Genomic DNA, 144,179 nt, shown 5'->3' on the forward strand with positions numbered 1-144,179 from the left:
CATTCAAAAATCTCTAAAACATTATGCTGCATGAAGCCAGAAACAAAAGAGAACACGATATATGATCCATTCATATGAAATGAGAGAAACATAAATCTGACCGAGAGTGATAAAATTAGATCAGGGTTTGTTTGCCTGCTGCTGGGCGGGTGGGAGTGGGGACTGCAATGAGAAACAGGGAAATATTGGGAGATACAGAAACTTTCTGTCACTTTATTCTGTGCTGCTTACATAAAAGTGTATTTGTGTCAGATTTTTACTTAACCTAATATTAAGAATTAAGACGAGGCAGTCAAAATGCATTTATAATCTATTAAATATTTCAAATGCTGTGAACTTAGATACCAAATGTGGGGCTATGGCCAGAGTTCAATTAGATAATATTTCATATTTTCCAAATTAATTTAAAGGTAACTTTTCAGTGAGGATGATTAATTTTATACATTTTCTGACCTAGTTCTTGTCTTTCCTCCAAATTCAGTATAATGACTTGAAGTGTAAAATGTATAAAACTAAGTATATTGGCAAGAAATTCTGTTTATGGTGATAGGAAAATGGCTTGCATTGGACTCATCATTCTGCCAATAACAATTAATCAAAGTTTTAAAAAAATACATATTTCTGAAGGTGGGGAACCAAACAGAAGAATGTGAGGTGTCAACATCCCTATGTAAAGAGAGGGAAAAGTGGATGAGATGGGCATATATACATCTGACCGTCACCTGAAGGCACTTCCTGTGTGACCGTACAAGTAACCTGGAGAAAGATCAGCCGTTTTCCAGGTTTGGGAAATCAGATGCTGACCTGCAACAGAGTTGTGACCCTGTAAATCAAGGGTGCCCATCTGCAATGAAGGAGGCCACAGAAGGCTGAGCTCAAAAGTCAGGAAAAATTCCCTTAAAATCCTGGCCTGACTGCTAATTGCATCAATTCAGTGTGAGACTCAAAGGATCCTAACAGAACAATCCCAGGAAAGCTAAAATTGCTGAGCAGAGATTTCATGAGTTTCCCTGGGCTGAAGAAACAGACTGGAGATCTGATCAGCTGACTGATATAAAATATCATTCAAAATAGTATTGAAAGACAAATTACTTCAGGATGAGGGTGACAAAGATGTGATACCTGTACCTTAAAAATACAAATATATTTTTTTCTTCTCTTTTGTCTATTCCAGGCATTATATTCCAGAAATTATATAGTTTATATATATCATACATAATTAATCATGTTGATACCAATTATAAATATTAAATTAGTATTAATTATATCACGAATACATATTATCTATTACTATTAGTTATGTATATTATATATAATGATATAACTTCTGTATTATAATGCCTGTAATAAAAGAAGAAAAAGTGAAGGATTTGCACTATACCAAGATTTTTCCTGTATCTACTGATATCAAAGTGTGATTCCACCATATGAGGTATGTAAAGTGTCAAGTAAAGTAAAGTAAAATGTTGGTTGTCAGGGATTGGAGGAAGAGGAGATGGGCAGTTTTACAGCAGGAAAAGCGTTCAGGAGATGGATGCTTGGTGATGGTTGTACAACATTATGAATATATGGTACCTTCTATGTTATACGTATTTTACCACAATAAAAAAAATTGGGGGAAAAAAGGAAAATAAGGGAAAATGTGATAGTAGCCAAAGAAGAGAGACAGATTAAAGGGAGAAAACAGTCTAGAAATTGACTTGCATATATGTAGACTTTTTGTAAACAAAAGTGATGAAGAAATTCAGTGGGAAAGGAAAATATTTTCCATGAGTGTTGGTGAAATACTTCGATTCCCGTATGGATAAAAATGAACTTCAACCCCCCACCTCCAATGATGCACACAAATCAATTCAAAATGATTTAAAATGTAAGCACTAACCATAAAATGAAAATGATTAAATTACGCTGCTGCGAAATTAAATATTCTTCTCAGAAAGAGCTAAACGAGTGAATGATAAGCACATTAAAATGCCCTCAGCATCATTAGGATTAGGGAAATACAATATAAAACCAAAATTAGACGTCATTAGTGCACCGTAAAATAGCTAAAATTTGAAGGAAATTGCCACACCAAATGTTGGTGAAGATGTGTTTAAAATGGTACAAACACTTTGGAAAACTGTCAGCCTGTGTCTTAAAAGTTAAATATATACAACTTCAATAAACCAGCAATTCCCCTGGATATGTATGTAACCCGGAAAGAGAAAAATGCATGTCTTCAAGAAGCGTTACACAAGAATATTGATAGCAGATTTATTCATAATAGCTGCAAACTAGAAATATGCCTGGTAACTATGTACAGGTGAGTAAACAACAACAACAACAAAAACCACACAGTGAGACTCAATAATAAAAAGGAAAAGAACTACTGATAAACAGCAATATAAAAAATTCTAAAATTATGAAGAATGTGACCAAGGAGTAGATACTGTGCATTCCAGTTTTATGAAGATGTACAGAAGGCAAAACTATAGGAATCTGATCGATGATTTCTTCTCAGGAGGGGAATGAGGGAACTTTCTGGGTGATGGTGTATTATATACCTGAAGGGCTGTGTGCTACATTGTACACACATGGTAATACTGATTGACTTTTACAGTGAAAATCTGCGTTCTATGACATGTAATTTATTTCTCAATAAAGCTTCCTGATATAAAAGAGACATAGTCAGGTGATTACTACACCAAAGAAGAACCTGAATGTAACATATCAGAAGGAGAAAAAAATGAACTTGGGGGAAAAACTGACAACTGAGAGATTTACAGTAGTTGTTTTCATGAATCCATTCAAGTTTGAAAAAAGAAGGCCAGTAAGATCTCTAGGATATAATCAAGCCTTATTAAAGGAGTCTCAAGGTAACACGGTTATTCTAGATGAGGGTGCCTGTAAGGCATGGTACCAGGAAGAAACCTGCTCAACAGGACCCAAAAAGAGAACGGGAGATGGAGGCTGTATTTGGGAACAATGAGAGTGTATCTCCACATCGGTTTTGCATAAATGATGGAGGTGAGGGGGATGGGATGCTCTGGACTTTATGTTTTATTTCATGTATTTAACAACACAAGATCACAGGGGTAAAATATAGCACAGTACATGAAACTCATCTAAACTAGAAAGCAAAGAGAAATAGATAAAAAGAAGGCAATCAGATTAAATAATCATTGTTGGTTTTTTATGGAGTAAAAGTGAGACTCCAGTTATAGAGTGAAAATAAGGCTAAACCTATTCAGCTAAAACTTTCAGAAAGGTCAGAATTCAAGCCAAGACATGGAAGCCACCTAAACGTTCACTGACATCTGAATGGACAAAGAAGATGTGGTGTGTGTGTGTGTGTGTGTGTGTGTGTGTGTGTGTGTGTGAGTGGGTGTGTGTAATGGAATACTACTCAGCCATGAAAAAGAATGAAATAATGCCATTTGCAGCAACATGGATGGACCTAGACATTATCATACTAAGTGAAGTAAGTCAGACAAAAACATATATGATATTACTTACATGTGAAATCTAAAAAACAATACAAATGAATTTATTTTTAAAACAGAGAGAGGCTCACAGACATAAAAAACAAAATTACAGTTACCAGAGGGAAAAGGGGTGGGAGAGGGATAAATTAGGAGTTTGGGATTAACAGATACACACTACTACATACAAAATAGACATACAACAAGGTCCTACTGTATAGCACAGGAAACTATACTCAGTATCTTGTAATAACCTATAAGGGAAAATAATCTGAAAAAGAATACGTATATAGAGATATATAACTGAATCACTTTGCTGTACACCAGAAACAACATTCTAAGTCAACTATATCTCAATATAAAATTAATTAATTAAATTACTCCCCCTTCAAAAAAAGATTCCAAACTATGATGCATCATCAAAGCAGAGGCCATTGTGTGGGTACTTTGGGGAATTATATTCATCTGACTGGGAAATTTTTCATCAAACAACCATCGCTGTCTCTTCCTGAGGGTGAATTTTCTTTAGGCTCAATTCTTGGCCAAGGGTAAATAAAATGATTTCCTGGAGGTAAATTACTGGGCAAGAAACTATTTAATAAACACAAAGGTATACAAATATGCCAGGAAAAGATATTATCTGGCTTTTGGAACTATCCTCTGTAAAACTGGACCTGTAGACAGAGTAGAGGAAACTTTTCTTTGAACTCCCAAGGTATTGGTGAGTTTCTCTGCTCTTTCCACATTCTTTTTGTGCAAGAATTGATTCAATGCACAGCTCCCTCATGAGTCTTAATGTCATTCACTAGGAGATCCTGTATGGCCTGAGGTTTTTTAGTGTCCAAATTGCCAGAATTACTTTTCAGATTTGTTCTGATGATGGGGATGTGTGCTTTCTTCTACACGTCTACAACCTCTGACTTCAAGACCTTTGAGAACGTCTCTGGTCTGCATTGCTCCCATAGACTTCAGCATTGTTAGAGCTCATCTGTTCATGCTGTCCCCTTGTGTAAAACCAGTTTTCTCTGAACTGTACAAATAATAAAAGGCTTCACTCTTTGCCACTCTCTTTAAAACTCTACAAGTGGGAATTTTCAACTTTCCAGAAATACCATTAAATGATTTAAATTTCCTACTCTAGCAATTTGTGGAAGTTAAAGCAGCTGACTTAGCACACGTGTGTACCCCACTGGCTAGCAATCTTGCACTTAGAACGTCGGCCTGTAACACTGTTTTGTTTTGAACATCTTTTCCTTGTCTCTCAAGACCATCTTCATCATCTCTACATCTATAAATGGCACTACGTACTGTCAAATAGTTCAACACATTGTTTATGTCATTGATTAAGGAGTACCTGCCTCATACTATTATAACACTTGCCAAATGTACTGTCTTTTCTCCTCAGACATTTGTTCCTACATTTCACCTCAAGTAGCCCCATCTATTTTAACTATTAATTTGGACCACCTTTAAACTCATGTGTAAATTCTAGAGCAAACTGGCTACATTATGTACAGAACTCCCTCCCATGTACTATGTAATCTGAGAAAGTTACTGAAAGGATAGTTCAAGAGAATGATTTGAAAGAACAGTCAATTTTTGAGGGCAGAAAAATCAGGAATATCATATGAGTATGGTGTTAGGTGGTGCCATTCAATAAATGCTACTGCTATAGTGAATATCAAAATAGGTCCTTGTTGTTAAAATTTTATTAAATTTAAATCTAGATCTTCTGGATGGATACCATGATAAATACACACTCTTTTAGAGGTGTAATTCCTAAGTATGTTAGAGGGAAACTATATTTTAACATTGTTAAATATGAGGGAAATACATTTATTTTGGAAGACATATCAAACAAACTTCTAGGACTTTTCATATCAGCTACACATGTAAAGTTTATAAGTCATCACTCAGGTCCCTAGAAGAAAATGAACAAAATGGAAAAGATCAGCTTTTCTTAGATGCATTAGAGAAGTGAGGTCTAAGGGCAAACAGATTCATCAAATTCTGGAGGGACAGATGTGTACAGAGTCACAGATGAGACTTGCCAAGCTGAAGCACAAGCTTCTGGAGCCATCACAGGGTAGCTCAGATTAAGTAGTAATTCTGTCAAATTCTTGGAGGTGGAGTGTGGACTTTGAGAAGGAAAACATCCTGGTAACTCAAGTCAGGTGTCCACACATCTTCATAGGCTGTGACTCCAGGAACCCCACCAGGTTTTCACAGTGAAAACCAAGAAACTTCCCACTGTGGCTGCATCAAGAGTGAGGAAGAGAAACTATCATGAAATATGGCCACTGCATTTTCCACGATAAAAGCTTACACTCTAGGAAAAAAGTATTTTGCCACAGTCTTAACCCAGCTGAAGGAAGGCCACCTTCATATTCCACACTTCATATTTGACTGGAGAAACACTTGTGAAAGTCTCAGTCCAAAGACACAAAGCCACATGACTACTGATTTGGTCATAATATTATAAAATGCATTCCCTCTCCCATACCTCAGCATCACACCAATAGAGTGGGATATAAAAACAGTGGATCCCACAGAAAGAATTTCAAGATGCAGTTTCTCTTTGAGGAGGAGTAATTAAGGAAGCTCAAAGTCAAAGAGACCTGAGTGGAATTTGAAACCCACAAATATTAATTATAGCACAACTACCAGCAGATTGTCATAAACCCTCACACAAAAGTCTTGTTGATTTTACTTCCTATTACCTGATACAAAATATGGGGCTTTCAACAACAACAAGAAAATCACAAAGCATGCTGGAAGGCAAAACCAAGAGTAATGATAAGAACAATATTAATACAATCTGTGTTAAGAAATACTACAAACACTTCTATGCTCACAGATTTGGTAACTTAGATGAACTGGACCAATTTCATGAAAGACACAAACTACCAAAACTTTTACAAGATGAAATATAAAATCTGAATGGGCCTATCATTATTAAAGAAATCAAATTAATAATTAATAAATTTTCAGAATAAAAGCAAGCAGCGTGCCTCAATAGGTTCACTGGCAAATTCTACTAAACATTTAATGAATAAAAATGCCAAAGATCTGTAAGCTTTTCCATAAACGAGAAGCAGAGGAATCACTTCCTAACTCATTCTATACGTCTGGGTTTACTCTAATACAAAAATTAGATAAAGAAATTATAAGAAAAAACCCTAAAGATCAATATTTCTTATAACTGTATATGCAAATACCCTCAGCAGGATACTTACAAAAATTATATATGTGTGTATGTATACATCTGTATAGATAGACAAATTTATACATCATGACCAAAGGGGATGTATTACAGGTATGTAAGAGTGGTAAACATCCAAAATTCAATCAAAGTAACCCATCACATCAGCAGGCTGCAGAAGAAAATTATATAATCCTATCACAGATGCAGAAAACAGCACCCGGAAAAAAGTAAAAATTCATGAAAAATATCACAGTAAACTATTAATAGAGGGAGAAATTTTCAGCTTGATAGTAAATATCTATAAAAGACTAAATATAACATCATTTTTAATACTGAGAAAGTGCATGATTTTAGCCTAAGATCAGGAAGATAATGACGTCCTATTCAACAACATGCTAGAAACCTACCTAGAACAATAAAATAAAGGAGATGAAATGTTTAGAATTTGAAAAGAAAAATAAAACTGTCTTTGGGCTTCTCTGGTGGCGCAGTGGTTGAGAGTCTGCCTGCTGATGCAAGGGACACGGGTTCGTGCCCCGGTCCGGGAAGATCCCACATGCCACGGAGCGGCTAGGCCCGTGAGCCATGGCCGCTGAGCCTGCGCATCTGGAGCCTGTGCTCCGCAACGGGAGAGGCCACAACAGTGAGAGGCCCGCGTACCGCAAAAAAAAAAAAAGAAAAAAAAACACAACTGTCTTTATGTGCAGGTGACATAATTGTTTATGTAGAAAATCCCAAAAAGTTGATAAAATATTTCTATAATAAATGACAATAGCCAGGTTGCGGGATGTAAAATCAATATGCCAAAAATAAATAGCTTACCTAGATGCTAGCAATGAACAATTTGAAATAGAAAAAAATAACATTATCACCAACTCAATTTAAATATTTAGGCATAAATCTAATAAAATATTTATAAGATCTACATCTGGAAAACTAGAAATCTCTGATTTAAGAAGTTATACATAGGGCTTCCCTGGTGGCGCAGTGGTTGGGAGTCCGCCTGCCGATGCAGGGGACACGGGTTCGTGCCCCGGTCCGGGAAGATCCCACATGCCACGGAGCGGCGGGGCCCGTGAGCCATGGCCGCTGAGCCTGCGCGTCCGGAGCCTGTGCTCCGCAACGGGAGAGGCCACAGCAGTGAGAGGCCCGCGTACTGCAAACAAAAAAAAAAGAAGTTATATATAAATGCAGAGTAGTCTGTGTTCATGGACCTGCAGACATTATCTGAATCATTATTAGTTGAGATGATAAATTTACTGTAGATGGAGATGCCTTGGAGCAAACTCCACTTGTGTAGAGTTAGGATCGTAAGACAAGATCTCTGGAAAATGCACTAAGCGGGACAGATTGAGTGCCTGGGTGAGGATGATGAAAAGTATCTCCTGGTGATTATCAGTCAGCTCAGGACAGTGAGAGTGAGCAAGGAATGCTGGATCATCATCTGACAGACATTCACCTCCTCTTTCTTACAGTGGGCAACTGCACAGATAAAAAGGTAAAAGGGTATGTTGAAGAAAACAGTCTAAGATTCCACACCCCGCCACCCCGCCAAAGCAAAGGAAAAGAAAACTAGAAGGAAGCAAGCGGAATGAACATCTTGAAGTTTGGGGTAGTAAAAAGGCAAGGGATGGGTTTCACAAGCAGGTGAAAACGCAGTTGTGATGTTCTATTCTTTATCTGTGTCCTCCGAAAAGGTCAGAGAGGAGAGCAAGAGAATGACACAAAGACTACCATGACTCTCAAGAGCAGGATCTGTCAATATTGTGGAATCTTATGTACACTAAGTGTATTGTCTGGATTGTGATGAGAACAAAATGCAATATTTTCTAATAAAGTATAATGGAAAAGAATATATATGTGTAACTGAAGCACTTTGCTGTACAGCAGAAATTAACACAACACTGTAAATCAACTACAATTAAAAAATAAATTTTAAAAAATGTGATTTCTTGAGATGGAATCCAGTCCTGTTGAAGATGCTGTGAAGGCTATTGAAATTACAGCAAAGGATTTAGAGTACTGCATATATTATACTTCAAAAAAAATAAAATAAAAAATTTAAAAAAGAACAAAAAGCAATGATAACCTACACTGTCCAGAAGAATGCTTTGTGAAGAGCTGCACACCGTGTACTCACATTTACTTAAGCAGTATCCTAAGTGGTCCCTAAGTTGTTTGCAATTCTGTTACAATTTTTTTTAATGCAGAAAATACCGAAAATACCATCATATACTATAATGGAAACATATAAACATAAGGCTCTTGATGCTTAAAGAAGCGCCTGAACAGAAACCGTCCCTACTGTGTAGCTTTCATAACTGATTCTAAGACTTTTGGGAGTGAGATGAGGAGGGAGGAAAAAGGGGGAGAGAGAGATGAGACTGAAATGCACAGATGCTGAGAACATGTTAAACAGGGGAAAGCCAAAGTGGAATAAACCCACTCAAGTGATACATGTTCCATCTTTTCACTCTCACAGAGGCAGGCACACTTGACCTCATCATTATTCACTCAACACATGATTTCCTGGTAAAATACACAGTCAGCCGGAATGCTAAAAGCAAGACCACCCACGTGCTGGATGCCTTTGGTACATTTACCAGGCCAACCCCTGGAGAGTAAAGGTTTGTGTTGTCAGGGACACCAAGACAAAACGAATGTGCATGTTCATGGTTTATGGTGAAGGGAACACACAGGGGGACCCAGCCTCTCTGCATTCTGGGTCAGGACCCTAGAAGGGCATCTATAGGGGAAGGCAGCCATGGTCGAAGAGAAGACTTCTTAGTAATGATATGCATTTGTTCTAAACGTGCCTATAAGAATCCAGGATGTCTCCATCTCATACTCAGATAAATTATTCTTCCATTGCATGCGTCTCTGTGACACACGTGGGTGGTGTCACCTAACTGAATTCTGGAGTGGGAAATTTGAACCCAATAGAACACGTTACCATTCATGAATGCATCTAGCTCATTCCAAAACCTGTCATTTTACAACAAGAATTAAAACAGTGTCTCCAACCTCGATTCATAACTCAAAGTACCCAATTTTGGAGAATGCAGCCTAGAGGGAATTGCACGTTGTTGAATTAACATCTCCCATTCTGAAGGGGCTCTGCTTCCAGATGGTCACAGTAAAGAAATCTAAGGGTCCTTGCTGTGGTCACCAAGAAGTTCAGTCTCCAATATCCAATCCTTAACAAGCCAATCAGATACAGAGGGTCCTGGACACGTGAGACCAGAACAAACAAGACCAAAAAGCACAGACCGGCCTCTCCTCTAGGCACGGAGGACCTCAGCAACTGAGACCTTTCCTATTGTTTCCAAAACCCCGCCAGCGGGGCCTCCAACCACGACCTGCTGAGGACTGCGGAAAAATTTAGAGCCAGGTGCGTTTCCGTAACCAGGTTACTCACCCAAAGGCGGCTTCCTACCCAAACCGCTTCTCCGCTGCAAAACCAAACCAAGCTCAGGTGGTCGGCGGCGTCTGGAGGAATCCGGGGCTGGTGCTGGAACCAAGGCACCCGACGCCTCTGGTGCTCACAAACAGGCTCTCAGTGCCCCCGGGGGCCACGACCCTCGGGCAAAGGTCCCTCTGGACTGCCTCCCGCTGGCTTCTGAATTGGTCACCAAACCAAGTTCGTTTTGCCGGACGCACAGCAAGCCCAGATGCAGACGGTGGAAGCGAGGAGAGGGTTTCTTCACGAGGCAGTCAGGCAAGGAGCCGGGAGCACAGGCCTCAAGCCCGCCTCCGAGAAAGCCCGAGCTGGAGACTGACGGATTAGGGTGAAGCTGCGGGACGGGCTGCAGCGTGGGCGGCGTGGGCAGGGCGGGCACTCGTGATTGGCAAATGAGCGGGTAGGGTCCTTCTGCGCAGGCGTTACTAGGCTCTAGGCCCGCCCACGTTCACAAGCGTCCTGCGGACATGCGCGCAGGCCCAGTGGAGGGATCTGTGGTCCTATCCAGTCTCACGCTCAGCCCCAACTAGACACAGCTGAGACTCCAAGTTCCTGGAAAGTAATTCAGGCAAACAGCTCACTGATTAGGCTCCGTTCTCATTGGAGAACATGAAGTCTTCACGACTTTGATTAGTTGAGGGCAGGTGGAATGGGTTTAACCCTCGGGTTCAGGCTTCAGTCCCCCCATCTTTGGAACATTCCTCCACCTGCAGGGAAAGGGGCGAGGTCAGCTCTGGGTACGTCCTGCCGATAAGGGGTACACACCCGACAAGGGCTTGAGGAATGAAACTGGTTAGCACCCCTTTGAGAGTATTTTCTGGTTTCTGGTTCCAAGTTCACCTTTGGATGCCAAGAAACAAATCCCACCTATGTGCCAGGTGTCAGAGCAGCCATAGGCCCAAGATTGGTAACTGAATCTATAAGATGTACCCTCAGGGGGCTCACAGAATGCCAGCCATGATGAACGGTTAGGATTTTTAGGGGCTTTATCTAGGACAGTGTCCAGCGGAGATGGTGTCTCACCTGTTTACATGTTCTAGCGCCTCCATCATTATCCTTTTGGCTGAAACACTTCAATATGAAATATGGAAGGGACACAGGCTAGGAGTAGTATGGTTCCTCCAATATCTGGACCAAGTCAAACCTTGACAGTTGTAGATGCCAGGGTTTGTTGGTTTGTTATTAAATCTGAGGATCCCATGACAGGCAGAGAGCAAAGGTTCGGTTTAGGCGAGGGTAAGACAGGGGACAGGTGGTCAGCCTAATTGATAGGTGCCGTCTGAAGTCAGCAAAGTGGGGGACGGTTGAAAATTGGACCAGCACAACCAAGAGGTCAGCATGATCTGGTCCAGAAAGAGGTTTTGGAGGACAGATCCAATGCTAGAGAGATTCCCTACTTTTGCCCAAGTAGGAGAAATCCTAGTCCCCGAGTTTTCTTTTACAGGCCAGGGAGGTTAGAAACACAGGACTGACTAAAGAACAGATACTTCTTCCATCCCAGCAAGTGAGGGAAATGGCCTTCTGAAGAGTTTGACTTGACCAAAGCCACCATTGCAGCAAACCCACTCACCTTGATTCCTTTCTCACAGCTTCTGAAAAGCAACTTAATATCCAGCAGGGTTCACCTGCCCTCTGCGAGAAGTCTGAGTCAGGGTCCGGAACCAGCCCAGGTTTGCATGATCTTGGTCAGGGTTTTTCTTCTGCAGCATGGTTTCCATTTCCAGTCACATTTCTTAGAAGGTCCTGTCCAGCAGGGTTGGAGCTGGTCTTCTGGATGTTCATCCTCCAAGATTTCAGTCTAGAGACTCACAATCTCCCCTTTAGAAGCTTCATTCAAAAGGTTTTGCTATGAGTCCAAAGTGGGGGATCCAGATGTGGCAGAACCCAGCCGGCCATTCTCAGGCACCTGGGCAGTGGTCTTGGTGGGAACCACAGCCCTGGCGAGAGCTTCCCTCCCATGAGGGAGCAGCTCTCTGTCCTTGAGTTCAAAACTCCAAAATATTTAACAGAAGGCTGAGAAATCAGCCTTTTTCCTGCAAAAGGCCCCAACCAGGGGGCATTCATATGATTAAAAGGGGGTGCACACATGATCAAGAGGGGGTACACACATGATCAGAGGGGCCTGCAAGTGATGAACGGGGGCCATGCACCTTCATGTGAGGCGTTGGAGGTGAGGCAGGGATCGGTCGAGCAGGGGATGTACAGAGAGCAAGAGAACAGCCATCTTGAGGCGCCTGACCACACACTCCACCCCCACACATACCCTGCACAACCCTTATCATCTTGGTCTGCCCCTCCTCCTTGATATCCCTGGGATCAAGTATGTAGAGGTGCCCTTCAACCAAATCCCACAAAGGCAATACAGACAGCAGCAGCTAGACTCTCAGGAGTTTAAGAGGTGGGCAGACTTTGGAGCCAGACGCTTCCTTTCATGGAAGTCCAGAGGATGACAATGACACCTCGCCGTAGACCCAGCAATCAAACTCATTTCTCAGTGAAGCCACTGTTGTCGCCTGGTCCACAAGCTGATTCCCTCTGCTCAGACTAGGGAACAAATGTAAAATGTTTAACAGGCACAGTACAGGGAAGATCATGACCACTAGGCAAAATACAAGCAGTAACAGCATTCTGAGAGAATACCACCCCTGCCTGTGGTTTTCCTCCTGGCCTGCAGTACCATCCCGCCTGTCCACCCTCAGTCCCCATAGCCGGTGCCCAGTACTGGAGAGGCGGTATAACAACAGAATACAAGGTTAATAGGATGGTGCCTTCTGCCAGTAGGGGGCCTGGATTAATTACCTTAGTGGTCTTAGGTGAGGCTGGGTAGAAGACAGGTGAAATCTGTAGGTCCCTTTCTAATCCCATCCCTCACAGGGCAGCAAACCCAAACCATTGGGGATTTCCCTGCCAGTCCCATTTTATAGGGTGTTCCCCTGGGGGTAGACCCTGTGACGAGGGGCAAAAGTGAGTTATCGTCCTGACTGGTAGTTGGTAACAATCGTTCAGTGGTCAACGGTTGAAATTGGGTTGTGTTGACTAGTTGCCTCTGGGTTGACACAGCACAGGCACTGGGAGGACTGCTCCTGGGATGTGCAGTTATAGTTTGTAGGGCTTGAGGTAGCCTCCTGGGTGGTCCACAGGTGGAGAAAGCAGGCTTCCATTTCAACTGTTGTTTAAGTCACCCACTCATCCTTTCAGTTAGCCCAGCAGCAGGAGGGTTGTGGGGCAGGAGGAAAAGCCCACGTATGTTCGTTTTGTTGGCCCATTCCTGAACTTCACGGCCGGTAAAGTGGTTTTTCTGTGTTGCTTGAGGACTCTGGTAGGGCTTTTGGAACGTCTTCCACCTGGTGTAAGGCACTGTAGATGGCACATAGCTGCTGTTCCTCCTGTTCCGTCACGCTACATCGTCGCTCTCCCCCCTTCCATAGCTGGGACCCGAAGCCCAAGGGTGCTCATCATTTTGCTGTTGCCTCAGGCCCCAACCAAACCCTTCCAGGGAACTGGCAACATCCAATTCACAAGCCTGTCCCTGAGTTAAGATCCCTAAAGCCCGCATCTGTAATTGTTGAGGCATGGTGGGTGTGGGTATGCTTTTATTTTACAGATAATCCAGGTCTTTGCGTTTTGTCCGTTTTCACCAGCCATCCTCACGCAGTCAATGAACCGGGAGCTCAGCTGTGCTACCGTCAACTGGAAAGAGACTGAGGTGTACGTGTATGTCAATACACATAGCAGCGTATGTCAATATAATGGAAAAGAAAGACAGCTCTCACGGTACTCAGCTGCCACAGGGCCTCACATGCTAGTGGACAGACAGCCCGAGGTTACCCCCTCAACTTGCAGGCCTCAGATACCAGTGGACAGCCACCCCGGGAGCACCTTCCCAACTTCCCATTCCCCGGCCTTATTTCCTGACATCCTGGTGCTCCCGGGAGTTTCCCCGGCCTCCTGTGGCTTGCCAACTGTTGGGCTGAGCCCCACAGGCCTGCAAGCCCTGTACTTACCCAGCCCGGAGACTAAAGAAAGAGCCCAGAGACAGCCACAGAGACATCCACGGGTTATTGGACAGGGGATCTTACTCGCAAAAGCAAAAGGTTCTGGAGCAACATTCCCACCCTGTGTGGCCACAGGCAGGACATAGTAGCAATCTTTGCTACTGAGGGGAAGAGGCTACCATTTATAGGGGGAATTATCATCGGATTGGCTTATCAGTTACCAGGGGAACGGGCAGCTGAGCCACATCCCTCACAGGCCCTCTGGTTAATGACCATCATGAGGGTAGATGTTTCCTTTAATAAACCATCAAGTGGAGCTGTGCTGGCCTAAGGATTAGAACAAGCACTAGCTGGGGCAGGGGAAAGGACCTTCACGTGCGTGGGATGTAGGTGAGGCAGGATGGATGGAAGAGGGGATGTACAAAGAGCAAGAAAACAGCCATCTTGACTGGCCTGACCATACAAGGGGATTGGAAGATAAACCGTCTGTTCGTGGGTAGAAATATTTGGCTGTTGAGGAAAAAAAAAAATCCAAGTATTTGGAGGTTACTGACAAATAATTATGCTCAACTCATGAGCAATTTTAATGATAAAAACAGATGGGTCTATAGTAGATATTTAAGTGGAATTATATCAATACACTCTATGCTTCATTTTCCCTGATGGCTGATACAACATTCTGCCTTAGCAAGTCACAAGATCTTAGACTTCATGAACCAGAGGATTTATGAATGTACATTGAATCTAGGAACACGGTGTAATTTCCAGGTTGTCCTCCATAAGCTCTAACTGTGACTCAGCCTGATAACACAATGGTAGCCTGGGCTTACTAGGAAAATAGGTCAATGGCTTGCCAAGAGGCAGAGGTTAATGGGGGTGGAGAGGGTGTGTATAACTACTTTTTTGTTTGCAAAGTCCATCAGTTGCATTTTCTTTTGGGTCAAATCTCAAGCATGTTTCTATTAAAAATAAAGACTCTGATCTGAGATTCTTCTCATAATAAGGTAGATTTCACAACAAAAGCAGTAGGAGAAGTAACTCGATCATCTTAAACTTCTAAATTTACAAAGTACATGAATAGAAATAATTGACAGAAATAAAATACAAAATGTAATTAGAAATATCAACAGTTCAGAAGTAGAATTTAGTTCATCCACATGACACAAAGTGATACAAAATTAATAAGGCAGATTTAACATCTGTGCAAAAAACTACGTGGAAATATAAGCAAGTTTGCTTTTTCGCCCAAGTGTATTTTAGACAAAAATTGACCATGTTTTGCCCTTCATAATAAAGTCACAACTCTACATTCCATGTATCATGAGTAAATCTTAAAATTAGACATAAAAAAATAAAATAGTCACACAGAAAATATGAAAAGGAAAACTTAAACTCCACTAAATATTTGGACCAGAGAAGAAACCCCAAAATGTAATGAAGAATATTTTTAAATACAGATAGAAATGCAATATGTCAAATTAGATGGGATACAGCCAAAACAATAAAAGTATGAACCAAGGATATCCCTAAGAATGTAAAGAGCAATCATAATAAGTGAAAGGAAAATACAACAAAGCTATATAAGGAAATGTGAAAAATAGCTGGCTCTTCAAAAATTTTAAAGTTAATCATTAACCAAAAGGATAAAAAAAAGCTTGTTTTACTTCAAAAGTAATTAATAAAAACACAGTTAACTTAAAATTTGGCCATTCAGGTTACCATCGAACATTTTTAAAGTAAATGTCAGCCATAAATCAGAATGTGAATATTTGAGAAATCTAATAGAAAAGTGATTTATGTTGTTGTTTATTTCAAGAATTTTTAGTGACTCTCGAATAGCAGCTAAGTATGTACTTTTCATCCAGCTTTGTGTTGACAGAAGATGGATATGTCAGGCTGGCATTAGTGTAGCTGCTTTGACACAAATCCTTTTCTTTTACTGTCATACGCTAATCCTTCTGTAGACTCCCGGTTTGGAAGAAGTGTGAGTAGGAACGGTCTGTAGAGTAGCACACTGGTCTTCTGTGAACAGGAAACCCTTCACTTGCATCTCATTCTTTGAACAGAAGCTTCTAAGATCTGTCATTAAGAAAATTAATCATCTGTCTTGTTCTACCTCTGTTGCTTTCAGTGACTCAAAAGCAGGACGTGGCAGGATGAGCACGGCACCTATCTGTTTTTAAATATTTATTTCAGAATGATTTCATGTTAGCAAAATAATACACGAAAAAAGTTTTAAAAAGAAAAAGGAAAAAAAAATTGTCATGTATCACAGTCAGATGAGACACCTCTCCACCTCACTCAAAACCCACCACTGTTTGTCCAAGATATTTGTGGCGCCAGGAGAACAGAGGATGAGAAGCCTCCGTGGGGCAAGGGCTTGTGATGCTCTCTGCTGGATATACGGGGGGACCCTTCCAAGACTGGGGCAAAGAACTTCTTGTTGAGTTGACTTCAGGATAATTTTGCATCTCATAATTCTAATGAAACACTATCGCTACCTTAGGTTGTTTCCTCTGCTTAATCCCCAAAGGAAATCCCTTTGCTTTTCAGAGATAAAAAGTTAGTAGAACAAAGAGAAAGTCAGGGGAAGCACAGGGGCCTTTCGCTATAGAATTTCACTGAAGCATTTCCAAGCCCTGAGGATAGAACCCAAGGGCTATACTGTTTATTCCTGCACCTGGATTGAATATCAAGGTCTGTGAGAAGATGAATCATTTAAAAACCTGATGTTCTTGTAGGGAGCTGTTGCTTTTTTAGAACTCTAATTAACAACGGTGTCAAAGGTACAAAATCACGTAAAAAGTTCAAAGTTGTTAGATCCTTTTTCTGCACTGCTCTCAAGAGAGTGATAGTCAGAATTGCTGGGTGCAAAGGCCTGCAGTGACTGGTGACGTTAATCATTCTCTGCCTGAAAAGGAGAGATTAAAGATGCAACATTCAGGGTGAGAAGAGAGCAAACTGCTTGAGGTGGCAGTTCTTAACTCAAGGGAACACCTGTCTTAAGACTTTCATCATTTCCTTTTTCATTTTGTCCTTAAACTGAATGATTGAGGCAAAAGACACAGGACTTGATTTTGAACCATAAAAATCATGATCATGAAAAACACATGTGAAAGGAGTCATCCTAGCAGGGTCCTGACTTATTTGTTTCCAATATAGCACACAAGACAGCACATCAAAGCTCAGTTCATACCCAAGGGTGTTTCAGAATCAGCAATGGGAAGTAGTTATATTATCAATGTAAAAAACTAGAGATGATAAAATCCTAATTATATTTATTCACCATTAATGTAAGCATTTGAAGTTTTAGACGGATTGTAATAATCCAGTTGCTGTGTAGCCAAAACATCTTATAAGCAGCTCTTCTTAACCCCCCTCTGTACATCTTTTTAACTAGTGTTAAACTAGTTAGTGTTAGTATCAACACTAACTAGTTAGTATCAACTGGTGTTGATCAAGTTGGCTGCTGGTTTAACCAGACTTGCCGACAGGCAATCAACAGACAGTTTTGTTTGGCCTCTAGAGTATTTTATTTTTCAAACTAGGTGCCCATGTTTAAAAAGCAAACAATTTCACATGAAAATCCAGATTTCTGGCCTCCATTGAAAAATACGAAGAACTGGTAATGTCATATAGTACATATTACGTATTATATTTTATATTATTACATATCATGCATCACTTTCACATGGTGGTAACCTCCAGCTCACTTGTCTGTTTGTCCTTGTGGTCCTGACCTGCTGTGTTGAATCAGTATCTGAACAGCATGGCTTATGTGTCTCAAAGATACAGTTCTCGGGGCTTCCCTGGCGGCGCAGTGGTTGAGGGTCTGCCTGCCGATGCAGGGTACATGGGTTCGTGCCCCGGTGCGGGAGGATCCCACATGCCGTGGAGCGGCTGGGCCCGTGAGCCATGGCCGCGGAGCCTGTGCGTCTGGAGCCTGTGCTCCGCAACGGGAGAGCCCACAGCGGTGAGAGGCCCGCGTACCGCAAAAAAAAAAATTCTTATGGGTTCAAGGATTAGACATCCATTTGATTTGTTTCAGGTAATGCAAGAATGTTTAGAAGGATATACGTGAAAATAAAGAAGGCAAGAATCTTGATGACCCTGCCAGGCAGAGGCTAGCTTATGGGAGGTTAGCTTACCACCTGGCAAGGAAATTGTAGCTTAGAATAGATGATGGAACATTCAAGACCAGCTCCAACCCTGAGACTCTATGATCCTGTGGTTACATCTGCTAAACTGGTCAATGTAGAAGTCATTCTGGGACTGGAGGAGATTCACACGTCTAAGAATGGTCTTGCGGAGTTTTGAGCCTCAAGAAATTCTTACAATAGTTAGGCTCTGAATCTTCTCTGAAGCAGATATTTGACAAGCAGTAGGCTTTAAGGGGTTATTTGTATCCGAAAGGGACCCTAAAAACATTTAAACCCAATTCATCACTAGGGTTGGTTTAAAAGAGTAGCAAGTGCTTGATGGTGAGGAGAAAGCTTAAGTTTCTCAGCTCTTGTCACTGTTTTGAATTGAGGCATTGAAGTTCTCACATTAAAAATGTGTCTGAATGGAATATTACTCAGCCATAAAAAAGAAAGAAATAATGCCATTTGCAGCAACATGGATGGACCTAGAGATTATCATACTAAGCGAAGTAAGTCAGACAGAGAAAGACAAATATCATGTCACTTATATGTGTAATCTAAAATAAGATACAAATCAACTTATTTTAAAAACAAAAACAGACTCACAGACATAGAGAACAGACTTATGGTTACCAAAGGGGAAAGCGGAGGAGAGGGATAAATTAGGAGTTTGGGATTACCAGATACAAACTACTATATATAAAGTAAACTACAGGGGAACTATATTCAATATCTTGTAATAAACCATAATGGAAAAGAATGTGAAAAGCTATATGCATATAGATGTATAACTGAATCACTTTGCTCTAAACCAGGACCTAACACAGCACTGTAAATTAACTATACTTCAATAAAAAAGTGTGTGTGGGGCTTCCGTGGTGGCACAGTGGTTGAGAGTCCCCCTGCCGATGCAGGGGACATGGGTTCGTGCCCCGGTCCGGGAAGATCCCACATGCTGCCGAGCGGCTGGGCCCGTGAGCCATGGCTGCTGAGCCTGTGCGTCCGGAGCCTGTGCTCCACAACGGGAGAGGCCACAACAGTGAGAGGCCCGCGTACCACAAAAAAAAAAAAAAAAAAAAAGTGTGTGTGTGTGATAACACACCTCATCACATAGTAATTTATCAAATGAATTAGGCAGTAATCTAAAAACAAGGGACAGATAATTTCAGGAATGGCAACTGGAGAGTAGCTGTAGGAGTAACATGTTACATTAATGTTCAGTAATTTCTTGGGTCTTTTCCTCTGGGGCAGTGTTGGGGGGAAGGAAAAGAAGCAGGGAAGGAATGGAAGGAAGGAGAGAGAACATCTAATTGGACACCTGCTCTGGGACAGGCCCGGGCAGTTTCTGAGGCTTCCTACAGTAAGCCGCTGAGGCCTAGAATCCATCTCTCATCTACCTGGGTGATGAATGAGTGATGGCCCGTCTTCAAAGCCAGCTGTAGTCCTCTGAAATCACTGTACTTGTGGCATTAACATTAACTATTTCCCAGGAAAGGAGGGAAAATCCGACCTGGGTTGATTTCTGTTCATTGTTTGCATTAGATCAAACAAAAGCTTCAACGTTAACCTAGCATGGGAGTCTCCTTGGCTGCAGCCTGGCTGACCCACGCAAAGGTACAAATATTTGAATTCACGGATGCTGTTTGGGAATTACTGCAAGTGTAATAATGACACGTTGTTCAGTTCTTAGCACTTTGTGAGGACCTGTCTCGAGATGGATTTTACTTCAAAATTATGAGGCAAAAGGTTGAGATTAAGGTTTAAAGAAAATAACCTTTGGAATTCAGCCTCCAGTGGGGGAACTAGCAAGCAAACTGTGTTCAGTATTCTTTTCAGAAGTGTCCTAAATGTAGCCAGGCTCCTAGAGACCAGGGCTTGCCAGGTGGGGCTAAAGAAAAAGAAAAATCCAATCATGGGAAAGCATGCAAATAAAAGAAGAAAAGAAAAACCTGGAAAAGGCAACTCAATTCACTGGCATGCTTATCCTTTCCTCAGTGAGCAGCCACTGGGTCAGCCTTGCCCCTGCCCTCTGCTCTCAGGGGGTCCCTTCCTCACCCCAGGACAGGCTAACCGGGTATAGAACTGCCCGAGGAGCTGGTGTTTGTCTGGGGACACTTGGGTGGGGAGAGTTTTACCTGAGCCAATTGCAAGACCCCAGTTCTCTGCTTACTTAAATTCCATATTGTGGAGGACATTCTGGTACCCCGGGCCCCAACATCCATCCCACCCCCTCACCAACGCATAGCCAGCATGTATGGATGGATGAGCCCTGGCTGGTCCATGCGAACAGGCCAATCCCATTTCCCTGGATCTGGTGATTGGTTCAAGGGTCGTCTGAGCAATACGTTCTTTGCCTGTCTGTGAAGGCAGAAGTATTAGACCCAGTTGCTGCTTACAGCATCTTGAAATCTCTTGAGGGAAGTCACTCTGCACATAAGCTGACACACACGCAAGAAGGCAGATCCGTGAGGATAACAACAAATGGCCTGAGCCAGGCCCTGAGTGAGCCGTGCCTGAGGCTGACTACCTTCACGCCTTTCCCATCAGCATCCTAAATGGTTCACACAGCCTTAGAGACTAAGCACCTGGAGAAACACAAGGGTCGCTGGCTGCTATGTGATAGGTGTTAAGTGGGGGGGAAAGTGTTCCGTGGCCAAAAACGTTGGCAAAATATTGAATTACACAAAATGCAGCCACTTGTAAGCCATTTATAAACAAATGCATTTTTATAAATGTCCAGGAAGGAACTATTATATTAAGCATATTCAACTCAGAACCAAATGGATTATTTGTTTCTGTTTTCATTTGTTTTCTGAGAACACATTAGCATTTCAGGAAACACAGTTTGGGAAGTTTTGCTGAGTCATTGTCAGGTATTTACACTCTAGGAAGTAGCAAAAGAGAGAAGACAGTAGGTACTGGACTTAGAATGTAAGAGAGAGAAGCCAGGACAAGAAGCAGAACTGCTGCTTCCTTCCCAGACCCACCCAAGAGCTCCCGGAACTGAGAGGACTTGCTTAGAGGGTGACGTGCCATGCTGGCTGTGTACCATCGTCACCTCTGGGCTTTCTAGGACCAACCCCCCACCTCCTACCCATATTCTAATTCAGCAGGCCTGCAGGGTCCCAGACAAATTATATACATGTACATATGTAAGATAGATATAAATAGATAGACAGATGTCTATCTATATCTTATTTAAGAACAGATATGGGTACAGATATTTGTTTTATGGCAATATTGAACCTTCTCACTTTAAGGGAAATGGTAAGTAAACTAATGTCTCTTGCTTTAAGATACTCTTTAATGTTTCTTTCTCTTTCTCTTTTTTTTTTTTACTTTTTATTTTGAAATAATTTTAGACACAGAAAAGTTGAAAGAATAATAAAAAGAACTGCCATATACCTTTTACCCAAAGTCCTTAATTCCTAACATTTTGATACTTTCGCTTTATTATTATCTATCTATTATCTATCTTTATCTATCTGTCTAGCTAGCTAGCTAGCTCGCTATTTTCCTGAAATAATTGAAAGTTGCAGACGTGATGCCCCAGTTTCACTGGAAGTGTCAATGTGAACTTACTAAAAGACAAGGACGTTCTCCCACATAATAACCACAATTCAGCCATCAAGGGCAGGAAGTTGACATTTATACAGTACTACCATGTAATCCATTCACACCATTCAAATTTCACTTATTATTCTAATACATACTGCATCCCACCCCCACCCCCTCCGATTCTTTTTTCTTCTATTTCTGGTTCCAGTCCAGGATAATGTGTCACCTTCACTTTGGATGTCTCTTTCATCTTCTTCAACCTGAAATAATTCTTCAATCTGTCCTTGTCTTTCATGACCTCTATTTTTTTTGAAGATTTCACACCAGTTGTTTTGTAGAATCTCCCTCAATTTGGGTTTATATTATGTTTCCTTATGATTAGTACAATTTGCATTTTGCCAGGAATATCATGGAAGTGAGGCTGTGTTTCTCTTAGTGTGTCATACCAAGGGACATATAGCGTCAATCCATCCCATTATTGGCGATGCTTATTTTGATCTCTGGTCATTTTCAGGCAGGTGTATTTAAAATAATAAACCTGAGGTCAAATGCTACCATTGCAACTATGAGTGTTGCCTTTGTTCCAGTCCTGCACAAGAAGATAAGAATACAGAACGAAAGGAAAAGCAGAAGAAAGTATATTTACTAAGGACAACCAGATTTTCTTAGTTTAATAATTTCCTTGATTACGAATGAGAAGAAAAACCTGGTTTTTCTTTTTCTCTTGTCTAACAGAAAAGGGTGTGTTATGGTTGGCACGTTCAGGAAGTATCAGGTTTGCTGTTAAACAGATTATAAAACATGTTTATGCAATAGCAAACCATGAGATTATTCTAGGTCATGTTTCTATTGCTTACTCAGTCACCTATTTGCATGAATCAGTTTTAACCTCCAAAGTTATTCAGTGTAATCCAAACATTAATAGTGCATAAGTTGCAAATAGTTCAGAGAAATGCCAGTTTGGGGCTGGAAATTCCAATTGTGGAGCAGCTGTTTCAAATGTAAGTGGCACATTGCTGAAACAAGGCAGATGGACTTCTAAAGGACATCCAGAGTCCCCTGGGGGTCGGGGCTGCACCAGAATCCCTAGATAGCAGGGGCTTGGAATAGCAATCTGGTTAAAAGAGGGATGGCTAAGGGTTGTCTTCAAGGTATAGGGAGCACACTTTTTAAAACTTAGATTACGTACAACAGATTAATGAAAGTATTCATTCTCTAAATATGCTTTTATACCCACCTCATATACTACTGAGACAATGTCCCTTATACATATCAAGTAATATGATTACTTTTATTTGTAACAAGTGGCTTAAACCAATCTGGCCAACGGATGATCATGCGGCTCTTCCTGAGAAATTTCAGCAGTTTCTTGTAACAGGCTAGTGGGCATTACTTGATCCAAACCAGTTAGTGTGTCACAATTCAAGCAAGTCTTGGGCAAAATGGCCGGACATACATACACATATTAGCTAGCAAGCAGGCAGGCGTGACTCATAGCTTTGGACACCTCCCTCTCTGTTGCTGTGGATATCAACCAGCATCTTACAGACATGGCCTGAAGGAGACTTGCTGACATACAGCAGGATTATACAGGCGACATTTGAGTTAGATCAAGCAAGAGGGTCCTGAATGATGTGGAGGGACCCAAGGCAAAGAGGCCCAGGACCTCTTGAGAGTCACCAAAAAATCGAAAGGTGCCACACGGCACAGATACATTGAGCAAGTTCTTGTGTTGTTGCTTTCTCATTACAAGTTTCTCATTCTGATTATGGAAAAATAAGAAAATATAGTTGACAAAAAGTGTCGGCAATCCATGATCCAATTTGGCATGGATTACCAATTTCACACATGTAGATACATATAGGTAGATATCTACAAATAAACATATAATTTTTACAAACATGGGAACTTTGTTTTTCTTCTAAATGTATAGTCGATAGCTTTCAATATCAATGCCTATGTTTGAAAGTCAGCACTGCTTAATAAACTGGTTAACTATAACAAATCTGCTCCTGCGAGGCTCTTAGATTGTTTCTAACTTCTTGCTCTTACAAATAATCCTGCCAGAGAACATCCTGGCAAAGTTCTTTAATTATTTCCTTAAGAAAAATTCTTGGAAGTGATGTTGCCAAGTGAAAGTTCATGCATATTTAAGTTTTCTTTCTTTGCTTATTTCCTTGTCCTTAAGTAATATGTGTTCATCTTCTTAACACTTGCTTCCTATTTCAGTGAGAAAATAGATGTCACCAGAAGATCATTTCCACTATCCCCAGCACCACTTCTACCACCTTCCAACATCTGTTGCCATGAGCTCTGCCTTCCCTCCTCTTCCCTTTGGGCACTGGATGCCAGCCCCCGTGCCTAACCATGGACACTGTTCCAGCAAGTCTCTTTTCTTTTTCCAGCACCATCAATTTTTCCTCTTTCCTGTGGATCATTCTCATCAGCATAAAACAACTCTTATTTTTCCCATCTTTAAAATAAACAGAACCCTTCTCTTGGTCCCATTTCTACTTCTAACTATAGCTCTATTTCTCTTCTCCCCTTTGCAGCAAACTCCTGAAAGAGTTGTCTTCATTCGCTGGCTCCAATTCCTCCCATTCTTTCTTTAACCCACTTCAATAGGCCTTCATGTGCACACTCCACCAAAACTATTCTTGTCAAGGTCACCCGTGACCTCCAAGTTGCTGTAGCCAATGGAGAACTTTTCGTCTCATCCTACCTAACCAATCCACAGCAGTTGACGCTGACCATGAATCTCTCTTCCTTGAAAGAGTTTTTTTTCATGAGCTTCTGGTTGTCCTTCTCCTTCACTTGATCCTTCTCAGCATCCCTTGTTGGCTCCTCCTCACCTCCATGCACTTAACTCTAGAGGGTTCCAGAGCGTGGACACTTCTTTGCTGTTTACAGGCAGTCTTTTGGTGATCTCATTCAGTCTCTGGGAGTTAACAAACTCCCAGATGTGACTCTCCAGCCTAGGCTCCTTCTCTCACCTGCACTCCACCCGCAACTCCAGATCCAATCGCTCCTTGACATCGCAAATACAATATGTCCAAGACTGAAACCCTGGCCTTCCCCCTTCCCAACTGCTCCTTCTACAGATGTCCCTATCTCAGTCAATAGCAGCTCTAACTAGGGCCATAAACCTTGGAGTCTTCCTTGATCTCTCTTGGTCCCTCACACTCTCCATCCAAACCTTCAGCAAATCCTGTTGGTCACACTTTAGGAATATATCTAGTACCACACCATTTGTCACCACCATTCTGGTCTGAACCACTGGAACATCTTGCCTGGACTGTTGAAAAAGCCTCATGACTGATCTTCTTGCTTCCACCTTGCTACCCTGGAAACTATTCTCAACACAGCCAGAGGGGTACCACTGAAGAACGTGCCAGGTCATATAACATTTCCGCTTAAAATCAGACAGTGGCTTTCCATCTCACTCAGGGTATAAGCAAAGCGCTTGTAAAGACCTTAGAGTCTCATCTAATCGGTCTCATTGCCTTTCTAAACTCAGATCCTGTTACCTTCCCTCCTCTTGCTTGCTCCGTCCTCCACTTCAGGGCCTTTGCAGATGTTGTTCTGCAGGGAAAGCTTTTCTGTGTAGACACCTGAAAGGCTTACCGCCTCACCTCCTCTCCGTTTTTGCCTAAATATCACCTTTCTCTGAGCCTTTCTTGAGGCTTATTTAAAAATCACAGTCCTCCCACCCCATTACTCCTGATATGCTTCTCCACTTTATTTTTCTCCATATCACTACATACTTTATTTATTTCCTTTGTGCCTAGATCCCCCCATTAGAATCTAAGCACCATGAGATTTGCTGTTGTATCTCCTGCACCTGGAAACCCCCCAACAAGTGACAGGTGCTCAACACATCTGTTGAGTGAATAAATCTTTCAAAAAAATTAGAAAAGTAAAAGGAGAGAGTTAGAAAAAAATCACCCATATATTGAAAAAGGAAATTTTATTCAGCCATGAGAAAGCAATCCTGCCATTTACGACAATGTGGATGATACTTGAGGACATTAATCTAAGCGAAATAAGCCAGACAAAGAACAAATACTGTATGATCTCACTTAAAAGTAGAAACTAAAAAAGATGATAGAAAAAAAGAGTAGAATGGTAGTTACCAGGGGCTGGGGGTGGTAGATATGGGGAGAGGTTGGTTAAAGTGCAAATTTCCAGTTATAAGTTCTTAGGATCTCACGTACAGCATGGTGATTATAGCTGATAACGCTGTAGTATATACTTGAAAGTTGCGAAGACAGTAGATCTTAAATGTTCTCACCCCAAAAAAGAAATGGTAATTATATAATGAGATGGAGGTGTTAGCTAACGTTATGATGGTAATCATTCTGTAATATATAATTATCAAATCAACACACTGTACACCTTAAACTTACACAATGTTATATGTCAGTCAATTATATCTTAGTAAAGCTGAAAAAAAAAATCACCCATAACCATGCTCTCCAGAGAACCATTGTCTACACGCAATTAAACTCACAGTCTTTTTCATGGATTCATATGTATTTTTGGTGGTGTCACTCTGTACATAGTTTTAAAACCTGCTTTACAATTTTTGACATGCGCATAATTTAGACTTTGAACACATACCCCTACATAGCCTTTCAGAAATACCAAGTTATACATGGCTGGGAGTTTATGATGGTCCATTTTTGCATCTTCTCCCCTGAAACTTGCTCTTATCAGATTTGTTTTGTATATAAGCCAACCAACATAATAAGTGTGCCTCTGATCTTGAAATCTTTCTTAGCCAACTTTACGTTCAGCGGCTTCCCAGATTCCTGTCACCTTCATCACTTCTCACTGTGCACACACACCTCCTTCTTCCCTAATAATTGCAGGGCTTCAAGAGAATGAAAAGTGCACACTCTCGATGGAGAAAATTTCCCGAATTTCAGAATCTAGCTTGTTAAAACTCAGAAAGCCTGATAGTTTGAATCAGGATGGCCAAACGTGGACTCGAGATATTTTGACGACTCTCATAAACTATCGCTGCCCTGTACAGCCAACCGGCTGCACTGTGTGACTCCAGTGGGTGCCATTGACACTGACTACAATGAAAAGTCACCCCCTGGGAGTTCTGCAATGTGGCAGCCCCCAAAAGGTCTGACTAGATTACACTCAGTTCAGTTTTAAGGCATCGATTCTGAGATGCTTGCTTTCTCTGGCTTTGCCCTTCCCCCTCACGATCTATTAAGCATTTGTCTAAGAAAAGCACACTTTCTATTGTGATAGTCAAAATTTTTAAATTATCCTTTTTGACCCTTTCTCTGGTGGACAAGGAAAGGGATGCAAACCATTTGGTCCAGTAAAATAACCAGACATGTCTGCCAAATGAGTTTGCTAACAGGTCTCTCCAGCGGGGAGCTTGGGAGGAAAGCAAACAGCTGAGCTTTGAAACCTGTTACATCTCTGGTGGGTCAGTCAGCCTCTGACCTCTTGGGACCCTGATGTCTTGCCTGCTTCATGTACTCACTCTGTCTCTCAACCCCTAACTCAAGCCCCACGTTGCATGTGATGGGTCTTATGTGTGTGAATCTATTCTCTTCTCATTGCTGTAGGAACTTTTCAAACACTTTTTAGACCTAAGAATCCCTTTCTACCAAAGCAGCAATCCAACAAACACTTATCCAAAATGTTAGCAAACAAAATAGATCAAGGCAGAGCTGCTCTGGCTGAAAAGGTTCTACTTCTCCCCTGATGGGGCTCTTTTGAACCTCTAGGCCTCTTGGAAGCAGAATCTGAAAACCTGGCACCTCTTGCTGGCACTCACGCACAAAGGATCCTCTTTCATCCCATCCCCATGCAGCCTCCATTAGATTCCCCTGGACATCAGCGTGAGGCCCTTGCTTAACGTGCAAAATTTTAGAGGGGAGCACCGAAAAAACTCAGTAATCAAGATAAAGAGTATTTTAATATAATATTTTAAATAATCAAAATTAATGCAAAGAATCCACAATGAACAAAATATTAACATGTTAGATAAAGTTAGATAAAGACATGATCAGCAGGCTTCCCTGGTGGCGCAGTGGTTGGGAGTCCGCCTGCCGATGCAGGGGACACGGGTTCATGCCCCAGTCCGGGAGGATCCCACATGCTGTGGAGCGGCTGGGCCCGTGAGCCATGGCCGCTGAACCTGCGCATCCGGAGCCTGTGCTCCACAACGGGAGAGGCCACAACAGTGAGAGGCCCGCATACCGAAAAAAAAAAAGGGGGGGGGCCTTTTAATAATTTAATTAAAAAAATGACTACTTTCTATTTTTGTAGGACCATTAGAACTTCTATTCCACACTTGCTCAGTGATAGTTTTTAATTATCCAATGAAATCTTAATAGAAATATTGGTGCAGAGCTTTTTGAATATAAAGTGTAAAGCATCATCACAAAGGCTAAGAATATGAAATAGCTAAATGATGGTATTAGATGGGGACTGGGGAGTTTGGTAAATGGTTTGGATGTTTCCTCTATTTAGGCAGCACATACTTGCTTTGAGTCAAAGACATGCATGTTTTCCTGGGACTCAGCTTACAGGTGAGAGCATCATGGTCTTTCCATAGCCACACAGAGTCTTGCTAGCGCTGGTGGAGAGTGCCCAGGAGGTGGCCAGGGGGTCAGCGGTGTTTCCCGGGATGGTGGAACGTACTCTTTACTATAACAGACCCAAGGGGAAACAGGCAAAATAATTGGAAAATATGGTCCCTAGAAGACTTTATAATTTAATTGTAGGAAAAGAACCTAAATTCAGAGAACTTCTCAACAGCAAATGGAAGATTACTAATATATCCAAGCATGGCATGGCACTCAAGCCCTGTCCTATCTGTTCCTGGCTCCACCAACTACCGCACATCCCATCTGTGCCTTCCCCACCTTCCTTTACCTGCTCGACTTGTACTCATCCCAGAAGATTCAACTCTGGCATCAGCTTTTCCAGGAAACCTCTGACATCCCAGAAGTGCGTGTGTGCTTCCACATGCCTATCTCAACCATCACTCTGATCACATTTTATTAGACTATTTTTCCAAGTGGACTGTGACCTCCATGAGGGCAGTGACTCGGATTCACTCATCAGTATAGCTCCAGGACCAAACCCAGTGCAAATACATACACAGCAATAGAGAGCAAATCAATCCATAAGTAACTGCTTAGGGTTTGCAATGATGAGGAAGGACGACATGCAACCAGGGAGAGCTTCTCCGAGGGGCGCTGAGTAACGTTTGAAGGAAGTGGAACTAATTGGGTGGGTAGGAAGACTGGGCATATCGTTTATGGGAAATGTCAGTAGCTGCACTGTGTGGCTCTCAGAAAACATTGCACGGGGGATTCATGAGAACGGGATTAATAAAAGAGGAAAGCGAATAGTTGGAGGACTGTGGAAAGCACTTTGTATTCTGGATTGGATGGGCAGACCATATCATTCTCTCCACTACTGTAGTCGAGAGGGTGAGCCAATGCCAGCAGTGCCCTGATCAAATGCTCACCAGAGAATCTCTCTTTGGCTTATTTAAATCCCACTGGGCTTTCAGTTTAATGTAGCACTTCCTTCATTTCCTATCTGAAAGCCTTGTGCATATTTCAGTGGTAGCTATGGATCATGTCTACATACTACTGTAAACCTATCCCCATAAATAGCCGAGCTAATTCAAGTTTTTTTTTTTTTTAAGGCTGCAAGTTCTTTATCTTCAAGCAACTTCAATCTCACATTTAACATGATTTGAGCATCATTCCTCACGTGCTTTCCATTGAATGAAAAGCCTTACTTGAGTCCTGCAATCACAGCAGCACCATCAGGAAGAGGAGATGGCAGGGCTGTTAACCAGAACATGCTGTACCTTTTTAAACATTAACCATTGTTCAGGTCTGTAGCCCTGGATGCTGAAGGCAGTGACAGGAATCTGGAATCACATGCAAACAAATCCTACCTATGGAAGACTTTAGAGCTCCCTTATCTGCCTTAATCCATAAAAGTGTTATACCATATATATATATATATATATATATACACATATATATTTATATGTTACACATTTTTTAGAGAAGTATAAGTGCAACTAAATTAACCTATCTCTTATCTGAAGATAGCTCTATCTGCTCCATGTCATGTTGAGAGAGACCAAAGTCATTCCATCTGACAGCATTTGAACTAGGATGACATCATGCCATTAGAACATCTCTATGAAAGAAGTTTCTGTTCTGTGAGGAACTTTGTTTTAGCAAATAGAAAGAACTTGATAACCTTTGCTATTTGCTGGCATAGCTTAGGTATATGTGGGTTATCATTGATTTTATGTATTTTTCTATAAATGTGAATCATGGGAAGCAGCATTTCTATCAGAGATGGTAGGGCTGCAATCATCATCATCATTGTCATTTGGTACGGAGCACTTACTAGGCCAGGGACAGTGCAAATGACTTTCATACATTAGATCTTAGAACTTGGCACTTACTTTTATTATAGTACTTCTCAAGCTGAACTAAAATACATTATATAAGCATCTGTCTCCACTAAATTCTGCTTCCACTGGAACCTCCTGAGTACAGGGACTGTACCTTACTCATTTTGGTATCCCTGCACGCTGCACAGATTGGGCGCTCAATAAGTGTCTGTTATATAAGTAGAAATAACTTGAAGTAACAAAACCATACCTTTTTGAGAATCTTAAAGAAATATTATGGCCACGCTACTTTGATACAGTATTTTTTCTAATAACAAAATCTGGAAACAAACTATAGCCCAACTGTATGGGAATAGTTAAACATAAGCAAGGCCTAGTATAACAGACACACTTGACACACTTAGCATAACAGAAACACATTAACTGTGAAACACATTAACTGTGAAAGCGCTGCTATCAGAAATATAAATGGCCTGTGTGTTGGGAAAGCTTTCCTTCTTAGTCTCCTATTAGGCTTTCAGATTGGAAACTTCTCTAGCCTTTCTAAACTTCAGATTGTCTCTGTATTAAGGGTTCTCTTCTTGTTCACCCTGCCTGGCCACTTGCCTTTTATTTTAATTAATTAATTAGTTAGATTGTTTTTACATCCTTTTCCCTACCACGCTAAGCCTTCTCAGGTGCTTTGTTATTTATTTGTTCCCACAATTCTATCAAAGATATACTGGCATCTTTCACAGCAAGGTGTCCTGTTAGCAGACGGTTCCTATCTTGCTTTAAACAATCCTTTTTAGTGGCCACTTTGCATAGCTCCTGGGTTCAATGAACCTTCATTGTCCAGCAAGAGAGCTGCTCAGATGATTTCTGGTGGGTTAAAATTAGACCTTTCCACTGAATAACAACAAAATAATAATAAATGTATGCTCTCAATTTGCTTGGTTCTGCACAAATCAGAAGAGATTAATGGCACACCTCAGGATTAATGATCAATGAATCAGCAGAATTCCTGATCCTATTAGAAATGCTAATCTCGTGAGAACAGGGAGAACCATTTGTGAAAGGGCTGAGCTGCCCAGACTGTGTCTGTCCCCAGGGTCCTGGTTCTGTGAGAAAGGAAGGAAAAGGGGAGGGGAAAGAATATTTGTTCAGTGCCTACTCTATTCCAGACTTTGGGCAAGGGGCATTCACACATCCAGTGTAGTTAATCCCCAAGCCAGTCCTTCAAAGCAGGATTACAGTCAGCCTTGTTCCTGATGGAAAACCTAAAAATCAGCGAGATTAAGTAGCTTGACCTGGACCACACAGCCGGGAAGTGGCAAACCTAGAAGTGAGGACTTGAACTCAGGGTTTTATGAGTCCAAAGTCTGCCATGTTGTCATTATAGCAGTTGCCGGGTTTGGTTAGATAGCCTGTAACAATGTTCAGGTTATTAAAGACCAAAAGGCAAGGTACAGGTCACCTCTGCAAGGCTGATTCCTCCTGCTGTCATGGCCTCCAGGACTCCCTCCCACACTGTGTCACATATACCTGAAATGAGAAGTCATGTTATTCCGCATGGACCCCGGGAAGTCAAGACCTTAGGCATCAGGATTTATGGCCACAGCCCTAATACTGACTAGTTGACCCTGTGTCATTTGAGCAGGGCCTGGCCCCATGAATAGAAAGGGCTTGAGGACCCATGGAGCCAATCTCTATCCTTAACCAGCTGTATCTTTTCATGGAAATTCCGCCATTAAAAAATCATTCCTAGGGCTTCCCTGGTGGCGCAGTGGTTGAGAGTCTGCCTGCCGATGCAGGGGACACAGGTTCGTGCCCCGGTCCGGGAAGATGCCACACGCCACGGAGCGGCTAGGCCCGTGAGCCACAGCCACTGAGCCTGCGCGTCCGGAGCCTGTGCTCCACAACGGGAGAGGCCACAGCAGTGAGAGGCCCGCGTACCGCAAAAAAAAAAAAAAAAAAAAAATCATTCCTGAGGACTTGATTTTCGTCTCCAAAATAGCCTATCGAAATATACATAGGCCCTTAAAAAGGTAACACCTAAAACTCCTTTATTACACAGCATCCTGGCAGGATATAGTTGGGCAAGGCCCATAGGTCAGGTACCTGAGTGATGAAGCAAGTAGATGAGTTCTAGAACAATTTCCCCTTTGCTACGTCATCCCTTACGTTGGGTTCACTCCTGTCTTCATGTTTCAGTTTTCCTCTTGGTAAATTACCAGTAATAATGAGACACTGGGGACAGGAATTTAAACCAACCAGAAGAGGAAACATGCGTGGACTTAAATGTTTGGTTTTGCAGAACCACAAGCCAAACTGACTTTAACATATGTTTTTAGTAAACATTTAATTTTAGAATAGTTTTAGATTTATAAAAAGGTTGTGAAGACGGTACAGAGAGCTCCCCTATATCTCACACCCAGTTTCCCCTATTGTTAACAGCTTACATCAACATGGAATATTTGTTGCAATTAAGGAACAAAAACTAATATGATATTGTTGACTAAAGATGGTACTTTATTCAGATTTCCCTAGTTTTTACCTAATGTCCTTTTCTGTTCCCATCCAGTTGTCACGTCTCCTCTGGCTCCTCTAAACTGTGACACTTTCTCAGACTTTCCTTGTTTGTGATGACCTCGACAGTTTGAGGCGTATGGATCAAGTTATGTACAGAATGTGTTTCAATCTGGCTTTATCTGATGCTTTTCTCATGGTTAGACAGGGGTGACAGGTTTTGGGGAGGACAACCTCAGTGGTAAAGTGCCCTTCTCATCACACCATATCAAGGTTCTGTTTATCAAATGTTAAATCACTGTTGATTTAACATTTATTTTTAAAGAAAATAAATCACATGGCAAGTTAGTCTGAACCAGAGCCAGACCTGTCCATTTTCTAAAAGGAGAGAACTGGCACCAAATCTGATTGTCAAAGTCTCTGGAAACAAACTAATGTTCCATTCAGTCCAAGTCCCGGGTTGTAACATTTTATGCAAGTTCCTTTTGCAGAAAACATTTGGAGTTCCTGAGGGGAAAAAAATGGCTGTCTTAAATATAGAATGTAGTTAAGATGCCATGTATGAAGAAGTTCACAGAACTGCCAGCGAGCGAGCGCTGTCATCACAGAACACCAGCTGTGGAACGCTGCCTGTTGAACCCACAGGCCCCAAGTCCCTGGAAGCCAATATTAGCAATGAACCAGATTTTCACATTTCCTGCCTCCCCTGAATTCATAACATTTCCAAACTGCCGGGCTGCTCCCAGGAGTCTGTACCATTACCTTGTAGGGAAAGTGCTGGCAGAACCACCTTTCACATGCGTTGCATAAGAACATCATCTTCATTTCAGTGATTTAACTCTGATTAAATTTAGCTGTCAGCCTTGAAAGTTCTCTGAGCAGCTTTCAGACTCAGAAAGGGAAGAGGCATGCTAGCAGGTTCTCTGCAATCCCTTCCCTCCTACCCTCCTGCAAGCTCCTTTCCAAGCAGCTGGGCAAGGCTGGGGTCATTCAGAGAGCAGTCGTTTGTCAGGCTGGGAGGTGCCTGGTTGGAACGGCTTCTCCCACTCTGCGACCTGGCCCCGCCTGGGGAAGGTGGCGGGAGCTCCCAGCACTGCCTGCCACTTTTGCATCTTTCTAGTTTCGATTGCTTCCTTCAGTGTCTTGCTTCTCAGGTCAATCAATACAGCCTGTAGCTTCTTTGAGGTTTGTTTTGTTGTTTGTTTATTTCATTAAAACAATTTTTTTATTTGAAACTTTTTTCCACATTTTTTAAAAATTGAATGAAAGATTCTTGAGATTCTAGAGTGCTTTACAATTTTCAGAGGTTTCACACACATGATTTCATATAATCCCACCATGTTTATTACTGTTATTTGTTTTGGCTCTTTCAGTTTTTCCTTTCTTGCCAGACTGTCTTGTATTTTTCCTCTTCCTGTTGGGGCCCTCCTGGCCCCAGCCCTCGTGCTTTCACTGGACACCCAAGTCTGTTTCCCCTGATGAATGTCTTTTCCTGGGCTTTCCACCGCCTTCCTGCCATGAGGGTGAGGGCAGGAGGAGGGGACAGGAATGTGGATGCCATTGCATCCAGCCCTCTTCCCGGGTGAGGGCGGAAGCAGCCCGTCCTGGAGGGGTGCGGGGCATACACAGTTCCACAGGCCTCCTCCCACACCCCTTTTAATTTGTTCTCTTAACAATCTCAAGGGTCTCATTGCTGCAAATTGCATTTTGGGGTTTTCATCTCATGCTTTCTGTGTGCTCACCATGCAGAAAACTAAGCAGAACTACAGAACAACCTAAAAATTAGTCCTAGGAATCCTGGAAGTGGGTTATGGCCATTACAGACAGCACAGCCTTTCACTTCTCAGGGTCGTAAAAGGATATATAAGAAGGAGTTTTGTAATCAAGTCCATATGCTCCAGGCTTGATTACCAGGGCAGATCTTCCATGTTACACAATCCCCAACTGCTTTGATCTTTCCTGTCCTGGTCAGTATAGCCAGCTGGATAAATAACATTAGTCCAAGCATAGCTTCCCGGACAAATGGTAAAAATTGATAATGTCCTACATTTTCTAGAGGCACAGGTGCTTCAGATCAGTGGGGCTAATCTTGTGGAAACAACTAATGCTAAGCCTTTTTATAAGACAAAAAAGCTTTTGTGTTTACAGGTTCAGATTCGGGAGGTAAAATGAATTTTCTGGGAGGGAAAAATGTTCCCTTTAGAGCTAATGGATTGTTAACATTCAGTGTGGTTTATTGAGCTCTTAAAAAGAAGAAAAGAAAAACAACCAAAACAACAAAAGTCATAAAAACATGTACCATCACCATCAGCTTATTACAATAGTTAACTTTCTGCTTATGAGTTTTTCAATAATGACTCACCTGAAAGCTTGAGATAAATATATTATTATGAAACCTTATCATTCTCCAGGTTTGCTCTTATCAGAACAGATCCAGGTGGAAGTGGAGACTCCTACTGGAATATGGCTATTTCCAAAGGTTTAGAAGTGTTTCTTATGACTGAATAGATAGTCTCATAATTGGGTTTGTGAGTATAAGTTTGTCAAGATTCCACTTTATGTGGCATAGATATTCTCAGCTCAAACTCACAAAAGATATTCCTCTGTAAATTTATAGGCAAATACCAAAAGACTCATTCTAGCTTTTCTCCAGTTGGGAGACGCATTGTAGAAGAAAGTCTCATTCTGTTGGTGTGGGACTTTAAGCAGGTCCTTCGTCGTTGGGGGCCTCTGCTGCCCCGTGCCTAGACTAAGGTCTAGCCCTAATTATCTGTGCCCCTATTTAAAACAGTGATTAGGAAAGAGGGTTCCGCAGTCAAAGAGCCGTGGTTTTAAGTGCTGGCTTCATCCCTAAGTAGTTACATATTGCTGGGCAAGACAGTTAACCTTTTGGAGCCTTAATTTCCTCATCTGTAAAATGGCTGTAGTAATAGCACCTACCTGAAAAGGTTGGGGTAAAGATTAAGTGAGATAATTACATGAAACACTTAGCATAGGGCCTGACCTATTACAGGTGTTGGAGAAATGTTAACTTTCATTCATAGAGGCCACATTATTATAATAAATGGTTTATCTGTATGTGGTTTTCATCCTTTTCACTAAATTGATCCACTTTTTTTTCTTTCTTCTTTTAAATTGAAGTATAGCTGATTTACAAATGGTACTAGTTTCAGGTATACAGTAAAGTGATTCAGATACATATATATATATATATATATATATATATATATATATATATTCTTTTTTCAGATTCTTTTCCCTTATAGGTTATTACAAAATAGTGAATATAGTTGTTATACAGTAGGTCCTTGTTGGTGGTTATCTATTTTATATGTAGTACTGTGTCTATGTTAATCCCAAACTCCTATAAATTGATCAATTTTTATGGGGATGGATCAGGTAAATAGGACATGAAAGACCAAGACTCTTACTTTATAAATTCAGAGGTGCTGTTATTAATATTACATCAGTATTCCTGCTTCTAGTGTTTTTGATGCAAAACAATAATTAGGTGTGGGGGGTCCTCTTTGGATGGTTTCCAGTGACCATGTCTACAAGGAAGGCAAATGCCCCATTGGAAATGTGGTTCTCTTCCTGAATGATTTCTGAGCCAGGAAGAATCAGGTTTAAAAATAATAATTTTTGACAAATAATAGTAGCAGATTATAGAGGTATGTACTTTCTAGGCGTGTGTGCATGTCAGGGGAATGTTCTGTGTCCTAATCAAAATATTGTGGCTAATCCCAATCAAACCCACAGCAACAGGGCACTTTGTGGTGGATGACAAAGTTATAGGTGATGAGATAGGTGGAAGGGGAGGAATGAGGACTGTGGTGCTGACCAGGAAAGGGAAGGCCTGGGTGGTCCACTTAAGCTAGCTGGTCAATGATTTCCTGTTTTGATTTTCCTTGCCTGAAGTGTTTGGTGAACTAATTGCTACTTTACGCAAACAACCATTTCTAGCTGGGAGGTGAGGATGTTCGAATCCCCTTCTCCTACTGGTTAGACCCAAGGACTACCTATGAGCCAAGCAGATCTGAAATCCTCATGTTTGCTTCTGCCTCCCTCCATTGGAATAGAAGCTCCTTGAAGGCAAACACCTTGCCTGCCCAGTTTACCAGTGCCTGGTATAGGCTATATAGAGAATATATTCCGTATATATATATGGAATAGATCCTCGACAGATGCTTGTTGAATGAAAGAATACTCAGACGTTCTTTCTCATTAGGCTGCTGGAGTGGCGTCTGCAGCAAACACAAACAAGGGGAGGAGGAGGAGGGAGGGGGAGATGGAGAAGAGAAGAAAGAGGAGAAGAAAGAGAAGAAGAAGAAGAGGAAGGAGGAGAAGAAAGAGAAGAACAAGAAGAGGAAGGAGGAGAAGAAAGGGAAGAAGAGGAAGGAGGAGAAGAGGAAGAGAAGAAGAGGAAGGAGGAGAAGAAAGAGAAGAACAAGAAGAGGAAGGAGGAGAAGAGGAAGGAGATGGAGAAGAAAGAGAAGAAGAAGAAGAGGAAGGAGGAGAAGAGGAAGGAGAAGGAGAAGAAGAAGAAGAGGAAGGAGGAGAAGAAAGAGAAGAAGAAGAAGAGGAAGGCGGAGAAGAAAGAGAAGAAGAGGAAGGAGGAGAAGAAAGAGAAGAAGAAGAGGAAGGAGGAGAAGAGGAAGGAGATGGAGAAGTAGAGGAGGAAGGAGAGGAGGGGAAGGGAGAGGAAGAGGAGGAGAGGAAGGGGAGGAGGAGAAGTTTCAGCAGGTTGAAGAGGGCTCTGGTCAAGGTTTCAGGAAACTCCTCTTCTCTGCACCCCTTTCCCTGGCTCCCTCTTGCTCCCTAAACTCCATGGGGAGAAGGCTGGTCATTGCTGATTTAGGATACTTTTCAAACCAAAGCTGAAAATAACTTCAAAAGAATGTGACATCTTAGGGATACCAAATGCTATGACCAAGAGATACTGCTTATAGGAAAGTAAAATACAGCCTGTCTCTTTTTCAGTTGCTGTCGTGCAGAAACAGTGGTTCCGGTTGACTTTAAAATTGCTGCCTAAAGAAGGAATGAGGACCTTCTGGGAAATGTAGGCTCCTAATGGAGGGTTGTGGTTTGCAAAGGTTCCCACGCAGTGATTTTTCAAGTGCCTATTGACCTCACTGAAGTGGCTGCTTTTCCATCATAATCTGTTATATACTTACTGTGCAACTTTGGTTCTGCTTCTTACAAAACTGATTGAAACTTATCCACCTAGACCAGCATCACTGACCTTTTCCTAGCATCTGTGGGGCTTCTTAGAATTGCACTGACAGAACTAGAGAATCTGGTGATTTCAACCAAATTAACTCCCGGAAAATTAGTTCAAGGGATCCTTTTCCTTCCCAGGCTTGTGAGGGATGACGTAAAGCCAATGTTCGGGATTCGAATGGCTTGAGAAAACTTGAGTTTGGTGCCTTAGTAAATGTTTGACCCCAAGCGACTCTCCCCACCTCCCAAATTTTGACCTTTTGCATTGCATATTGAAGTCTGTGGCATCTGAGAAGCTATTTTAGTCTGGACTCTGTGATGGAAACAACAGAGGCAGAGTCTGGGTATCTTACGCAAACAAACGAATTTATTGGAAGGATACAGAGGAGCTCACAGAGCAGAAGGAGAAGCTGAGAATCCACTTTATAGAATTACAAGAGAAGCTCTAGGAATTCAGGCTATAGGAATAACACAATTCCCTTTGGCCATTACTACCAGGGTAAGTGACTTAGAACCAGTCTCAGTTTTTGGGTCACTTCTCTCTGCACTGAAATTCCAGGTCAAGAGCATCTGGTAGACCTAGTTTCAGTCATGTATGTGACCTCCCTTTGGCCAGGAGAGGGGAAGGCACCATGATGGAAAACCATTTCTCCTACGGGGGAAAAGTGGTTCTCTGAAGAAAAATCAAGGATCTCTCTCCTCAGGCTATTGTGGCACGTGGCTGCCCTATGGCAGGGGAGGAATGTGCAGTTCTAAAGGGAGAGGCGTGGTGTAGGTTATACTACTTTTAACTCACCATCCTCCAGTTCTAGCTCATATCTTCTCTCTCCTCCAAACCACGTGTTAGCACACCAGCCATCCCCCCACACCAGGACAGCATATACTCCTTCCCTCAGGAACAGTCTGGGACGTGTGAGCAGCTTAGAATTTTGGAGAAGGAGAAAAATGGGTAAAAGGAATGAGACTGGAGAGAGGAGGAGTGGGTATCATGCCCTCTTTCTGAGCTGTTGATTTCAGTTCTCCTCAGGTCAACCCATTTTTTATTTAATTTGAGAGAAACTCAGCATATTTCTACGGCAGTACCATCGAATCTGCTATCTGTGATTTTTTTTTAGGTGTGAAGAGAAAACAAAGATACAAAGATACAGGTGTGAAGAGAAAACAAAGACGTTTTTAAATTCTTTTTGCTAAAACTGACCTCTCTAAAAATTTTTTATTTTGTCAATTAATTATTACATGTGTAATTAATTGAAAGTATTCTTTTATTGATGAGATAGACAATAACAAAAAATTGAGGGTGCCAAAGAAGTGGGGAAGCTATTGGGCAGATCCAGCCATCCTCACCCCTGGCCACCCCAAGGTAGCTTGCTCATTTGACTCTCCAGTCCTTGAGGTATTCTGCTCTAGGGTTTCCATGTAAGTGACCTCTTAGGTGATACAACAAAAAAACCTACAATGCACCCAGGATTTCATCCCAGTGCATCCTGCAGTGGAGCAAAACAACACACACTGGAGAAGAAATCTCTTCCAGTGTTATGCCTGTGCAGGTTTTCATTTGGGGAATATCTAATTCTGTTGTTGTTTCAGAAAATATAAGGACTTGGGTCTCTCTTAAACCTATTTGTTACATCTTTTTAAACTTTGGTATGTTTTATATAGTTCAGCAAAAAGTTAATCATTGACTTTGATTCATGTTAGAGCAAATCAGTATGTTCATTCTGCTTTTCTCTCTTTTTTCCTTTCAGTTCAAATTACCACCTCTAGCACTACAAGCTTCCCCCATGCCTCTATCGCTGCAAGTCACCAACCCAGAATGGAGCTGATGTGTACCAGACACCTGTCATGTGACAAGCATTATGACAAGCATCATTTACACTTGTAGTATCTTCAGTGAACATATGTGTAACTCAAGATCCAGAGAGGTTAAAAAAAGTATCCAGGGTCACAAAGGGTCCAGGGTCAAAAAGTATCCAGGGTCATTGGTAAGTTCATATTGGAGCCTACATCTTTCTGATTTCAAAGCACATTTCATCCACTGTGTTATGTCAAATAAGGTAGTTAGCTAACAGCTCATCAAGAACTACTACACATTCCAGGAACAAATGCATGTTATGAGTTCCTAAGACCAAAATGATGCTAGAAGAGATGGATGAATGGAAGCAGAAAGAATCTTGTATCTGATATACAGTCTCTTGGTTCTCTTTCTTTCCCTCTGGGAGCACCCGGAGGGTGAGTGAGTGGACTGAGTACTACTGAGTTCAGTGTTGAGCAGCTTAGGTCAGGGAGAAGGATCACTGAAGGCTGGAGGGCCATACAGTCATTGTGGAATCTTATAGACTAGACAAAACAATGCTTTCATTTACATGGACATTGATTCATTTTCATACAATGAATATTTATTGTATGTATCTATGAGTGTCTATGAGAGGGCAGGAATACAAAGATGAATACGACATGGCTCTTCCTTCAAGGACTTCAGTGTGTATTGAGGAAGAGAGATAAGTTAACAAGCTGTCAGAGTGGAATAATATATATTTTCAGAGTACAGGGGAATAATATATATTTTCACTGTACTTAGATGCCCCTTCTATGACCAACATATCATGGGCACAAGCTGATTTTTGACCGCTTGTTATTCACTCCAATTTGAATTTCTTTTGAAGGATTACATCTCCCCCACTGGAAAACCTGGTGAGACTATTAAATCTAGGTGCCCTCAACCCTCTACTCACCAAAAAACAGCTACCTAACCCAAGCTGGAACACTGTTTACTTAGAATCAAAGTCTTGAAACGAGGATAGAAAGAAAAAAAATCCCCAGAAATGACAGAAGATCATTCATTCTGGGACAGGGCACTGACAACAATTTTGAAGGGTTCCTAGACCTATCCCATCCACTCCCTGCCAATTTCTATCAATTTAGTCATCTTCTGGTCCCCCTAGAGAGCTGACAGAAATCTTCCCAATAAAGTCCAATTGTTAAACAACAAAAGACAAGATCCCCTTGGTGAGATATGGGTTGTCTGAGGCAAGACTGAACGCAGGGGCACCAGTGAGGAGACTATTGTAGCAAATCCAGGTGAGAGATGGCGAGAGACTGAACTCAGTGACTGGAGAGCGAAAGAAGGAAAGATGGATTCCAGAATCAAAGGAGATCGAGCTGGCTGGACTTGGTGACTACCAGATGCAGAACGCCAGGAACATGAAGAGTCAGATAAAGAGTTTTTCAGTGCCATCCCGTAGGGCAGCTCCCCTCACCTCTCTCCTGTTGGTCTGACGGTATGTTCTGACATGGCCTTGGTTCTGGCAGCATTTTCTTACTTGCGAAGGCTGCCTTCTTCCCTCCTCCACTGTCCTAGCCCTGGGATGAACACATCACTTTCTTCCCAAAAGTCATCTCCATTATTTAGGAAACTTGGCAGGGACACCAAATTCCTCCTTTCGCCTTGTCTCCTAAGCCCCCCCGGGTATGTGTATGGTAGATTCTTGGAAATAGTCCTGGACAGCATGTCATACTCCAATGACACCAAGCACACCCTGATGATGACTGGGTGTCACACGGGTATTTACTACATTTGTGATCCCATGTACATCCTCACCTACGTGATCACAGCCCATGCAGTTCACACAACCTCACCCCTCCTTCTCTGTAGGGATTCCCAAGATGTCCTGTGTTATCAGCTCTGCTGCAGAGGAAAGGTGTTCAAGCAGTTGTGGTCATGTGGAAAGAATCCAGCAGTGCTGGGTGTGCAGAGGTGGATTTGGTGGACTGTGCTCTCTCCCCTCAAAAGGAGCACATAGGGCACAAGCAAACAGCAACCTCTGTGAGTCAGAGCCTGCTCTGCCCGCCTGTCCTTTGCACGAATCTTTTGAACCAATAGATACAGGAACACCCATAACTACAACCTCTTATCTGCAGGAAAATAAGCCAGTTAGGAAAGTTGTGTAAGACACTGAACAAACATCTACAGGAACCAAGGGCTCCACTCTCCCTGGAAAGCCCTTCAACCCTGGATTTTGGGGGCTCACTTTTTTTTTTTTTTTAAACCAGAATTTTTACCACTTTTTAAAAAAAATGTATTTATTTACTTATCTATGGCTGTGTTGGGTCTTCGTTTCTGTGCGAGGGCTTTCTCTAGTTGTGGCAAGTGGGGGCCACTCTTCATCACGGTGCGCAGGCCTCTCACTGTCGCGGCCTCTGTTGTTGCGGAGCACAGGCTCCAGACGCGCAGGCTCAGTAATTGTGGCTCACGGGCCCAGCTGCTCCGCGGCATGTGGGATCTTCCCAGACCAGGGCTCGAACCCGTGTCCCCTGCATTGGCAGGCAGATTCTCAACCACTGCGTCTGCAGGGAAGGCCCGGGGGCTCACTTTTGAGATGGAAAAGATGAATTGACAAGGGCTCTAGTTGGGTCTTTCTCTAGTTTCTCTTTTTGGAAGATTGAGCATCTTGGAACGTGAGTATCTTTAAAAAAATTTTTTTAGCAAGCGTATTAGTGGCACCTGGAATATCACATCATTTACTGGGGGCTCTTCTGAAAAATAAAAGCAAGATATTGGTGTGTTCTAGTGGCTTTTGGAACCTCAGCATTTTCAAAACCATGCTATTGAATAACTCCCCTCTTTAAGGCTGTCCAAGTAAACAATGTGCTACAGACTCTCAGACTGTGAAGGAAATCTTGACGGATGATAGAAGAAAAAGAAACAAAAATATCTCACACACACACAAAAAAATCTCAGTTACAATTGATGCTCCCACGCAATTTTCGCTGGGTGATTAGATTATTATATTTGTTACAGTTTGATCACCCGTATTTCATTTCAAATAAATTTTCTTCAGTTTCTTTGCCAACAAAGCACACTTGATAGAAATGCCTCAAAATCAAATTTATACTGCTATGCATTTCAGATTTAAGGAAACAACAATTAGGATATTTTCAATGAAGAAAAGAACTCCATTAAGCTGCCACAAATGTCAAAAGTTCCTGGCTATGCTAACACTTATGTAATTGTTCTGGAAACCCCACGCACCGGAACAGACCTACAACACAAGGCATGACTCACTGAATATTTCTATGCACATACCCTCTCTAAAATGCGCTCCAGTTGTTTGTGGGTTTTCTTTCCCCCAAAGGGGGAAAAAAAGACAAAATATGGTACATCAAATCCAAAAGTTCTTTCTGTAAGTTTTTGGAAAGTACCACCTCACATGAGAGCATTAGAAGATGCTGCTGTTCTCATTAATAAAGCAGCCAGATGGGTTAGCATTAAAACAGGTTGAAACTTTGAAATCCTTCCTGAAAGAAAAAACATCACATAGAGAACGTATGGGTTCTCAAGTTTCCAAATGGTCCTTATTTCTTCTCGTGACTTTATTCCCAAGTTTTTTTTTTTAAAGTTGTTGCTGCTAGCATATGACTAGTGTCCTAATCTGAGCAATGTTAAGGAAAATGACACACGCCATCAAAGGCCAATCAGGACAGACAGGCCTGGGCCTAAAACATCAAGGCTCATATATTCTGAGAGCTTTTATTGGATACCTTCTCTAAGTCCAAACGCTTGTGGGGAATTTACGAAAGCATATTGCATAACCTGTATCCCCCAAAGCATATGTTTGGTGCTACCTTCAATATCAAGGTAGTGCATTTTTCATTAGCAATAGTCAGAATGGTGTTTAGGAATTCAATCCGTGGTGAGCCAAACCAGGTTTGTTTATGTGAGGATCCTAGGGCGGTTCTCCCAGGTGGTTGAGACAGGTTATAGACGGGAATTCCTGTTTAGGCAGTGATGGGGCAGCTCAGCCACATGGCTGTCATCAGAGATTTTCAACAAAAGGTCATCAGTCTGTGTTCTACCTGCGAGGGCAAAGAGGAGGAATCTGGCAGGCAATAGCCATCCGTGGACCAAGCAGCCACAACTGGAAATGGAGCAGGACCTCAGAACAGAAGCCCGAGCCCAGCTGATTAGATATTGATTAGGTGAGCTATTTACACTTCCTCTAAGGGCAGGCTTGGGCTCAGCCCCTGGGGTAGGGCTGAGCTGCAGGTGGGCCTCCGTGGCCTCAGCCCAGGGTTGAGCCTGAACTCAGGGAAAGACGCCAGGCAGATGGCCAAGCACCACCCACACCAAAGTCCTTGTGGCTTCCAGCCCTGTTTGTTTTTGTTTGTTTGTTGGTTTGTTTTTTCCCACAACTTGATCCCTTTTTGCAAGCTGTTTTTGTTACCTGAAACTCCCAAGCCCAAACTCCTCGGTCTGCTCATCCTTCAGGATCCAGTTCAAAAAGCATCTCCTCTGGGCTTCCCTGCTGGCGCAGTGGTTGAGAATCTGCCTGCTAATGCAGGGGACACAGGTTTGAGCCCTGGTCTGGGAGGATCCCACATGCCGTGGAGCAACTGGGCCCGTGAGCCACAACTACTGGGCCTGCGCGTCTGGAGCCTGTGCTCCGCAACAAGAGAGGCCATGATAGTGAGTGGCCCCCGCTTCCCGCAACTGGAGAAAGCCCTCGCACAGAAACGAAGACCCAACAGAGCAAAAATAAATAAATTAATTAATGAACTCCTACCCCCAACATCTTCTATTAAAAAAAAAAAAAAAAAAAAAGCATCTCCTCTGCGAAGCCCTTCCTGAGTCCTGACACTGCACCTTGTCTCGTCCTGTTTTTCTTTACACGTCTCTCTCCCTGACTAGCCTTCGAATTTCTTGCCAAATGAGCTTTGGCATCTCCTGAGCCTAGCATAGCATCAGCATAACCTAAGATCTGAATACATATTTGATGATAAATAAATGAATGAGTCACTGAACGATTCAGTTCACTCAATGGAGTGAGCAAGTGTTTATTAAATGAAAATGGATCCATCAATAAACAAGTTAATGAATAAAGTCATTGTTAACAACTCCATATATTGACAAGGGACACAAAGTGATAACAGTAGCTAACATTTACGTACTGCTGACCGTCCTGGGCTCCTGGGCTTTAGTCCATCACATAGATTATCTTATTTCATCTTCACAACAACTCAAGAGGTGGGTGCTAGTATGACACCCATTTTATGGATGAGAAAAATGGAAGCATCATGCTAGAGTCTTTACGAAGTCAGTCTGATCTGGGAACTGTTGATTTTACTCAGCAAAGGCATCACTCCCTTCTCAGGCCTTTCACTTGCCACAGGGGATGTAGTGACTGTTGGGGGTGGAAGGAGAAGATGTCATCAGGCTCTCCTTGTCTCTCTACCTCCCTCTCTCTCCCCTCCCCGTGTCTTGCGTTAACAAGAAGAGTATGTCCCATGCAATTCTATTGCTGGGTCCCTTGTGATGCCTGCCCCTCCTCTCCTGATGGGCGAGGCTGTACGGGAAGAGGCTAGATTTGGTGCCTTTGAGTTCTTGACCTCGCTATCTTCAAGGTGGAGGTGTGACAGAAGATGATGTGAAATGATAAGACATTTCTCTCATCATCTGATATCTGTGTATCTACCTTCTTCTGAGGATCCCAGGAAGTACTTTACCTATATCCTCCTCCTCAGCCCTCACTCCAACCCCTTGAGGGAGGTGTCCTTATCCCCCAACACACAGGTGAGGCACCTGAGAGTCCCAGAGGTTTAGCAACTTGCCTAATGTCCCAGAAGCTGGTGGCAGAGCCAGGATTTGAACCAAGGCCCATCTGCCTCCAAGGGGTGCAATTTAATAACTATCTACAAAGCCCCTGCTTTTGGACGTGCTCATCAATATGCTGTCACTAAAACCCTTTGGTGTCGGGGACACGGTCGTAGTCACCTTCTCTGGCGATTGGTCAGGGTCTCCTTTAACGTGTGACTGTGGTGGCAGCTTTTCAGTCTGCTTATTAGAAAAAGTCACAAAGATGCCATTCGTCGGTGTAAAGTTAGAGACAGAAGCCGTGTATGACGGTGGGTAAGATGAACAGCATCTTCGGTTGGGAAATCCAGAATCCTTCCCCTGGCTTCCGCTGTTCTCTCCTCTTCTGCTCTTTAGCTACTCACACGCTCATAGTTTACATGCAGCCATTTTTGTTGACCTGTTCATGATGGATGGTGAGAGCCTGTTATGAAACGAGGCACCAGCAGAAGACAGCCCAGAGCCCACACCCACACTGTTTGCTTTGTGAAATTCCAGACTGTTTAATCTGCTCCACCTCATCCTAAGAACTCCAGGTTCCACTTTTCTTAATGACTTTCCCCTCCTTAAATACCTACACAGTTATTTTTAAGGAAGGAAAAAAAGAATAGATGAATCATTTGCAGGAAACGGAGGGGAGAGCTGTGTGTGGTTTGGAACGGCAGATGGGCGAGCGTGTGGGCATGTAGCTGTCTCTGTGGTTCCTTCCACCACACTCTGGAAACGAGTCCTTTGGAAGTAAGTGTACATTCATTTTAGGGTAAGGGCTGTGCCCGCTTTCAGGTACTAACATGTAATTCCACATCCGCTCAGATTCCTCTGAGACATAGAAACTCCAGGGAAAGTGGGAAACTCAGGCTAGGCTAAACTCCGATTGGACTGTTTCTCCTCTCTTTGAAGTTTTGACATTAAACCTTCTAAAGATAAGGTGATAAACTCCTTTCAATTAGTGGCAACAGAATTCCTCCTGCTGTCTTCTTTCTCCTGCAGGATAGGAAGTCAGTACATGAATATTCTTTCTGTGCCACAGTGCAAGCTCCCTAACCTCATAAGGGATTGGCAAATGTCTAGAGGGAAGCTGGAGGAGAGAGACTACATTCACATAGAAATCTGCATGAAGCAGGAAAACACAAGTTGTTCTTGGTGGGGCTTTTGATGGTGGCGGACGTGGAAAGGACATAAAGACACTACGATGTTGGGGACAAGTGGGACAAGTGCCCATGTGTTGGTCCCCAAAGTGAGCTTCTTGCTGTTTGTACGGAGATGACACCAACTATGGTCTTTTCACTTGGATAACTAAAAATAAGTTTCTAGAGTCCCGAAAATCCAAGAGAACATACATTTTTGAAAAGCTGACTTTTTTTCAGAAGGCTTCATGTAGGCCCTCCTGTTACTTCTATGTAAATTTCCAAATGTTATCTGGATGGCATACTAGGATAAGTAATTGTGGCTATTTTATTTTTAGATTATGAAACTCATTCCATCAACAGACTCTCTTCCACTGATTTTTTTCCCCCACTTCCATCACCACCATCTGCCCTCTCTCCCCTAGACCCACAGCACAGGACCCTGTTGTGAGCACACGAATGAATGTGCAGAGAGGTAAAGGCTTGTGATTTTTAGTGCACTAGGAGTTTTGGTCCAATATGTGTCTAGAAGTTGACATATGTTTCTTAACACAAATACACCACTTGGAACCAAAGAATTGTGGTTAAGAGCATTTTTTGTTAATGAACACTCCCTCAGAATCCACCTTAATAATAAAAGTCATCTGATGAAGACTGAGTAAACTCAGTCCAGAAATCCATCTGAATAATCATAAAAAATCTTTCAGCCATCATAAATCTTGTTGATAATAGAACTTCCACCCTCACTATGATGCGATGACTCGTTTATCTGAAAGTCATTCATACTAACCTTCACAAAAGCACTAATTCTTGGATCCTAAAAGCTTTAAAACGATTCTTCATAATTTAGAAACATGACCATACCGGACTTATTTTTGTGCCTCTCGGGATGCCCCAGATTCACCTGACCCCCAGCCTCTGCCTCATCCTGGATGGAGAGCCTCCTGGGGGCGGGGTTCTGGTGGGACCACCTCTCACCTGCCGGAACAGGAGCCTCAGTGGTTCCTGGCCCAGGTCTGACCAAACAAGACTCATGTACCTTATGCATGGCTGCTGCACTTCCATGTCTTCCAGGCAGCTTGCTAAGATGTGGAATCTGGCTTCCCTAACGGCTCCCTGAAGTGGCTGAAAAACAACCCCGATGTTGCAGGGGACTTAAACTTTGAATCAAGGGGCTAGAGGCCAAGAAGATAAACCCTTCTTCCTTCCTCCACCCCCACCCCTACCTGATGGATTGCTTCAAGGTGACTTGCAGGATGAGCAACTGGCCCGTAATTCGTGACTTTATGGCCAGTTCCTTAACACGCCCGCCTGGGTATCTGCATTCCTTTCTCCCCTGCCTCATCTCTCTTTCTCTCTCACTTTTGCAGCCCTGGGATTGCCAAATCCAACATAGCCTTAGCAAGTAATCTTTGCTGCAGGTTTTATTGCCTAAGAAATTTGGTTAAGACAATGATAAAAAAAAATCACACATTATATCTTCAATCTGGCCTCCTGCCAACAGTCTATTTTCTTCTTAAGAAGAAGAATGAACGGAGATCTAAAGTTTGCGTTAAGGTTAACTAGTGCTGCTCCAGTGAAGTGTTTCTGGGTTGAGAATATGGTCTCTAAATCTCATCTAACTTTCCTGTAAGTGGGTTTCTTCTCACCACAGTATGATTGGATGCTACCTAGTCTTTTCTCGGATTGGTTGCTTCTGCCCAGCCTGGTTGGTGGTAGGTAAACCAGAACAACAGATAGCAGCTTCTCTTACGTACAGCCTGGTATTTACAAACCTACTTCCTGATCTCCATCGTATTACCTTTGATGCTATCCTCTGTCTTCTTTGTGTCTTTACCTTCCATTTCACTCTCAGCAAATTCCTGATATGTAGGTGTGATAAAGCCGATTCAAAGTAATACTCAAAATTCTTTTGATTCATGATATTCAGTTTAGGGTAAAATATGTATCTTTTAATCAATAGCTAGAGAATATCAGCCACCAAGAGCAATGTGATATTTGGAGATTGTAAACAAGACACTTTAAACCGTACCCAGACTGAGAAAGAGAAAAGGACTTTTTCACTTCTCTATTTAATGGACTAGATAGGACCTTCTTATTGAGAGGCGGGGGGTGAGGATAAAGGCGCTTAGATATTTGGTACTATCGAAAGGCAGAGACTGTGAATGCTGGAAGAGAAGATTAAGGTTGTTATTTTAATGAATTAAAATCCCTCAGAAGGTTTGCAAAGATAATAATGTCTGAGGCTGAGTTTAAGACACTCTTCTGGGATTAAAACGAAACAAACAAAAACCAGAGCTGTTGGACCCTGAGCAAGACTGAGGACTGGAAACAGTTTTCATTATAAGATGACATTTAGAATGAGTTGAAAAGGAAAAGTCAAGCACCAGTGAGTTATATATCAAAGTGTGCTCAGGGATTAAGTGCCTCCACATTTTTTTGTTTTCTATTTGGAACTAATGATTGAGTTATGGTATTTAAATTCAGTGGCTACCATCAACTTAATATTATGGTTGAAAAATAAGGTATACAAATAAACTAGGATTTTATTTATTTACCAATCAAAAAAAATGGGACAGAATATGAGTAGGTAGTTCATAGGAAAGGAAATTCAAACAGGCTTTAAACATATGCAAAGATGCTTGACCTGACTCTTAATAAGAGAAATGGAAGTTAAAGTCACCATGAGATATCAAGATTCATCTATCAGATTGGCAAAAGGTTTGAGAGCATAGTGTGTCAGCTAAGGTATGAAAAAAATACATGAGTGGCAGTAATGCAAACTAGTACAATCTCTGAAAGGGGCGTTTGGGTGATACGAAGCAAAATTATAAACTTGCATACTCTGACCAAGCAATTCCACATTTAAGAATTTATCCCACAAACATATACGAAGTAGATAAATGTATAAAAGCATATTCCCTGCAGTTATTGCTTGCAGTAGCAGAAAAGATTATGAAGAACCACCATGCCCATCGATAGGAAGATTGCATAAATAAACTATGCTATCTATGCTCATGTAACAGAATACTATGTAGCCATTAAAGAGAATGAAGAAGCTCTTATGTTTTCTTTCTTTTTTTTTTTAAATCGGGGTATAGTTGCTTTACAATGTTGTGTTACTTTCTGCTGTACAATGAAGTGAATCAGCTATAGGTATACGTATATCCCCTCCCTCATGGACCTCCCTCCCCTCCCCCACATCCCACCCATCTACTTCACCACAGAGCACCCAGCTGAGCTCCCTGCGCTATACTGCAGGTTCCCACTAGCTATCTGTTTTACACATGGTAGTGTATATATGTCAGTCCAATCTCCCATTCCCCCTTCTCCCCAGCTCCGGGTCCACACATCCATTCTCTACGTCTGCATCTCTATTCCTGCCCTGCAAATAGGTTCATCTGTACCATTTTTCTAGGTTCCACATATATGTGTTAATATATTTGTTTTTCTCTTTCTGACTTACTATACTCTGTATGACAGACACTAGGTCCATCCATGTTTCTGCAAAAGGACCCAATTTCGTTCCTTTTTATGGCTGAGTAATATTCCATTGTATATCTGTACCACATCTTCTTTATCCATTCCTCTTTTGGTGGACATTTAGGTTGCTTCCATGACCTGGCTATTGTAAATAGAGCTGTAATGAACATTGAGGTGCATGTGTCTTTTTGAATTATGGTTTTCTCAGGGTATATGCCCAGTAGTGGGATTGCTGGGTCATATGGTAGTTCTATTTTTAGTTTTTAAGGAACCTCCATACTGTTCTCCTTAGTAGCTGTATCAATTTACAAAGCCCATCTCCAAAATGTGCTCAGTGAAAAACCAAATTGCACTCCTGTATGTTTAGTCTGCTACAGTTGTGTAACATCAGTAATAACATCAGTAATCATAAATGTATACGTTTGTATATGCATAGACTCTCTCTTTGGGAGGATGTACCAGACCAGTTAACAATAGTTGCCTCCAGGGAAAGGAACTAGGTATCTAGGAGAGACTTACTTTTACTCTCTACCACTTCTTTCCTTTTCCATGCACAAGTATCATCTATCCAAATATAACTCAATAAGGTTTTCTTTTTTAAGAGAAGAAAAAATTGTACAATATATGTAGACATTTGAAAAGGGGCTTTCATCTAATTCATGAGAAAACTGTATTCTGTAGTTTCAAGTCAACTGGAAGCAGCATACACATTATTTTTTCATTAATTGAAAAAAAAAACTTTTTTAGAGCAATTTTCGGTTTAGGGCAAAATTGAGCAGGAAGTACAGAGATTTCCCATATACACCCTGCCCCCCCCTCCATGTACAACCTCCCCCATTACCAACATCCCCCACCAGAGTGGAACATTTGTTATAGGTGAGGAACCTATGCGGAGACATCATTATCACCCAAAGTCCACAATTTACATAAGGGCTCACTCTTGGTGTGGGACATACTATGAATTTTAACAAATATATACTGACACGTATCCACCATTATAATATTGTACAGATAGTTTCACCACCCTAAATATCCTCTGTACTCCACCAACTCATCCCTCTCTCCCTCCAACCCTCAACAGTCACTGATCTTTTTCCTGTCTCTATAGTTTTGTCTTTCCAAGAGTGCCATATAGTTGGAATCATACAGTGTGTAGCCTTTTCAGATTTGCTTCTTTCACGTAGCAATATGCTTTTCAGCTCCTTCCATGTCTTTTCATGGCTTGATAACTCATTTCTTTTTAGTGCTGAATAATACTCCACTGTCTGGATGGACCACAGTTATTTATCCCATTCACCTTTTGAAGGACATCTTGTTGCTTCCAAGTTTTGGCAGTTATGAATAAAGCTGCTATTAGCATCTGCATGCAGGTTTTTTTTGTGGACATGCTTTCAACTTCTTTGGGTAAATACCAAGGAGTATGATTGCTGGATCCTATGATAAGAGTATGTTTTGTTTTGTAAGAAGTTGTCAAATTGTCTTCCAAAGTGGCTGTACCATTTTGCATTCCCACAAGCAATGAATGAGAGATCCTGTTTCTCCACAACCTCACCAGCCTCTGGTGGTGTCAGTGTTTCAGATTTTGGCCATTCTGATAGGTGTGCAGTGGTATCTCATTATTGTTTTAATTTGCATTTCCCTGATTACTTGCCATCTGTGTATCTCTGGTGAAGTGCCCATTAAGGTCTTTGGCCCTTTTAAAAATCAGATTGTTCATTTTCTTACTGTTGAGTTTTAAGAGTTTCTTTTTCCATATGTTGGGTAACAGTCTTTATCTGATGTGTCTTTTGCAAACATTTTCTCCCAGTCTGTGTCTTGCACATTTTTTTTGAAAAGAAGTGAATAAGTCACCTTTAAAGATCTAATCAGAAATTAGAACTATCAAATGGTCACATTACTTTATTAGCAAATGGATAAATCTTTATTAATTCCCTTTGTAACGGATTCTTTGTTGTCAGCACAGCCATGTTTCTAGCTGTTTTCCTTGAGCTCTTTGAAGTAAAAGAATCTAATGTGTAATGGGCAAGTAAATGCAAATGCTGACTGGGATGTTATGATATTTAAACTGCCCTTAAAATAAGAACTAATTTGTGTAAGGATTAAAAAGGGTTATTCTTCTGTAATTTGTAATCTCCCAATTACTTTGTGATGAATTTTGCAAGTTTTCCAAGAAATGCATGTTAAGAGAGAACAAATGAATCAGAATAATTTCCTGTACCAGAGCAAATATTTCCATTTGAGAGAACTAATCACTTATTCCTTATGTAACTCCTTAGAAAGTACTGTATATTATCTTCCCCTTATGTGTTCCTGATACGTACCCTTATTATATCACTCTATAATCATTTAGTTTTCATATATAAAACAAAGAACCGTCGAGTTCCTCATTGTAAGTCTAAATCGTCCCATCCTGGGTTGGCAGGACTCCATCCGTCACCTAACACCACCATCCTTTTGGATCTTGAACTTTGATACTGTTCTACCTGCACACTGAATGCTACTTCGGCAACATTCTCTCTTAGGTCATAGTCCCACCTGTTAGCTTCTTGAGGCGAGTGTCCCCATGTGATTTATCTTTTTATTCCTCAGAAGATCTTGCCCCAGCTCAGCAGATATATTGAGCATGGATTTTTTAAAAGGTAGAAGACAGTCATTTTGACAAAATGGAAAGCATTTTCAGTCTGTACTGCATTCTGTGACAGATTCAGGTGATACCCTTCCAAAAAGAGGAGAGAAGTCTGCTATGGTTCTGGGTGGTGAAATGGCGATCTAGTTGTCAGAGAGGCCGCGGCAGCAGGTGGAAAAGGCATGGCCAGGTGTCCCTTGCTACCAGGCCAGGGTCTAGGGCCCCAAAAACAAGAACACTTGAAAGCATTATGCCCAACTCTTCACTTAAATGACCGTGTTTAGCTCCTCTACAGACAGGGGACACCCCCCACCCCCATTTCAGCAACAGGAGTAACAGGAGGAACATCCCTTACACTTTTGTTTCTAATGAAAAGAAAAACAATGGGGAGACAAGCTTTTTTTTTTTTTTTTTTGCAAAATTTCACTTCACGGAACAGTGTTTTTAACCACACATGTTGCAATGGCATTTTCGTCCTAAAGGCCGCGGGTGATTGTATTAGAAATGCCACTTCCGGGCTTCCCTGGTGGCGCAGTGGTTGAGAGTCTGCCTGCCGATGCAGGGGACACGGGTTCGTGCCCCGGTCCGGGAGGATCCCACATGCCGCGGAGCGGCTGGGCCCGTGAGCCATGGCCGCTGAGCCTGCGCGTCCGGAGCCTGTGCTCCGCAACGGGAGAGGCCACGACAGTGAGAGGCCCGCGTACCGCAAAAAAAAAAAAAAAAAAGAAATGCCACTTCCTGGGTAGTTGAGCAATTGGAGCTTCTGCAGAAACTTAACTGTTTCTGATGCTTTTACTCAACTTTCAACTTATCTGCAGGTCTGAAATTTTCATAATAAATAGAAGCAAAAGGCAGTTTGTCTCCTGGAGAGAAATGACACCAATGGCATTTAGAATAACATTTCCCCCTCTTTCCTGGCTTACAAGCATCTCTCAGCACCTCCCTGTGTGAGGTAAGATAAGGATTTTGTCATCTTCTATTATTAGGGAGGGATTCTGAGTCACAGAAAGGCTAAGTGATTTTTCTAGCCCCAGAAATAAGAGGAATAAAAGGAAGCAAGATGATTAGTACATTATTTTAGGAATAGGACTATTATGGTGGAGAGCATCATTTTATTTATTTATTTATTTTTGCGGTACGCGGGCCTCTCACTGTTGTGGCCTCTCCCGTTGCGGAGCACAGGCTCCGGACGTGCAGGCTCAGCGGCCATGGCTCACGGGCCCAGCCGCTCCACGGCATGTGGGATCTTCCCGGACCGGGACACGAACCCGTGTCCCCTGCATCGGCAGGCGGACTCTCAACCACTGCGCCACCAGGGAAGCCCTAGAGCATCATTTTCTTGAACAACTGCAATTGCTTCCTAACTGGTTTTCCTGCCCCCAGTTTCTCTCTCCCCTCCAGTCTACTCACCCGCTTTGTTACCAGAACCATATTCTGAAATCATGCCACACCCCTGCATAAATATCTGTGATGACTTCTCATTGCCTAAAGAAAAATTCCGAACTCTTTAGCAGGATATCCAAAGCCCAGGTCCATCTGGCTTTAAACTACCTTTCCTCCTTCTTTGCCACTCTGTGCCATTTATAACTGCTCAACTGCTCTCTAGTTCTCACGCACGTCCGTCCATGCCTCCAAACCTCCGCTCATGCCATCTGGCTCTCTTACCCAGAGGGCCTTTCTTCTTCTATCCTTCTGGGACCATGGGGAGGGGGGAATCTGCTTACCCACAGGGATCTGCCTCGAATATTGTCTTCTCTGGTTCACTTACCAACACCCAGGGTCAATGGACCCATTTCCTCCTCTTGTTCCCGTTGTACACTTTTTCTATTGCAATTACTATATTTAGTTTCTTACATTCTAGGAACCTGGGCATGTGTCTAACCTCCCCAGTCAGACTTATTTTTTGTGACGGCAGGGTCTGACTCTTACTGATTTCCATATGCTCCAGCAATCACTTCAGATCTAGACACACAACAGTGTTCAACACAAGACGTGATGCTGTTGTCAAGAGAAACCCTCTTTTAAGCGAAACCACAGGCAGATCTGGGTACCGTTTCAGCCCCCGAAAGAAATCAGAGCTCGTGCCAGTTCAAGAGTTGAGTTGACAAGGACAAGCAGATTAGTTATGTCTGAGGTTGCATTTTTCTGTTACGAAGTTCTGATATTTGCAGATAAAGTGTACTATTTGATTCATCTTTCCAAGTAACCTACAAGAAAGTTTCTATACTTTGCGGACCAGAGCTGGTGGGTGAGGGACCTGGCTGTCCAGGCTATTAGGAGCTTCTCAAAGTGTGGTCCATCTGTAAGAGCCACTATTGGCTGCTGGACTAAAAGGCAATTGCCTGGGTCCCTCTCTAGACCTCAGTCAGGGTCCCTGAGTGGGAGTCAGGAGTGTGGACCACAGGCAAGTACCTCCAGCTGTTTCTAAACATTTATTTTGAGACCCACTGGCCTGGCTGGAAACCTCTCCCTAGGCAAGCGGAATGAATGTTGTGAATCCTTCTAAGGCAGAGGTTCTCAGCCCAGGCTGCGTACTGGAAGTCCCTGGGGAACTTTTGAAACATATCGATGTCTTGGACCCAGATATCATTTAAATCAGACTTACTGGAGCTGGGATTTGAGCATCTGTATTTTTCAAATGCTTTGCTTCTGAGCCAAGGTGGATGTTGGATAAATGTCAGATTCTTTGGATAAAAATCAGAGGCTTCTAGTGGTTAGAGACCCCAGATTTAGGTCACACCCTTCACTGCACCCCACCTCACTCTCACTATAAAAGTATATCTCATACCAAATTTAACTAGATACACACACACAAAGATGTTTCAGCAAGTACGTACAGTCATCCAAACTGAGTCCTTCTCTCCACCTCAGTATTTTGATGAACAGCACCTTGCATGAGAGGCCCATGCTGAAGGAAAGGCAGCAACATTCCAAAATAAAACCCAGCAGGGGGTGTAGTCTCACAGGGCAGGGGGCAGGGTCCTTGGTGAAGTGGAGGGCCACAGGCTCCAGTGCTGGAGGCTGCATGGTTACCTATGCAGGTGGTCTGGCTGCCCTCTTATATCTTGGTCATACAAGATCCACGGGTCCTGTCACACCTCCCCTCACAAGACACATTGCAAGCGCCACCAATTTCAGCAACAGATATAACTTTTTAACATCTTTTATGCAAATAAAAAAAAAAACCTCACAGGTCACTGAGTCTAAGGTATTGGTTCATATTGGAGAATGTCACAGCTAATTCTCCATCTTTAAAGCATTAGAGTACTACAGTAGCTATACTGAATTACTTAAATTACCATACAGACACTATAACAAAAGGGCAGAGAAATCCCCATTATAAAGGCTTTTTCCCTGGGAAACTGATTAGACGAGAGGGATGGATTGGGGGAGGGGGTGGGGCATGACCTGGCAAGGGTTTAGACTTTTGGTAAAGAATCTAAAGCTTCTGATGGCTCCAGAAAAACCTGACATTTGTCAGACATTTAATAAAAATAACCTTGGAATCATGCATGTGCAAAAAATTACTATAGAAACTGTGCTGAGCAGGTGGCCCGTTTACTTAAGGCTAGGTACGCTTCTACCATGTGGCCTTTATCAGAACACTTTTGCTAGGCAAGACGTCAGAGGAAGGAAGGAACTTTCCAGAGGAGATTTCTTAGTTGCAGGAGGCCTTAAAAGCTTGAGTATATCAATGGGTGCTCCCATCAGCGACAACAAACCCAGATCACTGAGGATGGTTACATTGCTTGGGCCAGTAGACTTCCAATTCACCTCCTGAAGACTGTGCAAGCTATTGCACAGTGCAAGGAAGGGCTGTGAGCCAGCAGTGATGGAGGGGGAAAGTGCCTGCTGCTTCAGCAAGTCAGTCCTAGACTGCTGGGAAGTCCCTCCAAGACAACCAATGTCCCCAAGGTCCCCAATTTATCCAGATCTCTCAGTACACTGAGATCTGGGCTGCTTACATCAGCAACTAAGAGGGGTGGTAAAGCAATTGACTCTGTTCTTTAACATTTTTCTTTCAGAATCTTGCACTGATTTTTTTTTCTATTCCTAAGAACGAAACTGGCACTGTAGTGTTTTTCATTATATAATCCCTTCTCAGCAAGGTCAGTAAACATTTATTAAGATCTGTGTGTGTGTGTGTGTGCGGGGTGTGTGTGTGCGGGGGGTGTGTGTTAATAATAAAAACAGGTAACTGCCAATGAATTAGTATTGTTTCAGGATTGTTCCTACCCCTTTACAAATGTAACTCATTTATCACAATAGTCCTGTGATATACTATCCCCACCTTACAGATAAGGAAACTGAGGTATATGGCGATTATGCGATTTCCTTCAGAGTCACACTCTAGAAAGGTTTAGAATCCAGGTTGGTCTGACTCTAGAGCTCCCAGTCTTGACCAGCAAGATAAAACTGAACAAATAATGTAGATGCTGCTATTTTATAATAGGTTGCATGGAGCCACTCTTATCAGGTAGGGAGCAGCGGGTACTAAAGAGATTTTGAAGGGACTGAGATATTTAGATTCCAGTGTAATTACCTGACATTTGAGCCCAGCCCTCCCCACTATAAAATTGTGGTAATAGTATACCTGCTATGCAGAATTATCACCATAATTAGACTGAACACGTGCAAAGCTTGGTGTTTAATAAATTGTAGCTTTCTGTTGTTATTTTCATGGTATATCCAAATATAGCTTCTGTAATTAACCCACCAAATGCCCTAAAGCAGTACTGCTTAGACTGGGGTTTGGAAGCTCCTGGGGTTCCACAAATATATTCCTGAGGAATCTGTGAGTTCTTAAGTTTGATAAACTGAGCAAAAGCATTCCTTGCATTGCGGACACACAGTCATTTCTACTGATTGCTGAGGCAAAAATAGGCTGGCAGGAAATAGTACCTACTTAGAAAAATAATTAGTTCTCTTACACAACAGCTACTTGTGCTACTCAAACCTGCATAAATAAAGGAACACAAGATGAGGAGAAATGTCACCCGAGGAAACATGGCCCATACAAGGAGGCACAGGGCAAATATAGTGCATGTAGATGCAGCATGGCCAATGCCCAGGATGCTGCATACATGAGGCCCCATGACACGACCAGGGAAGGTTCCTGAAAGATGTATACATAGAGTCCCTCACCTCCCCTGAAGGAAATGTAAGCCTAATTTCCCACCAAGGATCCTCACTGGGGCTTTGGAAATAGTACAATGGGAAGCAAGGTGCGGTCATTCCTTTTCCAAAACAAAAAACAAACCAGAAAATCTAACCGTAAGTGAACCTGGCTATACTGCAGATGCAGAGATGCCAACCTCCTGGTGATTTCTTACACATACATTTACATGTGCCTTTACTTTCCTACTTTGTGAAAATAAAAGAGAAGAGGGAAGAATGAAGAATGTTTTCCCATGGGAAGGAAAAGGACAAAAGCATCTGAAAGAAGAAATCAACACTGCTCGCTGTAAGTGAATTTCCTTACTAGAGACTAACTTCCAAAGAATATTCTTGATAGAGTCTCTATGGGATCCTGAATGTACACTAATAGGTATTCCATCAGGGGAGGGGAAACAGAAACCCAAGAAAGCTGATGAAGACCTAATTTTTAAAAACCTTCGATTGGGGTCAAGGTCTGAATTTCACAGTAGTTCATATTTTTCTTCAGGTTGTATAATTCCGGCAAGGGGTGAAAGTGCCATCACTTTTACAGGAAAGCTCCGACCACTCCCTCCATGTGACTGTGGATGTGACTCTGGAACTGCTGCTGTCTAGCTGCCTGTTAGTCCCCGTCTAAGCTTACCTGCCTTTCCCTCCACAGCTGCATTGTTTGGGGACATTGTTACCCGCCTTCAATAAGCTCCCTGCAGCTGACCCTGGGGCAGGCTGCATGAAGCTGCAACAACAGAAGCAGTTTGATGGCAAACAAGGATCTGCAGTCATGGTATTTTAACTTGGGGCTCACATTTGAAGCTCCCTGTGGTTTTGTCCACGCACAGCCCATCACTGTATATTACCTGGGTTTCCTATTGTCAGTCCTTTGGGCCTCTTGGGCTCCATGGTTCCTACCGGTCTGACATAAGTTGCTGTCTTTTCGAGGCACCTGTCAAGAAAGCACAACATGAGTTTTGTGAACCCCATATGCCCTTTATTTAAAGTCGGACTATTTCAAACATATTTCTCAAATGCAGTTAAATTCTGTTCTGAGGTTTAGCTGTCCTGAAACTCACCGACTGTCACTATTTTTTTTGTAATTTTTATTGGAATATAGTTGATTTACAATGTTGTGTTAGGTTCAGGTGTACAGCAAAGTGAATCAGTTATACATATACATATATCCACTCTTTTTTTTAGATTCTTTTCCCAAATAGGTCATTACAGAGTATTGAGTAGAGTTCCCTGTGCTATACAGTAGGTCCTTATTAGTCAGCTATTTTATATATAGAAGTGTGTGTGTGTCAATCCCAATCTCTCAATTTATCCCTCCCGCACCTACCCCCTGGTAACCATAAGTTTGTTTTCTACATCTGCTACTCTACTTCTGTTTTGTAAATAAGTTCATTGGTACGCTTTTTTTAAGATTCCACATATAAGTGATATCATATGATATTTGTCTTTCTCTGTCTGACTTCACTCCACTGACTGTCACTTTGAGGGCCTCCCCGGGACCTCTAAAAATCCTGAATCCTGGATATGCCACAAAGTCTATTTTAGGGACTTCCCTGGTGGCACAGTGGTTAAGAATCCGCCTGTCATTGCACGGGACACGGGTTCGATCCCTGGTATGTGCCACATGCCGTGGAGCAACTAAGCCCGTGTGCCACAACTACTGAGCCTGCACTCTAGAGCCGGCGAGCCACAACTACTGAGCCCACGCACCGCAACTACTGAAGCCTGTGCACCTAGAGCCCGTGCTCCGCAACAAGAGAAACCACCGCAATGAGAAGCCCATGCACCACAACGAAGAGTAGCCCCCGCTCGCTGCAACTAGAGAAAGCCCGCGTGCAGCAAGTAAGACCCAACACAGCCAAAAATAAAAAAACAAATTAAAAAAAAAAGACTCCATTTTTAAGTCAGATCTTCCAAAACACGCTCTCCCTATTAGGTGAAAATCTGTTTAACTATTTTCACATGATGTGTTAATAAATGTCATTATACTCATAGAGATTACTCCAAGATTAAAGGTCATACTAACCCTTTCAGGTCTCATCAATCGCAAGTGTTCTCAAATGCAGGAAAATCCCTGCAAAGTTGGACTGCTTCTCCAAGAACCAAGCAAACATTTATAACTGAGAGATTTTCTTTTAAGGAACCTTCCAGGGGGAAACACGGGGAAGAAGTCAAGCACGAGTGCTCATTGCACGCACACACTATCACACAGAGACGGTAGGATCTATGAAATTGTTTCTGTGCAGTGATGAAAATGCATCAGAGATGACCTGCTGTACTCTCCAACCTTTAAACACAGTTCTCTACATGTGACTGATACCCCAGGCAGGGAACTGAGGCCTCTGGAAGTAAGGAAGCCTGTGGCTCTTATAGTCACTAGAGCTCTCCTGAGAAAGCTTTTCCTGGGGGCCCCGGCAACAGGGCCAGGATGATGAGATTCAAAGCAGGATCACCAGCAACAGCGAGTCAGTTTTATGCAGAAGTGAAGCCATGAGTTTAAAAACCGTTGAATACCTACTTTGTGCCCTTTGTGTGTCATCTTGGCTGTCTCTATCCTCGCAGTCCTTTGAGGCAGGTGTAACTATTCCCCATTTTACATACTGCTGAACTCCTTTCCTTGCTTTATGTTTCTCCACAGCACTTTTCCTTTCTAATATACTGTATAATTATTTATTTTGTTCATTGCCTGTTGTTACTAGAATGTAAGCTCCAGGAGGGCAGGGTTCTTGTCTGTTTTATTCACTGCTGCTTTCCTGGTACCTAGAGTAAATGAGTGAGTGAGTGAATGAATGAATGAATGAATGGAGGCCCGGAGAGGTTAAGTGACTTTCCCCTATCAAAATACTAGTTAGAGGACAGAGCTAAGATTTGAACTCAGGCCCATGTGCTACCCTGAGACACATCAGTAACAGTAGATGCGAGGATTAGCATCTAAGACATACTCTAGGAAAGAAAACTGTATGGGCATTTATTAAATGGTTGACTAATGAAAAGGTGCATACAGTCAAAGAAAACCGCCAGATGTAAAAGGAGCAGGAAGGAAATGAGCCTAACTTTTGATCCTTGACATCTGTGGCGAAGGAGCAACATAATTTGTGAAGCCCGGAAATGCCTGGTGGTCAAAATTCAAAGTGCAGACTTTGAATCCTTCAAATTTCAGCAGCAACAGCAAAGCGTGGTGGGCGCGGTCTCCACAACACCCTGTAATATGGGTATGTGGTAGTCCTTGAGGCTCTGTGAAGAGTCAGGCTTCAAATCCTGACCCCACCGTTTGCTCCTGTGTGACCTCAGGCAAATTCCTTAATCTCTGTAAATGAGGATAATTTGCATGGGTTTTCTGAAGACTGACGGAAATATGCATGTAAACACAGAAATCAAGACCATGCCCACCAGGTGGTAAATACCCACTACATACGACTTCTATTATATCAGTTTAGTGTACAGAGTGTTTAAGAGGGGACCAGTAGGGAGAAGTTAGAAGGGTAGCTGGGTATATTCAGTATTTAACTGTGTTAAAGGATTGTGATCGTGGTCTGTAACAGCACCTGCTTTGCTTGACAGCTGAATTACCATGGATTAAACTGCTTAGGGCAGTTCTTCAGAGGATTTCTCCTTAGACTAGGGAACTTCAGGCGGGCTGTTAGGCATCAAAGGGCGTCTTTGGGATTGAAAGGACGGGGGCCGTTCTGCAGGTTCAGAATTCAGAAAGATAAAAATAATATCAACAGTTAATGACACATCAACAACGTCTTAGGGCATCTCACTTCACCCATTCAGTCATCACAGCGATTCTGTCCTTTTCCGTATGTCAGCGTGGAAGACTACGGCTTAAAAAGAGTTAGATGATGTAATCAAGGTCGCACATTTAGGAAGGGGTGAGGGCACAATTCAAACCCGGGCCGCCCCACTCCAGAGGCCCTTTCTTTATCCCGCACGTTTTAGGACCGAGCGGTCTGAATGCCATTTTATACAGTGTCCTGAGAAGGACTGAGGGTTCAGAAGCATGGGTAAAGCTAAATGTTTCAGGTTTGAGAAGTGTTGCAACCATCTTTCCAAACTGATGCCCAGGCTCAGGTAACAGCACTTTTAAAATAGCGAAGTGGAAAACAATTTCCCTTCTTCCATTTTCTGTTGGAGGTCTTGGGCTGAAAGATTATGCACTTCTCAGCTCCGCCGCAAGGCATCCTGCTTCTCCCCTCCTCGCCTCCAGGTCCCAGGAACAGAAAGGTCTCGGGGTAGGGACATCTGTAACAGGTGGAGGCGGATCGGAGGCGTCAACTCCAGCGCAGGCCTCCTCCAGCTGGAACTGGATGATATGCAGTGAAATATGGGAGCTCTGTTCCAAGGGATGCCCAAAAAAGGCGCGGGGATAGGAGCGCTGCAACTCCCACCTTCACCGAACACGCTCCTCCAGGGGCGGCCTGACTGTAGCAAAGCTCCAAAATTGGCAACCTGGGCCTAGCAGCCGCCTTTTTTTAGCCTACATTCCCCAAACCAGAGAAGAGGCGGGTGACTAAAAATGCAAATTGGAGCGGGGGCGTCAGCAGGCCGGCCCGTGGGTGTGGGGCGTCTGGCTTGGGGAGACCCCGCGACCTCAGGTGCCCTCGGCGGTATCAGCGGTGGACGCAGAGCGCCGCGAGGGCGCTCGGAAAAGCCGCTCCCCGCCGAGCGGCTGCCTCCGCTTCCGCCTCCCCGGCGGCGGCGGCGGCGGCGGCGGCGGCGGGACAATGCGCGCCCTCTTTTCCGCCGTGGGTTAGGGAGGGGCAGCCGGATTAGGGCCCGCGCCTTCCGGCCGCAGGCCCCCATCCTCCACCTCCCCTGCGCGCCGCGCCGGCCGCACACAGGTGGCTTTCCGCTCGGGAGCTGCAGCCCCGGTACTTTTATATAACAACAGAGTTCTGCGCGCCTGGAATGCGTCTACCCGCCGCCGCCGCGGCCCCAGCCCGCCACGCCTCTATCCGGACCCCGCCGCCCGCCCCGCTCCGCCCCGCCGTACCCCAGCCGAGCGCAGCTCGCTGGCCTGGCGAGCACCTCCCCAATTACCTGCTGGCTCTGCAGCGCGGCAGACACTTTCCCCAGGACTCCCAGCTCTCCTCGGGAGCAGGGGCTCCCGGCAGGCACTTCTCCTCGCCCCACACCCACCCCAGGCCTCTCCGGAGCCCGAAGTCCTGCATCGGCCCTGCACCGGTCCTCGGCGTCGCCCGACGCCCCGCGCCCGCTGAACGAGGAGGCGGCGGCGGCGGCGGCGGCGGGTGCTAGCGAGGAGCGCAACGCGTAGGAGCGGGCGGTGCTCCGCGAGGGCCCGGCGACTCGCAGGAGAGGGGGTGCCCGGGAAGGGAAGGGGGTGACCCTGTGCGGGAAGTCGGGGGGCGGGAGAGAGTCTCCCTTTTGACATGCCTCGGTCTACAGTAACCAATCGCCGAGCCTTCCAGAGCCCCCGCAGCCTGCAGGCCTTGCGGGAGGACTTCCCCAGGCTTTTCGGATGGTGGGGACAGACGGCCCGGCTCCGTGTGCCCTTGGTACACCTCGCCCAGGCAGCCCTTCCAGGCGGGCTCCTGTGTCGGAAGCTGAGCTAGCTGCTCAGAAATGATTAACGAGCGCTACCCGCCCCCCCGCCCAGGGCGCAGTGGGCGGGGGCGGGGGATTTGGATCCCCGTAACAATGGTTCATAACGCCCTACGCCCCCGGAGAGGAATAAAAGCATCGGACTGCCCAAGGAGTTTGTTCCTGCAGTCTCCACTGTTTAAAAAAAATTAATTAATTAAAACGCTCTTTTTAAAGAAAACGCTTGCTTTTTATTCTCTGGACAACCAAGCATTTGTTTGTTTGCTTGCTTAAAAATGTTTCAACAAAATCCTGGTTTGTTCAAAAGATGTTGGATTAGCATTTAACACCTCATCGGTCACTAAAGCCCGGGCAGTTCACCAGCCCCAACACAGCCCCGGCTAAAAGAACATCAGAGTAAACAGAGCTGGGCTTTTTAAGCTGGCAAACAAATGCCACACACTGCCTAAGGGGGGTGGGGTGGGGGGTTAACGTGAACTCCAGTCCAAATGAGTTTAAAGGGAATAAAAGGGAAAAAGTCAGCACAAGTTTCCCTAAAGCTAGCTTGCGCGCCCAGGCGTCGCGAACAAGGGCTTTTGTGCCTGCTAATTGCACCATTTGTGCGCAAAAGTTCCGAAGCGAAGTGTGAACTCTCAACAGAAGGAAACATGAGACAACTGAAGTGCCCTGGTTTGTGTGCCCTGCTCCTCCTCCACCACCGCCTCCTCTTCTTTCTCCTTCCTCCCGCCGAGCCCGCTGTTGCAGCTTGTTTGCACTGGGGCTTATCCGGAGCGGAAATTCCTTTCCGTTTTTGTGAATGACAAACTCATTAACAATTCATCAACACAACCTGTTCCAGCCGGCCCGTCCCCACGGCAACAGCCCCTTCCGCAGCGCGCTCATTGGCTGGCCTGGAGAATGTATCCATTGAGACGCTCGCTGTTTGTATCCATTGAGGAGCTGCCTCGCTCAGGGGGTGTGCGAGGCTTCAGTCTAAGGGAGAGTGAGCAAATCGAGGCTTGAATAGTCCTAGGAGAAAGACGCCCGGGTGGATTTGAGGTGCAGTCTTGGAGGGAGGGATTAGGAGCTGCTGGGGTTTTTTTTTTTTCGTCCCCTCTGTGCAGCACGGAGTCCGAATTAATTGGATTTCATTCACCGGGGAGGAACAAAACTCTCCGGGCAGCTTCATTCAGAGAGATTCATTGACACTAAGAGCGAGCGGCTGCAGCTGGGTGCAGAGGGAACCGCCGGCTTCACTTCTGTCTCGCCTGCCCGAGCCGCTAACCGGGTTTGGGAAGGGCGAGGTGGAATTCAACCCCGCTCTGAGAGCGGCGGCTTCGCGCGGCGCGCTCGGCCTATGCCTGCCCCGAGGGGCGTCTGGTAGGTACCCCGCCCTCTCCGGCAGCTAGACCCCCATGATAGATACGCTCAGACCCGTGCCCTTCGCGTCGGAAATGGCGATCAGCAAGACCGTGGCGTGGCTCAACGAGCAGCTGGAGCTGGGCAACGAGCGGCTGCTGCTGATGGACTGCCGGCCCCAGGAGCTGTACGAGTCGTCGCACATCGAGTCAGCCATCAACGTGGCCATCCCGGGGATCATGCTGCGGCGCCTGCAGAAGGGCAACCTGCCGGTACGCGCGCTCTTCACGCGCGGCGAGGACCGGGACCAATTCACCCGGCGCTGCGGCACCGATACCGTGGTGCTCTACGACGAGAGTAGCAGCGACTGGAACGAGAATACGGGCGGCGAGTCGGTGCTCGGGCTGCTGCTCAAGAAGCTCAAGGACGAGGGCTGCCGGGCGTTCTACCTGGAAGGTACGAGCCGGGGGAGCTCCGCGCGGGGGCAGGACGGGGGACACCGGGCTGCGAGCTGCAGGCGGGACGCGCGTGCTGGAAGCGCCCCTGCAGCGCTCGGCTGGCGCTTCTGAGCCGCGCTGCTGCGCCAAGGGCAGTCTGCCGGCTCCCGGCTGCGAACCTCTCTAGAGTCCCGCACCCGCGAGCCGGGCCCGCGCGGAATCGACCGGCTTCCGGCCGCAGGCACGGGCCGGTTCTTTCTAACTAGCTCTCCTTCCTACCCGGGATATTCCCCACCATTCCCTGCTTTCTATCGTTCGATTTTGAGTTCAGATTTTGCAGGACGGCAGAGGTCGTTGGGGGTGCAGATTGACCCCTTCTAGCTCTTCAAGATATTCGGAAAAGTTGCCATTTTGTGCATTTCCGCATTCGGAAGAATAAAGGTTCCCAGGGGAGGCGGGCCCGTTCGTTCTGTTCCCAAGGGTGCACACTTCAGTGTCTTTCTCTTGTATTTGGCTCTGTGTGCAGGGCGGCTGGAAGGGTTCTGTGGTGTGTTTCTGCGTGAGGCTGCGGCTCTCAAAGCTGTGAAAACTACTACGGGATCTCGGGTTACATGATTGCTTTTCTCGTCCTGGCAGGTGGTTTCAGTAAGTTCCAAGCCGAGTTCGCTCTGCACTGCGAGACCAATCTAGACGGCTCGTGTAGCAGCAGCTCGCCACCGTTGCCAGTGCTGGGGCTCGGGGGCCTGCGGATCAGCTCCGACTCCTCCTCGGACATTGAGTCTGACCTTGACCGAGACCCCAGTAGTGCAACGGACTCGGATGGCAGCCCGCTGTCCAACAGCCAGCCTTCTTTCCCCGTGGAGATCTTGCCCTTCCTCTATTTGGGTTGTGCCAAGGACTCCACCAACCTGGACGTGTTGGAGGAGTTCGGCATCAAGTACATCTTGAACGTCACCCCCAATTTGCCGAATCTCTTTGAGAACGCGGGAGAGTTCAAATACAAGCAGATCCCCATCTCGGATCACTGGAGCCAAAACCTGTCCCAGTTTTTCCCTGAGGCCATTTCTTTCATAGGTGAGACTAATTAACTGTCCTTGCTCAGACTTTTAAATGCAAAATTCCTAACCTTTCCTAGAGTTCAAGCTGTTCATCTTTCTTGCTGCTTGCCAATTTGTGGGACTGCCGGTCTCTGATGTTCCAAGGGCGTTCTTAATTCTGGTTTATCTTCTTGCTAAGAAAAAGTGCCTTTTAACAAGGCTGCAGACCACAGGTGTATTTGAAATGCCGTCTGCTGCTTGACTCTGAATTCAGTCATTTGAAAGGGGGACCATTCGTAAGTAGACAACAGAATTTTCACACAATCTTTGGACTAGAGGAGGGCCAGATAAAAGTACTCAAGGTAGACAGGAATTCTAGCATGACTTTGTAGTTTTAAAAGATCTGGGAGTCGTTTGAGAATACCAAGTTAGGCGTTGGAAAGCCCTGTGAATGCTAGATGTTGTAATCCAGCTGAATGTTACTGTGATACCGGTTCACAGTGAGACAGTGAGGGTAACCTGAGCCCAGCAGGAAGGACTGTGGGCTGAAAGCCTGGAGAAGCGAATCTCCAGGCATTGTAATGCATTTCCTATTACAAAGGAACTCATTTTCAGGCCATGTCGACATCCTGTTCCTCCTAATGGGCTGTCCCCTGTGACTTCCCTCTCTCTTTTAAAATGCCTGAATATCTCCATTGTTAGCTGCACAACAGTTGGAGAATAATTTAATAGACCCTTGCAGTCTGCTTGTCTGTATAAAAGGCATTCACGACCATATTGCAGGGTTTCTGGTATTCACATGCTGGGGCCAAGAATGCACACATTAAGGAGTTTTTTGTTGGCGGGAACTTAATACAAAAGCTCCCTTTTCAGAAAATATCTGAAATATGTAATTGTGCCCAGTGTACATGTTTTATCGCAGTGATACATTTTCTGCTGCCTGCAGGGCTCAACTGCTGTACACAATTATTTTTTATCTTTTTTATTATTATTATTCAGTTTTTAGACTGGTCGTTCACAAAGGGTGGTTTTCAGTCTACTGACATTTTGCCTTTCTTTTTTTGTGTGTTTACAGATGAAGCCCGGGGCAAAAACTGTGGTGTCTTGGTGCATTGCTTGGCTGGCATCAGCCGCTCAGTCACTGTGACTGTGGCTTATCTCATGCAGAAGCTCAACCTGTCAATGAACGATGCTTATGACATTGTGAAGATGAAGAAATCCAACATCTCCCCCAACTTCAACTTCATGGGCCAGCTGCTGGACTTCGAGAGGACGCTGGGACTCAGCAGTCCCTGTGACAACCGGGTCCCAGCACAGCAGCTCTATTTCACCACGCCCTCCAACCAGAATGTCTACCAGGTGGACTCCCTGCAATCCACGTGAAAGGCCCCACACTCTGGGATGTGTCCGTTCTTCAGCAGTTTCTCTTAGCAGCATCAGCTGGGCTGCTTTCTTTGTATGTGGCCCAGGTGTCAACATGACACCAGCTGTCTGTATTAGACGAGGTTACCACGTGTGGAATTGGTTATTCCAAAGGGAGAGATTTGTTCCATTCTCGTTGGAAGAACAGGACCTGCTGTATAGATACAGGCAGTAGGTTTGCTCCACACCCATGTGTACAGCCTACCCCTGCAGGGACTGGGATTCGAGAACTTCCAGGTATATAGGGTAGGACCAAATGGTAGGGTAGGAGCATGTGTTCTTTAGGGCCTTGTATGACTGTTTCCTTTTGCATCTGGAACTGACTCTATATTGTCTTCAGTGAAGACTGACTCAATTTTGCATATAGAGGAGCCAAAGAGAGGTTTCAGCTCTGTATTTGTAGTATCAGTTTGCAAAAAAAAAAAAAAGAAAATAAATAAATAATCAATCAAATGAATCTGATACTCCATTTGATTATTGTAAATATTTGATCTTAAATCATTTGACAGTGTTTGTTTGAACTGTGTGTGTTTTTCCTTTGATGGGTTTAAAGGAAATCATCCAAAGGGAGAAAGAGCAGGATGCCACTTCTTAAAACAAAACGATTGAAACTTTTGCTCTTTTCTAATCCAAAGGATATATTTGCAGCATGCTCGACTTTACCAATTCTGAATGACGTTTTCATGGACACTTACGAGCACAGAGACCTGGTTATGGTGCAGTCTTTAGTGTCTTTCATATATCTTCCTTGTGACCTTTTCTTTTCTCTTAATGTAGTTTGACTCTGCCTTACTTTTGTAAATATTTTGGCTTGTGTTGTCTCAGAGGGGATATCTTGGAAAGACACCAAAATCATGGGCTCACTTTTTTTTTTTTTTAAACTTCAGCTGTGCTAAACAGTATATTACCTCTGTACAAAATTCTTCAGGGAGTGTCACCTCAAATGCAATACTTTGGGTTGGTCTCTTTCCTTTTTAAAAACAATTTGTGCGAAACTGGAAGCGTGTGTGTGAGCGTGGGTACCCATTCAATAGGCGACATGCATATGATTGTGAAGGAGGGAGACAAGTGGCTCCATTATGTTCATGGTGTAAAGTTCTGAGCTGAAATTTATTATAAGAATGTAAAACCTTAAATTATTAATAAATAACTATTTTGGCTATTGAATGTGTATTTTTAAAAAATCTCTCCTTAATTGTACTTACATGTGAAGTGACACATTTTAGGACTTTTTCAGTTGGGGATTGATATTGGCTTGTAAAGTACATGTAGGAATAATGGGGCAAAGTTCTCATCTTTTAAGCTATTTCCAAGAATTTTTCAGGTGCATCTTTGGCTTCAAATAAAACTGACATAAGGGATTGACTATCATTCCTATGGATAATACTTAATACGAAGGGAAGAGAGTGATTACATCATTCCATTGGACAATACTTCCTAATAAGTCCTGGCTTACTTAGGAAAATTGTAATGCTCTTGAAGAAAAATGAAGTCTCAGAGCACAGCTTGCTGAAGTCTAAGATTTGGATATTCATGAATAGTCTTAAAGGGGGGGCACCCGAATAACAAGGTGACAATTGCAGTGTTCATCTCTCTTTCCTTCCCTGTCAGGGTCTTCTGCTCAATAATACTTAGACCTGCCAGGGAGAAAGTAGAGATGATTCTTTTTCTGGTCTGTAACTGTCTGGCAATTCTACCTGCAAATTGTAGCGTTGGAATAACAAATGAATCTGGGATGATGTCTCCCCTTTCCTTTCGTGTACAGGGCAGGGCATAGCTAAGCTTTCTCCCTGAGTCTAGATGTAGCCACGATTTCACGTTGGCACTTGAAGCATTGCCATTCCTAATGTGCTTTGTACTTTGATTTAGAATGTGGGCCAGAAACTCCCGTTGGAACTTTATGTTGAGGTTATTTTGAACAGTTACTTGAAGGTAAAGGCTTAATATCCCGTCGTTTTCCTTGGGACATACCTCTCCTTGTCCTGAGTGTCAAAATACACAAATCAAAATAAAGGGCAGGTGTATGAAATCAAAAGAATTAGAACATACATTTCCAGCCCTTTTTGAATGAGCTTGGTCCCTTGGTCTGCAGTGGGGAGAAAGATGGGCTTTTCACCCACACGGTACCTGTGAGATGCCCGTTGAATTATTTGGTAGAGGAGGCAAGTAGCCCTGATTTTATGGCAATCATATCAAGCCGTCCAGTGTGACTTTTAGCACCTAAGCATGTATTAAAGGCAGAAACAGTGCAAAAAAACGCCAAGTCAGTCTCTCCCATTTGGGTGCCCCAAGTCAGCCAGAGCTCCGAAAGGAGAAGTGGGTTGCAGTTCAACTTGGCCCGTGTTAATCCAGTTCTGAACGGTTTCCGCTCCTGGCATTCCCTAAACTGCCTCTTCAAAGTAGGGATTTGGAAGCAGCGTTAGCAATTTCCTGTCCAGCTGCAGCTCGAGTAGCTGCGTGCTTCTCCACACACCTCCCCCCTCCCCACACTTTTCTCTGATTTCTTTTCTCTTTCTTTCTTTTTTCTTTAATATGGGCGGTGGATAATTTTAGTGCATTTCCTCTTTGTGGATTATCGTCTCCTTTCCTTCTAGAACCTGCATACACTGAGTTCCTACAGCTCTGCTCAAGCCGACAGCTGGCCTCCCCAGCACTTCCTCTCGTTTCACTGTGGGTTTGTTGTTTGTCAGTCCACTTCTGAAATTAATAATGTTTTCTGGCCAAGTGCCACAAGCCATTACCACAAAGGGGAAGTAACACATATGAATAGCAGGAAGCCATGCAGGGTCACAGTGTGAGCTGAACCTGTGGCAGGAGCATAATTGAGCCTGGCCCATTCAGCAAGTGTCTGACAGCGATTTGCGGGGAGAGGGAGCTCCCTGCATCTAAGCAGCTCAAGCTGTGAAAAAAAGAAGTTTCCAATAAATTGGTAGCAAATGGTCTTTGTCATCAGTGTGAATAAAAGAGAGGCAACAACAAGGGTTTAGGTCCCCCATAAAGTTTGCAAGGTTTGGGATTTCTCCCCCCCGTCTCCTGGCATAGTTTCATGAGGCTGGTGAACAGAGGGGCGCCTACTTCCCTCCATCGCCACAAAGGGACTCCTGTTAAATGGGTGTTTTTACATTTCACACAGGCCAGGAGATTCAAACAGCTCTTCTCTTGCTTTATTTTTCTTCTCTGGAAGGTGGAAGGTTGTAACTGACAACCTGGGCCCCCCTCTCACCCCATACCTCCCTTCCTCCTGGCCATCCCTCAGTTCCTTTTGTTCCTTTGCGCTCCCAGGAGCCCTTAAAGGCGATCATTTTGCATCTTGGAGTTGGGCTCACTTCCTGAATGGAGCCCTGCACGGTTACTAGGGCAACCTTTGCCAACAGCTGCAGCTCCCTGGCCTCGCTCCTCACCTGCTGTCTCCATTAGTGGCTTGTTCAGGTCTCTGAGCAAGCGGTACCTTTCCTGGCCTTCTGCAGGGGGCTGTGGTGGTGGTGGTGGGGCTTTCCCGGACGTTATCTGCAGGTTTCGTGGGGCTGCAGGAGACTTAGAAGATGGACTGCTTAATGGTCAGAACTGGTCTTAGGTTTAAAATCAGACTGAGAAAGGCTTATCTGGGGATAGAAATACCAGCACAGCCTTTAAAGGAGTGAAAATGGAGACGTGCTTGAACCAACAATTAGAAGACCTGAACTCTGACTCTCACTAATGAATCAGAAGCCCTGGGCAAGTCAGCCAACCTCACCAAGTCTCTTTTTTTTTCTTGTCTATAAAATGAGACACTTTTTAACCTCTCATTCTAGGATTCTTTTATCATTCCAGTGTTATGGTACACAAACTAGACGGTAAAACGAGGTGCAGAGGAGGGGAAACAAATAACATGTACTGAGGGTGTTAGATACTGTCCTTCATTTACAACATTATCTCATTTAATCTTCGGAGCAGCTCCGGGATGGGTCCTATTACCATCCTTATTTTTCAGCGAGGAAACTGAGGCAGAGAGAGGCCAACAGAACCTGAAGTCACCTCGTGGGAATTGGTAGAACTGAGCTTTGAGGCTTTAGCTCTTCTTGTAAACTGCTTGTCATCAGTATTTGCTTGTCTTTATAAAGTCCTGTGATGCTGGCTAGGAAGTGGTGACCCCGTTTTACAGCCGAGGAAGTGGAGGAAGCAGAGGTTAAGTGACCTGCCAAATCAAACCCGAATTCGACAGCCAAATCAAGAGAGAGTCCGAGGACCCCAGCTGATATGTCATCAGAGAGATGTCAGGTCTGCCTAGAAGCTTCCATCCTCCCTCTCCACGGAGAAGTTACTCTATCTTGGACCCATGAGCACATAAATTACAAAACTGATGTTCCTAACGATCTCTAGAGTGGCTAGCAGCTGGCCAGCTGGCCCTGAACCTTGCCCATACTCCCCTTTCAGGATTACACAAGTGAACTGGCCCTAGAGATAGTCACTTCCTCACTGTGATCCTCTTGGAGGAAAGCTGGCCTGGCGAGGGGGAGAGAGACGAGAGAGAGAGAGAGAGAGAGAGAGAGAGAGAGAGAGAGAGAGAGAGAGAGAGAGGAGAAGGAGGGAGAGGAAGTGGGAGGGAGAGGGAGAGAGGGAGAACCATGGAAGGCTGCAGAATAAGAGGGGCTTTATTAGAAAATAGTGGAGGAGCAGAACTCAACAAGGGCAAATCATGTGAAAGCTGGCCATAAGTAAATATTCTTGAAAAGTCACCTTGAGAAATCAGTCCTCAGACTTTAAACTGCTTCAAAAGGATTACTTTGGGTGTAAATTTATATGCAGTTCCTCACACTGTAACAGTCATTTTCCAAAAGATTCTGCAGACTTTCAAGTACGCGTACTCCTCTTGTGTTTCTACCACAGTGGGCCCTGAATTAGTCTGGTTTGGGTGATGGAATCTTTAAACTTCTTTAAAGTCCAATATTGATTTCCTAAGAGTATTTAAGGGCACAGAACAAAGTTCAAACAATTCACAAATATTTAGGCAGGCCTTGATCTGTGTTACACAGATTCAATGAAACAAGGTTAAAATAAAAGGCAGCCAAAGACTTAACAGGCCCTCAAAGGCTGATGAAGGCAAAGTCATGTTTCGAAGTGTTACCTCTTAATCTTTCTGCTGGTGCCTCAAGTCAAAGCGGAAACCCCAAAGAACTATTGGGCAAGTCCTTGTAGGTCCTTACCTGCTGCAACGGTCAAAATAACATTTTAGACCCTATATTTTATTTTGTATAGGGGAAAGGATTATTAGTCCACATGTCTGCAATTTGGCCCACCTACTTCCCTATTTTGTCATGGAAAAATGCCTTTAGAGACTGTGTGCAGCCTTTTAATGATGAGAAGTTTTGGACCACCATACCTCCAAAAACGAACTCTCAGACACACAAATGAAACAAGAAGAAATATATATTATTTGATAATGACATCCTCAAAAGCACCAAGCTAAAAAAAAAAAAAAAAAAAGTTGCTTCTTCTAAGCTAGAATTCTTCTTTTCTTGCATTTGGAGACAAACTAAGTATTTATTACATTAAGCATTTTTCATCAAGTCTAGTTTAATTCCTATTGCAAATGCTAACAGGAGAAGGAAGAAAGTGGGGAAGGTACAGAAGAGGTTCTTTGGGAGTACATAACTCCAAGGACAATCCTAGCAGGAATGTCCCTTCATCTTAAGTTCTGGTTATTATTGCTATATAACAAACTACCTCCAAACTTCGCGGCTCAAACAACAACAATCATTTATTTTGTTCCTAAGTCTGCATTTGGGCAGATCTCAGCAGGGAAGCCTGGTCTCTGCTCAATGCTGTCTTAGCTGGGGTAGCTTGACTTCAGGCCAGAAGCGCCATTTCCAAGATGGCTCCCTCACGTGGCTGGCAAGCTGGTGCTGGCAGTCAGCTGGGGGCTCAGCCAATGGTTTGTGTCAGGGACTTTGATTCTTCTTCATGTGGCCTAAATTTCCTCACAGTATGATGTTCCATGGGTGAAACCCCAAGTGAGAGAGTCAGGTAAGTGTGTCGAGTTTCAGGACATAGGCTCAGAAGTCACACAAAGGTCTACCACGGTTCAAGGTGAGGAGATGAAGGAGGGGCAAGATTCTGAGAGCACGTGCGATGGAAAATATGGCTGCAACCATTTTTGGAAAACAGAACCTTCCACATCTTACATGGAAACTGCTTGAATGTGGGACTCTAAGAAGTAATAACGAGCCCCCAAATTAGTCTCATGGTCCTATCTTGAAAACGTTATAGCTGTCAACAATGCGGCAATTATTCTTTTACTCTAACTCATCTTTTGTCTGTCTCTAATGTTCCCAACATAGTAATACCATTGAAACAATCACAAAGATTGACCCATGAAATAAAATATGAAATAGTTTTACGAACGAATATTAATGTTTTCATTTGGGCAGAGAAAATGTTATATTTGTGATGGATTCAACCAAGTTATTGAGTATAGTGATAGTTCATTATTTTCATGCAAAATAGTATTCTATTGTATTTCATGGTATTCCATTGTAGTAGACTACCTTACATTGGGTTTTGGGTTTTTTCCAGATTTAACTATTATGAACAGTATTGCTAAGAAGACTCTTGTGCATGTACCCTGATAGCCCTGTGCACATGTTTCCCTGGGGATACACAAGGGAATGGAATAGGTATAGATTGTGTAGATCCCCAACTTATATAATGACAAATTGTTTTCAAAGTGGTTGTACCAATTTAAACACCACCAATGGTATTTGAGTTTTTATAGTTTCGCATTTTTGCCAACACTTGATATTGTCAGACTTTTTTAGTTTTTGCTTATCTGGAAGGTGTGAAATTGTTATTTATTATGATTTTAATTTTCAGTATTCTGAATCCTCATGAGGTTGAGCCTCTGTTTGGTGTTGATTGGCAAAGGATATTTTATTTTGCAAAGTTCCTGTTCAAGCCTCTTCATGAGTTACCTCTAGTTTTTGTATTGATATAAGGAATACTTTGATATCCTAAATACTAGTCCTTTATTGATTATACACATTGAAAATATCAGTGCAGTGCTTTTCAAACTTTATCCCTCTGGTCCTTCTCAGGGAAGGGTACATCTGGGGGCAGGTTGTATATTATATAACTCTAAAAGGTGTCTATCAGAAAGACAATGACAAAACTGGCAGTGCCGACCTGCATAACCTTACGTGGAGTCTTAGGGAATCAAGGGACTTGTGGCTAAAAATGTTTGAAAACCACTGAATCTATTTAACAAACATGGAAACAGAGTCAGAGAGACTGAGATGAAAGAATATCTACTTTTGATTATCTGGACTTAAGTGGGGCTGGTCTAGAAGTGTTTTGGGGTGTCCTAAATCTTGCACCAATTTTTGAAGAATGGTGTTTTTTTCACAGACATGTAAAAAGGATGCTACAGTTGTAGGTAATGAATTATGCCTAGATTTGGAAGTAGTAAAAGACAAATTCTTTGTAAGGCATGGCAAAAGTATTTTTCAAGATGTAAAACAGATAGCAAAAATCAGGATACCCAGGGATATGGGGGGTGAAATTTAAAGAGAATTTGCAGAGAGTAGAAAAAACAGTGGCTTTTGATTTGCCTAGCCTCCCTTCCCAGTTACATCTTGAATTGGAAAAACTCCTGTTCTTTCCTCCTGTGTGTCTGTTTCTTGTGTCTCCTTTACTACTCACACACTTCCCTTCTCACACTCTGATCACCAAATGTGTAGAGGATTTTCCCCACACCAAGCAATTCTCTGTGACACCAGCTGGGTGTCCTATAGTTAAACTCAATTCTAACACTCTCTATTTAAAGATAGTGGCAGATTCCACAGCTTCAGGGCTGAATCCCTCAAGACTGTTCATACCCCACTTCGGATGCTAACAGCAAGTAGAAGGTCCCAGATTACCTACAACTTCAGTCCAACATGGCCACAAATCAGAGCATCCCATGACCTTCTTCTCAGGTTCAATTCAACACATAGTTATGTTTACCAGTTTCTTAAAGGATATGACAAAGTATACGGATGTATGCCTGGTGAAGAGATACATAGTGCAATGTCTAGGGTCTCCAATGCAGAAGCTTCTGTCTCTGTGGAGTTGGGGGTGTGTCACTCTTCCAGTAAGTATGTGCTCACCAAACGGGAGGCTTTCGAAACTCCATACTCTTGGAAGTTTTATGGAGGCTTCATCGTGTAGGCGTGATCAATCATTAACTCCGTTTTCAGTCCTTTTCCCTTCTCAAGATAATGGGAGGCAAGGCTGAAAATTCCAAGCATCTATTCATGGCTTGTTCTTTCCTGTGACCGGCCCTCATCCAAAAGCCCACCCAGAGTCCTCTTCTTAGAACAAAAGATAGTCTTATCACCCAGGAAATCACAAGGGTCTCAAGAGCCCTCTGTCAGGAATTGGGGACAGAGACCAATATATATATTTCTTATTGTAAATCACAATATCACACATCTGGGTACAGAATCTTACTGTAATGTGTCAGGGAGAATTAGGTTCAGAGGCCTATAATAGAGAACAAAAACTAAAAATTATCAAAACTCATGAGGATTTATTCTCATCTGTAAAAGTCAGGAGGTGTAAAATCCTGACCTGGTAGGGCTACTTCACAGGCCCATTTGAGACTCAGGCTTCTTCTAGCTTTGATCCCCACAGTCACAAGAAGGCGGCTCCATGCTGGTCATCACATTCACATTCCAGTCAGTAGGAAGGAGGATGAAAAAAAAGGGAAAAGAGTGCCCCTCTTGCAGAGTCTGTTCCCTCAGAGAAGCTTCCAGGAAAACATGTACCAGACTTGTACACTATGTACTCAATACCCAGAATTAGCCACATGGCCATAGCTAGAGAGACTGGGGAACATAGACTTTTAGCTGGGCATGTGCTTCCCCTAACATATAATTGAGGTTCTGTGACTTGGGAAAAGGGGGAAACTGAATATTAGTTACCCACTTCATTCCTGGCGAAAACCCTACCCCCACTCTAGGGGCAGGTACACGACCCAGGGCAGGGCAAGAAGAGTACATCATTTTCCCATCTCAGTGATTGGTTCAGGGATAAGACATGATTCAAGTTCAACCAATCCTATCACACTCTGGATTTTCCCATGGAAAGGGTTTTCTCTTAGGGTTGCTAAGCCGAGACCTACCAAGTTAGAATTACTGGATGTGAGGCCTGGGAATCTGTTTTATAATAAAAGGTCCATAGGTGATTCTTTTGATTGCCACTTTGGGAATTACCAGATATGCCCTATGTATTAAGCCAGTAGTGAATTTAATCTAGAATCTCCACTCTCAGGGTCTTCAAAGAACAGTGTGAATGGGAGCTTGCTAGATGTCTTTCATAACACGGACATCAGAAGATGGGGCATATAATTTAGCTCTAACTGCACCATAAGCTTTTACGAGCTCCCTACTTTAGACTCTCTTAGAGTTACGATTTTTTTTCTAGCTTATTACCCGTCCTATAGAATAGCAATTGAAAATATAAATTGTCCTAGAAATACTTTAATTTCACCAGGGACTTCTAGGTCTGCTGTGCTGGGACTGTGTTCACTCTAGAACTCTATCAGAACCCTCTGATCTAAAAAAAAATTTTATAGATTCTGACCCACCAACTCTCATATTTTGTCTTTTCAGGCTGACGTGTTTTAAAGTCTCTCTGATTTCTTTACAAACCCTAATATTGACTAATTTTAAGTGACCTTCTTTGGATACATGCCAGTTTCATTTTCACATTTTTGAGGTTTAATGACTGGAATTCAACCCAGTATTTCTGGAGCAGATGCATTCTGGTGTCTCCGTGTGTATATGTGTGTGCGTGTGTGTGAGCACTCACGAGACTGTGCTTTCTATTTTGTTTTTAACATCCTTCCTGATGATGCTTGCTTTTGTGACCGCCACAATACTTTGGAGCGCCTTCCTCAGAGAATGGGCTACAATGATGCCATCAGCCTTTTCCTGGATCACGTCTGCACTTGGAGGCCTTGGTCTCCGGAGAACAAGGTGGGTTCTCTTTTCCTGTGGGCATTACGTTCCACTGCCTGTACTGAGCGTCAGTGTTCTCTGCCCACTCACACAGCTCTGTGAGATCTTCCCAGTGTTTATTTTTGTCAGGTTGGTATTTCAATTGCCAGAAAATCTTGGCATCATTTATAAATTTGAGATTTCACTTTATTGATGTCTACATTGCTTTTGGAAAATGATAAATGGTCCACCTACAGATTCACGAAACACACAGTTTTTAATATATCCTCAAACAGAAGAGTGATTATCCCTTTAATGGGCCCCTATAATATCCATCGGCAATCCACGAATAATAATAGAATCTGATTAAAAATAGTGAGACTCCTATGAAAATATAGCTTTATGATTGTTTTGAAGAATTCTTGCTCCTCACCCAACCTCAGTTCCAATGAAATTTCTACTCCCAAATCCTTCTCATAAGGACATTTTGGAATTGCCACTGATGTTTATTCAAAGTTTCATATTTTTAAGGCTCTCCTAAGTCCTTGACAAAAGCAATCAAGAGTTTAAAAGTTTAAAAAAAAAGGATGCTGGCTGAGTGGACCAGAGAATATCTCAGTTTGGATATGGTTCTCACCTGTGGAATGAAGATTACAAACTCCATCAATGGGTTCAGTCTTCCTGATCTGTCACTTATTATCCATATGATCTTGAACAAGTTACTTAGTCTCTCTGAGCCTTGGGGTTTCCTCATCTGAACAATGGGAATAATAGTAACACTTAGCTGATGGAGTTGTGAGGATTGAATGAGAAATTGATGTAAAACACTTAGTACAAATAAATTATGATTGTAAGGCTCTGGGGAGTAGAATTATGGTATATAATTATTCATTCATTCATTTATTCATTTAATAAAAGACAAACTGTTGTGTTCAAGGAATGTTCTGGAGGCTATAAAAAATAAATTAGATACAAATCTGGACATTTTAGCCTTGAAATGAAACTACTAATGAACATAAATCATTGTGGGGTATAGCGTGACAAATAGCATCAAGTTAAGAACATGGATTCTGGATTTAAGCTCCCGCAGGTTCAAAGCTTAGCTTCATTACTAGTTGCATGTATAACCTTAGACCAGTTCCTGCACCTCATTAAATTTTTCCTCTTTTCATCTGTGAAAAATGGAGATAATAAGAGTATTTACCTCGTGGTGTTGTTATCAGGATCAAATGAGAAAATGTACGTGAAGTGTTCAGCACTCGGGTTGGCACATAGAAACTAATGTCACCTATTTCCATAAAAGAGATCCAGAAGCAGTACTCTGGCAACTGAGAGGAATAGGGGAATGTGTTTTTCTGTGTGGGGAAGGGAAGGCTCATGGAAGACGTCCTACAATAGGCTGCTGCATCACAAAGCCAATTTATAAATTTACTGGAGAGTACATATTGAGCTATGATCATGAGGCTGGTCCAGCTATCCTTTGAGGTAGGTTTTATAGGGACATGAAATTCCCATCTTCCAGATGAGAAAACAGGTATTCAGAGAGTTTAAATTAAGTCATTTGTTGGTCTTCGTTCACAGACCTGCTCGACTCCAAAGCCTGGGTTTTTAACATCTGCTTTGTCCTCCTCCACAGTGATGCGGACATTGCCTATCTCACTGGTCTCTCCCTTCCAGCATGAGGATGAGCGCACTGGGAGAGCTGAATCCCTCATTGCAAGATTGCTGACCAGCAAGTGAATCAGAGTCCAGGGAGTTTGTGGCATACTTCATCCAGGTCATATTAGGGTCAAGACAAATATTCCTGCTCTGTGGTAAGACAAACGAAATGAAATGAAATGAAACAAAACGAAATGAAACGAAACCAAACCCACACCTTTTTAGTCACTGGAATGTTGAAGTCCATTGGATGGTGCTGAGTAATCCTGACAAATTTCTGTCCTCTGGCTCTCTTTTCCTTGTCTTTTTTCAGGAACTCCAACACCCTCCATACATCAGGCAAGCTATAAACTATAGCTAATTCAAACACAAATTAGTTATATTACTTACAGATTAGATTCCTTGCTCTACTCTAATCCCTTGATGAGAGACAGGAAAAGCTTTAGTTGCATCTGAAGCATATTGATGGATCATTTCCTGATAGTAGAAACAGAACCTATATTTTTTGAGCCCTTCCTTTGTGCCAGGTTGTGTCCTATATGCAGACTATCTCCTCTAATCTTTGGTACTCTCTTCATGAGGCAGAGATTACTCCCTCATGGTGGTTAAGTACAAGGGCTCTATAGCTGGAAGCCTTGGTTCAAATCTTGACTCTATCACTTACTAGCTGTCTGACTTTAAGCAAGTTGGTTAACCTCTCTATGCCTCAGTTTTCTAACCTGGAAAATGAAAATACTATAGGGACATAGCGGGAAACAAATTAATTAATACACTTAGTGTTAGGATGGTGTCTTGCTCATTTTAAGTAACAAATACATGTTAGTTCTGTTGGGGAGGAAAAACTTTTCCTCTCACCTCTGAGGTTCTATAATTGGAGGCTTGTGGATTAAACTGACAAAAGACAGCTTGGCAAGAGAAAAGACAAACTTTTATTCACGTATGTTTGCAGGAGTTCACAGAAAAATATGACTGAGGAAGTGGTTAGAATTTAGGGCTTATATACCTACTTAATAGTGGAAGGGGAGGGGGAGAAGGGCACTTATGGGAAAACAAATGACTTTTAGGAAAGATAAATGGTCCCTTAGGAGAATAAATGGGAGATACGGTAGTTGTGTGACAATGTCTGTTAGAGTGGCTTCTTATCCTACTGCTGACTTCTCCCCAGTGATAGAAGTCAATCTTCCCTGGTTGTGAAACTCCCGGGAAGGGTGTTTATGACAGTTGAATTCTTTTGGAAGGCTCTGCTTTTAGGCAGATAAAGGGAGTCTAGGAAACAAACTCTTCACAGTGGTATATTCTGGACCCCTTCAACTCTTATCATCTCCATTTTGCAGATGGACAAGTAGAGGCTTAGAGGGATTGATTTACCTAGATCACGAAGGCAGTAAAGGGTGGAGCTGGGATTTGAAGCTGACGTGACCTAAGAGCCTTTGATTTTTCCACCGTGAGAGATCAGAGATGGAGAAACTTCTTGTGTCAAAATTCTTAGGGAATATAAATTCTTTGGAATGAATTTAACTTACCTGGGCCTCAACTTCATCATTTTTGCAAAATAAGGTGTTGAACAATACGACCTTGTAGGGCCTTTTTACCTCAAAATTATTATTGATTTTAGGTGTTTTAGCATAACTCATCATTGAAGAAGAAATTATGGTCATGTTTCTAAGAATGTAGCAGAGGAGACACTTCGATGTGTGTATGCAAGTATGTGTGTTCATGTACACTCCTCCGTGTGTGTACACCTGAGTACATGGTCAGTTGTGGAACCAAGCAAGACCCTGTGGGGTTCCTGGGCACAGAAGGCTTTCTGTCCCCCCTTTCTTGACTCCAGCCTCCATGACCTTCCCTGAGTTCCAAAGGGCAAATTCGAACAGTTGCTAAAATGGGAAGGGAGTGGATGCAAAGACAAGGGAGGGGAAGCCAGGAAATAATAGTGCAGGCTTGGGGGAGGGTCCTGGTTCCACTTCAAGGGATACACATAACAAATTCTTTAAGCTCTTTAAGATGTTAGCCTTCTTCATACCAGAGAAAGACCACCTGAGGCTACATTAAAGGAACCAGAGACGCTCATCAAGAAGATTACTTGAGACCAGATTAGAGGAGTGCAGGCCCTGTACATGCCCTAATCTTATCAGCAACCCCACCCTTGAACCGTTGCTATAAAACTCTTCATCAAATCCTCCTGAGTTGGGACACATAGTTTTTGAGGGTAGGAGCCCACTGTGTCCCCCTTTGCCTGGCAAAGCAATAAAGCTATTCTTTTCTACTTCACCCAAAACTCTCCTGGATTTGATTCAGCACCAGTACACAGAGGCTGAGCTTTTCAGTAGCTCTCAAAAGAATGATTGTCTTTGGAAGGAAAAGGGAAGATCTTCAGATGGAGATAGTTTAGTTGTTTATTTCTATCACACAAGCTGCTGACCTCGGATTCTGCACGTCCTCAGGGAGTGCCTCTCTAAGGCCTTTTCCAAAAGGTGATTGGCAAGCGAAGTCCTTCTAAAAGAGATAAGTAGCTTCTTAAAGTAAACTCAGAATAAATGGAGTACAAATTCTGTTTATTAAGTATTTCCTGGTTTATGGACGCTAACGTGCAGCCCTGCATGGCATGGTCCTTGAGGAATGGAAGAAAGGAGAGGGAGAGGTTGAATTCTGTTCCTGTATCATTTGGGAAAGGTATTTGGAAGCTGCCCCAGATGGAAGATTACATCATTTCAGAGTAGTAACTCAAATCTATAGAAATAGATGCTACCACGTAGGAGATGTGTTTATGTTAGAGACCACTGAGACATGTGAGAAGCTTTTGTTTTCAGTTAAAAAAAAATTTTTTTTGGCTGCACCTCGATGCATGCAGGATGCTAGTTCCCGGACCAGGGAATGAACCCACGTCCCCTCCAGGGGAAGCACAGAGTCTTAAACACTGGACCGTCACGTAAGTCCCTTGTATGAGAGGCTTTTGAAAGCTTATGATAAAATTTGTTAAATTCTTTGTAATTTATTAAATCTGTAGAATTCCTTGCACTACCACAAATTTTTCTGAGCAGTTTACTTCCTTTTTGCTAACTACACTTTGCATTTTGCATGGTTGTATTTCAGAATTGCAAGGTTTTGCTGCTGCTGGTTATTCTAACCAAAGGCTTTTTCTTCCCCACTCTGAGGACAAACAGGAAGGCTGGATGCTTGAGCCAGTTGAGTCAAACAGTTTCCAGTTCTTTTTTTTTCCTCTTTCTCTTTTTTTTTTTTTTTTAAAAATCTCTTCTTTCTGGGACTTCCCTGGTGGTGCAGTGGTTAAGAATCTGCCTCCCAATGCAGGGGACATGGGTTCAAGCCCTGGTCTGGGAAGATCCTACAGGCCGCGGAGCAATTAAGCCCATGCACCACAACTCCTGAGCCTGCGCTCTAGAGCCCATGAGCCATAACTACTGAGCCCACGTGCTGCAACTACTGAAGCCCGCGCACCTAGAGAAGCCCCCGCTGGCTGCAACCAGAGAAAGCCCGCGTGCAGCAACGAAGACCCAACACAGCCAAAAATAAATAAATACATTTATTATTTTTTTTAAATCTCTTCTTTCTTAATATTTCCTTTTCTGATGTTGGGCCCTAGTGATGTTCATTTAGCAGCATGATTCTTATATTGAGTCTGACTTTTCAAGATGATTTGTTCAGCCTCAGGATAGGGCCAATTTAAAGTCTGATTGTCTGATACAGTGAGGCTTATAATTATACTAAGAAACAGGCTAATACAGGAAGAGAAGTCAAAGGATTACTAGTTGAGACCCAAAGTTGTAAGATAGTGAAGGAAAAAAATTTTGGCTTTTTTATCCCATGTGAGATGAAAAAAAACCCCAAACAACCAAACCAACCAAGCAAAACATAAGAACTGGCTTCTAAAGACAAGGGTGATTTTAGGAAAGAAAGGGAGAAAATCCATTTATTTAAGCACCTGTCAAGAACTTTGTTCTTCTTACCAAAATAAATCACAGGTGTACCTAAAATAAAATAATAAAATCCTAAAAAATGCTGATCATCAGTTCAGATTAAGGAATAGGTTTCAAAACATAAAAAAAAAAAAAAATCTCTTTCCTAAAACCACACTTCTCCCCATTTCTTCCCTACAAGTTGATTTACTAACACAATCTCTTTCTTTCTTTTTTGTTTTTTTACTGCTCCTTATTTTAAATTTATTATGAAATATGTAACTGGGAAAAAGAGAAGAAAAAAATTCTTCCCTAGTTTTCTTACATGTATTCCTTTTTTATTTTTAACATCTTTATTGGAGTATAATTGCTTTACAATGGTGTGTTAGTTTCTGCTTTATAACAAAGTGAATCAGCTATACATGTACATATATCCCCATATCTCTTCCCTCTTGCGTCTCCCTCCCTCCCACCCTCCCTATCCCACCCCTCTAGGTGGTCACAAAGCACCGAGCTGATCTCCCTGTGCTATGCGGCTGCTTCCCGCTAGCTATCTATTTTACATTTGGTAGTGTATATATATGTACTCACTCTTTAAGTGAAGTCAAAAAAGTGGCCTAGCTCTAGTTTCTCTTGTAAGATGGGACTTGAGGCTGTCTGAGCTTCTTCCTCTGTCTTTTTGTGACCTTCTGATGACCTAGGAGTTCCACCTACTTTGCTTAAGTCCCCTTTATGCCTCAAATCTACACATCAGTGGGATGTAGTTTTCCTTTTGTTTTAATGGCTCCTCAGAACCTTACTCATTTGGCAATCCTTCCCACTTCCTTTCTTGTTTCTCCAGCCTTTAAGGGCAATAACCCTCCTCCCCTCCCCAGCAGGCAGGCTCTTAGGGATTGATGGTGATTGACTGATTTACAGTTTTCCTTGTTTTGTTTGGCTGGTTTGGTTGTTTTGTTTTGTTTTTTTCTCAAGTGGCGTTAAAAGCCAAACTGTGTTTTTCTTACACTTTGGATCTCGGCTAGTAATCCTTTCATTCTCTTCTTATATTAGCCTTTGTTTTTTAGTATAACCATAGTGAAAAATTATAAACTAGTCAAAAGCTTGACAAAACATACTTTGGGTGTTAAAAGTATGCATAAGGGATTTTTGTATTTTTACATAAACAGGATTACAGTCACATATTTTTCCACAACCAGCTTTTCCAACTTCAACAGTTTATAAAGAACTTCTTTCATTTTCCCTAAGTATAGCTTTATTTCATCTTTTAAAAAAAGATGGGTTTTATTATATTGTATTCAATGGTATGAATGTAGAATAATTTATATGATTGACATGTTGTTGAGGAACATTAGCTTGTTTACAATTTCTCACTATGATCAGCAATACTGTAATGAAAATCATTGGTTTATGCTGGCTTAATTATTTCCTTTGGATAAATTCCTGGAAGTGGAATGACTGGGTCAATGACCTCACACATTTTGTATCTGATTCCTATTGCCTGCTTGCCCTCTTTCAGACATGCACCCTCATCTCACTGGGCATTGTTACTCTTTTTATTCGGTCTCAGTCAGTAGGGTAGCACCCATTTTAGAAGCTGGGGTTCTCTCCACCACAATTAGAGGATCACGCAATGCCAGATTAAACTTGTTGATGGCAAAAATATTGAAGATATGAAAAGTAGCGAGAAGAGGAGGATGTGATGAATTTTCTATCTCCAACTCTGGCTTCTCCTTGATCTCATGAGATGGAAGTAGAAGAAACAACACAAAGGAGAAAAATCAAATTTTGTTAGAGATATGTGGGATGTGTAAATTTGGTCTAGGGTATTTTAACCTGTTCTCTTCAACCCATTTCTCTGAAGAAAACGAGAGCCCCCAGTTTTGTGCCCTAAATGTGGAAGAAACATTGCAGAAGACAGTATCCCAGTACAGGAATGCACAGGGTAGGGTGGAGATGGGATGGGTAATTTATTGAGGGCCAGCCCTCTATATTCCAGGTGCTTTACAGATATTGTCTCATTCAATCCTGCACAACAACCCTGTGAGTTGGGTGGTGGGGTTATCACCGTTTTTCCGTATTTACAGAGGAGGGACCATACGCTCTCAGAGGGCAAGCCCACGCTATCAGAAGTGTAGAATCTGGATTAGGTGGTGGTGGTGGTGGTGGTGGTGATGGGGTATCTGCATGATGGGGCAGCTTTCTCATCTGACACACATGCCTCAAGGAATGGGGGCATGGGTGTTGGGCAGGGAGGAGCAGGGGGGAAGAGGGTGGGACAAATGGCTGTCCCTGGGGGACAAATGCCTTTGTGAGCCTTGGGGAATCCGCTGTCTGTATCTCTATGTTTGTAGATCAAGACTCAGAATTGTCCTAAAATGCCCTTTGCTTTTGGTGACAGTAAGGCCTATGTTTGTTTCCAGAAATTTCAGTAGCCATCACAATGAGGCTATGTTCATATGTAATCGGGTTTGACAGGAATTAATTTTTAATAAGAGGCTCCATTCAGACAAACAACTGCCCCTCAGGGCCGTGTCAGGGTCAGTTGATCAGGGCTGGGTACTGGCACAGTGTGCTCTCGGCTGTGGCCTGAGGAGTGTGTGTGTGTGTGTGTGTGTGTTTGTGTGTGTGTAGAGGGGGAGTGGATGTTGGGATGATGGGGGTACTAACTGGTCTTAGATCTTAAATCAGGACCAGGCATTGGTCTTACCAGAAGGTGGAGGAGGCAGCTGGCCATTTAGAATTTCCAAGAAGAATAAGTATGGTGCCCCGCAGGAAACCCCTTCTGGTTCTTCATACTAAGGGCTCTTTCAACAAATTTAAGGTCTGACAGAGGCTTAGGGTATGCCATTCACTGTGGTCTTGTTCAGTGTCACTTACTCTGTGTTGTTATTTAATCTTAACAACAACCCTACCTGGTACAATGTGATCAGTCCCATTTTAGAGATGGGGAAAACTAAGCCTCAGAGAGGTTTAATAATTAAGACTACAGTCAACTAGAAAGTTGGGAGGTGGGCTTTCCTGGTGGTGCAGTGGTTAAGAATCCGCCTGCCAATGCAGGGGACACGGGTTGGAGCCCTGGTCCGGGAAGATCCCCCATGCCTGGAGCAACTAAGCCCATGCACCACAACTACTGAGCCTGCGCTCTAGAGCCCGTGAGCCACAACTACTGAGCCCATGTACCTAGAGCCCGTGCTCCACAACAAGAGAAGCCACTGCAATGAGAAGCCCGCGCACCACCACGAAGAGTAGCCCCAGCTCGCCACAGCTAGAGAAAGCCTGCACTCAGCAACGAAGACCCAAGGCAGCCAAATTAATAATAATAATAATAATAATTAATTTAAAAAAAGAAGAAAAAGAAAGTTGGGAGGCGGACTCTATAATCTCTCTGCTAAATCATTCTGTGTCCTCCTTGTGAAGACAAATCTCTATCCTCACCATTTCTCTGAGGACCAGTTACTGGAGTATTGGAAGCACTACTGTTCAAACCCTATCGTATTTACTCCTTATTTAATCTTTCTCATTGAAGTTACATTAACCAACCATGTTTATTTATGATCTGCTACCAATTTCTCCCCATGTCAAACTCTACCTCATTCACATCCCTTGCCTATTACTAACACTAATAAGGCGATGTTCATACCAATTTTTGAAGATCTGGGGCTTCTGTGTCTTCTCTCTTAGAGGCTGCTTCCATTTTACTGAGGAAATGCACACTTTTAGGTTTTTTTTTTTTTTTTTGGTCCTGCGAAAAGGCAGAATCTAGAGGCTCTTCCTTCTCAATGTGGGCGGCCCTGCCATTTCCAGCACTGCAGACTTATCCTCCAGCCGCCCCCAAAAGCTTTATCAGGAGATGTGGTTACTTCTCTATGAAATTACACAGGTTGGTTTAAAAATAGACTGCAGGAAGCGCTTCCCCCGTCAGGGAATGCTGTCAGGCTGCCCACTTTTGACAGTCACTTCTACCTCCCTTCTTTGGTATACAAGTTGGAGCATTTTTATTTGTATTTTAAAAAATGTTCTGCTTAAGTTATCTGGAGCCTCCAAATTACCAAAAAGGTTCATTTGAAGCATCTAAGGGCGCCTTAAAAAATGCTTCAGTTTTCTGATTAAGAATCATGCACAATTTGATTTTCTACACCATACCATCTTTGCAGGGGCACTGTTAGCATGAAAATGAATTTTAAAAATACATTCTAGCGGAGGCGAGCGTCCTGACGTGAAGAGTTCTGCTCCGTGTGGATGGAGACTCAGTTGGGAGCACAAAGTAACTTTGTGCTGGGAATAGATCAGCTTGCATCGTGAGTGCAGCAAAGGGCAATAAAAAGTTAAACAAATAACGATAAGAAAAAATAAAAACAAAGCAAATAAAAATAAGGTCTGGAAGTAAAAACAAATTAATTAAAAAAAAAAAAACTCACCCCACATAGAAATGCTGGGAAAGAGAACAGGCTTACAACTTGGGTAAATATTCTCTAGTCAAATCTTTTCCAAAATGATAGGATTGGTTGAAACATCTTGTCCTTTGTGTGCGGGAATGTAAAATCTCCATTTTTTCCTGTAACCTTTTGCCTCTCCGTTCCTCTCCTCTTATCTGTACTGTCTGTTCCTCCCTTATATGGCTGTTCTCGGAAGTCCAGGAATTTGAGTGTTATGTGAAAGGCTAATTCTAATTGGGCTCAGTGACATTCCTGTCAGATGGGAGATGTATGGGGGTCGTCCTGTGAAAGATCAACAGGGCCGCGGCATTTGCTGCTCTGCATTGCCTCTTTCATTCCAGTCTCTCTAAATACCGGGCTTAGCTAAATGGCCCAACAGCCCATTATCCCCTCCCCCATACCCCTCCTCTCAGCCCACTGTTTCCTTAATTAGCAGGGCAAGTGTGATTCCCTAGCATTTCTTTAACACTGCAACTTTGCAAAAAGATGTTTATTATCTCATTGATTACATGCAAAAACCTGTGAGATAAAGAGGGCAGGGATTCTTAAATCATGTTTGTTTCCTAGCTAAGAGACTTGAGGCTTTGTAGGTTCTGGTTACAGCATATGATTGCACAGCTCATTAACGGCAGAGTCCATTTCCCCTCTTCCAGCCCCAGGCTCCTTGGCGCCTTCATTGGGCGGTTTTCCCTAAACAGAATGCTTCCTGACTTTGGACATCAGGCACCATTTGTGGATCCAAGTTAGAGGTTATTTTGTAATATGAAAACCCATCCAGCTTTATGCCTCATATTAAAGAAGCTTTTCTTACCTCAGTCTAAATGACTTCATACTTTAGGAAGTGTGTTAGCTTCATTCATTCAACAAATATTTACACTGTCTTAGTTTGAGAACATAGCAGTGAAAAACAAACAAATTCTCTACCCTCGTGGTGCTTACATCTCAGTGGAGGAGACCAAGCATTTAAATAAAGAAATAAATACATATATGATAGGCCTGGTGGTAAGAAGTGTCAATGAAGTATTGTGCATTTATATGAGATGGTAAGGCAAGGTTTCTCTGGTACAGTGACATTTGATGAGATACATGAAGATTTGAGGAAGTGGGAGCTCCAGATATCTGGGTGGGGAGGAAGCATTCTAGGGAGGGTGATGGCATGTGCAAAGGCCCTGGGGTGGGAGAATGCAAATAGGATAGCTGATGGGAGCTGAGAGGGGAGGTGAGTGGTAGGAAATGAGGCCAGGGAGATGGGCAGGGGAAGTAGCAATGGGATAGAGCCATAGTAAGAATTTTGGCTTTAACTCTAAATGAGATGGGACGCCACTGGAGGTGTCTGAGGATGGAATTCTGGTGTCAGAAAGGGCATTTCGACAAATGTCTGCGTCCTGCTGGGCTATGGCCCAACTCTGACCTCTTCCAGCCCAGCTTCTGCACCAGTTCCTTTCTTTTTGTTATTCATCAGAGATGACTACATAACTTGCATGGCCTGGTCCAAAAAGAAAACACGAGGATGTCTGTTCAAATAGTAGGAAAAAAGATACAGTTAAAGGTACTTAAATATACAGCTTTTCTCTTTCTTCTGCAGCCTCTCTCTCAAATTGTCATAGTGGTTTAAATTTGCCATTTAATGTAGTTCTAAGTAAAAAGACATTAGCATTTAAAATTATTAGCATTAATTTTACTGTTCATCTTTATATTGTGCAATGCCAATATAAATGCCAGTTTTAAATGCAAACGTAAGAGCATTTTACATGTATGTGGAATTCCTGAAATTATACATTTCATGTTTTGTAGTCGATACGTGCATATGTATTTTGTGTCTGCCAGAACAGAGGAAATGCTGCACAAAACTAACTCAGTGGTTTTTATTTCTTGATATGCAACATCTACGAACACTCTACCTTTTGCTTACTGATAGGTAAAGAAGGACTAAAAAGGCAAAGGAACTACTGGTTGCCTTTTTTCCCCCCTTTTGCTATGTCATCGTTTTCAGGGTAAATGGTTGGCTAACACAGGGAAGTACTAGGGGTAACCAAAGATATGACAGGATTCCTTGGGTTTTTTAGAACGCCTTGGCCTCCTTTCTGCATTTGGAGTAAATTCTGGACAGAGTGGAAGCCTGGCCCCTAGGGGTGGTAGCACCCTCACTTATGCAGCCAGAGATGTAACACGCTTACCCTGTACTTGCTTTCAGTCTCTCTGAACTCCCAAACGTGGCAGGGGCCCATGAATTCTGTGCTCATGGGGCATCGCAAATGCTCGTGTGTGAATGGGGTGTCAGGGAATGATGGACAGGCCTAGTGTGTGTCCTTCCTCACCCCAATGTCCTACTGGACCTCATTTAAAAAGTTCAAAGACAACATTATTAAGAATTTTAGGATGGCGACATCAGAACATTAAACCAAGAACATGGCCCATGAAGCTGGCTGCATGCTCATGAAGTTGGCCCTGGTTTTCACCCCTATCTTTCTAGAACTAGCCTAGTCTTAGTGTAGGAGCTATTATAGGGCTGCCCGAGTACCTTCCCCATGCCTTGGTGACAATTGGCACTGCCCGTGAGGAGGGCTCTTAACCAATCCTAGTTGTGAAGATGGTGCTTCTTTGGAATGGAGAGAGTCATGAAAGAAAGCACAAAGACATTTGAGAAAAATGAACAAAGGAGAGGCAACTTAACATGAGTAAAAGAGAGAAAGCAGGTGGGGATGAGGAAGAAAAAATGACTGGTGGCAAAGGCAGCTGCCAGGGAGGCTCTCTGACAGTCTTTTTTTTTTTTTTTTTTTTTCGGTACACGGGCCTCTCACTGTTGTGGCCTCTCCCGTTGCGGAGCACAGGCTCCGGACGCGCAGGCTCAGTGGCCATGGCTCACGGGCCCAGCCGCTCCGCGGCACGTGGGATCTTCCCGGACCGGGGCACGAACCCGTGTCCCCTGCATCGGCAGGCGGACTCTCAACCACTGCACCACCAGGGAAGCCCAGTCTCCTGATTTTTTATAGGAAGCGAGGGAGATGCAATGAGTTTAAGATAGTCACTGTGTGTATATGAGCTATCTATATGTATATCTTTTCATTGTAGGTATATCTTTTACACATGTATACATATTTTTTCTCCCTTCTCCCTTGGGGGAAGGATGAATGAGTAGAATTACCCTGGGGCAGGATAAAATGTCAAGGAAAGACAAGTTTTCTGAATTTGGAGAAAATGAGAAACTTGGGCTTCGGTTTCAGACTTAGAGAATAATGTCAGGAATGAGACGTTAGGAAGAAGCTGGTTGCCTGACATTTGTTTGTGATTTATGGAGAAGGTTGTGGGAGCCGAGGTGTCACCTAAAAGAAGTTGAAGCTCAGAAAACTTCTAGAGAGGCCATCTGCCTGTGGGAGAAGGTGTGAGGCAGAATTTCCCTGGGGTGAAGGTCTGAGAAGATCCTGAGGAGAAGGCTGTGGTCTAGTCGGTGTTACCCTTAGACCCAGACAAAAGGTGCCCGTGTCCTGAGCCCCCAGCTCTGAGGGGTCCTGTCTTGGATATACTGGACAAGGGGACAGACCTGTCTAAAGTCCACGCTCTGTTTCAAGACCACGTCTGAGTGCCTAGGCTCTGTGAACACCCCAGGCCCGATTTCAGTGCCCGAGTGGCTGGGCTTATCCTCCTGACTGCAGACTATTGTGCATTTATAGGCGTGTGGGGTTGCCAAGGGCCAGCTGTCAGGCAGGGTTTGAACTGCTTGGATCTGGGGGCTGGGTTATCCCCAACCTGCCTTGAGGCTGCTTGCGGTGCTGGGGGGATGGGAGTGGGCAGGGCTCAGGGGAGGGCTCTCTCCCTGTGTCTCTGTTTCAGTGTGGAACTCTGAGGACTCCAAGAATCCTGAATTTAAACCTGGCCTTCCTTGTCATTAAGAAGGTAGACTTGTCAAAGCAGGAAGATAGAATGCATTTTATTTACCCATTTATTCTCTTCTTTTATAACTTGTAATTATTTATTCGTTTGGTGGGCATTGGTTTGTCCTCCGGCCCTGGCCCTGCCACCCTAGGAATACGTTCTGGGGGTTTAGTGGCTTAGACGAAGGTGAAGGGTGATGAAGTCCCGCCTTCTCCCTCCCCCACCCACATTGTTATTGTTGTTTTGTTATTATCCTTAGTAGGTAAGATGGAGACCCTTAAAGACTGAATAGCGGATTCTTCCTGCCTAAATATACTCTGAATTACTTCTCATTTTGTGAATGGATGGAGTCGTTTGAAGGTGAAGAATTAAAAACATTTTGATGTTTTAGGCATCATTTGTTCCTTTGATACCTTGAACATGAAGGGAAAAAATGGAGAGACCAGAATTACTGGTTAAACTGAGTATCCTGTTTCAAGCAGATGACTGCAAGACATTCTTTCCCCTGGGAACCGGGGCTATGACTTCCTCCACGAATCAGGGAAGAAGCCAGAGTTAGTCTGTACAGTCTACTTTTTTCCTCTCCTTTAAACTCAGACCCCAAATCTCTTGCTCTTTCTCAGACTTGAAATTAAGCGTTTAAAAAAAGGGAAGTAAAACAGCTTGGGCAGGGAGAGCAGGAGCTCCAGAATGTTCTGTTGATTTCAAGTGTTCAACTTCTGCTTTGGCCCTAGGACATGGAAGCAGAGCTGAGGCGGTTGTGATGGGGGGCAAATGTAAGAGTCCTTCGTGGAACACATGATGCGGCCAGTATTTTTATGAGAGTATGGACAAGATTAGCAGACATGGTTTAGGTTCTTGTCAATAGCATGAAGACACATTTCCTGAGCACTTCTTAATGTGCCAGACATATGCTGAACATATGATATACATTATCGCATAATTAACAGATTCTAATACAATTATTGGTTCTCATTTTACAGACGCCGAAACGAAGAATTTAAGTTACCTGCCCAAGATTCTAGAGCTAGTCAGTTACTGAGCTAGACCTGAAACTGGTTCTTTTTGATAACAAAGTTCACGCTTTTGACTATGATGCTACACTGCCCAGCATTCCAATATGAGGTATGAGGTTGGGTCAATTATTTCATTTCATTTATAGAAGAGCAACATTTAGACAGTGGATAGTTGTGAAAGCACAGATCCAGAGAGGTCAATTGACTTATTTGGGATCAATCAGCCCGTTAGTGCCAAAACCAAAATTCAGGTGTCCTAAATTCTACACCGGCAATTATTCTGCTACATTCTGATGAAGGACAACAGTTTGAGTAATGGTGGGTGAGGAAAGTGGACATGTTTCCTTTTAAAATTCAAACTTGGAGCACAGTTGCCAGCCTCTCTTCTTTTCCTGCTTTTTCTTTGCCTTGCAATCTGTGCTATGAATTCTGAGAGCTTTCATAAGGATATGTGTTGCTTATGGTTGGGTCTTAGTGTATGTCATATTAAGGATGAAGGTACATGGTGGTTTCTCCTGCAATGTTTCTACATCAAATGTGCATTTTGTTTTAGTGGTTGTTCCATCAAACCCTTTTTCCTTCTCTTCCTTGGTGAGTAGGGTATAGAAGGCAGGAAACGCATGCCCCAATTTTCAAGCATCTAATTTATACTTGACTTTCATGTATGAACAACTTTTTGTTCTCCATCTCGCCTAATAAAATTGTGGGGAAAAGTCACACGATGTCTCTAATTTACTTTTAAATACTTCTGCATTAAAAAATAAATAAAGGGCCTCCCTGGTGGCGCAGTGGTTGAGAGTCCGCCTGCCGATGCAGGGGATACGGGTTCGTGCCCCGGTCTGGGAGGATCCCATATGCCGCGGAGCGGCTGGGCCCGTGAGCCATGGCCGCTGGGCCTGCGCATCCAGAGCCTGTGCTCCGCAACGGGAGAGGCCACAACAGTGAGAGGCCCGCATACCGCAAAAAGAAAAAAAATAAAAAATAAAAAAATAAATAAATAAAATGAGTTATAAAAAGGAAACAAAAAATTTTGGAACTTTAACCTACTGTGTGGATTCAGGCAGGAGTTGTTTCAGTTAGTTTTTGCAGTAGAACCAATGTTCCCGAAATGCATTTACTTGCTCACAATTGTTTAGGTAGCAGTCTGTGCAAGGCTCAGTAGGGACTGCTCATCTCAGCTTTCGCTGTGACCATAGTGGGGACAAAATAGATGGTTTGAGAAGATGTCCATGACAGTTCCTTTCATCACTACACAAAGGCCCCTTGACGACATGACTTTGCCACTCCTCTCATCAAGTAGGGAAGTTTATTTCTCTACCCCTTGAATCTGAATTGAACAATGTGACTTATTTTGCCGGAGGGGATATTGGCAAATGTGACGCAGCAGATATTTGAAAAGGACTTGCATTTGGGGGCTTGCTCTCTTGCTGCTGGGAATCTGAAGACCACCTTCTGAAGAAGCCTAAACGAACTTCCTGCAGAAGGAGAAACCATGTGGAGAAACCGGCCATCCATCTCCGCTGTCCGGACTGAGACCTCAGACATGTGAGGCCGTCTTAGACCTTTCAGTCCCTGTTAAGTCGACTCAGACCAGAAGAACTGGGAGAAATAAATCATTGGTCCTATAATCCAGTTATTATTCACTTTTTGGTTGGTTGGTTTAAAATATCACATTTACTGCCCAGATCAAAATCTTATAGACTACAGTGATTTTTTAAAAAATCTATTTTTGCGTGCTTAAAGAGCCTGAATAAGTACCTAACAATCTAAGGCAGTTTTAATAAATTTTGTTCTACAGAATGGTGTTACTGATATCGTTGCCTGACTTAGAGCTGGTGGAACTTGTTGTAAGACAAAAAGTCCTTGTTGGCAAAGTAATTTAATCAATGCAAGGGATGTTGAGAATGGTACGCAGTCGCCGTGGGTTTACAGAGCTGCTCTAAGCAAGCGATATCACCTCCCTCTCGCAGCAAAGGGGAGCAATGGCTAAAAAAACCTTCCAAGAATACCTTCAAATTGCACCTGCAACATATTTCTAAATGAATAAAGGTCAAGTCTGTAAACTAGATTAATGGTGCTCATGAGTGAAAGAATTAAAAAGTAAAGATGCAATCTGGTGAATCTTTTTACTTCTTCCTCTCGGGATATAATTTTTCTTCAAGAGGAACAAGGAAAATCCCTTCCTACTCTTTGACTTCCTGGGTTAGCGGATGTTCTACAGCATTAGATCTAATTACATCAATGTCTTGAGAAAAACATTCCATTTTACTTTCAACAGATGTTGATGCATAAAAATCCACTGAGAAATACCCTCTGCTATTATGCCGCTGACTATGGGTGGAGATCCAACAAGGAAGTGCTTGTTTCCCCAGGTTTTCCAAGTTCCTCACTGTTGTGCTCATGCCGATTGAGACACAGCAGTCTCTGGTGGCTGCATGGCTTTCAGGGTCAAGGCCAGCACTAAGCAGAGGCATTGCCCCTGCACACCACGCATGGCTTGGGACTGAGGCAGATCCCGGGACACTGGAGGGCTGGGCTTGTGGGACAAGGTCCATAAGGATTGGAAGGACTGCAGGGACAGTACTGGAACTGGTGGGTCAGAAGGCTCCTGGGTCACGAAAAGCTTAAGCCATTCAGTTTTGGAGTGGTTTGTTTGGCAACGAAAACGAACCGAGGTATAAATAGAACAACCTTAGAAGACTGTTTGGAACAGAATACCCTTAAGAAAATATCTCTGATTATGAAAACAATGCCAATGCCTACAGAATGAGAACAGCATAAAAATTACTATTACTATTTTTATTGAGGTATAATTGACATATATTTCATTAGTTTTAGGTGTACAGCATAGTGATTTGATATATGTACATAATGTGAGATAATTACCAGAACACGTGTAGTTAACATTCACCACCACACATAGTTACATGTTTTTTTTCTTATGATGAGAACTATTAAGCTTTACTCTCTTAGAAACTTTCAAATATACTATAAGTATTGTTAACTATAGTCACCATGCTGTACCTTACATCCCCAGGACTTGTTTAACTTATAACTAAAACTTTGTACTTTTTGACCACCTTCACCCATTTCACCTACCCCCAACTCCCACCTCTGGTAACCCCCAGAGGTTACTAAAAATTATCATTATTAAAACTAACAACGATGATGATGATCCTGACAACCGAAGTGTCCCTTATTTCCTATAGTGAAGGTCAAAGGTCTTCCATAGAATGATCTCATTTAAATGTGTACACCTGTTAAAAAATGTTTGCCCTACACTTCCATTTGTAATACTGACATATATTCTATGCTTTTAAGAGATATCTTTGAAGGGATGGTGTTAATCGAAATATAATAAAGTACAGTATCTGTAGGAATTGGAGATATGAAGGATTGACTGAGTTTTCACAATTTAGTCAGATTGCTTTCCTCTGGACAGCTCAACTATTTGAAGGGAAAAAGGATTTTTATTGTAGGTAGGGACAAAGGAAGTGAGCACTCTGGAAGATCAGAATGTAGTGAGCACAGCTGAGGGGTGTGGATCAGCATAAAGGGGACACGTTCCTGGGGAGAAGACATACAGGAGCTGTGTCAACAGCGTATGGACAGGGGTGATGGGTCTTGGGCTGGTCTTGACCTCAGGCATTAAGGAGAAAATTTCCTTTTCCTCTTCCTTCCTGTTCAGCAAAGTTCATCAAGTTGGAGTTCTTAACATAGTTTAGATACATTTTGACATACAATAGCATTTCCCCCAGTATGTTCTTTATTTCATTAGTTCCTCAAGATGTTCAGCATGAAAGAGATAAGGAGTTAAATAAGTCTGACAAATATATTGAATCCTACTTTTTGTCAATGTATGTTAGTATAGTATACTGAGGACTTTAAGAAATACCGTAGTAAAGAAATTATTCCCTCTTTTTAAAATCCAGTGCTTGTCGGGCTTCCCTGGTGGCGCAGTGGTTGAGAGTCTGCCTGCTGATGCAGGAGACACGGGTTCGTGCCCCGGTCCAGGAAGATCCCACATGCCGCGGAGCGGCTGGGCTTGTGAGCCATGGCCACTGAGGCTGCGCGTCCAGAGCTTGTGCTCCGCAACGGGAGAGCCCACAACAGTGAGAGGCCCTTGTACCGCAAAAAAAAAAAAAAAAAAAAAAAAAAAAAATCCAGTGCTTGTCAATCCTATTTAAAGATAGAATTATTTCCCTCTATAAAATGTTTTAACATCTCACATAACTGTCTTTCACTTGAGAAAAATTGAGTTAGTTGGCTCAATTCCACCCGTAGTTATGTATATGTGTATATACACCTTGGGCAGATACAAAGATAAGTTTGATGTGGTATTGGTCTCAGAAAATTAATAGGTACAATAGGGAATATAAAACTGGTACACAAAAATATTATATGAAGTAGAAAGAGATAAGGGCTGTATCAGTAATAGGCTTTCATTGGAGGTAACAAAACCCAGCTCAAAGTGGCTTGAGGGAATGATTGGCTTATGTAACTAGAAAGTTCAGAGGTAGGTCAGGCTTGGGGAGCTTGTTCCATAAGGACCATGGCTGTGTTTCTCCTGCCCTCCTCTGGGTGTCAACTTCACTCTGGCTTCCTTGATGGGAACAACAGGTATGCCCATAGCAACATGAGCCATATTATCTGTAATTTTCAAGTCCAGGAAGAGAATGTCTCCTCCCACAGTCATTGGTGAAAAGTCCTAACACTTGTGCTGATTGTACATCTCTTGAACCAGTCCATGTGGCCAGGAAAATGTCAAATACCTATTGGTTTAGGATTAGATAACCTGGATCAAAGATTCAGTCAAGAGAGATGAGATTATCCTCATTGGCACAGACCCCACTCCAGGAAACAGGGGTGGGCTCAGTCTCACTGAAACCCTATGGCTGTTACCACAGATTGGAGGGGGTAGAATGGACGTGGGGGGAAATGACCACAATGTCCACTACAGAGGGGCCATGAAGAGCACTTCAGTTCTGCAGATCCAGTAATTGGTTCTTTCTGTTGAGAATCTTGGTGGGGTAGCTTTTGAGCTGGTTGTCAAGGGCATGAGTTGCCTTTGGATATGAAAGAGAGGAGGGGTAAAGGGCATTCCGGGAGGAGGGAGCTGCAGAGGCAAGTCAGAGGGGCAGGGCATGGAGGAGCGTGAGTAAAGTGCTGTTAGGCAGACCCATTTGGATGGAATAATCACAACACTGTTTTTATGGGAAAGTTCACTCTGCGCTCCAAGTACTTAAAAAAATGAGGTTTTGAAACTCAACCCATTAGTAAATTGGGAACTCCCTGTTCTCTTGGTGGCAGTCGTAGCCCTACTAATATTTATGATGTTTGTGTTTCCAGAAGTGTATAGTTGGCATATCCATGCAAAATCTTTATAGAAAAATTACAGACTTGTTTGAAAAGATGCCAGGTTAGTGGAGAGTTGACCACTGACAACTCAGAGTTGACCATTGACACATTTTATAGCAAAATACTTGTTGACAGGAATGAAATGAATTCCTTGCCTCTCCCTAAGGACCCCTGGCTTTCCGTATATTATTATATATAATAATTTAGATTAGAGATAAAAAGCAGTTTAAAAATCCGATTTTGGAAGAGATGCTATGAATTTTCCGGTACCCAGTGTTTAGCATTTTATTTTGAGTAACTAAAAAGACCATAACAATTTATGTTATGTTAATTTAATATAAATTGCCTAGACTAAATTTCAAATCTGTTAATAGACTGAAGTACATTAACAGTGTGAATTAGGAGAAAAGAAGAGGTGCAGGCTATTGGGTATGGAGAAACCAGATGTGCAGTTACCCATCTGGTAACAGAAAGATAGAGCAATGGATGCTCTAACATATTTTGAGCCTTTTAAAATATCTCCCTGACTTTTTCTTTTCATTTTTTTAAAGAAGTCTTTATATTCACTTATTTAGTTGGTTTAGTTTTTTTTGTTTGTTTTTTTAATTGAGGTATAGTTAATTTACTACTCAGCCGTAAAAAAGAATGAAATTTTACCATTTGCAACAACATGGATAAACTTGGAGGGTATTATGTTTGGTGAAATGACAGAGAAAGACAAAAACTGTATGATATCACTCATATGTAGAATCTAAAATATAAAACAAATTAGTGAATATAACAAAAAAGGAAAAAAAGAAAAGAAACAGACAGATATAGATAACAAAGTAGTGGTTACTTGTGGGGAGAGGGAAGCGGGGAGGGGGAAGATAGGGGAAGAGGATTTAGAGGTACAAACTGTCATGTATAAAGTAAATAAGATACAAAGATGTATTGTATGTGCAGGGAATATAGCCAACATTTTTCTAGTATTCATTCATGTTAATTATACATTTCTTCTTTTCCTTAAAAATCTAGCCTAGCACTGTGTGGAACTTCCTATGAAACAACAGTAGGACATTTTTAAGGGACTGGAGTCAGTCCTTATCACTGCCTTTGATGTACAATTTGACCTTTCCTAAATAGCTCCAAGCTTTGGTAGTGGTCTTTCTGCTTCCTCACTGGTTGATTCAAAATCCGTAATTATCTCTAGGTCCAAAGGAGAAGATTAACAGAACTTACCCTAATTGCTTGTTTTTGTAGAGCTGTTAAAAAAGATTTGGGCTCCAGAAACAGAGGGTGTAGCCAGACAGAGGCAGCCTGGAGTTCAAAAGTCTTGTAATCTTTGGCTCCACAGGCCTATAAAATTGAAGTGTTGACTGAATGCAAACAGCCTGCAGTCTAAGAGGCCCAGGCCCATCGGTCATTTGAAGAGGTGGGGTTTCCATGAGGATTCTGGGCTGAGCTGTTTAAGGATGGCCCCATTTGATTTCCCCTTCCTCATGAATGCAAGATCTGGAGCTCTCTGCCACACAACAAAGCTTTTCTTAGCTCCTGCATTCCTGGAATTTAAGAATAAATGAGGCCTTTTGCAAAGGCCTGGAATGAAAGGAGTAAATTGGAAATATTAAGGGATGATTGTGAGTAATAATGCACTCTTGTTTCCTGGTGCCACTCTTGAGGTAATTGTTATAGGCTTGTAATTTGTGAGCAAGAAGATTAAGTTCAATATTAAAACGTGATTATAGGCAAGTAGGAGCAGGGGGCTCTTTGGGGGAAGTGTGAGCGATCCGTCACCTCCTCACCTCCAAATATTACACGTTACCAGAGGTTATAAGATTTAACAATACGGAAAGTTTTGCTGGGTGAGAGGGTGTTTTAAAAACTTCACCTGGAAGCTCTTTCAAGTGGCTTTCTTAACAACAAATCATGCTTTCTCACTCTCCATGGGGTTCTTAGGAAATCTCTGGGTATCTTTACAAAGGAAAAGTTTAAAGTATAAACTACATGTTATACCTGATTGATTTGTGGAATAAAAGATAGATATATTATTTCATTTAAGAAGATGTAATAGAATATCACATTAAAGCTGGTTATGAAAAGATGTTAGAAGAACAATGAAGACAGACTTTTTTTAAATTTTTATTTTTTAAACTAGGCAGAAATTGTAAAGGAACAATGGTTAAGCCTCTGTTTCCTTTTCTTTCGAAGCTGAATTTTTTGTCAGCAAGCTAATTTTCAGTTATTTTAGCACAAACATATTTTAAACAAATTTAGAAACAGTATAAATGGAAATAAACATTTTTAAATGTTTTCAATGAATCTGTTTTTTTAATATTTTCTCCTTCCTCTTCAGAGGAAGAATCTCTTAGTTTAGGAAATCTTTGTTTTATATTATTTTCATATTTGCTTAAAAATAAGGACTTTCATCTTATTTTATCTTAATATTTGGACTTTTATAAAGCCAGGAGACTTCCTAAAATTACACCTACATCACTGATCCCTATTCATTACTATATTTGAGTTTCTCAAGAAGAAAAACAAGGTTTGATATTTAAGAGCCTATTTTTTGTCTCCCAACTTGAACTCATTTGTGATTTTTTGAAACTAAGAAACTAAATTAATTTGAGGTGCAAGTTTATAAAAAGAGATACTTGTTATGGGAGTTTTGATGATTCCCATCTTTTTTTCCTCATAAACATGTCTGAAATCTATTATATTTTCCTCATAAAATGTCTGAATCTATTATATTCTAGAAGACACTGTCTCTTTGATGATGTGTCTTGCATTGGCGACGTTCTGACTTTCTGATCCCTGGAAAAAATTTTCAACACCCATTAAACAACTAGGTCTGAGAAAGTAGTTCCTGCCTTATCCATTCAGAAGGAACTTCTTATTTTTTTTTAAATTTTTTTGCGGTACGTGGGCCTCTCACTGCTGTGGCCTCTCCCGTTGCGGAGCACAGGCTCCGGACGCGCAGGCTCAACAGCCATGGCTCACGGGCCCAGCCGCTCGGCGGCATGTGGGATCCTCCCGGACCGGGGCACGAATCCGAATCCGTATCCCCTGCATCGGCAGGCGGACTCTGAACCACTGTGCCACCAGGGAAGCCCCAAAAGGAACTTCTTAATTTAATTCTGAATACAATGATTGACTACCCTGAGAAAGAATTATGTCAGTTCTGCATATTTGGGACCCAAGTCTCTTGCACCAGCTCTTTCTCCAACCCTAGGACATCGGTCTCACAGGTAATCAGAGAGAGAGGTCGGATGAAATGTGTGACTTGTGTGTCAGGGTTCAGGACTTAACTCACATGACAATTCAGATGTGCAGAGAAACATAGCTCCTTTATTTTGTCTATTGCCTGTCCCCTTCCTGAGCTCCCACATGCTGGTTTGTGGGAAAACTTAATTAAATTTCCAGTATGTTTTAAAATTAGTTCAATCTGACAATTTAAATAACCCCTTTAGGTTATTCTCAGTCTCTCACATGAAGAAAAATACTGAGTCTTGGAGAGTTTCTGTTTCCTCCTGCCCCGTTTCTAACATTGAATTGGTGTGAGTGGAAAGGTGAGTATTGCTCAAACTTGTGTAGCCCCGAGGCAAAGGAGAAGATTTGGGTTCTTTAAGGTGTGATGTCTTCTGAGCTCCAAGGTCATGGCCATTGATTACTGAATTCTCTCCCAGCTTTCAGAGCTGAGATCTGCAGTATATGAAGCTGTGGGCTGTTCTCTTGGCTCAGGAAATGCTACCAGTGTGGACTTTGGCCGCTTTGTGTCAGCCACCAAGTCTCTAGCAGTTCCTCCATCTGGCCTTCTGTTCTTGGGGTCCTCTTCAGCTGTAGAGTCCTTATGCTTTTCTGTGGTGGGCTCCATTGTTGGCCTGTTGGATGTCACTTTGAATCCAAGCAATGGGGAAATGCAGGTGGCTTGGGAACGCGAAATATCGAGGCTTCTTTACCTAACCACACTGCTAAGGTTTCTTTGAGTGGCTGTGCCTTAGATTGGATACTATACTAAGTGGTCCCATTTCAGATTCTAAATTGGGGGTAGTGGATCTCATTGGTACTGCATGTGTGACATATTACCTCCTTTCATGGTGGAAGCCAAGATGGAAAAAATTTGAAGGCATGTATTTACTTGTCTTTTTTCTTCTCTCTCTTTTTCACCATCTTATGTCCATAAAAGGACAGACTTTCTTCCACTTCCTTTAAGACACATCCTCTGTCTGCCATAGTGATGGCTTAGCTGTGAGAGGATAGGCATCCTTTCCACACCATGGTAGAACTCTATAATCTATGTTCTTGGTATCCTAAAGGAAGTATTAAAGTGATCTGGAAAATCTTCTCTCTATGCAATGATATGTCTGGCAAGGCTGTTGTCTTGGCACGTTACCCTATTTTGCATCTCAGAAGCTGCTTATAACTTTACTACACCTTGAATTTGCTCTGCAAAAAATACCAGTGTTTACCTTGCACGAAATGTATCACAGGCAGCTGTGACACCATTTTGAGGATTTTGGGGAGTCTTGGAGGCTGAGCTAAGACCTATTGGTTCTGTTCTTATTCTTCTGCAGCCCCTTGCTTCAGCAATATTCTTGATATTTTGCTAATTAAAATGGAAGCTAAGTGCTCGCTTTGGCAGCACATATACTAAAATTGGAACGATACAGAGAAGATTAGCCTGGCCCCTGCGCAAGGATGACTCGCAAATTTGTGAAGCGTTCCATATTTTTACTGTCAAACAGAGTGAAGTAAGTCAGAAAGAGAAAAATAAATACCGTATGCTAACACATATATATATGGAATCTAAAAAAAAAAAAAGATTCTGAAGAACCTAGGGGCAGGACAGGAATAAAGACGCAGACGTAGAGAATGGACTTGAGGATACGGGGAGGGGGAAGGGTAAGCTGGGACGAAGTGAGAGAGTGGCATGGACATATATACACTACCAAATATAAAATAGATAGCTAGTGGGAAGCATAGCACAGGGAGATCAGCTCAGTGCTTTGTGACCACCTAGAGGGATGGGATAGGGAGGGTGGGAGGGAGGCTCAAGAGGGAGGAGATATGAGGATATATGTATACGTATAGCTGATTCACTTTGTTATAAAGCAGAAACTAACACACAGTTGTAAAGCAATTATGCTCCAATAAAGATGTTAAAAAAAAAACAAAAATGGAAGCTAAATGTATTCTTATAATGTATGTATTCTCTTTCTGCCAAAATACAGCCTGCTGAGATGTTCACCATCTATTTCACCTCCAAACCCATCAATCAGTTTCTATTACCTTATCCTTCTTTATCTTTAGAGCAGTTAGTCTTAGTGAAATTATATATTTTTATTTGCTTGCCTGCTTATTTTCTGTCTCTCTCACTACAATATACACTTGAAGAGAGGAAGGCTTTATCTGTTCTGTTCACTATGGTATTTCAATGCCTAGAACAGGATGTACTCATATTAGGGACTCAATAAAATATATGTTGAATAAACAAATTTATAAATAAATGGATGAATGAATAAATCTATATCCAGATTCTACAGTCAGTTGACTTTCTTTTCCTTCTAGGTTCAAGGTCTCTGCATAGGCTCATTAACAATGGCTGACTGTCAATGACATTACTATAGATGACTAAGCAATCATATTCATTGAGGTTAATTCTGAGTTGTGTTTTTATTTCAAAATGTTTTTGGCCTGAACATTTCATCGGTTCGTGGAGAGCCTGTTTTTTGGAATTGGAGATGTAGTATCCTGACTGTGGAATCCATGGAAGGTAAATTCATGCAACATTCAACAAATGCTATGAACTCTTAATAGCACCCTATTCATTTGTTCATCATTATATTTTGGTACCCAACCCCACTACTTGACACATAGTAAGCATTCATTAATGTTTGTTGAATTGGTTCAGTATGAAATGTGAGTTCAAAACTTCCAATTGTGCTTTAAGTGTTTGCATAAATTACCCTGAAGTCACTAAACCTCAGATAAAACTATACTGTTCATGGTATGTTTACTCTAAAAAACAAAGATTATAAATCCTAGTCTGCTTTATTTTGTCTTAATTTAAGTCCTGAGACACTTCACAGCCAGCTAGAAGAAGGCATTGTCAGTAAGTGCTTTACCATTGACACTTCAGTTCCAACAGTTTCACTGTGCTTTGTTCCAACACACTAGCTGACCTTAAAGCAGCAGAACAGAACTGTTCACAGATTAATCAAGAAGCCCTTGTTATGGAGGTTGAGGATTTGCACAATCGTTGTTGACTGCTTGGGATGACTGATTACTTAGATCTCCTACGCTTGAAGGGGCTGACCACAAGAATTGTCCAGATATCCAGGAAAAAGCTGTTCCAAGCCTGTTTCTACAACGAACACATGAGCCCGCTGCTTTCTCGTGATCATGGCTGTGAGTCATCTCAGCTGTGTCCCCAAGCCGTTTGGATCTCTTGGAAAGGCCTCACCTGTGTTTAGTGTTTTGGGAACTGAGATCTGGCCAAATCACAATGGCCACAGGACTACTGGCATATTCAGGCTGTTCTCCAGCTGTTCAGTGAAACGATTAAATTGAGTTATCCTAACTCACTTTTATGATGCCAGTCGTGCAGTTTGGGGAACACAGATTTAGACATAGAGTCAGATGGTGGTGTTACTGTCTGCTGTTGTTTTGCTGGCATAAAAGTTACACTGATTTTCCACCAACATAGTGTATAGTTCATACGTGGTAGGCCACTTAAAGCAAAGAGGGGCTGATGGAGAAAAGTCACTCTATTCAATTAAAAAATATGTATTAAGCACTTATTGGGTATTAGCCACTGCACTTAGTAGGCCCTGGGAGAGATACAAAGGAGAGCAAGAAACGATTCTTAGCCTCATGAATATATCGAATGTTAGATATATTTATGCTTGCAGATAGATAGAGCATATTTTGACATAGAAGACAATTTAGTATTTTTTGTCTGCATGTGGTATAGGATAATCGATGTACTTGCCTTAGACTGCAGCGTTAAGAAAGGTTAATGATTGATGACTTTTTCTTGTCTTTTGGAACATATAGTATCTCCTAACACTTCTTTTGCTCAAGTACCAGAAACATTAAATATAGAACTGAAAATTGCATAATAGAAAGGGGTGGGTTTTATTGAAACAAACCAAAAACAAAAAATAAATTAAACAATCAAAACGTATGAGTTACTGAACTGGAAGTTTACGTATTTTTTAAACATTCTTTGACATCCATTTTCTTTGGATCTTTTCCCCCCTTTTTTCCTTAATCCTGAAAGTACTCAGAAGAAAATCCTATTTGTCTAGATTTATTTTATTCTTTGCTGAAGCCTGCACGGTTTGCAGAGCTCCTTTCAGTTACCAATGTAATAAGGGTGATATTTTTAACTTCAAACCCTTGACGATTATTTTTATTTCTCAGGAAAATCCTTTTTTCACCCTTCTATCCTGCTCACCAGCGGAGAGAAAACAGCACCTTATAAGTCTTTCTTTCCTCCTATGGCGTGTTTCATAATGCCAGGGCTCTTCACTTCAGCTCAGCTTCCAAATTTAATTCATTGGTTAGGCCTATTTTTACCTTGAGACATGAAATCTGAATGTGTTGCTAAACTATCAGAGAAAGTGCTTTTCTTTGTGCCTTCCATCTAAGGCAATGTGTGCTTTCCTAATGGTATTATTTATAGCTGTGGGCTGTGAAAACGGAGCACAGACAGGCTGCTTAGATCCCCTGTCACACTTTTTTTTTGGTTAGAGTAGTTAGTCATTAGTACTGAATTGTTTGGTCACGAGCAGGGAGAGAGTGAAAATGTAAAATTAAATATACTTCATTTTCATGGTTCTGGTGTGAAATCTGTGGGGGAAATCCCTGAGTGGGGTAACCTGACCAAAGGGTTGCAGGTATTTGCTGTTACTCAGCATCTCCTGCCTCATCCCTTCTGCCCTGGAAGTCTGTGTTTGTGAATTTACTAGTCTGGATAGGCTAGTTTATGTTGCATTAACAAATAAGTCCCCTCCCCCCCCAACCTCAGTGATTTATAGGCTGATTTATTGTATCTTCTATACCATGTCCTTTCCATATTGGCTGTTGCTCCACTTTCTGTCATCTGATGGAGCAGCCTCTACCTGGAACACTTGGTTGTTGTAGCAGAGGAAAAAGAAACACGGCAAACCACTTGCCAGCTCTGAAAGCCTCTGTGTGACCCACATCATTTCTGTTTACATTTCATTGGCTAAAGCAAGTCACATGATCACTTCTGAGTCCATCAGAGCAGTGATATATAATCCTTCTTCAGGGAGGGACACTGTAGAGAGGGGCCCCAGAATATTTGTTGAACAAACTACCGCAGCGGGCGTTCACTGACTTTCATTTGACAATAGTCAACAGAAAGTAAGAACTTTCCAGACAAGGACTGAATCTTGTGACTGAGCTTGGCAAAGAGCTAGTATCTTTTTTTATTTTTTTAATTTTTTCTGGGGAGCTAGAAATAAGGTAGAAGTCCTCATTGCTTAGAACTCTAGGTCACTAGATTTGAAGGCCACTTTCTAATGTATTTACATACTTGTTATATGTTATATCCATATTCATTATGCTTATTGTTTGATCTACTCAGTTAAGAAATAACTTCATGATGTTTGGTGTTTTATGACTATCATTTTGTCCTTCCTGTGTGTCCAGGTTCATCTCTCACCACACTCCTGCCTCAGACTCTAGGCTCTAGCTGCAACTAACTATTTGCTGTTCTAGAACCTTCCTTAGAATGCCATTTAGTCTTGCCTTGTCTGGCCAACTCCTCTCATCCTTTAGGGCTTAAAGTCAATATCACATTTCCTAGTCTTGGTCAGGTGCCTCTATGCTCTAATAGAAGGCTGCCAATATTTATCATTACCATAACATTTATCCCATGGAAGTATGTTATTGTTTGTTTATCAATTTTTTCTCATTATATTTAATTCATCATTGCCCTGGGAGGCCCACAACTGTAGCCTCAATTCCCATCACTCTCCTCCATTGACCCTGATGCTCCAGCCACACTAGCCCTCTTTCTTTTCTATGAATCAGCCCAATTTGACCACACCTTAGTGCCTTCTCACTATCCATTCCTGCTGCCTGTTCTCTCTTGTCTTCAGAACACTGGTCCTTTTCTGTCATTCTGGTTTCAGCTTAAATATCACTTCCTTAGAGATGCCTTTTTTCCGAGTACTTAATCTAAAGTAGCCACCCAGACTCTGGCTATCATTTCACACTATCTTTGCATACTCCATATCACTATCCAGTACTTTTTCTTATTCATTCATTTGTTTCTCATCTGCCTCCTTCCATTAGCATAGACTGCAAGAGAGCAGAAAACTTTAAGTTCTGTTTATTTTTGTGTTACTGAGGACAGTGTTGGTTATTAATACTGTTAGGTAGTCAATAAATAGTTGTTGACTTTTTAATGAATTAATGACCTTATAGTAGTTCTTCAAAATCAAGGTTAAAGCTTTCATGGTTGTTAAGCACTCAATACATATTTATTTATTATTAAAGAAATTAGTGAAATTCTAGAGGTTCTTCAAAATCCACATGAAATCTCATCTTCCATTGATAATTTCCATCCACACTACCAATCTTTCACAGCACTTCTTAGTATTTTTTAATCTAGTCATAATACCTTCTCATTTTATTTTTACTGGTTTATGCTATGCCCCTGATGATGACAGTATATTTTACTTTAGTTCCCCCTTTGACTCTTAGCAAAAAATTTGTAAATTATATTTTGGGATAGATTTTATCTTATTAGCGGATTGTATAAGAAGTCTTTGTTAGGCAAGTCTTATTGTCCTAGATTACTCATATCAGAAATGAATTTACCAAGAGTCAAAGACTCCTACAAAGATCTTGAATCACTCAGATCAAATTTTCATGACCTTCTATGACTAAAGCCTGGAGAATTAATTTCCATGACTCTATGGAAATTGCCTGAGATGGACTATTAAGAAGATGCCATATGATTTGGTAATCACTGAAGAAACTTTTCCATAATTGGATTCATGTATAATTTCTTACTCTTTCAAATGAAACATGCAGCAGATTTTGATTTTAATACATTTCCACTTCACTAACAAGGTATATGACCTCAGACAAGTCAGTGACTTCTCTGTGTCTTGGTTTCTTCATCTCTAGGTAGGAGATAATAGTATTGACCTCTCAGAGTTGAGAGGATTCAATATACTAATACACATAAGCGCTTAAAACATTGTCAGGAAAGAAGAAGGTGCTATATCATTGTTAGCTATCATCATTATTATTTTTAATAATGTAAGCTAAAATCAATGGTGAACTTCTAAGAGATGTTTAAAATTAAATTTTTAACTAGAAAACAAAGACAATACAATAAACCTTGAAGAGTAATAATTTGGTTCAACTTACAAAACTCTGCCAAAGATGTGGCATCTTTACACTTGCAAGCCTACCTGTAAAATTTACCTTCAGAGATTCTAGAATACAGCTTATAGTCTAAGCCAGTGGGATTCAAACTGGGTTCTATGGGGCTCCTTCTAAGGTCACTGCGGAGTGTTTGGATTGGGGAGGAGCAAGGAACCTAAGTGTGTGAGATTTACCACTCCTCCAAACCTGTTCCTTTCCTTGCCTGTTCTAGCTCCAGAATAGAAAAGTTTCCTGATTTAAAAAGTTAGGCTTTTGCATAAGATTTTTGGAGTGCGTACCTTCAAAAAATGTGTGAGAGGTTTGAACACTATTGGTCTAAGTTATAATTTGGGGGCAGTAAAGCTAATTGCATGGGAGCTGGGGATGAAAAGGGGCAGAAATGAAGACCTCTCTTGGCTCTAAGAGTGGCCCTGGGAAGTAAATACATCAGTTGGGGCATGCCACCCTTGTTCTCTCTACCTCGTTGTGCTTTGCCTCCTTCCTCCTTCATTCACTTCCACGTCCTTGACCCTTAGTTGCAGACCAAGACCCAGCATTTGATTTATTCATTACCTTGATCTTAGCCTTATCTTTGATACCATGGAGATCACTATATTTGATACTGAGAGATGGGATTTTGGATATCCAGCAGAACCTCTGTGTACCCCAAACAGGCTGATGTCCAAATAGCCAGTCCTGTTGATGAACAACCTTAGGCTAACTGTTCAGCATGTAGAACAAATAAAATATTAATAAAATGTTACATACTTTAACTGGTTGCTATATGGTCATGTAAAAAGATCCTTCATTGATGTGGTGAATTCATCCTTTCTCCGATGCAGATCAATATAGGGAGATTGAAAGTAAGAAATACAGAAATGTTCTGGAGGAGTTTTTCAGGAATTTATCTTGTCAAGGGAAAGCATTGGCATGATTAAGCTTGAAGAGATAGCATTATTATATTTTAGTAATATCCTATCCCACCATTTTGATCCCACAGCTTTGATTATTCCTATGTGTTGACCTGTCTCTTTCTTTGCATGTTTCTTTTTGTCTCCCTTTATTCTCTCTTGCCTTTCCCATTCACCTATTCTCTCTCTTCCATTCACCCATCTTCTTTCTCTTCCTTGACCTCTTTCCCTTTCCTTTTCTCTATTAAGTTGCTTATAATTTTCATATGGGTTAATAGAGGAATAATGATATTTGTATTAAATATTACTGGTACAAATAATCTCCATAGAATAAAACTGACAACATCTGAAATTGAACATGGTAAAATTTGTTATTGACTGAAAATTAATGGAAGAATAAGATCTTCTTAACAATATTTAGATCTGCAAATTCTCACCCAGGAATATTGAACTCCGTAGATATAATGGCTACAAGAGAAAACCCACAAAGATTGAAAGAAATCAATAAAAATTGATATGACAAAAACCTCATTGATGAATGAAATTATGATTTTATAAGTATTATAATTTATAATTTAGATGGAAAACCACTAATGTCAAAGAAATAATCTCAGTTAAATAAAGAAGAAAATTGAAAAAATATTGAAAAATAGTTACTGTACTATTTTGATCAAGGAATAATTTGGCTTAGTGGTATTTGCTCTGGGACCTAATTTCTTGATGAAAATTTTAGCAATATTGGCCTAATCTGATCAAAATGTTTGTACTATACACATCCTCAGGGTCAAAATTTCTTCAGAGACAAAAACAGCTGCGTCAAAATGGTGGGGTTGAAACATCCTATAAATATTATTTTGTAATCTGATTTTTATTTAACAATTTATTTTGTAGAATTTTCCATGTCATTGGATATTTGTCTACAATATTTCAATGGCTGCATATTCCAGTTTTTGAAATTATAATAGTTTATTTAATTGGTTTTCTATTTTGTATATTTAGATTGTTTTCAACTTTTTGCTCTAACAACTCTGTGAACAATACCTTTATGGATTGGTGGCACACTTTTCATAAGGGGAACATTTCTTGAATCTTTCTATTTCTCTATGGGTTTCAGAAATAGATATTGTCTGAAAAACTACTGTGAAGGAAAAAAGACTCTGTATGTCTTTCTTTTTTACTTCAAGTTCTGGTTATCTGGCATTGACTATTTATTAAGAGCCTTTTGGATTAAATTAGAACTTTTAAACTTCCAGGGTTGCCTGAAACTGTGACAAAACATGAGACAGCATCTGATCTTTGCTTTTAAAAGAAGTAAACCTGAAATATCTCAACCCCAATAGCTCAAAAACAGCATGACAGGATTGAAATGTCATATAGGAGCTGCTAGGATTTGATCGGTGGGAATTTATTTGTCTTGTGCTTAGTCCAGTGCTATTTATAGTCAAAGGTAAATATAATTTTAGGCCTCTTTTTGAAACCACAAGCAGAACCAAATGTAGTTTCTGTAAGAGGCTAGAAGAAATGGATTGGGGATAAACTAATTTCATACTCATTGCTTAGCATAGTAAATACAATTCATTAATAATCATTGAATGAATGAATAAATAAGTTAGTGAAAATGAATTTTTTAAATTTTATTTTATTTTTAAAAATTTAATTTATTTATTTTTTGGCGGTGTTGGGTCTTCGTTGCTGTGCGTGGGCTTTCTCTAGTTGCAGCAAGCGGGGGCCACTCTTTGTTTCGGTGAGCGAGCTTCTCATTGCGGTGGCCTATCTTGTTGCACAGCACAGGCTCTAGGTGCACGGGCTTCAGTAGTTGTGGTGCATGGGCTCAGTAGTTGTGGCTCGTGGGCTTAGTTGCTCTGTGGCATGTGGGATCTTCCTGGACCAGGGCTCGAACCCGTGTCCCCTGAATTGGCAGGTGGATTCTTAACCACTGCGCCACTAGGGAAGTACTGAAAATGAATTTTAATTTCATATTTTGTGACAAGCAAAGTATCTACAAAGTCTATCACCTGGCACCTAGTACTGCAAGTTCAGGTATTCAACGTGAATTCTTGCCAGATGAATGCAGAAATAAATACATACTTCTGTTGCCTTGGATATCACTGGATATTTAAAAAGTGTCTGAGACCAATGTGATCACATTGTAGCACTGGTTATACTGAGTGGTCAGTGGTATGACCTTGGGCTTATGATGGCTTTATGTGGCTGGTGATGAAGGCTGTGAATGCATGCTGTGAGGAAGTTAGTTTACTCCACAAAAATAACCACAGTGGGTAAATCATCTACAAGGTGCCAGGCACTCTCCCATTTTGTAGATGAAGAAACAGAGGCTGAGAATGTTAAAAACAAAGAGACAAAAAGAGCAAAAACTTTTTCAAGCCTGCACAGGCAAGAGGTTTAGCTGAGAAATCTACCCGCTTCTTTATGGTCCTAAAGCCTGTGAACTCCATTACACCCATTGCCTCTTCTTCAAGTTGATAATCCAACAATGTTTCTTAAAATCACTCATTAGGGCTTCCCTGGTGGTGCAGTGGTTGAGAATCCGCCTGCTGATGCAGGGGACATGTGTTCGTGCCCCGGTCCGGGAAGATCCCATATGCCGCAGAGCAGCTGGGCCCCTGAGCCATGGCCGCTGAGCCTGCGTGTCCGGAGCCTGTGCTCCACAACAGGAAAGGCCACAATCACTCATCATCCCAGTATCCAGAGATAGTAGCTACTATTTTCTAGAGTTTTAAGAATCCTGTCTGTACTATCAAAAAAGATATTTGGGATTATCCTTTCGGTTCTGTATTGTAGTTTCCTTTATTTACTGTTTTCTTTTTCTTTTCACAATGTATTTGAACATTTCCTCATGGAATTAAGTATCCTTCCCCATACACTTCAGTGGCAACTTCCCCCACCAGAACCCCAAGTAAATTATAAGGTCTTTGAGGGGAGAGACTTAAAAAAATACATCTATCACAGTGTTTAGGGTAACACTGGACATAAAGCAGATAATAATAATTATTATAGCTACATTATATAGTGTTTATTTTGTACCAGGCATTGGGCTAATCATAATGTGGATTAATTCACTTAACTTTTATAAAAGATCTGTGAGGCAATACTATTAGTATCCCACTTTCCATACGAGGAAAGTGTCTAGGTCACCTATGGTTAGTGAGTGGCAGAGGCAGGTTCAAACCTGGCCAGTCTGGCTCTGAAATCAATGCTTCTAACCACCATGCTCATCTACCTAAAATAGATACACAATGAATACTTGTCAACTCTAGGAAATGGAGAGTAGAGGTAATTATGGGTGTGCCTTGACATTTCCCATGTGTAAAAAGCCCACAGTTCATCACCATTGCTGACCTGCCTGAATTCTAGATTCTCCTGCTAGGCTTTTAAATTAAAGAATCCATCCATATTTCTCCCAATTTCCATTTGAACTTTTGGTTTAGTGAGACTGAATGCATGACCACCCCATGTCCATTGCCATTTTTAAAAATCTTGACTCTATCCAAATTTTCTCCACCATTGCAAGCTTAGCTTAGTTCCTGGGTCCTCCACAAAACATTCCCTGTGTCCTCAGACCTTTTTTCCTGTCTCTCTCCTTTGGACTCTTCTGGTCCAATGTTAAAGCTTTTGTCTTATTCCTCTTCATATTTCTTAATGTCTCAGAAAACATGCTTGATTCCAGGCAGGAAGTCAATATTCTTTTGTTGAGTGAGGAAATGCCCAAATGAATAAATAAGAGTTACACCCTTTTGCAGCTGATTGCATCTGCAGTAGCCTTATCTCTACAAATAGACTATAAGCTATAACCAGGCACTAGAGAAATAAAATCACATAAATTGGAAACAGCAGAAAAAATAGACAATAGAAATCAAGCAACAGTTACTTCAAGGTATTAGACTTATCAGACACAGACTGAAAAGAAGGCAAAGAAGGATCAACTCTGACCATTTCTCCATCCTCCAAGTGCCTGATACAATCCGAATCAGCACAAGATCCTCAGCCAATACCTGTAGTTGTTGTGGCTCAGCTTGGAGTACATAAATGGTGGAGAAGACAGTGAACTTTAGAGATTAAGACATATTTTGCCCTTTTATCAGATGCACTTACTTTCTTATTTATTTGTATTTTCTATTTTCTTGCTAAGAATATTTATTAAGGAATTGTTTTGAATGAATCACTATTTTCAGAGTTAACAAAATTAAATTAAAAATTTTTAAAATTTTAATTGTTGTTAGTGTGTAGAAATGCAATTAACTTTTATGTTTTAACTTTATATTCAGCTACTATCCCAACCTTATGTATTAATTTTAATAATTTAACTATAGATTCTTTTGGATTTCCTATTCATATAATCATATTGTCTGAGAATAATGACAGCTATATTTTTTCCTTTTTATTCTTAAAGCTTCCATTAATTTTTATTGCCTTATTTTATTGGCAAGTATATTTAATTCAATGTTGAATAAAAGTGGTGATAGGAGGCATCCTTGTCTTGTTACTTGTCTCAGATGGAAAGCTTTTTATTGCACCATTAAAGAGGAATTCTTGAATCCTTCGTTTGGTGTTTTCAGTCATTATCCTTTAAATATTGCTTCTGTCCTAACTGGTCTTTATCTTCTTCATGAATCGTATTATATGTTAGAGTTTCTCACTGCATCAGCTAAGTGTCTTTCCATCCTTTTATGTCTCATTTTACTCTGAATATTTCTTTTGATCCAACCCTCGTTTCACAAATTTCCTCTTCGCATCATCATCTAATCTGTTGTTAAACTCATCCACTGCATCCTTAAATTCAGTTGTGCTTTCCAATGAAGTTTATAGAGCTTCTATGTGGCTCTTTGTTACTAGTTTCCAATTCTCTGCCAAATTTCTCAGTCTTGTCTTTTATCTCCATCAACATTGTAAAATAGTAAAAATATATTTTAAAGTCTGCATGTGATAAGTCTAATACCTTGAAGTAACTGTTGCTTGATTTCTATTGTCTATTTTTTCTGCTGCTTCCAGTTTATGTGATTTTATTTCTCTTGTGCCTGTTTATTTTTTGTTGTACCTAGGACATTGTGCACAACTGTTCTTAGAAATAATCTGAGGTCTAGGATAACCTTACCTTTCTCTAGAGGGAATTAACATTTGCTCTGCCGTGCTTCTGACTGTGTTTGCGATATGGTAAGTTTCAGGAGATGACGTAAAGGTGTCCTGCAATCCTTTAAAAGCCTGTATATTCTGGGTTCATCCTTAAGATGTGTCTTTCAGGGTCTCAACAGAGAGCAAAGAGTGTTCACGTGAGCTCTTCTTCTTGGTGGACCCTGGTCCCAAACTTTGTTCCTCCAGCTCTGGCAGACTGTCAAAAGTACTCCAGCTCAGTTTCTCAGCTACTTTATCTAGAATTGGCACAAGTCTCCAGGGGAAAAGTGACCCCAAATGCCGAAGTTTTCTTTCTGGGTTTCTGCCTTTTCCTGAATCTTTGTCCTTTTTCAATGCTTTGTTGACTCTGCTGTGCTTTCAAGTAGAAGTATTTATACCATAGAACTTGCCCTCATTATGTAGTCTGCTATTACTGGAATCAGAATGTCTCTGTGTTCCTGACTTTTGATTTTAGATTTTTTGTGCTCCACTCTCTATACTGTTTGAAGGAGTGAATCTTTTGAAATTTATGCATATTCCTGTTTTTGTTTGTTTGTTTTGTTTTTAGCACTGCAAAGTAAGTTGCTTGGATATCTAAAACTCTAGCTACCTAAAGTGAACAAAATTTTGGGGGTTTGTTGCAGAGATGGACTGGACATGCTCACACATATCAAAATACAGCTGGAAAAACTAGTTATAAGACAAGTGTTGAAAATAGGCTATTAAAAAGAAAAGCATCCTGTCAAATTTGATTTTCCTGTATCGTGAAGCTATTTTATCCCTTTTCATTCCAAAGTAGGTGTACTAATGTTGGTTTTTCTGCTTAGAAAAGGAAGACTATAATATCATCATATTTGTATTCCTTAGCAACTCTAAAATAACAAATCATAGCAAATTAATGGAAGAAAAAGAACAAATTTATAAAGGGACAAGTTTGGGTTTCACATTTCCTTTGGATTCTTTAAAATAACAGCCAGTGGAGAAATAAATGTTTATAACATTTCTTTGAAAGTTCCCTTTAAGGTTTTTATCAGAAATAATTAAGGACAAGATTTATGTCAAGTAGAAAAGTATCCTGTTAACTAAGTGATACATTAAAAACAAAAATAAATACTAAAAGTGAAAATAATTGACTGATTTCTTTCTTTGGACTAGTAATACATTTTTGTTTCCAGTTATAAACAATGGATATAGGTGAGGCTCTATGAAATACCACTCATGATACAGCAGCCACAGTGACTTCTTTTAAAACAAATCAATCCTACAACGGCTATCAATTGCACCTAGAAACAAAAACTGAATCATCACATGACATAAGAAATTACTGGGACTTCCCTGGTGGCGCAGTGCTTAAGAATCCGCCTGCCAATGCAGGGGACACGGGTTCGACCCCTGGTCCGGGAAGATCCCACATGCCGCGGAGCAACTAAGCCCAATGCGCCACAACTACTGAGCCCATGTGCCACAGCTGCTGAAGCCCGCGCGCCTAGAGCCTGTGCTCCACAACAAGTAAGAAGCCACCACAATGGGAAGCCCGTGCACCGCAACTAGACCACGCTCGCCACGACTATAGAAAGCCCGAGTGCAGCAATGAAGACCCAATGCAGCCAAAAATAAAATAAATACATACATAAATTTATATTAAAAAATAATAAATTACCTAACCTCCATGATTTGACCTCCACTCTCCCTCTCCCCTCCTTCACTGGACTCCATCACTGCCTGATTTCTTTTTTTTTTTTTTTTTTTTTTTGCATTACGCGGGCCTCTCACTGTTGTGGCCTCTCCTGTTGCGGAGCACACGCTCCGGATGCGCAGGCTCAGCGGCCATGGCTCACGGGCCCAGCCGCTCCGCGGCATGTGGGATCTTTCCGGACCGGGGCATGAACCCGTGTCCCCTGCATCGGCAGGCGGACTCTCAACCACTGCACCACCAGGGAAGCCCATGCCTGATTTCTTTTTATTCCTTGAACACAACAAGATTGTTTCTACCATAAATGTTTGCACATGTTGGTCCCTTTACCTAGAAGCTCTTGTCTTCAGCTTTTCTCTTGGTTGGCCTCATTTTTGTTGTCCACGTTACAACGTAAATTCCTCAATGAGAACATACCTCACAACAGTCTAAATTGCCTCCCCTCATCTCTGCTGCCCCTACTTCAATCCCATTCAATCAGCTTGTTTCATTTTCTTCATAGTATATATCATTATCTGCAACTATCCTGTCCATTTGTTTTCTTACTTGCTTGTACTCTATCTTCTTTAGAAAATAGGCATCTGGCTATTTTCCAGAGCCTAGAACAGTGTCTGTCACACAATGGATCTTGAAAATAATTATTGATAAGCTTTCAAATGTGATATTTGAAAGGTTGTTGTAAAATATGTCTGTTATTTTAATAGAAAATTTCATTGCCTACGTCAGCAAATTTTATGTCAGAAAGAATTGTTATAGTGAGATTCCTCATGGAGAGGTAATTCTGGCCTAAAGGGTATTAAACGTCCAACTTAAAGTGAAGACATTCCTCAAACAGTGTTCAAATTTGCCTAGAAGATTGAATGATCCATTTCTCTATTTCTCTATCTATCTATTCATATACATGGCATTTAGGAGACATATATATTCATATTCATATGGAAGAATGAGATCATACATACTCTGAAGAAGAAATTTGGAAGTGAGTCTTTCATTAAAAAAATATTTTCTGAACCTCATTTGCCCTCTGTCAAGCAGCTGATGACGTATTTCTGATTAATTTTAAATAGTAAAACCTTTCTACTTAGACAAAATGCACCCCTTAACTCTCACCCCCCCAATATTGCACCCACACAGGAGCACACTGTCTCAGGATTGGGATGATACTCAGAGGAAACAAATACTGTTACTAAGATGGTAATAAAATTTCCAGTTACCATGTCTACCTTTAATCAAAGTCTATATGTATGGGAGCTCCTAAATCTAGCTAAAAATGTGTAATGATCTTCATCTGGCATAGAATTTGGACTAATAATTAAATCCAGTTATATTAAAAATCTACCACTATCTATCAAGTGAAGATTTAGTCTTTACCTGTGGCAGGCAGAATTCTAAAATGGTGCCTAAAATTCCCTTGGAGCACATACCCTGTATGATCCCTTGCCTGTGAATATGATGGATTTCACTCCTGTGAATAGGTTACATTATGTAGCAAAAGTGAAGAGATTTTGAAAATGGAATGAAGGTTCCACATTAATTGACTCTGAGTTACTCAATAAGATTATCCTGGTGGGTTTGACCTAATCAGATGGGCAGCTCCAAAGTCTACGGCCCACTTCCACACCAAACACCTCAGGAACATGAGTAGTACACAAATTTAATCATTTTAATGTCATGGTATTAGTGAAATGAATCCTCCCAGAGAAATGGAGAATGCTTTATAATTTGAAAATCCCTTCCTAATTTTCCTTTTTCAAATGTATGTTTTTGAATATACTATTGCTTCAAAACGAAGATCTCTCAGGTTCTTTGTATCAATTGCCGTCCGCCAGTGTCCTTCACACGTGGTAAGGCTTCTTTAAACCTTGTATGATAAGAACCATAGGACACAGCCCCACAGACCTGGGACCTGCAGAAGAGTGGACTGGGCCGAAATCAATTAGGCTAAAGTTAATTATGAATTTTTTTTGAATGGTAAATGTCTCCATGGCAAGATTCTCAAAACTGTTCTGCTGATACAGTCACATATTTGTATAAGAGATAGCAGGAGGCGGATGTAGTTCTAACCATTAGGTCGTGTTCTGTTTAAAAGGAACATTAATTCTATTGTCTCTGGTTTAAAAAGTAAACTATATCCACATTGCATGCTGAGATACCTACCAACCAATGCTCCGAAACACCCACATTCATTTAGTACTTTATTGCCTTCTATTCATTTCATCCCTTTCCTAAACCGCGGCTCACTCCACAGCCATCTCCCCACCCCTGCCTTGTACATCTTTAAGAAGGGGCTCATTTCCCTTCACTTTGTGTGCTTTCTTTGCTGATTCCTAATTATTTTACTGCATTAGTCGAAGCTCTTAGCAAAGTAGCTCCAAGAACAGACTTCATAAGAGTGACAGATTTTGACTTTCATCTAAAATTCTCAATCCGTGTCCATGGAAACGGAAGGGAAAGCCAAACCTCAGATTCCCTTCCTTTTTATCTTGCCGGGTGGCACAATGAACAGTAACCACAGTGGAGAGAGCTGAGAACAATTACGTGTTGCAGCAAATCCCATATCCCAGGTGTCGGGAAAGCACAGTTCCACAGCCTATAGATTTTGGTTTATTGCTAAGGAGGTGCGCTTAAACATGGTTCAGCCACCATACATCTTGATGTGTGATTCTAGTCTGTCATAACCTGAAAACATCAGCATGTCACGTTTTAAGAAAGATTTTTTCTTTGGGTAGGTGACAGTTTTGAAATGACGGAGACGTACTCACCTGTGAATACTTTCTCGTGTATTTATTTGCTGGTATACTAGTGTGATGTCTGTGGAAATTTGCCATCGACATCTGCTTCAAGAGAGGCTGCGAGCAAAGTGTGGTTGATGGAGACCCTCAGCTGCCCTTTCTTAGAATCCATCCCAGTGGCCACTCTTTTGATGGCTATCCCCAGCCAATGACCAAATGACAGTGGGATCTGGGACCTTTGTAACATCAATTTTGGCTCATAGCTCCCCATTCATCTGGCCGATATTTACATAGAGCTGCCCTGCAGGCTGAGACTCCTCCTATCCAGACCTCCTTCCTTCTCTTTCTTTCAGAAGCGTCACACCTGCACCTGGCAGTGGGAGCCTCCCCCTGGCTACTTCTGCTCCTTTCTCTTTATCCTGCACTCATATTCCCCCCATCAAATCTTTGCATGTCTAATCACACTGTGGTGTCTGCTTCTCAGAGGACCCCAGCTGGCATAACTGCCTTTTCCTGGAAAAGTATATAAAATGGTTTACATAAGTACCAGCGATACAATGAGAGATTGAAAATAGGCATGAAAAATTAGGAAATGGGAAAATAAAGTTAAGATAGCAGAATGGAGTCCCAAAGGGGTTAATTTACAGAATGCATATTATATATGGGTCACATATTTGGAAACGTATGAGTAAGATAATTCTTGTTTTACTGTTTAGAATAATAACTAATAACATAGAGGACCCAGAAAGTGTTGGGAAAAGAAAAATTTCTTACCATCAAAGCAATTTTGACCATGTTTTGATTATCTGTGTTAGTGACTTAGAGGAGTGGTATGGATATAACTAGGTGTTGGTAATTTTAAGAAATCAATTTCATTTGACATTGGATACACAAGCACATATTGTGCAAATATATATTTAGAGCAGACTTTCTTTTTCTAATATTTTTCTTCTATTAATATCAGCATTAATTGTATATATCTGACTTTTTTAGGATGTGTAACAGTAGTGGGAAGAAATTAAAATATATCGTGGATCTTGCACAGTGTAAACCTCACGATACTCTTGGAGAATGTGTTGGTCCCAGCAGGGCCCATTATGCCCTCATGGTTCTTCATATAAATCAAAGTGGTCTATATCTTCTCAATCCAATCTCAGCCAGAAATCCAAATGTGAAAAATAGTAATGTACATTCAACTTTCAGAAAAATAAATTACAAGTTAATTTCACTCATACACAACACTGTGTTCCACTCTGGTGACTAACCTTTTACATTATGTGCGGTAGAAAAGTAACTTTCTGTCAGAGAAGGATCTGGGGTTAGAAGAGACACTAAGTTGAGCATAAGTCAACATTGCAGTTTTGTTGAAAAAGGTCAAGAATGACACTGGAATATATAAATATAAATGTGGAACCCTGCATGGGTAGAATCACACTGAAATGCTGTATAACACGGAGACAGGATAATAGTGGTTAAACGCAGGGACCTGGAGCTAATTAATGTTAGCAATCGCGACCATATTAGTGTCTTCACTTTTACCTGTCAACCATTATCCTTTCAACCTTTCTTCAGGGAAACATAATTCAGGAAGTTTTAGCCAATTACTTTGAGCCAGAAGACAGTCAGACTCAATCTACAGTTATTACTGTTGTCCCTCCCATACTTGTTAAATGTAATACAGCTGTGGTGATTTCTTTCTCCATCTTATCTCCATTTAAAAATGATTAGCTCATTCATATATAATCTTTACTTTTTACCACCAACCACCATTCCAAGCTTGACTAGGGAGGTCTGTTGATATTATATAATGATTTGTGTTAGAGTCAGTGCTAGTCAGATCATTCAGATGATAGGTCATATTCTAAGCTGTACAATTTAGGGAGAATTTAGGAATTATTCAGGAGAGAAACAAAGCTTGGTAAAGAGCCAAAGGATGTGTAAGAAAAGGATATAAAGAGCATTTTCCTGAAGTAGAGAAACCAGAATCCCAGATAATACAGATTTAAAAGAAATCAAGGTATCATTTACATACAGCAGTATGTACAGATCTTAAGGTCCATGAATTTTTAGAAAGTAAACACACCCAGATAAACTGCATTCCCAATAAGCCAGAAAGTTCAATCATGCCCCATTATTAAGTCATTAAATTATTCCTCAAAATAACCATTGCTCTGATTTCTTGTCATTGTAGGCTCTTTGGGCCAGTTTTTGAAAACTTCTCTCTTTTTCTTTCTTTCTTTCTTCCTTTCTTTCCTTCTTTCTTCCTTTCCTTATTGCTTTTGTTCTTTCTTTTTTTAGTTTTCTGGTTGCTTTAATTCAACATTATGCTTGTGAGGTTCACCTGTGTTATGTGCAGCAATAATTTCTTTTAATGTTTATATAGCCTTCCATTGCATGACTTAACCATTCCATTGATGAGGGACAACTGGGCTATTGCCGTGTTTTGGTTATTATGAACAACGCTGCTGTGAACATTCTTCTATGTGTCTTTTGGTGCACATCTATACACATTTCTATTGTGTTTATGAGTAAAATTCTTGGTCATAGGGTATGTGTATGTTCAGCTTTAATCAATACAGCTAAGTAGTTTTTCTAAGGAGTTGTACCAATTTGCATGATAACCAGAAGTGTATGGCATTCCATGTGCCCCACATGCTTGTAAACATGAGATATTGTCACTTTTCGCCTTTTGCTAAGTTCTAATACATACCTTTTTAATCATCTGCCATATTTATGAGACAGCGTTTTGAGATCAAGAAGATTTTAGAGGTGGAAAAGATGGAGAAGGAATATTTAAAAGGTTATAAAAGGAAGAAGATAAGGGATAAAGCAAAGAAGGGAAGGATTATCTGAGTGAACCATGGAGGGAATTCTTATGCGTTTTGATCACTTGAGAAAAAACAAAGTGAAATTCAATTCCTTCAGAGGAAAATTTCTTCCATCTGACTTGAGGCTCTGATTTCTTGGGTTATAAAGACATGATAATGGGAAAAATAAAAATGAAAATAGTAAGAAAATATAGAAAAAAAACAATAAAGTTTCTCCAAGTAAGACCTAAAGGTCATTGGAAGAGTCAAAAAAGCAAGTAGTACGTTATCATTAAATATTTTGTGGTCTATGCTCTTGTATATTTTCCCTGTCTGCTACTTCCATCTAATGCATATACCCCATATCTTTATGAAATATTTTTGATATTAAAAAATTTGGAGATGGAAAGGAAAAAAAACATGATGTCTGATTCCATCCTCTTCTCTCCTTTGCTCTTTTCCTTCATAATTTCCTCAACCTTACCTAACACATCTTTTCTCTGGGGTGTGAGGGGAGGGTGTCAGAAGCAGTTCACCATCCTGTAAAATCTCAAAGGTCTGAGCTAAGTCCCTGATGGAAGGTGACAAGCCATCCCTGAGAAGCTAAAGTATTATTGGCTTATAATGGAGGTGAGGTGACACCCGATATCTTCTGGGCAAATGACTTCTCCTTGTTGATTCTGTCCACCTAGTCTTCTAGCTCTGAAGAAAAAAGAAATCTAGTTTCATGACCTTACGAAGGGAAATCCCTAAAGGGTTAAAACCTTCCACGTACTTAAAATTTATTGTTTACCTGGGTAATTTCTGTTTAGTAATGCCAACTTCAATAAAAACTGGTTGAGAGAGGGACACCATTGAATATACAGAAACCATGTCTCTTTGGGTTTGCTTGCTAATTCTGTGCATTCCCCTCACTAGCCATCTGGAAGAAGGGAACAGGCTTCAAGCTAAATTTGGAGATTTATGAGGCAGTGGATGCATAGTTGCTCTATTCATTTGAATTGAAAATTTGATCCAATTCTGGAGACTTCAAAGTAAGCATCAACCTTCTGGGTTGAACTAGAAATCTGGAAATGACTTTGTAACATTATCTGCTTTGATTTAATAGGGCAAAATGTTGTCTCACACCTAGCAAAAAAGCAATGGAGCAATAACACTTGCTGTACTTGTCATCTTTCTTTTTAGCTAAGAATACTGAAGAACTTTAGAACAATTGTATGCCTAAATTAGCATTAAGTTGAACCTGTCCGGTAACCTGGAATCTTTTTCCAGGCGGCTTCACTGGTGTTGCCCTCATTATGTTAGCAAGACTTTGCCTCTGTTACTATCCTAGATCAGCTGAGGTCATGGTTCATGGACTGAAAATAAAGGGAAAGAGAGGCATACTGGCACAAAGCAATTAATACATCATTGCAGAGAATGCCAAAACACACACCTTCTGCTGTTACTATGACTTACTTAATCTCCTGTTAATATGTATTTTTATACCTACATGGTACTGAAGGCTCGAGAACACTAACAATAGTGTTGGTGAGAGCTGGATTTTCACCAAGAGCATTTTTACTTTGCAAAAGCAATAATGTTAGAAGCTAAATAGGTCTCTATATTTCTCTTTGGCTCTCATGGAGAGTTCCTCTTGGGCTACAGTAGAATTGGACACTCACTTCTCAGGTAAAACATATCCAAGTAATTAAGAAAATGTATCTAATCCACGAAAAATGAATTCACAGGCCAGCATGGGTTTAAATATTGGCTGGCTGAATAATCTCTTCTTCCTCGTCTTCTTTTTATTCTTCAAGACAATGCAGACAACCTGGAATAGAGAATGAACCTACTCTTCAGCTGTTAACTTCTGCACCACCCAGAGTCCAAAAGCTCAAAGGGACAAGAGCGATTGTCTAGTTTAATCTTGCCTTTGTACAGATGAGGTAACATGTGGTGAAAGAAATTAACTGGAGTTGAACCACACCACTCTCTGATCTCTTCCAATCATCAGATTCTGTAAGTTTATGAAGTGAGTGGAACTAGAGATGAAGAAACATTGATAATCATCGGGTGTATGTTATAAGAGGATATTACTTGCTGAGAGGAGTGGTTGCAGGGAATTCTTTTATTTCATATTTCATATCTTTTACTGTAATGAATTAAGGTCACTTTTCTGAGTACAAAAAGTATGGATGTGTGAATGAGAATCAGACCTTCTCACACAGCGTGTTATTTAACAGCAAAATATCTTCATGACCATCTGGCCATCCACTTATTTACCTATTCAATCAGCAGGTACCACGTCCTAGACAAAGAGCTCGTTGCTAGGCCTGCAGGGTAAACAGTATAGATATGGTTCTTGCCTTCTAGTGTGACACTTTTGACCAATGGGGGACACAGATCTATATACAGACACATATATAATATCCTATTGATTCTAAGGTTCACATGTCCTCCCCTATATTTCAATATATCTGACATCAGGACACATCCTAACATTGAAAGAGTGCCATACCCTTTTCTTTCTCTTTGTGATATGTAATGTAGTGGCGTGTCTAACACTTGCTGGAATTCTAAATTTGATGAGGTATTGGATGTATATATATGGCAAGTGCTATGAAGAAAAACTGTCAGGAGGGAGCCTAGCTGGGAAACTACTTTGGATTGGTGGGTGTGGGAAGACCCCTGGGCAAGGTGATATTTAAGCCTGAGGAAGGAGAAGGACACAGTTGGGTGAGCAGAGAAACATTCCTGTCCTAGGAAGAGAGAACAGACTTTGTGAATGCCTGGCTGGCACAGAGCTGGGCCTATTTGCGGAACAGATGGAAGGCCAGTGCTGCTGGACCATAGCAAGCAATAGGGCCTTTCGAAAAGCCTGACTCTTTTAGCTCCTTGCAAACGTTTATTCTGGAAAGACCTTTTTCAGATCAGCTGTATTGAAGGCAGTTCCTTTTGTTTCAAGTCATTATATGAGGGAGCAAAGGCTTTCATAGGCTCTGCCACTGCTTGGTAAAATCAGCCCGAACTTCACCTTTTTATCTGATGTTTTTAACCTAAGTGCAGGGAGCACATGCATTTGTAATGGAGCCGAGTAATTTGGCTTTTTTTTTTTTGCAATTATGTCACAAGGTAACGTTTCTCCTATTTTGGCTTTATTCTTCTTTGATGACTTGCCATTTTCAAACAAGTACAGTATACCTTTTTTAATTGAAATATTTTAGGGGATGGATTATTGAAATTATGCGATTTTAACAGAAAATAATTTTGCTTGAGATTGCATGCATATAAGACCAAGTGTTAATAAAATGTGGTGGTTGTGTTGCTGAGGTTGTAATTCACTGAGCCTCAACTATAAAGAGCAAAACTCTTCTGCATAAAAACAAACTAAAAAGTAACAAACAAAACTAAATATAAGTAAATGTAAATATAAAAAATATCCCCAATTCTAAAACACAGTTTACTCTTTAAGTAGGGAAACATAGCCCCTGAAAACTGATTTACAGTTAAATTTGTTAGCAATTGTTAACTGCTAGTATCTCCAGGATGAATGGCTACATATACAGTAGTCAAAGAGGAAAATCCATGTTAATGTAGCTTTATTGTGAAACATTTTTTGAATCCTCTCCAGTATGAACAACATACTTTCTTCCTCTACGTATAATCTAACAATGATGAGTTTTTCTCAGGCACATTTAAATAGGTATCTAAAACCAAAGGAAAACACTTTTCAATGATCAGACTTAAGGAACACTTCCCAAAAAGAACCACAAAGGATTGCGGTTCTTTATCACATTTAAAAACTTGATTCTGACGGTTTTATACCACCACCACCAACAACAAATCCTCGACTAAAGTAAGTGCAAAATATCTTTTCACCATTTGACTCTCATCATTTTTTCCATAATTGTCTTCCAGGCATCTGCTTTGTGTTCCAATTTTATTTTGCTAGAGGTAATTTTATATAGGCTTTTCTGAATGGTGCATCTGCTTTAAAATCCAGGTGCATATGTGCATGAAAGTATTTACAGAAAATAAAGCTAAACCTATGAAGAGAAGGAATGACTGAGATCTTTAATGAAAATAGCACGGTTCCTTCAAAGAGTGGTTTGTTGCCAAATTAGATATAGGTGGGTTCATGTCTAACCCCACGTGCGCTGCGCTGAGACTGTTGAGAAGAAATTGGCCCCATGAAGATCCAACAATATTTAGAAACTAGATGTAAACCCTGCTGTTTCCCAGGAAGTGCAGTAGTTTCAATGAAAAACTCCTCCATTCTGCTGGGATTTAATTGACCACACATGGTGGAGATTGTGAGGGGAACTCAGCGGAATACATTCAGTTCCTCTAAGTGAAAAGTCATCCAACCTAAACAGGAAGGAGCAAAATTTGAATGCTAGAGGATGGAACAAAATTGCTCTAATTTCCAAGGTGGAAAGACTCAGATGGCTTTGTATTTTAAGTTTTTCATATAGAAATGGAAAAACACAGCAAAGTGCCACTGAAAAAACCGCATTTAAAATAAAACATGGAAAACTTTAAAAACAGGGCTATGACAGTGAAAAGGGGAAAAATAGCTCCTGAAATTTTTCATTTAGTAATTCATGCTTAATTAAAATAGAGATGATGAATATCTTTGCTTAGTGTGCAGTAACCAGCTAAAATCCTTGGGTAACAACATATTCATCAATTATAACTGTGCTTTTAGATTTAGAATCAAATTGTTTGTTTATTTAACTAATATGAGTGCTTTTCACTGGGGGCAGTTACCATTGCAAAATGGTGTTAATAGACCTGGTGAAGTAAAGAAATTTTAAAAAGAGCTCCTAAGGAGAACAGCAAAAGCAATGCATTAAGTTGACAAGAGAACTACACATACAGAAGTAAGCTGCTATTATAAGGGAAGTTTTATAGATTTAAGGACACATTTTCATGCATATACATACCATATTTCCCTTTGGTAGCTAGGAGATGAAGTAGAATACCAACATAGGAGTCATAGCATTGGTTTCTAGTCTTGCATCTGCCAGGCTCGTGACCTTGGGCAAACCACCTTAACTTTCTGAACCACTGTTTTTTCATTTAAAACAATGGAGTGGAATCATAGTATTTCCCCTGACATTTCCTATGGATTCAGGTAAGATGATGGATATCAGCACATGGTATCAATAAATGTACTGAAAATGCACCAATATCAATTAAGAAATAATTTATCACTATTGTTATTATTGTGTGAGAAATTCACAAAGATAGGCAGAAATGTGTTGGTCTACAGGGCTGGATGCTACTGCTAAAACAATTCCTTGTTTCTTTCCAGGCATCCCTCAACGACTGAAACTCTATCGTTCACGTTGGCCTTTCCAAAAGGTAATGACCAAAGGTAATGACCAAATCATTTAAGTTAGACAGCCAAGACATAGCTCTGAGAGTTAATTCTGGCGTATTGTACTCAACATATTTAAGACTGTCAACAGTTTTTGTTCTCTCAAACGTTTCATAAGGTCAGGAGTTTAAAAAGAGAGAGATTTCCTTGATACAGTTTTTCCTTCGTTTCCCTTTGGGAAACATCACTTTGCCTCACTGCCTTCAGGCTGAAGTTGTCAGGGCTTACAGGCTGGGAACAAACAAAGAAAAGTCCCTCCCTGAGACAGACAGTAAGGAACGAATGCCCTGGGAAACTGACTGCCCTCCCCAGTCTCAAAGGCCAGATGGGCTCTGGACAAACCCTGAGAGTGTAGGCAGTCTGGGGTAGTGGAGGTCAACCATGGTGCTAGGAAATTCCCTCTCTGAAAGACACATGGGCAACCTGTTTGGGTATCTGGAGTTTGAGTGATGAAATGGTGAGAAGTGGGACTAACTTGGTGGACTTTGGCTGGGTCTGTACACGCAGAAGCATTCTGTTTCCCTAAGGAGGAAAACCCCAAGGGATACTGATCAGTGGAATTTAGGGTACAGGAAAAGTTACTAAGTTGCATTAGTTCGCATAACTTTTATTGCAGACCTTATGTTTACAAAAAAATGTCTTTTCCAACAAGTTTATTTCATTGAGGGATTATTGTCAACTAACTGATCATGATAGGGAATGCAAAAGATTTTTTTATTTACTACAAGGCCAAATATGCAGGCTCAGGAGGATGTGGTGAAAGATTCTACTTCCCTGTCTATTCAAAGTATGTGAATAGACAGTTTACATAATAGAACATTCAGTAGGCTCACATGGAGCAAATCATACAGCCTAGTTTGCAAATAACAAAATGCAAATTAAAAGAAGCTATGGCATGTTTGAAAACGGATTAAACTCACAAAAATAAACAATGAGAAAACCCTGAAATTCAATTCTTTCTGGGGAACAGTGTGTCTAGGCTGTGTGCGGTGGTAGAAAGAATGTTGCATTTGGAATATGAAGACTTAAATCTAACCAAAACCGTGGGCAAGTTATTTACGCCTCTGAAGCTCGATTTTTTCTCATCTGTAAAGTGTGAATAATAATATCTGTAAACCTTATAAGGTTTATAATAGATTCAAGTAAGTGAGTGGAAGAAATTTTCAAATGGTAAAGCATTGTATAAATATAAGGTTTTCTTCCTGTTTTTATTAACAGATTAATGAGAAAGGTGACAGATTCCAGTTACTTTGCAACCATTTCAGAAGCACGTAGGATAAAATTTATGCTAAATGCATTTAGCAGTTTCACTTTTGGACATTGTCAGGGGACTGGCTAAATAAACTGTCTCAAAATAATATGAGGGAATTGATTATTATTAAAAATTATAACTTTGTGGACTCTATCAATACATTCACATTAAATTCAGATTTCATCATGCTCCCCTCATTTTGTTGGTTGATTTCACCACATTAGCATAGTTTAATCCACAAAACAATCTTGAGAGGTAGACATTATTTTCCTTATTTTATTTTATTTTTTTTTTGCGGTACGCGGGCCTCTCACTGTTGTGGCCTCTCCCGCTGTGGAGCGCAGGCTCAGCGGCCACGGCTCACGGGCCCAGCCGCTCCGCGGCATGTGGGATCTTCCCAGACCGGGGCACGAACCCGTGTCCCCTGCATTGGCAGGCGGACTCTCAACCACTGTGCCACCAGGGAAGCCCCCTATTTTTCTTATTTTAAACATGGGGAAATGAAGGATGCCTAAGTTCATTTAGTTGGCTGATACATAAAAACATATTTAATTGAAAAAAGCTGAAAAAAAAGGCAGTGTATATACACTTTACTTAACATTATATATGAATGTCTATGAGGACTTAATAAAGATGGAAGACAATTTGAAGAAGTAGAAATGGTTTAGAACTAAATATTTAAACATTTTAAAATCATAATGTCTTTTACAAATTCTGAGACAAAATGATATCCTTGAGGGAAATTTTTTTGGTATGATTAAAAAAAACAAACAAACCAAAATAAAACACCATTACCACAAGGGAAAATTAGTTTTAAAATAATTTAAAGTCTGAAAGATATTAGTATAATTTAATAATAAGACCAATCTTGCCACAAAAACAGAGACAAACTGTAACTTGACCTGACACTTAGGGGACGAGAGGAGTTCAGATTATAACCTCTCTGAAAACTGGAAGAAAAAATGGCAGTGGTAAATCATGTCACTTATCATCCTCTAACAAAGACAGGAACACAATCCTGGAGCATTTCTGTGTGTCAATTAACAGTTAATATGTTATCTGCTCAGTGACATTAAGATGTGGTTCCTAAAGCCCTTTACAAAGACGTTGGCTCTGATGAGTGACAGGCAACAAGCCCGGGCAGGCTGGTGAAAGGAAATTCAATTATATTGCTTCTGAATTGTGCATCCTCTGGGTTGAACGCAGAGATTCAAATACCAAAGAATAACAGTCGACCCTAGATTTCCTTTAGGGAATGCTGGGTGATTTCACAATTTTGTCTCTGCTCGAGAGGGACATATTGCAGGGCAATCAGGTGGCAGAACTGACAGAAGAGTGAATGCCCTCGAACGAGGAGTGTGAGGGCTGGCATCTGTTGTTGGACAGGCATTTCAGAGAATGGCAGGTCACTCCGGGCCTTGATAATTCTATGCATAATAGAACCAGGGCAGAGATGGCTTTGGTCTAAGAAGTAAGTTAAAAACCAGCTGTTCCCTTTGTTTACTCAAGTAGATTGGATTCCAGGGTGGAGGTTCATGCATCCCAGAGGTTGGCTAACGACAGCAACAGGGTCTGGAAAGAAAATATTAGAACTGCTATTTATTTCTGTCTAAAAATGTAAGAAAGGGATTCAGCTTACTAGCACGTAGAGAGTGGCTGGTACCGGCACCCCCCAGCAGCATTTCTGGGTCAGTGTGTTGGATAGCCTTGCATCTTGAACAGTGTGGAAGTTTCCCTGAGTGGGGAATGGAGATGGGGAAGGGGCCATTAGTCTCACTCTTTTGTTTGCTTGCAGAATATTTCAAAGCAGGGTTTAGTAAGTGGCTTTTCAGATTCTATTATCTCGTTTTCACTGAATGAATGCTCACCAAATAGACACATGGCTTGAAAATGTCCCTTGCAGAGAAACTGCAGATTAAAAAAATGCTAATAATGTAAGCACATGTGAACAACAATAACATTGTAGAGGTGGCTTTTGCTTACTCCTTACATGAGACTCGTGACAAGGCAAAAGCAATGATCGAACCTGATCTATTAAGAATTAAGATACCGTTTTTTTCATTTATCAATAGTATTATTTAAAATAAGGACTCACGGGCTTCCCTGGTGGCGCAGCAGTTGAGAGTCCGCCTGCCGATGCAGGGGACGCGGGTTCGTGCCCCGGTCCGGGAAGATCCCACATGCCGTGGAGCGGCTGCGCCTGTGAGCCACGGCCACTGGGCCTGCATGTCCGGAGCCTGTGCTCCGCAATGGGAGAGGCCACAACAGTGAGAGGCCCGCGTACCGCAAAAAAAAAAAAAAAAAAAAAAGACTCACATCCACTATTTTTTCAGCTTTATTGAGGTATAATTCACAAATAAAACTGTAAGATATTTAAAATGTACACTGTGATGATTTGATAAACGTTTACTAACTTATCCACCATCTCACATATTTACCTTTTTTTTTGGATGGGAACATTTAAGTTCTACCCTCTTAGCAAATTTCAGTTATACAATACAGTGTTATCAATTTTAGTCACCATGTTATTTATACCTTAGATCCTCAGAACTTGTTCATCTTATAACTGAAAGTTTGTACATTTTACCAACCTTTCCCTATTCCCCCCACACCCCAGCACCTAGCTACCACTTTTCTACTCTCTGTTTCTATGAGTTCAATTTTTTTTTTCAGATCCCACATAACAGTGATAGCATACAGTATTTGTCTGTCTCTCTTTGGCTTATTTCACTTAACATAGGACCCTCCAGGTTCATCCATGTTGTCACAAATTACAGGATTTCCTTCTTTTCTTATGGCTGAGTAGTATGCCATCAAGGTGTCTGTAGGGTTGGTTTCTTTTGAGGTCTCTTTCCTTGACTTGTAGATGGCTGTTTTTCTTCCTCTGTGTTCACGTGGTCTTTTCCTGTGAGCATATACATCTTTGTCCAAATTTTCTCTTCTTACAGGGACACCAGTCATATAAGATTAGGGTCCAACCGGCTTCCCTGGTGGTTGGGAGTCCGCCTGCCGACGCAGTGGACGCGGGTTCGTGCCCCGGTCCGGGAAGATCCCACATGCCACGGAGCAGCTGGGCCCGTGAGCCATGGCCGCTGAGCCTGTGCATCCGGAGCCTGTGCTCCGCAATGGGAGAGGCCACAACAGTGAGAGGCCCGCGTAATGCAAAAAAAAAAAAAAAGATTAGGGCCCAGCCTAACGACCTCATTTAACTTAATCACCCATTTAAAGATCTTATTTCCAAATATGATTACGTTATGAATTACTGAGGGTTAGAACTTCAACATATGAATTTTGGGGAGACATAATTCAGTCCATAAACATAGCCATTAAAATCAAGTATTAGTCCAAAGACAGGGAGCCTGATTCCTCCAGCTCCGTTTTTCGTTCTCAAGATTGCTTTGGCTATTCGGGGTCTTTTGTGTTTCCATACAAATAGTGAGATTTTTTGTTCTAGTTCTGTGAAAAATGCCAGTGGTAGTTTGATAGGGATTGCATTGAATCTGTAGATTGCTTTGGGTAGTAGAGTCATTTTCACAATGTTGATTCTTCCAATCCAAGAACATGGTACATCTCTCCAACTATTTGTATCATCTTTAATTTCTTTCATCAGTGTCTTATAATTTTCTGCATACAGGTCTTTTGTCTCCTTAGGTAGGTTTATTCCTAGATATTTTATTCTTTTTGTTGCAATGGTAAATGGGAGTGTTTTCTTGATTTCACTTTCAGATTTTTCATCATTGGTATATAGGAATGCCAGAGATTTCTGTGCATTAATTTTGTATCCTGCTACTTTACCAAATTCATTGATTAGCTCTAGTAGTTTTCTGGGAGCATCTTTAGGATTCTCTATGTATAGTATCATGTCATCTGCAAACAGTGACAGCTTTACTTCTTCTTTTCCGATTTGGATTCCTTTTATTTCCTTTTCTTCTCTGATTGCTGTGGCTATACTACAAAGTTACAGTAATCAAGACAGTGTGGTACTGGCACAAAAACAGAAAGATAGATCAATGGAACAGGACAGAAAGCCCAGAGATAAACCCATGCACATATGGTCACCTTATCTTTGATAAAGGAGGCAAGAATATACACTGGAGAAAGGACAGCCTCTTCAATAAGTGGTGCTGGGAAAACTGGACAGGGACATGTAAAAGTATGAGATTAGATCACTCCCTAACACCATACACAAAAATAAGCTCAAAATGGATTAAAGACCTAAATGTAAGGCCAGAAACTATCAAACTCTTAGAGGAAAACATAGGCAGAACACTCTATGACATAAATCACAGCAAGATCCTTTTTGACCCACCTCCTAGAGAAATGGGAATAAAAACAAAGATAAACAAATGGGACCTAATGAAACTTCAAAGCTTTTGCACAGCAAAGGAAACCATAAACAAGACCGAAAGACAACCCTCAGAATGGGAGAAAATATTTGCAAATGAAGCAACTGACAAAGGATTAATCTCCAAAATTTATAAGCAGCTCATGCAGCTCAACAACAAAAAAACAAACAACCCAATCCAAAAATGGGCAGAAGACCTAAATAGACATTTCTCCACAGAAGATATACAGACTGCCAACAAACACATGAAAGAATGCTCAACATCTTTAATCATTAGAGAAATGCAAATCAAAACTACAATGAGATATCATCTCACACCAGTCAGAATGGCCATCATCAAAAAATCTAGAAACAATAAATGCTGGAGAGGGTGTGGAGAAAAGGGAACACTCTTGCACTGCTGGTGGGAATGTGAATTGGTACAGCCACTATGGAGAACCGTATGGAGGTTCCTTAAAAAACTACAAATAGAACTACCATATGACCCAGCAATCCCACTACTGGGCATATACCCTGAGAAAACCACAATTCAAAAAGAGTCATGTACCAAAATGTTCATAGCAGCCCTACTTACAATAGCCCGGAGATGGAAACAACCTAAATGTCCATCATCGGATGAATGGATAAAGAAGATGTGGCACATATATACAATGGAATATTACTCAGCCATAAAAAGAAATGAAATTGAGCTATTTGTAATGAGGTGGATAGACCTAGACTCTGTCATACAGAGTGAAGTAAGTTCAGAAAGAGAAAGACAAATACCGTATGCTAACACATATATATGGAATTTAAGAAGAAAAAAAATGTCGTGAAGAACCTAGGGGTAAGACATAAATAAAGACACAGACCTACTAGAGAATGGACTTGAGGACATGGGGAGGGGGAAGGGTAAGCTGTGACAAAGCGAGAGAGAGGCATGGACATATATACACTACCAAAGGTAAGGTAGATAGCTAGTGGGAAGCAGCCACATAGCACAGGGAGATCAGCTTGGTGCTTTGTGAACGCCTGGAGGGGTGGGATAGGGAGGGTGGGAGGGAGACGCAAGAGGGAAGAGATATGGGAACATATGTATATGTATAACTGATGCACTTTGTTATAAAGCAGAAGCTAACACACCATTGTTAAGCAATTATACTCCAATAAAGATGTAAAAAAAATCACGTATTAAACTGAACTTATAAGCAAACTTTCAAATCACTGATCACAGGTTTTAAACCAATATTTCAAAAAGAAACATACTTTTCAAAGTTTTGTACCAATAATAAATACAAATTATTTGAAAGTATTCTATATGCCAACTTGACCTCATCCTTTAGAAATGTTTGGTTTAGGTTTATGTTCTATGATATAATAATTTTCTACCATTAATTCATTAATTTAACAAACACCATGAAATACCTGTCATGTGCAACTACTCTGTTTGAGGCACCTGAGACACATCAGAAAAAACACCAGATCCTTGCCTTTGTGAGCTTACATTCTAGTGGGCAAGAGACCGACATTAAGTCAAGAGCATCATGATTAAGACTGAGGGACTTATCTCCAGCTACTGGGAGTGTTGCCAGCTCAGCCCTCAGCTGTCAGCCCTCTTTGGGAATTGCCCTTGGCAGAAGAGAGCTACCTCACCCAAGGTCATGGACTCATCTCAGTCAGCCTGCATCCAAAGACTGGTCACTATGAAGGTAACAAGGCCCAGACGCCTAGACCCAAGGTCATCCCAGCTGGAGAGCTCCCTGTGGGGTTGGCTGAGGACTTTGTTCAGCCTGAATCACAGCCCAGCTTCTCTCTCTGCCCAGTCTTGCTTCTTTCACTTCCCCCATGGTCTAGAGTCTAGCTTCCTGAGGAATCCAACAAGAAACACATGTTATATATTACATTGTACATAACATTATAATAGAGTATACTTATTATTAATCTATTAATAGAGATTAATTATCTCTATCTATTATAGATATCTCTATTATGTTCTATTATAGTGCTATGCTGTATTATTTACTGTTTTTCTTCCTCGCTAGAATGCAACCTCCATGAGAGGAAGTACTTTGTCTCTTTTGTTCACTGCTCTAGCCACAGCTCCCAGAACAGTGCCTTGAAAGTATTTGTCCCCCAATAAATATTTGTTAAGTTAGTGAATGTTTGCAAAGTCAGAATAAAAATAGTACTGACTTCCCAAGATAAAATGGTGACAACCCATGTGCCATCTTACTACAGTGCCTGGCATATAACAAGTGCTCAACAAAAGTTAGTAATTATCAATATTATGATGTTCATTTCAAAGATGACTTATCACTCTCGTTTTTTTTAAAGCCAGTAATTCAACTCTATGTGTTCATGTGTTAATTAATCAAAAATTTATTGCCAAGAACTGCATTAGGAGCTGGGGTGACAAAGAGGGTAAGAAACAATCCCTGCCCTTAAAGAGAATTCAGTTCGCTGGTATGATCACAGGTCACATTTTATTAGTTATTTCATATTTAGCCAACTATCAACTAGCTTCTTTTGTATATTCTTTCCTTTGTCAAGTATTCTAAGATGTGAGCTTCAGTACCTGTTTTCCAAGTGACTTTTTTCTTTCTCAATTATTTGGGCAGTACTTCTCAATTGAAATTCATTCACATAAACCATTGGGTAACACCTAGCTGGAAACTAGATCAAAAATTGTCATATTTCAACTGATATGATCAAGTTATCTTCATCTGCTTGCTGTTTATTATTATTATTTTTTAAATCAGTTAAGACATTTGGAAAGGGTTTCATTTGTTAACACTTTGGGTGAAATATTTTTTGGCCAAAAGATTCCAAGGATTCCATCAGAACTTTGCCATCTACTCATCCTTGAAGACTTAGTTCAGGTATTCCCTCCTCCAGGAAGTCTTCTCAGGTTCAGTTAGCTACTTCTCGTCTCTGCCTCCATCATACCCAGTAGTAGGTTAAGCTGTTGTTGAACTTGGCACATTTTATTGGAATTCTGCTTTTGAATCTGTTTTCTTCACTGGCCCAGAAACTCCTAGGATCAGAAACCTTGCCTTATTTATCATTGTGTCTCTCCTGCCCATTGCGATGTCTGACACATAACCAGAATTATAGTAATAGGTAACCCTTGCTATGTAGGCAGGTGCTGTTGTAACTGCTTTACAAATCCTTATAATGAGCCTCTGAAGTAGGTACTATGATTAGCTCCATTTTACAAACCAGGAAACTGAGGCCCATAGATCTCAATAACTTGTCAAGATTTCCCAGCTAGTAGCGATCCAGGTGGAATCTGAACCCAGAAAACATGGCTGTGGAACCTGCAAGCTTACCCACAGCTCCTACTGGTAAATGCATTTTGACTTGAACTATGCATATAAATTATTTTTACATACGGGAAGAACTATGACAGGAAACTTTAACCACAATTTAAGCTTAATCCTTTCTTAAGTTCAGAAACTTCCATAAGTAGGTATCAGTTCTCAGAAGTAGAGATTTTTCATATTTTCTTGTTTAAAAGTAGAAGATGCCATGGTTTACTGAAGTTCATTACTTCTGTATCGCTGTAGTCTTCTGAGAACGGAGCAGCTTTGGCGCTGCTCCATATCCTGGGAAAAAAATCTATACTCAGGAATAACAATAATGTAAACCAACATTTAGTGAGCATTCACTATGTAACTTGGCCACAGACACACAGCTTGCCAGTGGTGAGATGGGAATTTGAATCTATCGCTAAAACCATTATGCTTCAGACAGGACCTTGCTTCATTTCCTCTGCCCACGGTTTGTAGCTCAGTAGTTAAAACAATGGACCATGCTTCTTCCTGTTGTGGCCATCCTTCTTTCCCTGCCTGGCACCCCAATTCTTCTGGGCCTGGTGTCGCACATCTCAGTCCCTGTGGTTGAGCATCTGGGGCTGTGTTCTAGGACTCTCAGGAATTGCAAGTTGTTAGATTTTTTCCTATCTTGATATTCGTATCACCTATGCATCCATGATGCATGGATATAAATTCATAGTTTGTTTTAGGTCTGGGAGGGACCCCGGAAGTCACTGATTTCAACTACTTGGCTGATAGTTGAAAACAACTTTTGCAACTTCCTTGCCAAATGGTTATGCGAATCTTGTTGGAGAAATCTAGTCCATCTTTTGACTCTTCTACTAGAAAATTTTATGTTGAGGTGTACTCTTGCCCCCATAATTTCTACTCCTAGTTTTGGTTCTACTGATTATACAAAACCCAATCAATCTTTTCAGTAACAGACTTTACAATATTTAAACACAATGCTACGTTCTCAGGAGTGTTCTTAATATTCACCCCCAAGTCGTTTATCTTATTAGATATCGTTTCGAGTTCCCTTGCTTTGAGCATACAGGAAGGGGAAGAGAACATCGTTCAGAGTCAGACACACCCAGCTTTGAATCCTGCTCCACCACTTACTGGCTTTGTGTGTTTCGGTTTTGGTTTCTTTATTTGTAAAATGTTGATAATGACACATAGTTTAAAGGGGAGTTGTGAAGATTAAATGAAAAGGTGAAATACAACACTTGACACAGAGCAGACACTCAAATAAATGGTACTTGCTGTTGTTTTTACTATCACCATGTTTTTATAAGTAGAGTTTGAAGAGCCAAAACTGATATTCAGAGGTGATCTGATCATCACCAAATAGTTGAGACCCTCATCCTCTGACAGTGATGCTGAGGATGATGCTAAGACAAAGGACAGTGGCCTTCATTTACTGTTTTCTCCAAGGCAGGCTTTGTGTGAAGCAGTTGATATCTATTATCTCTTGAGCTCCTCTCAATCTGTCAGGTAGGGATTATTCCTATTTTACAGATGAGGACACAAGCGCAGAGAGAGATGACCAGCTCAAGTCACACAACGAGGAAATGACAGGGTGGAAACAAACTGTCTTGTCTGACACCAAGACCTTGCTGCCTCTAAGATTAGACCTTTACTCATTCATTCTGTGTTGGCATCAAACCCATGGTGGACTTACCTAGGACTCACTGTTAACGGAAGCTTTTCTCTCTCTCTCCTGCCACTGCACACGGTTAAGCTACGTATTGTCTATCTTATACTCAATAGGTCTATTTGTTTGTTGCCCAACTGTGAGTGTATTATATAGTTTGCTAGGGCTGTCATAACAAAAATGTGATAGACCAGGTGGCTTAAACGACAAAAATTATCTTCTTACAGTTCCAGAGGCTGGAAATCCAAGATCTAGGTGTCGGCAGGTTTGGTTTCTTCTGAGGACTCAGTCCTCGGCTTGCAGATGGCCTGGCCACCTTCTTGCTGTGTCCTCACATGGTCACCCCTCAGTTGTGGGTTGTCTGTGTCCTAATCTCCTCTTATAAGAACACCAGCCGAGTTGGATTAGGGATCACCCTATAGGCCTTGTTTTAACTTAATCACCCCTTTAAAGGCCTTATCTCCAAGTACAGTCACATTCTGAAGTTCTGGGGGTGAGGGCTTCAATATATGAATTTTGGGGGGAACACAGTTCGTCTCATAAGAGCAGGGTCTCACATTTATCTCACTAAAAGTTTCCTTTCGTTAGATTTGTCTTTTTGTTCATTGAAAACTTTCTGAATGCTGATTTTGTTCACCAGCATTCACATCATTCCTCCTACATTTGTGCCACCTGTAAACGCAGTATGCATTCTGCCTGTATATCTTCCCATTGATTAATGAAAAACGAAGACAACAGAAGTAACTACAGAGCTGGAGGGATGGAGCTAGACAACTTCTTCCAATTTGCTGCCCTCTTGCTGCCTGTCTGACCCCTGTGGGTTTCCCTGGTCTTCACTGGCTGGCTCTCTATGGTTTGGTCATGTGGCCATTCTCTGCATACTGGTTTTGATTTAATAGATGAAATACAGGTACTGTGTTTAGGTCTATTTAAATGAGAGCTTCATTTAATTCAGTGGTTTTGATAATAGAAAAAACATCAGACAAGGAGCCAAATGACTTGAGTTCTAGTCCTGGTTTTATAATGATCTGTGTCACATCAATCCAGTATCTGGATTCTCAAATTTCTCACCTGGAAAAATGAGATAATGCCTTCCTTACTTCAGGCTTCACAGAACTGGTATCAGACTCCAGCAAACATCTATGTGGAGCCTCTATAGAGGCAAAATGTTAGCTATCCATGGCAGACTGTCAGCAGGCATTTTAAGATTCACATCTGTCAGCCTATTCTCAGGCCAAGTGGTCCCAGTACCAGCCAGAAGATGCTTAAAGCATCCATCTCCTTGAGACTGACTACTCTCTCATTGTTTCTTTGTTTCAGGACTCTTTGGAGGAGAATGCAGTACAGATATATTTTTGGAAAATTAAAATGAATTAAAATAGAGTTGCTTGAAAAATTCAGAGTCGATCTAGAATTATAAATCATTGACTTCAGATATGTAGACTAAGTTTAATATCTTGAACCCAACATTATTAGGAAGATAAGTCCGCTTTAGGGTCATCCTGCGATGCTTTTCTAAGTCAAGTAGAAGAAACATTTTAGAATACACCTCTCCATTAGCTAGATAATCAATATATGGAATAGATGCACTCTTAAAGCTTTCTGAAAAACAAATTTCTGAGTATTTAATCTTATTTTACTCCTGATTTCTAACATAATATGTAATGCATATTCTTGTGGAAATTATGTGTTACACTATCAGGTTGTAAATAAGCTTGCTAAGTCATTTATCCATGCAGGATAGGATCTAGGCTTCTAACTTGTGTGACAGGTGGATACCAGGAAGTCTTAAAAAAAGTTAAGGTAGAGGAAGAAGGTGAAGAAGGCACTTGCATTTATTGAATGTCTGCATGTCAGATTTATGTGCTATTTCAACTCTCATATCATCTTGACAATAATTCTGAGGTAACACAAATATAGCAGCTGGGAGGAGAGTATATATAACAGTTGGAAATGTCAACGTACTCAAAATCAGCTTCTTAAATTGTGAACCACTTCTGTTGATCCTATTTGTAGAATATAACATTGAAAAAAAATTTAAATTAAGATTAAAAAAGAAAAAAGAAAAATCCCGCTTGTGGGAGGAGGACCGCTGTCATGCTGGGTAGCATACCAAGTTAACCATCTGGTGATGGATGCTTCTTTTTGTAAGGTTGTCATTATCACCTCCCGTTTTTCAGATGAGGAAACTGAAGCCCAGAAGACGTCCATACTTGTTGTTCCATGTCAAACAACTGGTAGGCATCAGAGCTGGGATTCAAAGCCACATTTGCCTTCTGAGTGTGTGCTTTTGCACCATGCCCTGAACATGCTGGACTAGCAGGCTGAGATTATCCCCTCTGCTCTTGGGTGCTAATATATGACCTTGTCAGTCACTTAGCCTCCCTAGGTGTCATGTGCCTTCACCACAGAATGGGGATAATCTCAGCACGGATCAGAAAAATAATCTCTTCCAGTCTTTTTTTTTTTTTTTTCAGATGTGCCACGCAGCTTGTGGGATCTTAGTTCCCTGACCAGGGATTGAACCCGGGCCACGGCAGTAAAAGCACCAAGTCCTAACCACTGGACCACCAGGGAATTCCCTCTTTTCCAGTCTTTGAAAAATCATGAAGTGCTATACAAACAAAGCAGCATTTTTCAAAAATATCTGAAGCAAGATTATATATTAAACTCCTTTCCTAATCTAGAATGTTTAGAGTCTGACAGTGCTGTCCAATAGAGCATTCTACAATGATGGTGTTCTGTATCTATGCTTCCCAGTACATAGCCTCTTGTCACACGTGGCCATCAGCAGTTGATATATAGCTACTGTGGCTAAAAAACTGAATTTAAGTTTTATTGACTTAACTAATTTAAGTTTAAATTAAATAGCTACATATTGCTAGTGGTTGCTCTAACGCACGGTGCGCAATGTTGGATGGATTTCATACACAAATATGGATTCTGAACAACGAGTTCATTTTTATATATTCTAGGCATGACTGCTAGTCCTTGATGACATAGCTGGTAAACTGAAATGGGTGTTTTATACTTCCTGTAGCCCTCATATCTCTGAGTCATGTGTGTTAGATTTCTTATTTTAGTTTTAAGCAAACGCAGGTTTTTTCCTGGCTCCAGGTGGACTTAATAAATTAATGTTTGTTGAATGAATTTACATGATGTAATTAGTATACTTTGGTTCCCTTTTCCCTGGCTGGGCCTTTCTTATCTGTATACAGTGGAGGGAATCATGCACCCCAGGCTTACACTGAGGCTGAAAGACATCCATATGTGAACGCCTCTGGCACAGCGCGCAGTAAGACCTAAATAAATGTTAGTTTCCCTTCCCTCCCTTGAGAGAAAGTACTTCTTGTAAAGGAAAAAGCATAGTATCCATGTAAGTAGCCTGCGTGGCTAACCGTTGATCACAGCTGGGCCTCCGTGCCTGTGCCATTCAGTTCTTTGGTAGATGATTTGTAAGTTTAGCTCATCCATTGGGATAATCTTTGTGAAATTTAGTTTGCATTTGCTTTCGTGATTTTTAAAAATATAAAACCAGAGGGAGTAATCTTTTCTCTCCACAATGCCATCTTCCCCCACCCGAAAGTGACTCATTGTAAAATATATTTAATTGGGAGAATCTTAATTTCTGTAAATATAAAAAAATCCAACTTCTCTGAAGTAACCATATGACTTTCTTTTTGTTTTTGATTCATGCATTTTATAGTTAACTGGAAGAGGGAGATGCTCTTTTCTCCTATCCCCTCAGTGTGTGTGGGAAGTTGTGAATCAGCACAACTATAAATCTCCAGAAGCAACTTATATTAGGACAGTGACTACAGGCTTTCTTAGCTTTGTGACTCAGTGGGACATTTTTCTTCAGCACTATAGTGTTAATCACCTACTTTCTGGAAATGAAAAAAAAAAAGAGAGAGAGAGAAAACTGTAATAACAGGAGTTCTAACTAACTTTAAAAGGACACCTTTGACCTCTGTCCATCAGTCTGTCCTTATCAATTTGTGGAAATTCCTGTTCTATTGACACAGAATGTAATGCTTTGATTGTATCTGGCTGAGTAAAGAGCTGTACATTTGCTTTATTCTAACTGATGAGATTTGGGGGAAGAGAAGAGTTTTTCCTGAGAGATCCTGAAGCCCTGTGGGATGATTTTGCCTTTGATCTTATCTCTCTGCTTTTCTTTTTTAACTCAAGGTTAACCTTAAATTCAGGTCCTTTTTCCTTAGACAGATTTCATAATCATTTTCAAAGTGAGAGCATGAGCAATGTTTCAAAAGGTAATCATTGTGGGATCAACGTTACAAAAGGAAATTTGAAATATTTTCCTTATATTCCTTCCATCCTGACAAAACACTTTTTATTTCAGACATTATTAACACAATTGGCCATAGCAATAAATTTGTCACTCTGTTTTAAGCTAGTTTTTTAGTGACGAGAAACGGAGAGGTTACAGCAATAAGTCACCATAGTACTTTTCAATAGAAGAGACTCTTCAGGAATAGATTTTAACTAGTTTAGAATACAATTAGGGATCTAAATGTTGTTATCATGCAAGATCATTTTAACACACAAACCTGTCAGAAGTACTAAAGAATTATGGTGAACCATAAATGTAACAACAACAACAGAAACACTAGAATAGGTATGAGGAGAAATGAGTTCTCGCTTGAGTTCTGCTGGTAACCAGTTGTGTGATCTTGAGTAAATGCTTTAAACATGATCTCTTTTCTCGCCTGTGAAATAATACATTTGAGCTCCAGAATCTCATGACTCAAAGGATTCTATTTTGTATAATTCTGTGGAAACATATATGTGGGCTTTTGTATACAGAAATAAAAGAGTGAGGGGCTCCTTATCAGTAGGTCATGCTCTTGGGATTAAGCTGTAGTATCAGTGATAGATTTGATCCTGGCTATCTACGTGTTCTCCTGTGTGGTTCTTCCTGGAACCAAGCACAGATATTTCTCTTTCCTGCTTGTGATGAGGCATCCTGTCTATGAGCATGTTAACTTTGGTCTCCCTGGCATTTGACTTGAACCAATTAAATGAATGATGTAGCAAGTGCAGTTGCCACAGAGTTTATAACCCAATAATGGCCCCAAAGGGTTACACATGGCTGCTCCTTGACCCAGTAAAAGGCAGTTATAAAAATCTACTAGGCAACTGGAAGCTGTCAAAAGTCATTTCTCAATGAGTCATTTGTCACTGTTAACAAGAATGAGCTAGGGATAAGTGGAAAATATTTGTTATTTTTAAGGCAACTACATTTCAACAGATGAGCAAAAAGTTGTCATTCCACACTTTATGAATAAGAGTTGGGTTATTTTGAAGCCAATAATCCTTGCTTCCTTTAGGAGTGCTTATGAGTGCTATCACTCAAACAACTTTCTAGTTATCAGTTTCCCAAAACATGGATGGAAACCCACCCTCTGCTATTGATGTGCAGCTGAGAAATGGGGGATGCAGGAGTAGACCAGGTACAATCAGACTGGAGGAGTTTAGCCTGGAATTTGCTCTTTTCACAAGCCCTTTTCTGCATCTGTAAAGTGAAGCTGTTTTTAGATAATTCCTCAAGATCACGTCTGCTCTAAATATCTGTGACTTATGAACCCAATAGCCCTAAGTAAGTGGTAAAATCTCAGAATCTTCCTGTTGATCTTGAAATCAGGGGAAAGAGCATTTGTTTGCGATAAACTTTAATCAACAAATTATCTCTCTAAACCATGTAGTTATGGTATACTTGTTCTAGGCTTTGTGATATATGAATGATAAACTCCTGATTTCTGCATGTTAAATCATTCTTAATTAGCAATTTAAGTTAAGTACTTTTATAATTGCTCACAGTTTGAAATCCTTATCTATAGAAGGGTTATTGACCTATTTTCTATTGGAAATGAACCTTGTATGTAAGCTTTCCGTAACTTTGCCATATAGAGGCTACAGGCATGTAAATATTCTAAAGAAAATACAGGAAAAAGAAACCTCACAAAAACCTCCACTCTTTCCATATGAATAAGGATATCCTTCCCAGCTTAATAGTCTAGAAATCTTGTTTTATTTTCTTTAAAAAGTGTTGGATTGAAGATTCTGAGAAAGCCACTGATTATAAGGCATAATGCTATAACTGTTTTTGTAACATATAGTTTCCTGGGGAATGGATCCATTGAAATAACTCCATTATATTTAAAAAGGCAGTTTATTTGCCAGGTTTTAGGTGTTTGTACAATTATGGAAGGGTTTTCAGCATTTAGATAGAGTCCAACACTTGAAATTATTGCAGATAGTCTTGTCATATCTATAGCTGTACATAAGCCAAGATCCCTTGGGGATGGTGAAACAGCCAAATACTACAACATTGGCTGAGCAAATATTCTGCGCTTTCTCCAAGGTGACTGATTATTCCGAAAGACTGGGACTGCTGTATCAACTGAAAGATAGCTGTGGTGAGAGAGTTATCAGGTTAATAAACAAGGGATTCAGATACAGACTCTGAGATGAAAGGTTATGAGGCAGGGTTTAAATAGCAACTTTATTTAGTTACTATTTGCACGTCTGTTAAAGAAAACCATCTTGTGCCATACTTAAGATCACAGTTTA

The 144,179-nt window shown here is 41.4% G+C and overlaps 2 protein-coding genes across 8 annotated transcripts; one reads left to right on the forward strand and one right to left on the reverse strand.

The window, feature by feature from the left end:
• Positions 1 to 16,945: 16,945 nt before the first annotated feature.
• On the reverse strand, positions 16,946 to 63,718 carry LOC308625379 (uncharacterized protein). Of its 6 annotated transcripts, XR_014017090.1 has the most exons (4): positions 63,047 to 63,718; positions 61,574 to 61,689; positions 58,852 to 58,937; positions 44,771 to 46,001 (listed from the first exon to the last, which is right to left on the reverse strand). XR_014017090.1 is itself a non-coding variant. In XM_081249497.1 (3 exons), the coding sequence occupies exons 1-3, from the start codon at positions 63,175 to 63,177 to the stop codon at positions 17,025 to 17,027; spliced, it is 228 nt and encodes a 75-aa protein (XP_081105623.1). In that variant the 5' UTR covers positions 63,178 to 63,718; the 3' UTR covers positions 16,946 to 17,024. The 6 variants fall into 6 exon arrangements, 4 of the variants coding, with proteins under 4 accessions (XP_081105623.1, XP_081105620.1, XP_081105621.1 ...); XM_081249497.1 differs by lacking the exons at positions 44,771 to 46,001; positions 61,574 to 61,689 and adding an exon at positions 16,946 to 17,035; XR_014017091.1 differs by lacking the exon at positions 63,047 to 63,718 and having other exon boundaries at positions 61,574 to 62,103.
• Positions 63,719 to 64,486: 768 nt separating this feature from the next.
• On the forward strand, positions 64,487 to 68,969 carry DUSP6 (dual specificity phosphatase 6). Of its 2 annotated transcripts, XM_081248399.1 has the most exons (3): positions 64,487 to 65,362; positions 65,980 to 66,417; positions 67,456 to 68,969. In XM_081248399.1, the coding sequence occupies exons 1-3, from the start codon at positions 64,963 to 64,965 to the stop codon at positions 67,761 to 67,763; spliced, it is 1,146 nt and encodes a 381-aa protein (XP_081104525.1). In that variant the 5' UTR covers positions 64,487 to 64,962; the 3' UTR covers positions 67,764 to 68,969. The 2 variants fall into 2 exon arrangements, with proteins under 2 accessions (XP_081104525.1, XP_081104526.1); XM_081248400.1 differs by lacking the exon at positions 65,980 to 66,417.
• Positions 68,970 to 144,179: the final 75,210 nt, after the last annotated feature.

The sequence above is a fragment of the Mesoplodon bidens genome, assembly GCF_964165515.1.
Source record: "Mesoplodon bidens genome assembly, chromosome: 11".
NCBI lineage: Eukaryota > Metazoa > Chordata > Mammalia > Artiodactyla > Ziphiidae > Mesoplodon > Mesoplodon bidens.

Coding starts and splice junctions, on each gene's coding strand:
- DUSP6 (XM_081248399.1), top strand. CDS start 64,963: ATGATAGATACGCTCAGACCCGTGCCCTTCGCGTCGGAAATGGCGATC. Junction 65,363..65,979: donor CCGGGCGTTCTACCTGGAAG/GTACGAGCCGGG, acceptor TCGTCCTGGCAG/GTGGTTTCAGTAAGTTCCAA. Junction 66,418..67,455: donor TGAGGCCATTTCTTTCATAG/GTGAGACTAATT, acceptor GTGTGTTTACAG/ATGAAGCCCGGGGCAAAAAC.
- LOC308625379 (XM_081249494.1), bottom strand. CDS start 63,177: ATGCAGGACTTCGGGCTCCGGAGAGGCCTGGGGTGGGTGTGGGGCGAG. Junction 58,938..63,046: donor CCGCGCTGCAGAGCCAGCAG/GTAATTGGGGAG, acceptor CTTTCTTGACAG/GTGCCTCGAAAAGACAGCAA. Junction 45,153..58,851: donor ACTGACAATAGGAAACCCAG/GTAATATACAGT, acceptor CACCCCCAACAG/TCACTACATCCCCTGTGGCA.